General features: G+C 32.7%; 8 protein-coding genes across 12 annotated transcripts; 6 read left to right on the top strand and 2 right to left on the bottom strand.

Annotated features, from left to right (window-relative positions):
- The first annotated feature begins 30,868 nt into the window (after positions 1-30,868).
- LOC11415054 (extra-large guanine nucleotide-binding protein 3) lies at positions 30,869-40,292 on the top strand. Of its 2 annotated transcripts, none has more exons than XM_039834915.1 (8): positions 30,869-32,214; positions 32,363-32,500; positions 33,306-33,410; positions 33,528-33,713; positions 35,337-35,514; positions 36,102-36,343; positions 39,130-39,299; positions 39,387-40,292. In XM_039834915.1, exons 1-8 carry the CDS (start codon positions 31,015-31,017, stop codon positions 39,961-39,963), a joined length of 2,796 nt encoding a protein of 931 aa, XP_039690849.1. In that variant the 5' UTR covers positions 30,869-31,014; the 3' UTR covers positions 39,964-40,292. The 2 variants fall into 2 exon arrangements, with proteins under 2 accessions (XP_039690849.1, XP_039690848.1); XM_039834914.1 differs by having other exon boundaries at positions 36,099-36,343.
- Positions 40,293-43,150: 2,858 nt separating this feature from the next.
- Positions 43,151-48,341, top strand: LOC11422806 (AT-rich interactive domain-containing protein 2). Of its 4 annotated transcripts, XM_039826763.1 has the most exons (6): positions 43,151-43,284; positions 43,388-43,455; positions 44,210-44,324; positions 44,670-44,809; positions 45,810-46,650; positions 47,562-48,341. In XM_039826763.1, exons 5-6 carry the CDS (start codon positions 46,258-46,260, stop codon positions 48,153-48,155), a joined length of 987 nt encoding a protein of 328 aa, XP_039682697.1. In that variant the 5' UTR covers positions 43,151-43,284; positions 43,388-43,455; positions 44,210-44,324; positions 44,670-44,809; positions 45,810-46,257; the 3' UTR covers positions 48,156-48,341. The 4 variants fall into 4 exon arrangements, with proteins under 4 accessions (XP_039682697.1, XP_039682699.1, XP_039682696.1 ...); XM_039826765.1 differs by lacking the exon at positions 44,670-44,809; XM_039826762.1 differs by having other exon boundaries at positions 44,210-44,809.
- A 13,299-nt stretch (positions 48,342-61,640) lies between these two features.
- Positions 61,641-63,469, top strand: LOC11415053 (U-box domain-containing protein 21). Its single transcript, XM_003619840.4, has one exon. It carries the CDS (start codon positions 61,969-61,971, stop codon positions 63,283-63,285), a length of 1,317 nt encoding a protein of 438 aa, XP_003619888.2. The 5' UTR covers positions 61,641-61,968; the 3' UTR covers positions 63,286-63,469.
- Positions 63,470-72,085: 8,616 nt separating this feature from the next.
- LOC11414059 (uncharacterized) lies at positions 72,086-76,630 on the bottom strand. The gene is made up of 4 exons (XM_003619839.4): positions 76,354-76,630; positions 73,934-74,016; positions 72,889-72,944; positions 72,086-72,610 (listed from the first exon to the last, which is right to left on the bottom strand). The coding sequence occupies exons 1-4, from the start codon at positions 76,523-76,525 to the stop codon at positions 72,532-72,534; spliced, it is 390 nt and encodes a 129-aa protein (XP_003619887.1). The 5' UTR covers positions 76,526-76,630; the 3' UTR covers positions 72,086-72,531.
- Positions 76,631-76,771: 141 nt separating this feature from the next.
- Positions 76,772-79,699, top strand: LOC11427844 (pentatricopeptide repeat-containing protein At1g05600-like). Its single transcript, XM_039835258.1, is given in 2 exon segments — positions 76,772-76,978; positions 77,794-79,699. A coding segment is annotated over 1 exon segment (1,509 nt). The 5' UTR covers positions 76,772-76,978; positions 77,794-78,099; the 3' UTR covers positions 79,609-79,699.
- A 17,122-nt stretch (positions 79,700-96,821) lies between these two features.
- On the top strand, positions 96,822-98,152 carry LOC11422805 (mitogen-activated protein kinase kinase 9). The gene has a single exon (XM_003619834.4). The coding sequence runs from the start codon at positions 96,929-96,931 to the stop codon at positions 97,901-97,903; it is 975 nt and encodes a 324-aa protein (XP_003619882.2). The 5' UTR covers positions 96,822-96,928; the 3' UTR covers positions 97,904-98,152.
- An 18,139-nt stretch (positions 98,153-116,291) lies between these two features.
- On the top strand, positions 116,292-122,891 carry LOC11414639 (dihydropyrimidine dehydrogenase (NADP(+)), chloroplastic). The gene is made up of 7 exons (XM_003619830.4): positions 116,292-116,788; positions 119,463-119,726; positions 120,007-120,177; positions 121,010-121,122; positions 121,214-121,400; positions 122,329-122,438; positions 122,562-122,891. The coding sequence occupies exons 1-7, from the start codon at positions 116,516-116,518 to the stop codon at positions 122,716-122,718; spliced, it is 1,275 nt and encodes a 424-aa protein (XP_003619878.1). The 5' UTR covers positions 116,292-116,515; the 3' UTR covers positions 122,719-122,891.
- A 3,132-nt stretch (positions 122,892-126,023) lies between these two features.
- On the bottom strand, positions 126,024-130,347 carry LOC11411627 (homeobox protein knotted-1-like 2). Its single transcript, XM_003619828.4, has 3 exons — positions 129,749-130,347; positions 128,727-128,831; positions 126,024-126,396 (listed from the first exon to the last, which is right to left on the bottom strand). Exons 1-3 carry the CDS (start codon positions 130,013-130,015, stop codon positions 126,208-126,210), a joined length of 561 nt encoding a protein of 186 aa, XP_003619876.2. The 5' UTR covers positions 130,016-130,347; the 3' UTR covers positions 126,024-126,207.
- Between the last annotated feature and the right edge of the window lie 13,832 nt (positions 130,348-144,179).

The raw sequence follows: 144,179 nt of genomic DNA, 5'->3' as shown, positions 1-144,179 counted from the left end.
TCCACCTACCTCACTATCTAAGTCTCCTCCTATTACCCCCTCATCTTCTGAGTCACCAAAATGCACATTAAGGGCACTATCTTCCTTCTCACCAGGCACATTCTCATCTTCATTCCCTAGCCCAGGTTCACCCACATTCACAGTTTCCTCCACTGCTGGCTCACTCACATTAACACATTCCTTCCCTAGCTCAGGCCCATTATTATTTTGTCCAAGTTCAGGCCCAATATCATACTCAGCAAACAATTCATTCTCATCAATCATTGGGCCATGTTCATTTAAATCCAACTCAGGCCCATCAGCATTTGTACACTCGGCAGAGGGACCTACCTCATTTACACCACCATCAACATTTGCACCCTCACACCCATCACTGGGACCTACACCACTTACACCACCATCAACATTTGCACCATCACACTCAGCAGTGGGACCTACACTAGTGGGAACTTCATTTGTTTCATTCCTAATAGGTGGGACATGTGGGGCCATCATAGGATATTCTATCAATGGGTTAAGCTCTACAATTTCAGGTTGTGACATGGGGTGAACAACATACAAATGGACCTTATCAAACTCATATGCAATACTCTGCATCCTTCTACACCCTAAATCATTATTCAAAGCTACCATTCCATCTTCCAAACTAGGATCAAAATACCACAGAGACTTAAGACTAATATAACCTAAACCTTTTAAGGTTGATAACAAGGCAAAATAGCTGAAAAAATCTGGGTTACAATCAAGTACTTCTTCTGGACCTACATACTCAGGGTCACTAAAACAGCTTAAGTCCCAAGCATGATGCAAGACACACTCAAACAATTGGTCCATCTGTTTTGAGCCATTAAGGCAGGAAAGAAAGAAAAGAACAAAACCTAATTAAATTTGTGCACAAAAATCGAAATAAATGGACCACAAACAACACAACAGTATAAAAGCATTCTTTATTTCCTTCAAAAAAATTCAACACAACAGACAAAAATCAACTTTTGAAAAGGGAAAATACAATAAAATATCAAATCCATGCATACAGAACCTTAAAACGTACAAAAATCATCCCAATCTGCAAAACCCTAAAATTTTTTTCAAAACCCTATAAAATTTCGAAACCCTAATCAGAACAAACATGAGTATCATATTCGTGAAGAAGAAGATGAATTCAACGTTAAAACCTAACACAATCATACAAAACTTCAACATTTTTCAAAAACGTCAACATTTTTCGAAACCCTGATCATAAAAAACAAACACTTTTTCGCGAGGAAGAAGATGAAAGAAACCTGGATTTTGTCTTCGTTTTCGTCGTCGTTCCAGATTCAGCAGCTTTTCCCTTAGATCTTCAGTTCGTTTCTTCTTCTTCTCTCTTTATTTTTCTTCTCCTTCTCTCTCTACGTTTTCTCCTTCTCTCTCTAGCTTATCAGAATTGTAACCATTATGCCAAGCTGGACAGCCACCTGTACAGAGTTAACGTTTTTTTCAAAAAGTTAATAGAAAGGACCAACTAAGTAAACAGAAGAGTACTTACAGGACCAAATTGACACATTTAAAAGTTAAGAGACTGAAGTGAGAAGAAAAAATAAGTTAAGGGACATGCGTATGCATTAAGCCATAAAGTTAAATTTCATACGGCAGACAGGGTTTTTTTAAGAGCAAACACGCTAAACGAGTTGCTACTTATAAATTCTTATAAATAACTCAAATATATGCAATAAGTTGTCACAAATGAAATTAACTTTAAAAAGAGCCAAGTTGTCACTGATAAAATAATTTTTGTTGAGTGATTATTGATAAAATAATATTTGTTAACGACATGTTAAATAAGATTCAATGTAGAGTATCTTCTTTCAATGATATATAAAAAAATAAACATGAGATCACTATAACAATATTCATATTATTTATACCATAATATTTATCATACAAATAATTTAAACTCTCATTAACTACATGGAAAAACAGATACGTCAGTAATAAAGTTAAACTTAAGACGACAGACACGATTTTTTAGGAGCAAACACGCTAAACGAGTTGTCACTTATAAAATCTTAGAAATAACTCAAATGTACGAGATAAGTTTTCACAAATGAAATTAACTCTGATAAACTCTTATTATACAACGCTATTAAGCTCTCTTTAACTAAAATGTATGAAAAAGTGATATGTTTTCACTAATAAAATTAAATTTTATACGGCAGACAAGTTTTTTTTAGGAGCAAATATGCTAAACGAGTGGTCACTTATAAAATCTTAGAAATAACTCTAATGTACGGGATCAGTTGTCACAAAAAGAATTAACTAGGATAAAAAAGACAAGTTGTCACTTATAAAATCTTTAAAATAACTCAAATGTACAGGGTAAGTTTTCACAAATGAAATTAAATCTGATAAACTGTTATTATAAAACGAAATTAAGTTCTCTTTAACTAAAAATGCATGAAAAAAGTTATAAGTTGTCACTAATAAAGTTATATTTCATACGGCAGACAGGTATTTTTAAGAGCAAACACCCTAAACGAGTTGTTACTTATAAAATCTTAGAAATAGCTCAAATGTACGGGATCAGTTGTCACAAAAGGAATTAACTATGATAAAAAGATAAGTTGTCACTTATAAAATCTTACAAATAACTCAAATGTGCAGGATAAGTTTTCACAAATGAAATTAACCTTGATAAACTTTTATTATTCAACGATATTAAGCTCTCTTTAACTAAAACACTTGAAAAAAGTGATAAGTTGTCACTAATAAAGTTAAATTTCATACGACAGGCAAGTTGTTTTTAGGAGCAAACACGCTAAACGAGTTGTCACTTATAAAATCTAAGAAATAGCTCAAACGTACGGGATCAGTTGTCTCAAAAGGAATTAACTATGATGAAAAGACAAGTTGTCACTTATAAAATCAGAAAAATAACTCATATGTACATGATAAGTTTTCACAAATGAAATTAACTCTGATAAACTTTTATTATACAACGATATTAAGCTCTCTTTAACTAAAATACATGAAAAAAGTGATAACTTGTCACTAATAATGTTAAATTTCGTACAACTGACAAGTTTATTTTAAGAGCAAACACGCTAAACAAGTCGTCACTTATAAAATCTTATAAATAACTCAAATATATGCAATAAGTTGTCACAAATGAAATTAACTTTGAAAAAAGACAAGCTGTCACTGATAAAATAATTTTGGCTTAAACCCACTTTTCACCCTCTAAGTTTGCAAAAGTAGCAATTTTAACCCCCTATTAAAAAAAATGGCAAAAGCGACCCCCCATGTTTACCCCCTTTTGCAAAAGCTCAATTTTGACTAGGTTAACACATAATCATGAAGATCAAAGTTTTGGGGAAGAACACATGAAAATGATAATTGATGAGAGCTTGCACGTGCCTTCTCTATTTTACTTTTTTTTTTAATTTCATTTTATTAACTTGTGGAATTTCCAATTAAAAAAAAAATTAAAAAATGCACAGGTGGCATGCCACATATGGTTGACTGGGTCAAAATTGAGCTTTTGCAAAAGGAGGTAAACATGGGGGGTCACTTTTGCCATTTTTTTTAATAGGGGGCCAAAATTGCTACTTTTGCAAACTTAGAGGGTGAAAAGTAGGTTTAAGCCAATAATTTTTGTTGAATGATCATTGATAAAATAATATTTTTATAACGACATGTTTAATAAGATTCAATGTATAGTATCTTCTTTCAATGATATATAAAAAAATAAACATGAGATCACTATAACAATATTCCTATTATTTATACCATAATATTTTTATTTTTTTTAACAAGCTAAAATGAGATATATATTAATAACAAAAAGTTTTGCTCTCTAGCACAAGGAGTGCATTAAGAAGCAAAACACAGTTGCAACAAAATAACAACCTGTCCGGAACTAAAAATAAGAGAAAGAGTAACCTCAGCTTATCCCTAAACAAACAAGGGGATGCTGCCACCATAAATGATAACCTATACCATAATATTTATCATACAAATAATTTAAACTCTCTTTAACTAAAAGCATGGAAAAACAGATAAGTCAATGATAAAGTTAAACTTAAGACGGCAGACACGATTTTTAGGAACAAACACGCTAAACGAGTTGTCACTTATAAAATCTTAGAAATAACTCAAATGTACGGATCTGTAACTCTAATAAACTTTTATTATACAACGATATTAAGTTCTCTTTAACTAAAATGCACGAAAAAACTGATAAAATAATTTTTGTTGAGTGGTGATTGATAAAATAATATTTTTTATCGACATATTAAATAATATTCAACATAGAATATATTCTTACAATGATATATAAAAAAAATCAACATGATATAACTATAACGATATTCCTATTATTTGCACCATAGTTTCTATCATACAACGAAATTAAACTCTCTTTAACTAAAATGCATGAAAAAAGTGATAAGTTGTCATTGATAAAGTTAAATTTCATACGACATACAAGTTTTTTTAGTAGTTAATACGCTAAACGAGTTGTCACTTATAAAATCTTAGAAATAACAACTCTAATGTACGGGATCAGTTGTCACAAAAGGAATTAACTATAAAAAAGACAAGTTGTCACTTATAAAATCTTAGAAATAACTCAAATGTATGGTATAAGTTTTCAAAAATGAAATTAACTCTGATAAACTTTTATTATACAACGATATTAAGCTCTCTTTAACTAAAATGCATGAAAAAAGTGATAAGTTGTCACTAATAAAGTTAAATTTCATACGACATACAAGTTTTTTTTTTTGCAGTTAATACGCTAAACGAGTTGTCACTTATAAAATCTTAGAAATAACTCTAATGTACGGGATCAGTTGTCACAAATGAAACTAACTCAAATAAAAAAGACAAGTTGTCACTTATAAAATCTTAGAAATAACTCAAGTGGACGGGATAAGTTTTCACAAATGAAATTAATTCTTATAAACTTTTATTATACAACGAAATTAAGTTATCTTTAACTAAAATAAAATGCATGAACAAAGTGATAAGTTGTCACCAGGGGCAGATCTGAACTCAAAATATTAGTGAGGAACAATTTTTTTGCGGTCAAATAATTAAATAAAACGTACACATAAGTACCGAGCGTGAGTTAATTGTCATTTGTAGCGAGTGACAATTAATTTGCATTGGGGTTATTAGGATAAATTTTTGGTGTAAATGAGCAATTTTAAAAGTGAGAAGATTAATTTTAAATAACATATGCAAATATAAGGCCCAAGCCCACAACAACAAACACACATAACCCTAAATATTTGATACTCATAGTCACATTAACACAGACGCTGCACTACTTTTCTTGTCTGCTTCTTTCTTCCTACGATTACATGGTTTCTACATATGATTTCTTCTTCTTTTCTACTGGAACTCCGTTTGTGATTCATGGGTTTACTTTAAGTTTATTATTTCAGTTCATTTTCTTCATATATATATGCAGAAAAAAATTAGATAAAATCTTCATATATGTAGAAAAAATCAGGCTGGGCAGGTGTGGCACTTGCCACACCAGGATCTGTTCAGGTCAGCCCCTGGTTGTCACTAATAAAGTTAAATTTCATACGACGTACAAATTTTTTTTAGTAGTTAATACGCTAAACGAGTTTTAACTTATAAAATCTTAGAAATAAGTCTAATGTACGGATCAGTTGTCACTAATGGAATTAACTCACATAAAATAAAAAAGACAAGTTGTCACTTATAAAATCTTAGAAATAACTCAAATGTACGAGATAAGTTTTCACAAATGAAATTAACTCTAATAAACTTTTATTATACAACGATATTAAGCTCTCTTTAACTAAAATGCATGAAAAAAGTGACAAGTTTTTTTTATGAGCAAATACGTTAAACGAGTTGTCGCTTATAAACTCTTAAAAATAACTCTAATGTACGAGATCAGTTGTCACAAAAAGAATTAACTAAGATAAAAAGACAAGTTGTCAATTATAAAATCTTAAAAATAACTCAAATGAACGGGATAAGTTTTCACAAATGAAATTAACTCTTATAAACTTTTATTATACAACGAAATTAAGCTATCTTTTGACCTGTTTGGTACCGAGTTTTTCTACCCACGTTTTCACTAAAACAACGGCAGCAACCCACTTTAACTCAAAAGCTCCAATTGCTAGCTTTTAAAAATCACTGCAATTATACTTTGGAAATCCCCCAAACTTGCTTTTTTGTTTGCAAACTCCATCCCAAACAAGCATAACTAAAATGCATGAAAAAAGTGATAAGTTGTCATTAATAAAGTTAAATTTCATACCGTAGACAGGTTTTTTTTTTAGGAGCAAATACACCAAACAAGTTGTCCCTTATAAAATCTTAAAAATAACTCAAATGTATAATATAAGTTGTCATAAATGGAAATAACTTTGATAAAAAATACAAGTTGTCACTTATAAAATCTTAGAAATAACTCAATGTACGGGATAAGTTATCACAAATAAAGTTAACTGAGTAAACTTTTATTATACAACGATATTAAACTCTCTTTAAGTAAAATGCATGAAAAAAATTATAAGTTGTTACTAATAAAGTTAAACTTCATGCGACATAAGTGTTTTATTTAGGTGCAAATACGCTAAACGAGTTGTCACTTTTAAAATCTTATAAATAACTTAAATGTATGAATAAGTTGTCACAAATGAAATTAACTTTGTTAAAAAAGACAAGCTGTCACTTATAAAATCTTAGAAATAACTCAAATGTACGGGATAAGTTGTTATAAATGTAATTAACTCTGATAAACTTTTAATATACAACAATATTATACTCTCTTTAACTAAAATGCATTAAAAAAGTGACAAATTGACACTAATAAAATTAAATTTCATAAGATCAGAACTTTTTTTAGGAGCAAATATGCTAAACAAGTTTTCACTCAGCTTTATTTTTATCGAATCAAGTGGTGTACTCCACATTTACCTATGTTGATTAATAAAGTTGCCTTTTCCTTTGTGTTCCCCAGATATTCACCTAATTATATAAACAATTTTTCTTAATATTAACCTTCATGTTGACTGAAAAAATATTTATAATACTTTTCATCATTTTCAATCCAATTATTTACTTATTATAGGTACAAATCTGCGAATTACTTATTCACCAAGCAACTAAGTTTAGTTTGTCCTAATCTTGCTTTTTCCAATAATTTTTTTTTTGTCAAAAAATAAAATAAAATAAAAAAATAAAATTTAATGCCAAATAAAGTTATTTTAACAAATTTGCATTGCTTATACACTCCCAAATTATATTATAAACATTGGCAAAAGAAAAAAAACGCCAACGGCGCAACCTGTGCGAACGCACGGGTACAACACTAGTAATATAAGAAAGGAGTGCACGCTGCACCAGAGTCCAACTAGTGGCTCGCTGTATGTGTAACAATTGGCTTAAGCATTGCTTGACAAGCGGGTTCATTCTGTGTCGACAAGTGGCAAAACTTTTTCTTTCCAAAAACTTTTCCCACACTTTCTTCCCACTTCTAAATTTGAATTTCAAACCTACAAGCAAAATTTTGTTTAATAATATTTTGGAAATTTTACATTGCACCCCTACAATTATACTTTCACCCTTACAAATATTTGAAAATGCCAATTTTATCCATTTTCACCCAACTTTTAACATTTATAGATTCAACATGAATTCACCCCCACGTTGCAACTTATTGAAAAAAAAAATTCCAGTTTGATTTTTTTTTCCTTAGCCATCCGCCATCCGCCATGTCTGCTCTCCTGCCGGCTCACCCCAATCAGTCGCCTTAAGCGTGTGAGTGCGGAAGTCGACGAACGCTTGCACAATGTAAGGCAGTGGGAGGTCTACAACATCAGTCAGATGTCTAGGGATGGTCTGGACGTATCCGTATTGCCTCAAAACCCTCTCGGGCAAGTGACGGTACACCCTACGGACACCGCACATAATCCAACCAGAATACCAGAAAACCTCCTCAAAGTCATGGATCTCCTTGTGCTCCTCGTAAGGCCTCCAGCATACGTCATCAAATTGTATACGATCAAGCAGTGACCGATACGTGACCCCCTCCCCGTGACCCTTCTGGAGCTTCCACCTCGCAGTAACCAGATAGTTTTCCATGTAGTCAGTGTTGGGATCATCACTATAAAACCCAGGAAAATGCGCAAAAAACCATGCCTGTGAAGTATATAAAATAGTCACAAGGAAGGGGGGGTTTGAATTGTGACCCTTTAAAAATTATCCTGAAACTTAAAAATGATTCTCAAGTTGTTTACTTGGAATTATGTTAACTTTCTGACTTCAGAATGTTCTGAAGTTCATAAACAAAATTGTTTAATAAAGTATAAGTGTAAGTGTGTGTTGTGTATACTGTAAATAAAAGAGTATAGAGAAGAAAGAAAGAACACACAAGGAGTTATAGTGGTTCACCCAATGTGGGCTAGTCCACTCCCCACAATCCTGTGAGAGTTTCCACTAAGATGCTTGAGATAACCTCTCAAGTCCTGCACCTTACAATCTTGTTCACCTGAACAATTACAATCCTGTATTCTCTAAGCCTCAGCAGGCTTTGCACCTTCTTGCTAAGTTAACCACTTAGACTTTTACAACCTTTGCTCAACCTAACACTTTAGGACCTCTAAAAGCTAGATGAGACTTTGTTACAATTTGTATGGAAGTTGGGTGTTTGTGAAACAAACAGTGGAGGAAGAAGAAAAGGTTATCTTACAGATAACAAGAGTATTGATTTGCACTAAGTTGATAAAAGACTTAGAGATTGATCAATTTCAGTTTGCAAAAGCTTCAAACAAAATCAGAGTTGTTTTCTTGTATGCTTTGCAATGGTGCAAGTTTTGCTAAGGCCAAGCCCTCTATTTATAGAGTCCTTGGGCTCATATAGCCGTTGTAGGGTGTCCAATGGTGTTATGCCATGTGTCTTGGGTCCCACAAGCTTTAACTTGAAATTCTGGGCAAACATTCTGATCTCTGATGAACATCAGAATGTTGTTGTGTTCATGATGATCTTCATCTGGGTTCATCACGTTCTTCATCTGGGTTCATCATGTATGAATGAACACATGAAGTTCTGGGCTATGCATATGCTTTTCATATGAATTTCTGGACAATAACCAATGTATGGACTTTTCTTCATACATCAGAATGTTCCTTTCCCAGATTTTGTCTTGGAACCGGTGCAGGAGGATTTAGTGGGATTCTGCATCTTCATGCCCATGCTTTGAGAGATTGTGTTGTCCTTGTTCAGTACCAACTCTCAGACGTGTCTATCTCTTGTTGAAGATGACAGATTTGCTTTGCTTTTGCTTTTTGCTTTTCACCTACTATACTGTTCATAAAGTAAGCATGAGCTGAGCTTGAACATTCTGATCATCAGAATGTTCCATCTGTTTCACTTAGGATGATTTGTAAGACTATCATTTGATGTAATCAAATCCTAATAGTGAAACAATAATGAAGAGCAGTGATGATAACATCTAGGATGATATACCTTTGTGAAATATTCCTAGTACATCAATGTTCATAGTCTTAAATGAACATTGAATGCCTTCTTTGACATAACTCTTGTATATGCCTTTATTGCTTGATTGATCCATGCAAATGTACTTTCCTGGACATATATTCATGTCACATGTGCCTTGCATGACCTTGATCACAGTTCTTGAGATTCTTGGCTTGTATAAGAACAACCTTCTGAACTAGGTTGCTTCTGAACAACCTTCTGAACTAGGTTGCTTCTGAACTGGTTGCTTCTGAACTGGTTGCTTCTGAACAACCTTCTGAACTAGGTTGCTTCTGAACTTGGTTGCTTCTGAACATTCTGATCTTCGAGCAACATTCTGATCTAACTTTCTGACCTCAGTGTTAGATCATGAATTCAAATGTCCGTTGATTTCTTGATTCTTGGTATGATTCAAACCTTGTTCCTGTCTTAGTAAAACACTCAAGAGCACAAGTTAAATACCAAGGAATTAATCAAAGTCCATTAATTCTTTAATCATATTTGTTTATTATCTTTAAAATTAATTAGGGATTTTGCCTCAACAATCTCCCCCTTTTTGAAGATGATAAACTTATGATTTAGGATTAAGGATTTTGATTATATAACAGAGCTAAAAAATTTATTTTAATGCTCCCCCTCATTTTTATAATCCATTATGCAGAGTTTTTAAGAACTTTAAAAAGCTCCCCCTCAATTTCATAATCTTTTGCATAAAGTAAAAATATGCAAGACTGAACCAAATTCAATATTCATTCATTTGATATAACATGAAGTACATTACATGAAAAGATGGTTCAAAAACAAAAAAGAAAATCAAAGTGCATGTGATCAAGAAAAGCAAAAGATGGTATTTATAAATTCCAATATCAATTGATCACCTAGACCTACTTAGGGCCTATAACTAAAAAAAACTTAAAGACTTTGAATCCTAAAGCTTCTCCCCCTTTTGTCATCTGCAAAAAGGATAGGGAGGATTTCTGAAAAGATTCATGGAGTGGAGTCTCCAGAATCAGAAGAGGGTTCTGCTTCAAAGATGGAGGGGTCATCAAATACTGGAGGTGGAATGGCCAAACCAGGAGCATGGACTTTGACAGTCCAGTCAGCCAGCACACAAGCAATTTTGTGGGTCTTGGTGGAGACTCTAAGTGCCCTTGAGGCTATCTTCTCTGCTCTTGAAGGCTTAGCAGGTTCAGCAGGACCAGAGGCTTCAGCTTGCTCTCTGTTTGCAGACACAAAGGTGTTGAGAGAGTCAAATAAAGCAGCCATGTTTGGAAGTTTGCTTCTTGTGGTGGTCTTCATTTGTGGTGGTGGTGGGGTGGATGAAGGAATGAAAGGTGGAGTAGGAAGGTCAGAGACCAAGAAGTTGGTAGCACCTGCAACAGAACCCATGGTGGAGGATGATGGGTTAACATTCTGACCATTTTGGGCCATGAGCTGTACCTCCTCAAAGGGCAGAGATCCTGATGCCAAAGGCATGGGATCAACTGATAGCTGGCCATCTGGAGGAAGTTCATTTGAGGCATGCTGATCATCAAGCTCTTGATTGTCTTGATCAGCCATGACATGAATATCTTCATCATTCTGGGCTTTAGACACTGCAACATTCTGACCAACAGAAGTTTCAACATTCTGAACATTCTGAACAGCAGGAATTTCAACATTCTGGCCTTTTGGAGCTTGCTGAGTTGTTTCTTGTCCATCTTGAAACAACTCACTATTGAAGTCAATGTTGATATCTTCAATATTGAGATCAAATCCAGTTGAGAACTCCACATCTTGAGCTTCTTCTTCAATGTTCATATTTGAAGCTAAGAGCTCAGCCACTTCCTGAGTTTCTCCATCAACATTATGAGTACCAAACTCAGTATTTTCTTCAACTCTTTGATCATCAGGATTGGAAGCAGCATCTTGAGGGATTTCTTCACTTTCCTCAGCTTGATTGACTTTCTCAGCTTCTTTTTGAAGAGATGCATCATCAACCTTCTGAGCATCATCTTCTCCAATCAAGGTTTTGAACTGCGAGCTTCCTTCTTCAACAATCTCCTTTGCAAGCTTGGAGACTTCAGAGAACAAATTTTCTGCTGGTGGAGAGGGAGTTTTGGTATCTGTAATCTCTTCAACCCTTCTTTTCTTCACAGCTTTCTGAACATTCTGATCAAAATTTCTTTTACCAGATCCAGAGGGTCCAGAAGTTTTGGAGGCTGGCATGTTGGATGAAGTAATATGGAGTTGACCTAAGGTCTTGGAAGAAAAGGTCATAAAATCCAGCTTGCGTTTCTCTCCTTCAAGGGGCACTTTTGCCTTTTGAAAAATGGAAGTGAGATGCATTCCATAGGGTAGTCCAGCAGATGTTTGTTTTATGGCTAGGCATGAATCAATCATGTGTTGAATAATGATAAAACACAGATTTAACTTAATCTTTTTCATGAGATGGTAGATGAAACAAAGATTTATGTCAGAGACAAGTTCAAAAGATCCACATCTAGGTAAAAGACAATGCCTAATCATATTGTGAAGAATTTTGGGAGTATCTTCCAGGTTTGTGGAGTTAAAGGTGTGGTTTTCTTTGGTGTATTTAACTATGAGTTTGTTACGGTTAACTCTAGACTCATCAAACCAAAAACTAGAGTATAGCTGATTACCTTCATTAGGAATTTTGAATGCTTCAGAGACAAATTCCTGAGTCATCTTGATCTTTACACCTTTGACTGATGAGATGAGAAACTTCTCATTTCCATTCTTCTTTTCCTGAACTGATAGGTTGGAGTAGAACTCTCTGACCAAGTCTTCATAGGTGTGTTCTTGAAGAGTTATGAAGTTGGTCCATCCTTGAGGTTCAGTGAACTCCTTCATATTCCATGCCTTGGTTTCCAGACTTTCAAGGTTGAAATACTTGGTTCTGCTCATAGGTCTGAGAACAATTTTCTCAGCCCTAGATGCTCTTAAGACAGCAATGTCCTTACCTTTTCCATGCTTCTTGGATGAACCTTTTTCCTCCTCAGATTCATCTTCCTCCTCAGACATAGAAAAAGCTTCAGTCTCAATCTTCTTTCTCCTTTGATAAATCTTTTCTGCAGCTTTGGCCATCTCCTTTCCATTTCCACTTTTCTTTGAAGAAACTCTTTTTTCTTCATTTGGAGAGCTCTCTTCAGATTCACCATTTTCATCACTCTCTTCCTGAGATGATGAGCTTTCTTTGGAGGGAGAGGGAGTAGCAACCTTCTTTCCTTTCTTTGAAAATGCTCTCACTGATTTTATCAATTCAGAGAGAGTTTGCTCAGAGTCTTCTTCCTCCTCTTCCTCTGGGTCTTCCTCTGTTTCTTCCTCAGAATCTTCAGCAACACTTGAATCTTTCTTCTCTTCATCAGATACTAGATTCACGTGAGATACCTTTGGTTTCTTCAGAGGTTTCTTCATCCTTGTTGATCGTCTGGTAGGATTGGTTCTAGGTCTAATGGATTTAGAAGATCCAGGTTTTGAGGATTTTTGAGTTTTGGGTGCATAAATGATTTTGTCCTTAAGAATGGTGCGTAAGGGAGTTTGATCAGAGGATTGATCAGCAGCAGTGTTGGATGGTGGTGGTTGAAAGTGTTCTTCAGAAAGTTTTGGGGTGGTTTTGGTTCTAGCCATTTTTTCAGAAAATGAAGAACAGAGCAGTTTGAATTTTTTGCGAGGAGAGAGATGAGAGGTTAGGAAATGAGATGGAAGTGAAATAATCAGAGTTGGTAACTGATTATATAGACAAAACGTGCAAGAGAAAAAGAATAGTAGTGATATGATGACAGTTAGCATTGGGAAGGATGAAAAACTGTCAAAAAGCAACGCCTAGGAGAGAGAAAGGAAAAAGTAGCCGTTTGGGAAGATGAATGGATTTTGGATGATTTGATGGTTAAGCCATTACATGGTGGTTAAACCTTAAACATGACTTCTTATAACCAAGCATTAAATGCTTAAGATTATGGAGGGATTTTTTGAATAAGTCAAAACAAGATCTCACGTATGAGATTGTTTGACCCAGAATTTGGGTTCTGAACAAAAAATAAGTTTCAAGAACATCATGAATGGATAAACTCAGATGAACATACTTGTGACTGTTCTGATCGTATGAATATTGCAATGAACATTCTGATCATTTGAACATTCTGACCTGATGAACGTTCTGAACTCAGGAACATTCTGAACTCAGGAACATTCTGATGAGAGTGAGATAAAGATGGATCTATCTGATTTGTATCAGATGACATCAAGGGGTTTAGTTTAAGGCCCTTAGTGATCAGTAATCAATCTTTATTGGGATTTTTCATGATTAACAATTTTTCTTTAAGAAAATTGAATCTATCCTCAACAAGGGGTTTTGTGAAAATGTCAGCCAATTGATTTTCAGTATCAACAAAGCTTAATGCAATATTCTTTTTCTGAACATGGTCTCTAATGAAATGATGTTTTATTTCAATATGTTTAGACCTAGAATGCTGAATAGGATTCTTAGAAAGATTAATTGCACTTGTATTGTCACAATAAATAGGAACACTTGTGTACCTTAGAGAGTAATCTTCCAGCTGATTTCTTACCCATAAAATTTGAGAGCAGCAGCTAGCTGCAGATACATACTCAGCTTCAGTTGTGGAGAGTGCAATAGTGTTTTGCTTTCTGCAAGACCATCCAATCAATGCTTGTCCTAAGAATTGACAGGATCCACTTGTGCTCTTCCTCTCAACTTTGTCTCCAGCATAATCAGCATCACAATAGGCTACAAGATCAAAACTAGAACCTTTTCTATACCAAAGGCCAAGATCAGTAGTACCTACTAGATATCTAAAGATTCTTTTAACTGCAGTTAAGTGAGATTCTTTTGCACATGTTTGAAATCTAGCACATAATCCTACTGCAAACACTATATCAGGTCTGCTAGCAGTCAAATATAATAATGAACCTATCATGCCTCTATATTCTTTTTCAGAAATAGATTTTCCACTCTCATCCTTATCTAAACTTGAAGATGGATGCATAGGGGTGCTCATGATTTTTGCCTCATTCATTTTATATTTATTAAGAATGTCTTTGACATACTTTTCTTGACTTATGAAAATTCCATTTGAATGTTGTTTGATTTGTAAACCAAGGAAAAAACCAAGTTCACCCATCATGCTCATCTCAAATTCACTTTGCATAAGGTTGGAAAATTCTTCACACATTTTTATTTTAGTAGCACCAAAAATGATGTAATCCACATATACTTGAACAATAAGCAAGTCAGTATTATGTGTTTTTCTAAAAAGTGTGGTATCAATTTTTCCTCTTGAAAAACCATTTTCAATTAAAAATGTACTAAGTCTGTCATACCAAGCTCTAGGAGCTTGTTTAAGACCATAAAGAGCTTTTGTTAATTTGAAAACATGATTTGGTTTTTCTTTGTTTATGAATCCAGGTGGTTGACTTACATAAACTTCTTCATTTAGAAAACCATTTAAAAATGCACTTTTCACATCCATTTGAAAAAGTTTAATGCTTTTATGTGCAGCATAAGCAAGAAGAATTCTGATGGCTTCTAACCTTGCAACTGGTGCAAAGGTCTCATCATAGTCAATACCTTCTTGTTGGTTGTAACCTTGAGCAACTAACCTTGCTTTGTTTCTGACAACTTTACCTTCTTCATCAAGCTTGTTTCTAAAAATCCATCTTGTTCCAATGATGGTTTTATCTTGATTATTTGGAACCAAGTTCCAAACTTTGTTTCTTTCAAACTGAGAAAGTTCTTCCTTCATGGCCTTAATCCAAGAGTCATCAATAATGGCTTCATTGATTGACTTGGGTTCCATTTGAGAAATCATTGCCATGTTGTTATCTTGAAAGGACAATCTGGTTCTTACACCATCAGTTGTGCTTCCAATGATTTGATCAGTAGGATGATCCCCTACCATTCTCCAGCTTCTAGGTGAACTTTGAAAAGATTGATCCTGAACATTCTGATCATCTTCTTTCTCTACTGTGTTCTCAGTATTTTGAACTGGAACATTCTGAAGTGTTGGTACTTCAGTGTCTTCATTCTCTTTAGGTTTAGAATGTTCATCATATTCATCAAATATGATATGCATACTAATTTCAACTGTCTGGGTTTTTAGATTGTACACTCTATAACCTTTAGAAGTTGTAGAGTATCCTAAAAAGATAGCTTTATCTGATTTAGGATCAAACTTACCCAATTTTTCTTTATTGTTCAGTATGTAACAATAGCAGCCAAAAATGTGAAAGTAAGATATGCTAGGTTTAATATTTTTCCAGAGTTCATATGGGGTTTTGTTAAGAACCTTTCTTATAGAAACTCTATTCAAAATGTAACAAGATGTGTTAATGGCTTCTGCCCAAAAGTAATTTTCAACATTTGATTCATTTAACATTGTTCTTGCCATTTCTTGCAAGGTTCTATTTTTTCTTTCAACAACTCCATTTTGTTGTGGAGTTCTTGCACAAGAAAAATTATGTTTAATACCATTTTCATCAAAGAATGTTTTGAAGGATGCATTTTCAAATTCTCCTCCATGATCACTCCTAACTGTGATGATATTATAACCTTTTTCATTTTGAACTCTTTTGCAAAAGTTTTGAAATGCTTCAAAAGATTCATCTTTATGTTTTAAAAATAGCACCCATGTAAATCTGGAGAAATCATCAACAATAACAAATCCATATCTTTTGCCAGTTAGACTTGCAGTTTGAACAGGACCAAACAGATCAATGTGAAGAAGCTCTAAAGGTTTCTGAGTTGAGATAAACTCAATAGTTTTAAAACTACTTTTTACTTGTTTACCTTTAACACATGCTTCACAGATTCTGTCCTTTTCAAAGCTAATCTTAGGCAAACCTCTAACTAGATCAAGTTGAGAAAGTTTAGCAATGGTTTTCATGCTTATATGACCAGCCCTTTTGTGCCAGATCCATTTGTCTTTTTCAAGAGACATAAAACAAGATTCAGCAGGCATATCATTTAGTTCTAAAACATATAAGTTCTTTCTTCTTGAACCAGAGAAAAACAATTTGTTAGAGGAGGTTTGTCTGACTTCACATATGTTAGGTTTAAAGATAACTTCAAATCCACTATCACACAATTGACTTATGCTAAGTAGATTATGTTTTAAACCTTCCACATACTGAACATTTTCTATTCTAGCAGAGTTAAGATTACCTATAGTACCTTTACCTCTGATTTTACCTTTGTCATTGTTTCCAAATGTCACTAGTCCTCCATCCTTCTTTTCAAAAGTTAGAAAACAATCCCTGTCACCTGTCATGTGCCTAGAACAACCACTATCCAGGTACCATGGTTTTGTTCTTGCACCCTGAGGCAAGACCTACATTTGACAAGATAAAAATTTTAGGTACCCATGTAATGTTGGGTCCTTGAGGGTTAGTTCTTCTAAGAGATCTTTTCTGAAAGTAACATTCTGTCTTTTATGATCAGATTTGTTACAGTAGAAACATGTCTTCTTAGCCTTTTCAGCCTTTTGTGAACTTTCTGATCTATTGAGATGAGAACGTTCTGAACTAAGATTTAAATTATTTTGTTTGATAAATTTTTTCTTAACATGACATACTGATTCATTATGTCCATACTTATCACAAAAACAACATTTAACTCTTATTTTAGCTTTAGGTACAAAACTTCCAATAATTTTGCTTGGATCCTTAAAGCCTAAGCCAGATTTCTTAGTACTTTTATTTTGAGATCCTACTATGTTTTGAAAAGTTTCTGTAGATTTTATAAACCCTGTCAGATCCTTTTTCAATGTTTCAACTTCCTTTTTCAAAAGTATGTTTTCCTTTTGTACTTCAGAAGGTACAGACATAATGCCTTTTTGTTTTCTGTTTATCTCTCTTTGTTTTTCTGACATGTCAAAATGAGAATCTTGCAGAATTTTTATGGTCTTTCTGGACTCATCATACTTGTTCTGAAGTATTTCTTTTTCTTCTTTTATCTCAGAAAGTTCTTTGATTAAAGAGTGACATCTATTAGTTAAGAAGTTTGAATCATATAAGAGACTATCAATTTTGTTTTCAAGATCTTTATATAAAGAATCAGTTTTATAGATAATTACCTCTTCCTCATCATCTGACTGAGCCATCAGTCCCATGTCTGTATCTGCATCTTCTTGAGAATCTGATTCTTCCATGTCATCCCATGTGATCATTGCTTTCTTCTTGAAGGGAGGTTTTCTCTGAACCTTTTTGATGTCAGGACATTCATTTTTGAAATGTCCAGTTTTGTTGCATCCATAGCAAGTGACTTGACTTTTGTCAGCTTCAGTTTTGATGCTGATGTTGGTCTTTGGAAACTTCTTTCTGATCTGATTTCTTCTCAACATCATCCTTTGAATTCTTTTAGAGATTAGTGCAAGTTCATCTTCAGCTTCTTCTTCATGAACTTCTTCTAATTCTTGTGGTTCTTGCACATCTTCATCAGCAACTGATGGGGTTTGCTGAGATGCTTTTAAGACAAGTGTTTTTACCTTCTTCACTGGTTTGTCTCCTTGAAGTACAACTTCATGAGCTCTTAGTGAACCAATGAGATCTTCCAGGTTCATAGATTTTAAATCTTTGGCCTGAGTGATTGCAGTGACCATAGGTCTCCACACACTTGGAAGACATCTCAGAATTTTTCTAATTCTATCATGAGTGGAATATGTCTTTCCAAGAGATCTCATTTCATTTACTATTGTAGTAAATCTTGCATACATCTCATCAATGGTTTCATTTTCACTCATTTCAAAGACTTCAAATTTTCTGACTCCAATGTCAATTCTAGTTTCTTTGACATGAGATGTACCCTCATGATGTATTTTCAGAGTATCCCATACTTCTTTAGCATTTGTACATTCATCAACTCTTTCACTTTCTTCCATGGTTAGTGCACATGATAGAAAGAGTCTAGCTTTAGAGTTTAGTAATACCTGAGCTTTTTCATCTGTTGACCATGCACTTTTTGCTTTGACAGCTCCTTCTTTGGTTGTTGGAACAAAGTCTCCATCTGTGATGACTGCCCACATATCATTGTCTTGAGATCTGAGAAAGAGTTCCATCTTGCCTTTCCAGAAGTAGTAGTTTGATCCATCAAAGAGTGGTGGTCTATTTGAAGATCCTCCTTCAGCTATGTACTTGACTTTAGACATACTTCCTGAATCTTTTCTCTAACACTTGTTTAAGTGTTCAAACCCTTAGAGCCTTGCTCTGATACCAATTGAAGTATATAAAATAGTCACAAGGAAGGGGGGTTTGAATTGTGACCCTTTAAAAATTATCCTGAAACTTAAAAATGATTCTCAAGTTGTTTACTTGGAATTATGTTAACTTTCTGACTTCAGAATGTTCTGAAGTTCATAAACAAAATTGTTTAATAAAGTATAAGTGTAAGTGTGTGTTGTGTATACTGTAAATAAAAGAGTATAGAGAAGAAAGAAAGAACACACAAGGAGTTATAGTGGTTCACCCAATGTGGGCTAGTCCACTCCCCACAATCCTGTGAGAGTTTCCACTAAGATGCTTGAGATAACCTCTCAAGTCCTGCACCTTACAATCTTGTTCACCTGAACAATTACAATCCTGTATTCTCTAAGCCTCAGCAGGCTTTGCACCTTCTTGCTAAGTTAACCACTTAGACTTTTACAACCTTTGCTCAACCTAACACTTTAGGACCTCTAAAAGCTAGATGAGACTTTGTTACAATTTGTATGGAAGTTGGGTGTTTGTGAAACAAACAGTGGAGGAAGAAGAAAAGGTTATCTTACAGATAACAAGAGTATTGATTTGCACTAAGTTGATAAAAGACTTAGAGATTGATCAATTTCAGTTTGCAAAAGCTTCAAACAAAATAAGAGTTGTTTTCTTGTATGCTTTGCAATGGTGCAAGTTTTGCTAAGGCCAAGCCCTCTATTTATAGAGTCCTTGGGCTCATATAGCCGTTGTAGGGTGTCCAATGGTGTTATGCCATGTGTCTTGGGTCCCACAAGCTTTAACTTGAAATTCTGGGCAAACATTCTGATCTCTGATGAACATCAGAATGTTGTTGTGTTCATGATGATCTTCATCTGGGTTCATCACGTTCTTCATCTGGGTTCATCATGTATGAATGAACACATGAAGTTCTGGGCTATGCATATGCTTTTCATATGAATTTCTGGACAATAACCAATGTATGGACTTTTCTTCATACATCAGAATGTTCCTTTCCCAGATTTTGTCTTGGAACCGGTGCAGGAGGATTTAGTGGGATTCTGCATCTTCATGCCCATGCTTTGAGAGATTGTGTTGTCCTTGTTCAGTACCAACTCTCAGACGTGTCTATCTCTTGTTGAAGATGACAGATTTGCTTTGCTTTTGCTTTTTGCTTTTCACCTACTATACTGTTCATAAAGTAAGCATGAGCTGAGCTTGAACATTCTGATCATCAGAATGTTCCATCTGTTTCACTTAGGATGATTTGTAAGACTATCATTTGATGTAATCAAATCCTAATAGTGAAACAATAATGAAGAGCAGTGATGATAACATCTAGGATGATATTCCTTTGTGAAATATTCCTAGTACATCAATGTTCATAGTCTTAAATGAACATTGAATGCCTTCTTTGACATAACTCTTGTATATGCCTTTATTGCTTGATTGATCCATGCAAATGTACTTTCCTGGACATATATTCATGTCACATGTGCCTTGCATGACCTTGATCACAGTTCTTGAGATTCTTGGCTTGTATAAGAACAACCTTCTGAACTAGGTTGCTTCTGAACAACCTTCTGAACTAGGTTGCTTCTGAACTGGTTGCTTCTGAACTGGTTGCTTCTGAACAACCTTCTGAACTAGGTTGCTTCTGAACTTGGTTGCTTCTGAACATTCTGATCTTCGAGCAACATTCTGATCTAACTTTCTGACCTCAGTGTTAGATCATGAATTCAAATGTCCTTTGATTTCTTGATTCTTGGTATGATTCAAACCTTGTTCCTGTCTTAGTAAAACACTCAAGAGCACAAGTTAAATACCAAGGAATTAATCAAAGTCCATTAATTCTTTAATCATATTTGTTTATTATCTTTAAAATTAATTAGGGATTTTGCCTCAACAGCCTGCACAAACCAAACAAATAACATTTATAAATTATTACGCACGGAAAATATAACAAAAAAATAAAAGTTAACAAAAAAATAAAGTTAACAAAAAAATATAATATAAGTTTTCTTATAGTGAGCAGTGTCATGCTCCCCCCAAGAGCTCTGTCTCCAGGCCTACACGCATCAGCTAACTCGCCGTATAGGTAAGCGAGTGTCATCCCTCCCCATGAATAATTACGCATCCCTGCGTAGCCGTCCTTCATGGTCGTCAGATAGACCAACTCGATGCGCTTGTTGCTTCTATCGGCAAACAATAAGCAACTGACCAAGTAGAGAAGGTAACACCGGACGCGGTAAGTCATAACCCTCACCAGCTCCTATGGATCCTCTGTACCAGCCAATAAGTTGGCCCTACCAAGGTACGTCGTATAAAAGTCCCTTAGCCTCAGGTAGCTAATGTACCCACCGTACTCCTACCCACAAATCTTTTCCGCCTCCTGCTGCGACACACCCAGATGCCTCATAGGTAGTGCCGCTCCCTCATGTTTCGGCATCTTCTTCCCATGACTCAACATCTACCCCTCAATCGGAAGATGCGTATCTCGCATAAAGTCATCAGCAGGGCATGAGGCACAGTGGAGTACCCCAAGTAAACTAAATCATGTAGCTCGCTCTCCCTAAGCGGATCCCAAAATCAATTCTCATTCCCATTTGGGCGTTCGAGACTGAGGATCTTAGCCTCATGATTAATCGGTTTAACCACACGAAGCTTACGAACCTGAAATAATAGAAAAATAAATATAGTTTAAACAAACACGCATATAAAGAAAACAATTAAACATAAAGAAAAGAATTAAAAAAAACACATATAAAAGTGGATATAATAATTAAACAAACACAAATTTAAAGAAAATAATTAAACATAAAGAAAAAGAATTAAAAAACACACATATAAAAGTGGATATAATAATTAAACAAACACACATTTAAAGAAAATAATTAAACATAAAGAAAAAGAATTAAAAAAAAAACACATATAAAAGTAGATATAATAATTAAACAAACACACATTTAAAGAAAATAATTAAACATAAAGAAAAAGAATTAAAAAAAATATTATAAAAGTGGATATAATAATTAAACAAACACACATTTAAAGAAAATAATTAAACATAAAGAAAAAGAATTTAAAAAAAACATTATAAAAGTGGATATAATAATTAAACAAACACACATTTAAAGAAAATAATTAAACATAAAGAAAAAGAATTAAAAAAAAACAAATATAAAAGTGGATATAATAATTAAACAAACACACATTTAAAGAAAATAATTAAACATAAAGAAAAAACATTTAAAAAAATTACACTTACATTATCTGAATTATACCAAAGTGGCAACGCCACATGGCTGGCATAAGAGTGGAGCAAAGATAAGTCTGCCGGTCCACCAGGAAAGGGAAGGTCCACAGGTAACACCTCCAGTGCAGCAACTGCTGCAATGTCATCATTGTCTCCTACATGCTGCTGATGTGGTATATAATCCTAGTCATACCCACCATCAGTCACATCGTGGTGTACCTGATCCTGATAATTCAGGTACTCCACCCCAGACTGGTCAACAAGCTGTGACAGGTCAACTACCTGTGACTCCTCAGGCTGTGTAGCCTGAGAGCTCCCTGAACCATCTCCCCTCCGACCTCTACCCCTCTTTGGGATGTGTCAGCTCTGCCTCTCCCTCCGGTGGCTCTGAGTCATCGCACGCCTACCACCAATCATATTATATGGATCAATGGGGTCCTGATCGGCCATATCTACACAAAAAATAATAAAATTAACATCATTCAACTTATACTTTCAACCACTTTATCAAAAACACTAAACCTAAACATAACCTAAACATAACCACTTTCACATTAAACCACTTGACCAAAATAAACACATTGAACCTAAACATTATTCAACTTATACATTCAACCACTTTATCCAAAACACTAAACCTAAACATAACCTAAACTTTCACATTCAACCTAAACATAACCACTTTCACATTCAACCACTTGACCAAAATAAACACATTGATTGAACCTAAACATTATCATACACAATATCATTCACATTCAAACGTAAATAATCAAATGCATTATCATACACATTCAACCCAAACATAACCTAAACTAAACATAATTCAATATATACATTCAACCTAATTCAATATACACTTTTTCAATATGCATTCAACCTAATTCAATATACACTTTTTCGAATTACAATCAACATCATATCCATAACATAAACTAACTAAATAAACAATAAAATTGTCATTGAGGCATTTTATCAAACACTTTGTGTGCAAAGTATCAAACATACTCAAAATGTGATCTTTTGCCACCATTCAAAACCATATTACACTCTAATTAACATCATTCAATCATCAATTAAAGCCACTACATTCAATTATAAACTACATGCAATCATAAAAAATTCAATTCCTACATCAACCCTAACCACATGAAAACTACTTTTTTTTAAAAAAAAAAAAAAAAACTACCCAAACTAACATTATGATTAAAAATGAGTCAAGATACTAACTTGTGAATTGTGATTAAATGGAGATGATGCACTTGATTTTGCTCAAAAAATGAAATTGGAGAACTTGCTTGATTTTGGAAAAACTTGTGAAAAATTGATAAAGTGGGTTAACTGAGTTTATGCTTCTGTTTATGGAGTTCAGTTCGCATCGGCAGTTAACTGCCAAGGAAATCCTCGGAAGTTAACTGCCGCCGGTTTACTAAAACTTCGACAGTAAACTACCGAATGACATTTTAATAAAGTACTCGTGTAGCACAACCTTATCAAATATGTAAACAACAATTCTCAATATTCTTTGACTCTTCTCAAACTAATGTCAAATTGGTAGAAGCAACTCTGTCTCAACAAATTTTTTCTCTCATTTCATTTTTCCATTGCAAGCTTCTCTCTCTTCTATGCTCAAGTAAGCCTCTCTCTCTAAATGTTTCTCTCTTTCTCTCTTCCGATTTTTTTGCAAAATTACCTTTTGTGTTCTTCACATATCTTCATCTTTTATGTTTTTTATATTTTTATCTTCTGTTGAAACAAAAGTCCTCATGTTTTATCTCTTTCCATATTCAGATCTCAATGTTCTCATTCTTACATACTCAAGTAAGCATGTCAAACTCTCTCTATGAAGCTTTGGTGTTGTTGTTGTTTATTTTCATTACAAAATAAATTATTGTTGCTTGCTTTGTTTTTGGTTTGTAGAAGCAAAAAGAAAGTTCACTTGTCCATGGTGAATAAGATAAAGGAGACATTGTTCTCAATCTCTTTTATTACTACATTGCAAAAAAAATGCATGACCGAACTAACCCTTCAATTTCTTATTTTTATTTTTGTATGCTTGACTTACAAAATTAAAATTTCTTTTTTTTTTGTCATTTTATGTTAAATCTATGTTGCTGTGATTCTTATGTTGAAGGTTGAAGATCAACAAGACATTTCTCCCAATCTCTTTTGTTTCTATAGTGCAAAAAAAATAATGTATGAAAGTAACTAACCCTCTATTTCTTTTTTTTCTTTTTTTTTTGTGTTTGTCTTACAAAATTAAAGTTTCATTCGTTTTTGCGATTTCATGATAGATCTATCTTGTTGTGCGACATTTCTTCCATTTAATATTGTCCTTGATAAAATAATTTTTGTTGAGTGATCATTGATAAAATAATATTTTTTATTGATATATCAAATAAGATTCAATGTAGAATATTTCTTTCACTCATTATTTATACCAAAACTTTTATTATACAACGATATTAAACTCTCTTTAACTAAAATGCATGAAAAAAGTGATAAGTTGTCACTAATAAAGTTAAAGGCTAAAACATGTTTTTGGTCTCTGCAAATATAGCGAATTTGAGTTTTAGTCCCTGGTAATTTTTTTTTTGAAAAACGTCTCTGCAAATTTTTTTGTTTTTTAAAATAGTCATTGGATCCACTTTCTTGCTGATTTGTCTCATTTTTGCCTATGTAGCAGATGATGACTATGCAAAGTCAACCACATTGCATTTCATTATTTTTTAAACATTTCATAAATCAATTAATAATAACTAAATTATTTTTATTTATTTTTCAACAAAACAAAATCACATCTTCAACATCACATTCATCTCTTCAACTTCATATTCATCATCTTCAACCAACCCAGAAATTTTTCAACCAAAAAATTCATCTCATTCTATCAATTCTCAAACACTTCATCAACTTTAAACCGCAGCCGCCAGCAATGCCGCCTTCATTCTCCACCATCATAATCGTCTCTATATGCCTCTTCAACCATCAAAATCACTCACTGACATAGCCCAAACTCTGAAATTTGTCAAAAACGAATCTAAATTTCATCATCTCACAATAATAGAATTGTTTGAAACAATAAGAGGAAGCAAATGAAAGCTTGCTCCTTTGTTAGCAAAAGCTTTAGACCTGACACTAAGGTAGAGTAATTGAATATGGTTATGGGTAAGATAAAAACACAACAGCAATCAAGAGAACACAATTAACCTACGACAATCAAATACCACAAGCAACAAGATGTCTTGAGTGTCAATAACCTTTAACATAAATCCCATGTTTCATATCTATCAAAAAACCTAATTTAGGTTCAAATCTAGTTTCAGTATTTCCTTAATTTGGGGCTTTTTAGAGGATGATGAAAGTTGAGCAAAAACAAGGTTACTATAGCAGATCTGGAACCTTTCCACATTTTCCCGCAGCCATGAAAGCCAATCCGACCCTACCGTTGCAGTGTTGTTTTCGTTTCCTGGGAATGGCTGGAGAAAGAATGAATCTGATATGGGTCTTGTTATGATGGGAGGAAGAAGAATGGTATGGAGAAGGAGGATGAGAAGTAAGAGAGGATTTTTTTTTTTTTTTGAAGGGAAGTAAGAGAGGAAATTGGATTTACCATTCTGTAAACTAATTTTAGGCGCCGTTTATGGTAGGAGACTTGAATAGGTCTCCCACGGTAGGAGACAATAAAAAAGACTGTTTTCTTTTTTTTTGTAACAAAAATGACATGTGTTGCGGTTAGATTGACGAAGAACACTGATCTTACCATAATCCCTCTGCACTAGCTTTTTTTTTTTTTTTTTCATTTGGTAGATCTAAGAGAGAGACATGTACTATAGCAACTCCATTGTTGTTGCTGCACTTTCTGTTGATTGTTATACCTCCAACACAATATATTATCCTTCATCGATCTTCAACAGCAAATCGTTGTTTTTTTTCAACACCAACACTTCTTTTTTTGTTCTTTTTATTCTATTTTCATTCGTAATTTTCCATTGACCAGCTTGTGTTCACATCTGAACTTAAACACCATCCCTCTTCAGATCTGAGTTCTGTGAGATTTTCCATTCCAAATTTTGATTGTTTTGTTGTGTAACATTTGGTCTGGCGACGGATTTAATCACTTTCATATGAGTTTAGTGATGAATATGTAAACTTTGGGTTGAATGAATTGAATAATTGAGAAATCAATATTTCTTGCAATTTTGTTTTCTGGTGAATTAGATTAAATGAAATTTGAGTTTAATGAATGTTGTTTTCTGCAACTTTGGATTGAATGGATTGGATTAAGATTTCCAAAATTCGTCGTTGTTGTTGTGATTTTCCGGCGGCGGTGCATCGCGTTGTTGTTGTTGTTGGGCGAGTAAGAGATATGGAGAGGGAAAGAGAAAGATGATGGAACATAGTGTGAAAATAATCTAATGTTTAAAGAGTATGATAATACTATGGTCTTCAAAAGTTTTCAAGCACATCTAATGGTTGACATCAATTTTATAAAAAAAAATAAAAAAAAATCAAGTCACCTATGGTAGGAGACCCATTGAGGTCATGTACCGTAGCCTGAGCCCTAATTTTATTCTAACTATTTAATAAAAATCATGTTCTTAATAAATGATTTAATAAAATAATTAAATGTTTTTTTTTTATTTTGTAAAACTAATTTTGTTTTTAGTAAAATGATTTATAAAATGTTTAAAATTAGGGAAATGCCACATTTTTGCCACATGGTCAACTTTGCATACTCAGCATCTGCCACATAAGTTAAAATGATCCAAATCAACAAGAAAGTGCGCCCAGGGACTATTTTAAAAAACAAAAAAATTTGCAGGGACGTTTTTAAAAAAAAATTACCAGGGACCAAAACCCAAACTTGTTATATTTGTAGGGACCAAAAATGTAACACCCCGTTACCCAAAAGTAATTTAATACTAATTAAACACACAACATCAGAGTGCAACCCAACGGGCATGTCACACTACTTTTTTAAAATTTCTAAAATAGAATATAAAAATCTATTTATTAAACATCCATTGAAATCATCATTTATTTAACAGCGGAATATTATCATCAAAACAACAACAACTTTTTAAACCTCCAAAATAAAATCTTGGCATAAAGCCTTAACAACATAATTCAACAAACATAGGGCCACAACATCAAATTCCAAAATAAGATACATAAGGAATGAAATGCAAATAAAGTAAACCCATCCCGAATGTATCAGAGCCCTAGACACGACACTTGAGCTACCACCGACTACTCAGGATCACCTACAAGTTATCCATAGGAAGGGCAACATTTTCAAGCAGAAGGGGTGAGATTCACAACAATAAAATATAGATATTAAAATTCATCAACTGAATCTAACACCCTAAATATAATCAGATCATCATCATCAAATCAATTCATCATAATAAATGTATAAATGTATACTCATCAAACAACATCATCATCATCAAATGGCAATTATAACCAACAACACCAACTCATGCAAATGACATGACAACACCGACTCATGCAACTGACATGACAACACTGCTAAGACAACACCTTAGACTTCTCAATAAATGCAAATATGCATGTGGTATCATAATCAGGGCCGAAGCCCTCACCGCTGTTTTGAATGGTTAAAGCATTCATCAGGACATAAGTCCTCACCGCTTTGAACAACAAGGTGTTCCAGGACATAAGTCCTCCCGCTTTGAACGACAAGGCGTTCCAGGACAGAAGCCCTCCCGCTTTTATGCATATGCGACTGACTCACTTGTGTATACCTACATACAACTCGACCAAATGCATATATATATGTATATGACTCACAACTCCATAATGCAACCCATGTATGACTTAATTCAATAAAAAGCATACATTCCAATCAATAACAAACATCATAGTCAATTCAGTATTTCCAGAAAATTGCATGGTTAATCATAATCATGCTTAAACATCAACATGCCAAAAACAGAATCAACAATTCAAAATATTGGGCAACTCGCCTCGCAAGCACATCTACTCGCTATGGCGAACTCAGGAAACGGGTTGCTCGCCATGGTGAGTTCAAGGCGAACTCGAGGCGAACGAAAATATGGTGCTCTCGGGAGTTTTGACATTTTTCTCACTAAAACTTCAATTTTAAGCTCCCTATTCATCTTTTTAATCTAAAACTTGCTCCAGTCCTCTCTAAAATCAATTAGGTACATTAAACTAACGAAAATACAGCTTATAACAACAATTTGAAAATCCAGAATTTCACTCACTAACTCGCCATGGTGAGTGGTTCTGCTCGCGAGACGAGCCATGAAGTTGCTCACTCGCCTTGGCGAACAAGGCTACTCGCGAGGCGAGCGATGAACTTCTGTACGGGCAGAATGCAGGTTTTTCCCAAAAATTGCATTTTCCTCCAATTCACTCCCCAAATTGGTTTACAAATGCAGAATTAAGTACTATATGCAACCAGAAACTAATTCTAACATCAGAACAACAAACTCTACCCCAAAAACCATTAATTCATCACAAACCCATAATTTCCAATTCTCACCAAAAACCTGTTAAACTCAAATCAGAATTCAATACCTATACTTACTGAAGTAAAACTCACCCTTACCTTAATTTTGCAGAAAGAATGCACAACAAAAATCAATTCTTGGCTCTACTTGCTCTTCTCTCCCTTTTCTCCCAACTTGACAGTTTTCACGTATAAATGTTTCTGACTCTTTTCTTACTTTCTTAACTTCCTTCTTAACTTCCCTTTATTTCATTTTACTCCCCCTTAGTTCTAATAAATTCTAATAACTCCCCAAACTCCAAAATAATATTAATTTCTCACTTAATCCAATTATTATAAAATAAACTATATAATAAAATATAAAACACCACATAAATCACCAATATTATTTAAAATCATATAAAAGACTCTAAATAAATCCAAAATAAATAAATCAACGACTAGGGTGTTACAAAAAACATATTTTAGCCTAAAGTTAAATTTCATACAGAAGACAAGTTTATTTTACGAGCAAATACGCTAAAGAAGTTGTCACCTATAAAATCCTAGAAATAACTCAAATATACGCGATAAGTTATCACAAATGGAATTAACTTTGATAAAAGAGACAATTTATCGCTGATAAAATAATTTTTGTTGAGTGATCATTGATAAAATAATTTTCCACAAAAGAGTCATTGATCTTAAGCCCTCTTTTGCTACAAAGCACAAAAGAAGTTGACATTGACTACAATTTGAAAAAGAATTAAAATACACGGCACAAGTTGTTACTGATTAGATTAAATTAAATTTAATACAGAAAACGAGTTTTTTTTTTTTTGGGGGGAAAATACATGAGACAAGACATCACTTATAAAATTTTAGAAATAACTCAAATGCATGAGATAAGTTGTCATTGAAAATATTAACTCTGATACACGGTATAAGTTGTCATTGATAAACTAATTTTTGTTGAGAAGTCATTGATAAAGTATTATTTGTCATCAATTTATTAAATAATAATGATAATACTATAACAATGTTTAATATTAGACAAATATTAGTAACCAAAAAAAAAAAAGACAATTATTAAACCCTCTTTAACTAAAATACATGTAGAGTATCTTCTTTCGTGATATATATAAAAAATAAGATATTCGCTTTAAATTTTTAACAATGGATATAGTGGTAGGATCCATGCTTTTAAGAGGATCCATGTCCTAAATTTATATATTCAATTTCCAAAAAGTTCATCCTCTATATTCTTAATCTATAATAAAAATTAAACAGCAGTCCAAAGTCCCTCTTTTTTAAGGTGATAGTCCAAAGTCCTTATATATTCTTATTTACCCAAATTATTATTCCATTAATCTAATTTATACAATGATGAAAAAAAATGCGCCATCGTCTGCAAGTGGTGTAATCCACATTTGAATATGTTCATTAATGAAGTTGCATTTTACTTTATGTTACCATAAATCTACCTATTTAAAATCATCTATCCAATGCTACTAATCTTGCTTAATGCTAAGTACCATATTGACTCGGAAACATATTTTATAATACCTCCCATTTACTTTTGTCAAAACTTACGATGGGAACATTGCTTCCTCACCAAGCTACCATTTATATGAATTTATGATGATTATACGTTAGCCAAATCTTACTTAATCCAAAACAAAATAGAATTACTGCCAAAGAAAATTATTTTTTTAAAAAAATTGGCTTTTTTAAAAAACTCTGAATTAAATTATAAACATTGACAAAAAAAAACAACACTAGTAGGGAATGAAAAAAGTTCAACTTTTCTAAAAAGTAGTTGTAAAATGACCATTACTATTAATTTAATTAATCAATTTTCTCCATATTTTTTTTTAGAAAAAAGTGTTTGACTTATGACTTCAAGACAAATTTTCCTTTTAACACATTTTTAAACAATGTTTGAAAATGTCTACATACACTTGTTTCTTTTTTGTTATCTCTAAAGAACGCTGGCAAACATCGAAACTCACATACATAATTGTTAATCTGTTTGATTTAACGGCGTATGTTGCAAACACACATCCCAATAGATTTTAATCGCAAAAAAAAAAAAAAAAACTTCAAAATTACGTTTTTGCGGTTTTTTGCTAAACTTGAAGCTGCAAACACATGTATTATGAAGTTCCGAATTCAAACCCGAGTAAAAGTGTTCAATCCATCAATATCGCGTTGTTGGAACATATTGACTTAAAGATTTATTAGTGAATCCAAATTCAAACTCGAGTAAAAGTGTTATGTCTATCAATATCGTATTGTCGGAACATGTTGACTTGAGACGGACACTTGTTGGTGAAAATGCAAATTCAATTGCACTAAAGGACAATGACAATGTTTTAACGTAACGGAAAACGTCATCTTGTAAAAAGCTTCCGTTTACTTTTCTTTCCAACCAACCTCATCATCTAACAACTGAACAACACACACTGACGAAAAAACTCTTTTCCCTTTTCTCACTACAATTTCATCTTTTCCTTCATTTTCTCACACTTTCTCGCATTTTCTCACACTTTCTCTTCTCACATGGCTTCAGAATCAACCGAAGAAGACAAAAACAACAACAGCAACAAATCATGGGAACACATCCTCCGCCGTATGCTTCCCGCCGGCGCACCGTTACCCGACGAAGACCACCTCGATTACTCCATCGCCGTCGAATACGAAGGTCCTCCGGTTCCTTACGACGTTCCTCGAATCGATCCGGTGGAAATCAGCGCATCTTCTTCTCCGATTCGTACTGCTTCTGTACTCTCCGATCGAGGTCACCGTGGCGATGAGGCGAATTCATCGATTCCTGTTGCTATGCCGGTTTATTCACGGTTTTCTAGGTTTAACAGAGTTCCGAATAACGGTTTTGGTTTCAACCGCGAAATTCGAAGTCCTGTTGATAGTCAAAGATCTTCTTCTGTTTCTAGAAGTCAATCTCAATTTGAAGCTGATCGGTTTGATTTCTCCGACGAAGTTGCCGCCACCGCCGACCGTCACTCCGTTTCTGTTTCCAGAACTCAATCTCAATTCGAAACCGATCGGTCTGATTTCTCCGGTGAAGTCGCTGCCGTTGACAACGGCAGCGACGACGGAAACGACGGTGAAAACGGCGAAGGTAGTTATGTTTCCGGTTCGTCACCACCGGTACCGAATTCAGCTCCGGTACCGTCTCAAGTCGTTGAAGGAAAACGACCTACTGTGGTAACATTTAACGAGCCTAGGGTTTATGACTCTGATGGCGGCGACAGCTATTCGTCGCCGCGATCGGTTGCGACTGAGCCGGTAGGATCACCGGCAGAGGCAAGGAAGAATTCGCTAGTGAAACGAGGTGTTTGTAGTAGGTGTGGGAATAAGAATAGGTTAAAAGAGAAAGAAGCGTGTTTGGTTTGTGATGCAAGGTATTGTAATAACTGTGTATTGAAAGCTATGGGTTCAATGCCGGAAGGGAGAAAGTGTGTGAGCTGTATTGGGAAAGCTATTGATGAGATTAAGCGATCGAGTTTAGGGAAGTGTTCGAGGATGTTGAGTAGGGTTTGTAGTCCTTTGGAGATTAATCAGATTATGAGAGCTGAAAAAGAGTGTGCCGCGAATCAGTTAAGGCCGGAGCAGCTTGTTGTTAATGGTAGGCAGTTGAGGCAGGAAGAGTTGGCTGAGATTTTGGGTTGTTCGATTCCTCCTCAGAAGTTGAAGCCGGGGAGGTATTGGTATGATAAGGATTCTGGACTCTGGGGAAAGGTAAAAATGAGAAAAATAACTAATTTTAGTGTTTGAATGTTTAGAAATAGCTAGATTTAGTGTTTAGAACTAGATTAGGATGTTTATGGAAATTGCTATTTTTGGATTATTTGTTTAATTGCTTAATTTGGAAGTGTTGGGTTTTCAGGAGGGAGAGAAGCCGGACAAAATAATAAGTTCAAAGCTTAATATTGGAGGGAAGCTTCAACAGGAAGCAAGCAATGGGAATACTAGAGTCTACATGAATGGCCGTGAAATAACAAAGATCGAGCTTAGAATGTTAAAGGTAAAATCTTGTTTCTCCTTGCGTTTTGGCTTTTGGAGTCAATTTAGAATGGAATGATTAAACATGCAGATTAATAGGTGTACTAGAAAAAGCTTGTAGGTGTACTAGAAAAAGTTAGATACTAACTTCTTTAATGTCCTTTTGTGAGTGTTTTCTATGCTAGGGCTTCCACTAGTGGTATGTGCAAATAAATAAGATTATTGACTCCATGTTCATTGAGAGTTTTGCAATTTTTAGGAAATTTGCTGTCTTAGAAAACACAAATGGATATACAGCTTTTTCCTCCTATATTGGATTATGGCTATTTTTGCTGCGAAGCATTTAGCTTTTGGACATGGTTTGTCTGTACTTAAATTGTTGTCAAACACTAACAATGTTTTAAGAAAAAGGTAGTAACTGAGCTACTTAATACATGCAGGGTAGAATATTATCAATGAAAATATAGCTTAGGTATCTCATAGATTTGGTGTAAAATCGTCAACAATTCCCTTCAAGATTCTAGTATACATTGATTAACAATCGTATTTGTTGATTATCATGCTTCTATCAGACATATAGGTTAGGTATCTCTTAGATTTGGTATCCAGTGGATTCACTCACTCATGATTTTTATGATAGTCAATCGATTTTTTCTTTGTCATCTATTATGCACAATTTGCATCTAAAGTGTCTACCTTTGCTTGGTAAACTTTCCTTTTTTTGTCTGCTGTCTATTTTTTCTTTAATGCCTGTTTCACCTGTTTGTAACTCATTGCACTCGTCATCATCATCAAATGATGTGTAACTTGTCTGTTTATCTGTTCAGCTAGCAAACGTTCAATGCCCGCGAGATACCCATTTCTGGGTTTATGATGACGGATCTTATGAGGAAGAAGGCCAAAATAATATCAAGGGCAACATATGGGGAAAGGTTCTCTCTTATCTGATAATAGTAGTTTATACCTGCTTTGTATTTTGAGCTTGAAAGCGTCTGTCTTGATTTGGTTTTTATTTTTTATACAATATCGGTTTGGTTTATGGTAGGCAGGCGTCCACTCGTTTCATCTGTTCATTATTCTCTTTGCCTGTACCGTCTACTAATCCTCCTGGGGTCAGAGACAATCCAAGTAACTATTCAACAAGGTCAGTGCCTGAGTATTTGGACCATGGTAGAGTTCAAAAACTTTTGTTGTTTGGCATGGAAGGATCTGGAACAGCTACCCTCTTTAAACAGGCATGTCTATTTCTCCTTTATATTACCCACCTTGTCTAATTGTTGCCTGTATCATGCCTTCAATGTGGCTGGTTTGGGATCAATAACTTAGCTTTTCTTTTTGTGCCAATAAAGGACTTAGTGAAGTGTCATAGTTTATTTGCCCAGTTCATAGAGGAATTGATGCTGTTGGACTCCTGCTGATTATAGTTCCCAGTCAATAGACTATTTTGTAATGTTTTTAAATGTTGTTAGAATATATGAACATTGTCGTATAATATTTGATGGTATTTTTGAATAATTCATGGTAACTTAGATTAAATATTAGGTATGATTTGGTAGATAGGTTAGAACGTGACAGATGTTTGATGTATATTAAAAGCATAGCAACATACAAAGGTTGAAACAGTGTTACATTTTGATTCCAACCGGTGGAATCAAACAAGTTGTTCTGTTCCATTTTATTCTCGTGCCTAACACTACTTTCCGATTGGTTCCTGATATATATAGTGATTTGTTTCCTTATTTGATTAACATTAAGATTCTAGTAGTATTGTATATTAGTGTAAATAAAGATTAGTGTTCTGTCAATTTGTAATAACATCCATTATATCAGTTGATATAGTGGCTTGGTGCTTTAGGCGGGAAAGCATGGGGGTTGGAGTAACAAGAAGATCATCAATTCAGCTCCCCCTACACTAACAAAATATCAAGTGACAACTAACATTTTCTATAAAAAAATAACACCTAATATATTATTCACATCAAGCTATCAATTTTAAATATGATTGTATTAGTAATAGTTCTATGCATAAATGTCGTGTGTGCTTTCCACAATCATAAAATGTGCCAATGCATGCTCATAGCATATGATTGCATATATGCATACTCTTAAATGTATATGTAGATGTAGAGAAGTTTTTTATCTAAAAAATGACGTGTAGAAGTTTTATTTTATCTTGTTTCAATATTTTGAATGTGTGTGCTTTGCTTTTAAATTTTGGATGATGGAGATGGGATTTGCCCCCCCTTTTTCCTGTTTAGGTATTTTTTTTCGTTGTGCATATTTTGGATGGTTGTTTCCTGTGTACGTGTCATAGGAAATTCTTTTATTCGAAAACTGGATGATTAGAATTTACATGGTTTCTGATAGAGAGCTGAGTATGAGGGGATAAGGAAAAAGGGCTATTATGTAATGGAGATTATGATAAGGTTATATGGTAAATAAAGTGTGGTTTAGGATGCTGAGTTTTCAAGTTTGTTATGCTTAAGTAGTATAAATAATGAGGTAGGTGAATGGTAGTAGGTATACAAGAATATTGTGGGAACCATTATGGTTAGGCATAGAAAGAGTGTTCTCTTTCTTTGAGGAGCTTTGCTCTGGGGTAGTTTGGAATTCATTTCCATCTACAATTTTATTTTCTTCATCAATCATATATATTCTATTTTTCATTGTTTTATCTATTTCTCTTTGTTAACTTCTGTTTCTGAATTTCGGGTTCCCATCAGTTTCTAATGCCAATTTCCCTTTAACATCTTGGAATTATTTTTTTATTTTTTTTATAATTCTATTTGGTGTTTATCCTATAGCTGGCACCAATTTTTCTCATGGTTTTAATTTTACCATCCATATCCTTGGAACAGGCCAAGTTTTTATACGGGAACAAGTTTTCTGCAGAAGAGTCGCAAAACATCAAACTCATGATTCAAAGCAGTATGTACAGGTATCTCAGCATTCTGCTTGAAGGAAGAGAGCAGTTTGAAGAGGAAGCTCTGGCAGAGAAAGAATCTACTTCATTAGAAGTTGAAGGATCTGGACCTGGTATGACTTTACTTTTCTTCCCTTTCTTTATTTTCTGTGATGGTGCGTGCTGTTTCACTTAAGTTAAAGTGTCACCGACTCAATGCTAATATGTTGATGGCTCACTGTTTCTCTTTAAGTCGATGGTTCTATTTTATTGCATTTGTTTTCAATCTCAATCTCAATTTACTAAATAATGGTTTACATTTGTTCTGTATATTTCTTGGGTGTTTTAAATCAAACTGTTAGTACTCTTGGGTCATTTGTTATACAGATGTTTAACTTCATCAAATTTAACGTTAGTTCACCCTTTGTATTCTGTCCGAGTCCGACAATAATGAACATTTGTTTTAATAAAGACAATCCAAACTTATAACTGATAACAGCAATAACACCAAGGTTTATCTCACATTCTCACTAGACGGTTTGACAGCATGGATCAATATGTACAGAACCATTGAGCTCTATCAAAAACCAATTTTTCAATAAAATCGTTGGGACTGATATCCTTATCATTAGTTACTTTCTGTCTTGGTTGGAGTTCTAAATGTTTCGTAAAGTCTGGGTTTTGTGACTAAATGTAATTAACTCTGCTATACATTTAGCAGAAACAGCAAATGATGAAAACAAACCATGCATTTACTCAATCAATCAAAGATTCAAGCATTTTTCTGACTGGTTGCTGGATATTATGGCTACGGGGGATTTGGAGGCTTTCTTTCCTGCTGCTACACGTGAGTATGCTCCAATGGTTGACGAGATATGGAAAGATCCGGCTGTTCAGGAAACATACAAGAGAAGAGAGGAATTGCATAATCTTCCTGATGTTGCTAAATATTTCTTAGATCGGGTATGTTGCTACCATTTCATTTTTTTTCTATGTTGTCTTGAGAAGTATTTGGTGTGGGTTTATCGTCTATATTTCCTCGTTAATTTTGTTACATTATATGCAATAGTTGCATTGCAACTTATCTGGTTACATAAAGAAACCCGATTAGTAAAAAAAAGGTGTATGCTGAGGAGGAGCTTGAATTTATTTTGTGAGGAGACCAATTTTTCCTTTAAAATGGACTTAAGAAGAATCCATATATTATCAATTAAAAGAAAATAATTTAAAGGGGTTGATAGATCAAATATGTTAGCTCTTTAGAATAAATGAACTTCTTCTGGACTTAACTGTTGATTTTGTCCTGGCCTGTTCTATCTAAGTCACCTGTAAATTGGGTTTATTGTTTGGTAATATTCATTTAAACATTTACTAAATCAAGTGGCAGCACATTTAACTAACTGGGGAAGTATTTAGTTTCATTACATAATATTATTTTTTATATGAAACTATAGTGGAATGTATGCATAGCTACAAATTTGTGCTAAATATTGACATTATGTTTAGAAGAAAAGTACAATGCACAAGGATATGGCCCTATAGTGTAACCTTTTATTTGAAGTTCAAAATGGTTAATTGTATTCGGATTCAACCTCAAGAGCAGAGGTCCATAATCATCTAGCCGTCACATAAGTTAAGGCTCACCGGAAGCCTTGATAGATATATTACTCCCTCCGTCCCAAATTGTATGACGTTTTGGGCATTTCACATATATTAAGAAATGTAATTAATATTGTATGGGAAAGAGATATTATGAGTTGTTTTACAAAATTATCCTTAATAAATGATATGGGAAAGATAAATGAAAGAATTGAAAGAAGAAAGAGTAATAAATAATTAAGGATATAATAGGAAAAGTAACATTAATGTTTCATTGGTAATGTAAAGTGACATACAATTTGGGACAAATATTTTTTCTAAAGTGACATACAATTTGGGGCGGAGGGAGTATTGTTTAAGACATCTATAAATCTGTCAAGATTCACTTATACCACTCAGGATCTAAATAAAGTTGCATGTTTGCACTTAGATATTACTATTGTTAGAGCGATTTTATCACGGTGTTTCAGTTTAATCCACTCAAAGATTTTTTTACCTTGTCAGCGTACGTTAGTATTAACACATATTATACTTCCCAATTGTATAAACTATTTACCATTTGAGTCAATACTTATTGAGAATTTTCTCAAGTTTGCATTTGATTTTACTTGTAATTTGGCCATAAAACTTAAATATATTAAACTTTCCATTATTGGATGGTTTACTTATGTTCTTTGATCGTTTTCGATTGGCCCTTACCCTATTTAATTAGATATTTATGAAACATTAAACCATATCGAGGAAAAGAAAGTTTGTGAAAACTTTAATGGCTTCCATATTAGCCTATTAGGTATTAATGTAACGTTTAAATCATCATAACAAACGATTGTGAATAAATGTTATTAGTTGATATGGTATGTTATGTTATTTACGATGTATGAGCTATGTCTATCTTGTCGACAAGTAATTATGTACTTCTATCTTTTAATGAGCCACAGATCTCTAAAAAGATGTAGAAAGTAATTGTTCAAAGTATGTGTTAGATACCCAGCTTGGGCCTAAGCCCAACAAGTGAGTTGGATAGGGAATTAGTTACATTTTCTGATGTGCAGTTTCTTAGATGAGGAACCATATATTTAGGGAGAGGGCATGGTAAGGGAAAGGCATTGAGAATCATTTTTGGTTAGAACCTAGCAGGTTTGGGCAGGGCAGAGAGAGAATTATCTCTTCTCTGTAGGAGCTGCGCTCTGGGGTATACATGGAGTTTTCCTTTCTGTACTATATCTTTTTTCCAATCAATAATACAATTTCTCGTTATTTTTAATTTGGTATGTCTAATACATGTTTAAGAAGGTTCATTGGTGTGTTCAAGTCAAGTTAGTAATTGTTAGACGTTGCAGAAATGCTTAATAACCTGTTAGGCCCACTATTATTTAGAGGCCCATTATTAATCAGGGGAGTGGAGGTACATGTGGTTGGTTGAATTGAAGGAGAGAGAATGATGAGTGTAAGAACGTGGTGCGTGTAAAATCGTGAATGGAAGAATTAGGAAATGGTTTGGAGGTTGGGGATGGGCAGACAAGTGGTTCTTCACTGGCAGGTTCATCATTCATAGTTATTTTCCTTTTCAGTCACCATCTTGTAAGGAGCTAGGTCCATTCCATAGCATTTTAGTTACTTTCATATCTTACTAGCACATATTTCAGATCACAGGGAAAGGAGGGTTTCATCCTCTGTTTAGAGTTAATTTCAATACAGCTTGTGTTGGTCCTTTAATTTTGTGGTTCCTATCATAACCAGACAGTTGATATAGATTTATATGATATTACCATCTTGGAAAACCTGCTATTGGGATGATATCCTCTACCCGTCAATGTTACGATGTTTGCTTACTTTGCTATGGATTGATGATTTAGAACATAACCTTCAAAAGAATATATGAAATACTGTAAATTTGAAAATCATGAACTTGAGTTATATTACTCGTTCCCTACTGTTTGGTCTATCTAAAATTTGGCTTGTACAATATAAAATAATATATGTTTGTTTTGTGCCTTTTCTGATATAAAAATATTCCTAGGTTGAATGTGATTGGATTTTTCTAACTTCAATATGTCTCTGTTTTATTGTTTTGATTTGTCATTTGTCTATAGCAATCATTTTAAAAATGTGCTGTGAATATAATAGTTTTGTTATGTGATCCTGCGCAGGCAATCGAAATATCAAGCAACGAGTATGAACCTTCTGATAAGGATATATTATATGCTGAAGGAGTTACACAGAGCAATGGTCTTGCTTTCATGGAGTTTTCATTTGATGATAGGAGTCCTATGTCTGAGATATACAGTGAGAATTTAAATAACCCAGCCCCCCAGACCAAGTAAATCTTCTCTTCCATTTCCTTTTGTCTTGTTTTGTGTAAACTTCTGAAAATATTTTTAACTCCGTAGCATTGTCCTTGTCTCAGATTTCAACTTATTCGCATAAATTCGAAGGGACTGCGTGATGGCTGCAAATGGTTGGAAATGTTTGAAGATGTGAGGGCGGTCATTTTTTGTGTTGCCCTGAGTGACTACGACCAAATGTGGCCCACTAGCACCGGCAAGCTTCAGAACAAATTGCTAGCAAGCCGAGATCTTTTCGAGAGTCTAGTGAGGCATCCTTGTTTTAAAGATACCCCTTTTGTGCTTTTGCTAAATAAGTATGATGCCTTCGAAGACAAGATTAACAAAGCTCCTCTGTCAACCTGTGAGTGGTTTTCGGATTTCGCTCCAGTGAGGCCCCATCACAACAATCATGTACTAGCACACCAAGCATATTACTATATAGCTGTAAGATTCAAGGAGCTTTATTATTCCTTAACTGGCCAGAAGTTGTTTGTGGGGCAAACTCGTGGTCGGGACCGTGTCTCGGTTGACGAGGCATTCAAATACATTAGGGAGATCATCAAATGGGAGGATGAGAAGGATGAACTGTATGAAATCAATCCTGAAGAATCATTTTACAGTACAGAGATGAGTTCTGCTTTCATCAGACAGGAATGAATTCCCAACATTTGATAACCCTTGAGACAGGATACCAAATGACGAGCAAGGAGTCTCGCCGCTCCACAGAATTTGTCGAAGCATTGCATTTATGAAGGACTGAGAGGTCATTTGGCTGGCCTATGTGAAATGTTTTGTTTTGTTTTGGTCTCTTAGGATCTTTCTGATCAGGTTCATAATTATTTTTTCCCCCATGTTAAATAAGCTAATTTGCTTGAGAGGTTGTAAATTCAGAGGTGATTTGTTGTCTGTACAGCTTATATATTGATAAGTGAGCAGCTTAAATTGAAAAAAAATATATACATATATATATTTGCTTTAACCGTTAACCTGCCATTATTATTTAATTGAGATAAGGTACTACCTGCATCTCTATAATTATTATCTTTTTCATTAGACTTAATATTTTTAATTGAATTAACGATTGCTTTATTAAAATATTTTCAACTATTTTACAATTTTTTTTTTTTGTCAAGTAGCGTGGCAACTAGATTTTTTTAGCTACCCAGAAATAATATTATGATAAAATAAATTAATCTTTTCTTTTAATGATTAAACTTGTGATAATAATGTCAATGAAGAAGACTTTAAAGCATACCCACCTTAGCTGCCTCCACACAACCTCTCTTTTTCTTTTTCATCCACACAAGAGGGTGGTTTAGGGTTACTTTCACGTCAGAAGTCATTGATTAAATAAGTGATTTTACATGTGTTGTTTGGCTGTGGCAAGAATTGAGTTTGATGTAATTGATTTTGGGAAAATTGAATTCGATTAAAAATGAGTTGAGAATAAATTGTTTTATGTTTGGATACATTAATGTAAAATTAATTTTTGTTCGGTTTATGTTATTTGGATAGTTTGAATCAAGAGTACTTTTGAACGTATACTTATCAAAATGAATCCGTATTCAAAACTAACTTTCAATTTTTAAGGACCAAATTCCCAACATTTAATACTCCATCCGTTTCAAAACGAGAGTCATTTTAGCAAAATAAAATTATTTTAAAATGAATGTCATTCCCACCTTTCACTATTAATTACTTTTTTCCCCCAAAAGTACCCCTTAATTATTACTATGCACACTACTTCCAAAGTACCACATTATTGCACCAATAGTTAACAAGGCTATTTTAGTAAAAGTGTCATGTCTATAGACAACATTATTGCATTTATTAATATGTGTGTAACAACCTTAAACCACACTCATTTTGAAACGGATGGAGTAAAATATAAACAACAAAGTTCTATTGGGAGAGGAAGACTAGGAAGACGGAATTGAAGAGTTGAATCTTGGGAAGGAAGTTGTAACTACCGAAACAGATCTTGTTGGGAGAGGAAGATGAGGAAAGTGTAGCTGCAATGTTCAAGCCTTCAAGGTTATATTGACTAAGTCAGAATTCATATTGTTGATGACAGAATGAAGTTGAAGCTTGAATTGCGTTATGTGTTTTATCATTGAGGATTTGATAAAATGGGCGAAGAAGTTTCACTTCAATGGACATCTGATGAAGAAAAGAGATTTAAGGATGCAATGAAGTTAAAAATTCCCTCTCAAAGCAAGTCATATTGGAAAAATCCATCTAGATGCTTTCAAAGGAATGCAAGAAAAGACGGTGAGCTATTACTTCAATGTATATCTTATTCAACTAAGAATCTATCAAAATCGAGTGACTCCGAACACTGTTGACAATGACGATGACGAAGTGGAATTTGAATCTTTTGGTGATGGTTTTGAAGGGAAAGCTATCAAGCATTCCTCTTGAAATACACGGAGTGTACAAAGAACAAGCAATGCTTTGATTTTGAGCAGACAAAATTGTCTGATCGTTTCAAATATATTGTTAATGTGGGCCCTCTTTTGTATGAGTTTTTTTTTTTTCCCTTCATTTTTTGGGTGGGGGATTTGAAATGCTCCTCAAGCACCTAGAGAGTTTGTGGATCATGTGTGTAACATGTTGCCTTAGATAGTTATGATTTCGTTATGTCACTTTGAAATCCTAATAATGTTTTTTTTTTTAGAAGGAAAATCCTAATAGTGTTGTTTCGAAGTATAATTGCAAATACAAGATAATACCTAAATTTCAGCATAAGATGTTACTCACATTCCACAAGGGTGTGTACAAATCTCACACCCCATGTGTATGGTTGTACAAGCAAAATTACCTCTGCAAATACTTTATCAACTTAACTTAGGGAAACTCTTTCCGATCTTCACCTTGTTCAATCCCAACACCTGCAATATATGTTAATCAAATCTGATTATAAAGTGGTGGTTGATATGATTCAATGTGGATTTACCAATATTCCTAATCTGCAACTTGTACTCGCGGATATCATTTACATTTTCCAAACTCCTTATATGAACCTTGAATCACATCTTATTGATCACGACATGAATAAATGTGCAAACCTTATTGCACGTCGAACTCACCCTGCTTCTTTCAACTTATCTGAGGAATTTCCTTTTGCTTTATTATACATTCCCATATGTAATGATTCCCTTGGTGCAACTTTCTTCGATTTGGATGGTTAATGAAATGTTATTACTAGTAGAAAAATGCATTTCCTTTATTGCACAATGAGTGTCATATCCAAACAAAACTGTATCAAAATAAATATTATGCATCACACTTAAGTCTGTGTTACGTTTTTTATTTATGGACGAAATAATTATTGGTCGGACAAAACTTATTTTTCTGAAGAAAAAAAAATCATATAAACATATCACCAAAATGAAAACTCTCTCATTTGAACCAATCAATCATACTCCACTTAACAAAATTAAACATAGTCACAAAATTTCTCCTTCTGCTTCATATTTTGGTCTTAATCATATCATTATTTCAACTAGGAGTGGGAAAAACACCGAACTGAATTGCTGAACTGAACCAAACTAAAAATATCATTACAAACAGTTTTGTAACTTGTAACTGAATTGAAACAATTTGGTTTAGTTCAAAATAGTTTGATTTGGTTCAAAACAGTTTAGTTCAGACCAATTCGGTTCGGTTTTATCTTCTAAAATTCAATTTTGTTTGGTTTTTTATATTTTTTTCAATGGTACCAATAATAACAATTCAATTTGAAACAACTCGGTTCAGTTTGAAATTCAAACAGTTTGGTTCAATTCAGTTATTTTAAATTTATCAAACAGTCCAGTTCAGTTCGGTTCGGTTTAGTTTTCATTACGAACCGAACTGAACCATGCCCAGCCCTATTCAACCGGCGGCTCACTCTCCTGTGCAAAGATAGCAATCACAAAACAAACACCAACGAAAGAGAAGAAAGAGAATGTCTTCCTCAAGCAAACACCGAGACATGTACTTGACGAAATTCTCTGATTTTTTTTTTTGTTTCTAATTTCAAACAGATTTTTTCCCTCAAAATTTCTAATCTTTTTGTAATTGGGTTGTTGTGAATCAGGTTGAAGGTGGAGATGATCAACAATGGCATGCAAGAGTTCTTTGTTCAATTTCATAAACCTAAACATAGTAAATTTCTAACCTCTTTTTGTGGAATTTCATTGAATATGATTTATACAACTTTTTCTTTGTGCCAATTGAAATGTTCCTCCTTTAGTACTATAGATTGTGTATGTTTCAATTCAATGTGTGGACTCTATGAAGCATGGACACGGACACCGGACATGACACTGACACAGACAGATCGACAATGATAAAATTTTGAAAAAAAATGACATAATTCAGTGTAATCACAAGTGTCGGTGTCGGACACGATACATGTTGGACACCGAGACACTTCTTCAATCAGAAGTGTCCGTGCAACGTGTTATCTATTTCGATCAGCAGTCAACAGCTGCTGCTGACCTTTGGATTATGCATTGTAATTGTGTACCTTACTTGTTTGCTCATTTTCCTCAATGAGGATGAATTGCATTAGGATCTATGACTGTTTAGTTATAAAAATTGTGTACCTTCTTGTTTGCTCATTTTCCTCAATGAGGATGAATTGTAATTGTGTACAATTATCAGGAGAAATGGTTTTTTGTCATAAAAATTTTGATGTCGAATAAGCATCCTTTCACTTTTGTGTTTATTTATGAAATGTGCGTAAGTTGCAGAAGGTAAAAAGTTAAGAGAGAGATAGAGTTGAGCATATAAAGTGTCGCATACAATGTTTGTATTTTGATGCTCAAATAACACAATTGTGAGTTTAGAGGGGGAACTGAAGTGGGTTTTTCTTCTTCTCTTTGTTATCACTCACTTTTATTAGGACTCATTGCAGGTCCATATCAAGAAGGTGTATGGAAGAAAAGAGTGGAGCTACCTGATATTTATCCTTACAAGTCTCCTTCTATGGGGTTTGTTATCAAAGTTTACAATCCTAATGTTGATGAAATGTGAGTTGTTCATTATTTTCTAAGGGACAAAAGATCTTTAAGTATGAAGTTCAGGGTTCAAACCCTGGAAACGAACATGACTACTATCTTAATAACATCTTGCTATCAAAAAAATGCTTCCTTGTTTATTGTCGTTTTAAATTTTATAAACTTTTACAAGTTAGATCTTTGAAAATTCAGTTTAAAATTACAAAATCTTATTATTCATTTTATATTGTCTATACAAGGTTTTTATATGTCAAAATAATCTTTTAAGATTTGACCCAATACATTTGGCTAAGTTTGATTATTGTATGCCTAACCTAACCAGGTCATACTTTATTTTTATTTTTTTATGAGAAAAAGTTTAAGTGAGTTGAGCTTCGGGGGCTCACCAAGGTCAAGGCAGGCCTCAAGGCTCGTCGAGTGCTAACAAAGGTACTTGCAGATCACCCTTCAAAGAGGTCCTCGCGCTGGCAATGTGAGTTGAACGCACCACATTGCAGGTGAGTCAACTCTTTATTGTCAACAAAATTTACCATCCTAATGTTATTCAATGCGAGTTATTTTTTTTATTGTTTTCCAAGGGACACCTAAAGAGTTTTAAGAAGGAAGTTCAGGGTTCAAACCCCTGAAACGAACATGACTACTAACTTGATAATTTTTTCCTGTCAAAAAAATTATTCGCAATTTATTATCATTTTAAATCTTCTAATTTTTACGAGTTTGATCTTTTAAAATCCAGTTTAAAATTACAAAATCTTATGCGTCATTATATTTCTATATTTCCTTTTAAAATATATAAGACTTTTATATGTTAAAATAATCTTGAGTTTTTACCCAATACATTCTCCTACGCTTGATTATCGCATACCTGTCCTAATCAGGTTAGATTTTATCATCATTGAACAATATTATCAACAATACAACAAAGATTAGTATATTTTGCTTGGAATTCCGCTTTCATCGCGGGCTGCCTAATTGCGACATTTGGTTGCCTTCTTGCAACCCAACACTTTCATTGTGTTGGATGTGAATGGTGGATATAGTCCCACATTGCTTAGAGATATGGCACATGCAGTTTTTATAAAGCGTGGGAAGCTCTCACCTTACAACCTGGTTTTTTTTTTTGGTTGGTGGCCGGGGTTCAAACCCCGGACCTTGCATATATTATGTATTGTCCATACCAATTGAGCTAAGCTCACGTGGACACAACCTTGTGTCTGGTTTTATAAGCTTGAGTTAGGCCCAACTCAAATTCTAAATCATATATAAGGAAAAATTTGTGTTGATTATACTTTTTTTTCTTTTCTCTACACATTATTATAATTCCATTTTAAAATTACAAACTTTTATAAATCATTATATTTTTATATTGTCTTTTACCATATATAAGATTTTCATATGACAATAATCTTTTAAGATTTGACCAAATACATCTCCCTAAGTTTGATTGAGGAAATGGATTTGGTGCATCCCCCTAAGTTTGATTTTTTTTTATCGTAGGTTTGACTTGACCCAATCGATTTGGGCTTTATCGGACCGGACTAAAATGGGCCTGGCCTACTGATGTTTTTAACTACCCTAGTATTAGTGTTTGATGTTTGCAGCATTGAATGAAATTGAACAGCAGCACCAGTTTGTACCACCTCCACCACCATCAATTCTCAATGATTTTTCAGGATTTGATGTAATTGTGCCTATCTTTTCACACTTCCATGAAACCCTTCATTTCCTTGTTGTCACTGCCGTTTTTTGATGTATTATTTACCAGTTAGAGGTCTTTGTATACTTATTACATTACTCCTTCACCAGTATATGATCAGCTTTCACTGTAAATTTGTTGTTCTGCGTTTGTACCATCAACATATATAAAAGGGCAATCTGTTTTTTTTTTTTTTTTGCCTCTAGTTTTGTGATCAAATTCAGCACATATTTAGAGAGTCAAAAGTTCATGGCAAACGAGTCTTCCCTTGATCACCTTGATTTGGTTAACCACAAGAGTGATGGTAATTTATTGGACGCTAAAAGCCAAAACAACAAATGTGAGGGTGTCCAAAATTTTAACGGTGATGGTAATGAGGATGGCAATGAAAAATTCAGCACTGGTGTCGAGGACGATCTAGCCACCTCTTCTGTGGAAACTTCTGAGAATGAATTTCATTCTCGCAAACGTAAAAGGGAATCATTATCAGGAATGATAAACTGGACGAAGAATATCGCAATACATCCGTTTGATCCTGAGGAGTATAAAGGTGGCCAGGACTTTTTAGATCAGATGCTGTGGGCAAGAGATGTTCTGTCGGTCAGAAAGCATGCAGAACCAGACAGTGGGTCATCATCGAAGGTATAATTTCAATGCACATAATGATTTTATACATGATTTTACACATTGGATTTTTTGTGCGTTTCATATCCTGAACCAGAATGTTTTCGCATGAATGACTAGTTATCTTTTTATTGTATTTATGATTAGCATTACAATGTACTTAATTCTGCGTATTTAATAAAGATATATTCGCAATCTATCGGTTTCTTTCCTTAAATAATACACATAAATTCCAAAATCTCAGCTTGCTAACTGCTATAGATCAACAAGAGTTAATACAATAATAATATACGGGAAGTTGGATAGCTTTGGCCCAGTCTACAAAATGACTGCACTTCACAATAACAAAGAGAGCGTGTCTTTACAAGTTTGCTCCCTTGTTAATTGGTGGCCATGGGTTCTAGTCATGGAAATAGCCTTTACAAACTCATAAGGCAAGGTTGCATGCTCTAATCCCATCTTCATCCTGCGATGTTGTGTGTGCAATAAGAACTGAACTTAGAGCCAAGAGAATTTATTAGGTCTGTATTACAAGGTCTGGGTTTTCAATTTACAAGTTCAAGTGTAAAGGAGGAATGATTTGGAAAATAAAAATTACAAATGAGATGTGTCCAGGTTATACCTAACCTTTGTAGCCCTAATTAACACTGCAGTCGACCCGGTTATCCGTTAGCATGTTCAACTTGAACTGGGAAACCTGAATTTGAACTGCATGATTTGCAATTCACACACCCCGTCAGAGTGAGACTCTTACGATTCACATTAAAAACATTTTCTTAATGAAGAAAGAAGTCAAATAAAAAAATTTACGTTCGATACACACTTTCCTTTTGAACTTGTCTTAAATTTAGTTTGCTTTTGCTTCTCTGACCATGATATTTTCTTCAAAAAAATATCTACTGAATTTTCTGAACGTGTATCCTTTACAGAAGGTGAAGAAGATGCATCCTTCCATGTATGAGGATCCAGTAGTGAAATTGAGATATAGTCAAAGGCAGCCCGTCCCTTCAAAACCCCGCTGTTCTTGCTGCATTTCACTTTCTGTTGCTGGAAATAAACTGCACGGCTTCATAACTGAAAAGAAAAAATCAACTGCCAAAGCAGTTGTGAATAAAAAGAAAAAATCTAAGCCATCTGTAGGTCATCGTTTCCAAGCGGAACTCCCGCAATGTACTGGTGTAGTTTATGAGAGTGATTCTAAATGCTTAGGCACACAAGTATGGCCTGTTAATGAGGATTCAAAACCTACTACAGAAACAGATCTTGTTGGGAGAGAAAGGCGAGGAATGTGTAGCTGCAAAGTTCAAGGTTCTGCTGACTGTGTAAGATTTCATATTGGTGCAAACAGGACGGAACTGAAGCTTGAATTGGGTTCTGCATTTTACCATATGGGATTTGACAAAATGGGCGAGGAAGTTAAGTTTGGATCATTTGGTGATGGTTTCGGGAGGAAAGCTATCAAGCATCCATCTACGGATTTCATGGAGTGTTCAGAGAACACGCAATGCTTTGATTTTGAGTAGACAAAACAGTGTGGTAAGCCATTTTGAGGAAAAACTCGTAGATGCTGCTATTTATTTTGTTTGACATGGTTCTGTTGTTAAAATGGCAGTTTATTGCGTATAGACTTCTTTTAGATTATTATGTTTTGTTACATTTCTCCTGATGATATTTTAAGACAAGTTTATCATTCATTTGTTTGTGGCAAAGTGCTTAGTTTAGATTATTATGCTTTATTACATTTCTTTTGATGATTTTTCAAGACGAATTTATCATTCTAATACATTGTGGGATGATGCCTAGGCGAGGGAGGGAAAATGGGTATGGGTGAGTGTTGTCTGATGCGTCAAATTATTTGAAGACCTTTTTTTTTTTTTTTGAAACCGCAGCAGACACCACCTCAAAGATTCCAACACCATTCATAGAACATACACGATGGGCTATTAGTACGCTCCAACATCCATCGCCAAGACATTACCTTGATCTCTTCCACTATCTCATCCACTCCACCATTCCAATTATTGAAAATTTTATTGTTCCTAGCCTCCCGCAACACCCAAATCATTGTATGCCAAATAAGCCTCAATCCCATCCGGATTCTATCATTTCGATATCTTTCATCCCAACACTTCCAATGAACAAACATGTTTGTAGGAATTAAAAAGTAGCAATCAAGCCACCCCATCATCTTTAACCAAACACCTTGCGCTATATCACAATGCAAGAAGAGGTGGGTGGACGATTATGGCATTCTATCACAAAAAGTGCACACAATCGGGACATCCGGAGGTAAGATATTCCGAATGGCAAGATTATGTCTAGTCGAAATACGGTTAAGTAATAGCTTCCAAGAGAACGCTATGTGCCCGACCCTTCAAAATATTACTAAACACCCCACTCTCCTCTTCACTCCACCGATCCTCCCACAAAAACAAACCTTCCACTTAGCATAGGAAGAAGATTTCACCGAGAACACCCCCCGGTCCTCCAAACGCCACTTCCACGCATCCTCCTCTCGAGCCCAAACCAAACCGTCCAAAAAGTGCACACATTGGAAAATTATTTGAAGACCTGACATGTGGTGGATTGTTTTTCGAGCAATTATTGTTATTATTATTATTATTGAAAATATTGATTAATCTGTGGTTTTGTGCGTGTGCGAGTTGGATTTATTGTTGTGGCCATATCAGAATCATCTTTGCTTTTTGTCATCCATGTTAACGCTTCAATTAACAAAAGGGAGAAGAGTGATTATAAGTTATAACACATTTTTGAGAGTAAACAAATATTAAAATACGAAACTTAAAAATTGGGACAAAAAATGATCAGTTTCCTACTTACTTTACACGGTCTAAAAATATATTCTAGTCGCATTTTAATCATCTAAATTTTCAAGTTGATTCTTTAGAGTAGTTACTCATTTGATCATAAAAGTATTATATAAAAATGTAATCACAAATTATTTCCTTTAGATTAAAATGTCACCATGGTATTTTTCTTATAATTGTAACTAAAAAATTCATTTCTTAAAGTCTCATGAATTTCACAGTTCCAACCTTGGCAGACATTTATTATATGACATAGTTGCTTGAAGTGGCTACAACATGTGGTACAAAGTTGATTAACGATTGGCTATATGCATTCTCGACTGTATTCATCATGGGACATTCAACATATATAAAATTAGAGAAATGATATTTGTACAATTATTTTATAATAATTTTTAAACAAATTGATATTTTTAAACTAAAAGGTGAAAATGAAATAAAAAAGTTATTACACATCTTATTTCATCCACTTTTCAAACAATAGGGTGAAAAATTAGTTTTATTCTACCATAAAATATTCAAACAATGAAATAAAATATCCAAACAATGTGTTCCAAAAATTTCAAAGGTATTATTCTCTTCATTTACTCGGGCAATATACGTTGAAGAGAAAGAAAAAAAAGTCAAAGGCTTTGGTCTTGGAAAAACAAAATAAAAAAGGGGTGGCTTATTATGAATGAAAAGGGCTATGGTTTATAATAATAATATAAGTGCATGGTTTGAAGATGTCAAAATCAGAGACCAAGCACACCTTGCACAATGAATATATAGAAGGTAAATTTCATAGGAAACAAAAGTAAAGAATGTGAAGATAGTAAATAGAAGGTAAATTTCATAGGAAAAAACTAAAGAATGTGAAGATAGCACATCTTTCTCCTTTTATTATGATAATGCATATAAATTACGAATAATAATTTTTAAATTTTTTTGATTTTGATTCAAATTATATGTATATATATTTTGCAGTTTCATCTTATAACAAACTATATTTATTTTGTTCAAAAAACAAAATATACTTATTTTTTTAAATGACACCAACAATATAATATAAATTCTTATATTTTCGAATGTTCAAAATGTATGTTAAAATGTGTGTTGCTATCATTCATCTTCCTTTATATATACTCTGAACTATTCACTTGTACAAAAATGTCTAAGTTTTTTAGGTTATTTGAGATTTTACGTGTAAACGTTGCTCTATATATTAGAGAGCCAATTTTTTAGATTAACTTGTAAACGTTGCTCTATAAATGTTTTGTTAACATATGAGTTGGTTTGGAGGTATTGACTTAGGACATGAGAGTGTGCTCATTCTTAACGTCTCAAGTTTGATTCCCCAGTGTCAGTGTGTCAATTTAAATAGGCTAATTTTGATTAAAAAAAAATGTTCCTAGTTTTCGTCAAAATTTTGAATTTGGTGGGAATTCCTTTGCTTGAATAAGATTTTCTTGAGTAACCAAAAAAAAGAATAAGATTTTCTTGATGAGATATTGAGATGCAATTCTTTTATTTTACGGAGCTTCTACAACATTTTGTCAGTCTCACAATATAAGTAAAATTTAGTCAATAAAAATTAATGTGTTTAATTCAAAGTTCGTATAAAATACATTAATTTATGTTGATTTATTTTTATTTATATGTTGGGACGGAGGAAGTACAAGGCTTTGATTGATGGTGTATGTGTGTTCTTTGGTGACACCTAATTTTCCTTTATCAAGAAACATCAGATCTCACTCTAAACAGTCACCGCTGGCAGCTACCCAATTCCATTTTCTGTAAACAGATTGTCTATTCTAAAACACAAATACTCTTTGAAAGTGTGAAAGAGAGGAGACAAGGAATAAAAGTAATAATTGAATGTAGAATATTTATGCACAATGAGAGATATGAGACACTCTTTCCCCATAGACTAAGCCTTGATAGATATATGATTTACAAATGGACATGAATTAACATTGATCGGTGCGTTGCTGCATAATGAAATTGGAGGCCTAAGTCATTCTTAAAAATGGACATGAATAGACAATTCCATTTTCTGTAAATGGATTATCTACTCTAAAACACAAATACTCTTTGAAAGTGTGAAAGAGAGGAGACAAGGAATACAAGTAATAATTGAATGCATAATATTTATGCACAATGAGAGATATGAGACACTCTTTCCCCATAGACTAAGCCTTGATAGATATATGATTTACAAATTGACATGAATTAACATTGATCGGTGCGTTGCTGCATAATGAAATTGGAGGCCTAAGTCATTCTTAAAAATCGGTTCTTAAGGTGAGGATTGCCTCCTCTATATAAACTCTTATCAAGAGTCTTATCTATCCGATGTGGAACATGAGTTTTTCCCAATACTGCATTTACGTAGTCACACATTTTCGGCCATCTTAATCATTGATCTTCATTTGTTAATAGTCACCTTAACCATTGATAATGTGAAAATAAATGGTCAAGATCTCCATATTATTTCCTCAAAATTTTTAATTTATGAAATTCATTTTCGACGAAAAGACCGGGGGACAAAAAATGAACATTTTTCTATTTACATGGACTAAAAATGAATAAAAAATCAGTTTAGTTTTTAAATTACCACTCTCTCATCAATTTAGTCCTTAGATTATTAAAATCAACTAGAATGTCCATAAACTATTGTTTCATCCAACAATTTAGTCACTCAATTAATAAAATTGGTTGTTTTCTTATGATAATTTAGTGGCTAGATTGATCTATTTTTCATAATTTAAAGATATTTTAGTTGATTATTTAAATTGTTTAAAGATGAAATTGACGAGAAAGTGATAGTTTAGAGACTAAGAGCCTCTTTGAAATAGTTTTTGTTTTCAGTTTTTGAAATATAAAAATCTTCTTCTCGCAATATTTATCATTTTACATGTTTTAGTTTTAGTCCTCAAAACTAAAAAATTTAAAACTGTAAATTTTTAAAATAGTTTAGCAAAAAAGTTTTTAATTTTCAAATTTTTGAAAACTAAAAAAGAGTTTTTCAGAAGTGTTTCAAACAGGCTCTAATTTTCTCTATATTCGTCTAAAAAAATATTTTAATCATATTTTTTTAATCGTCTAAACTTTCAAGCTGATTTTTAGAGTAGGTATATGTATTTTATCATTAGCTAAAGTATTATAAAGTATTTAATCATTAAATTTATCCTTAAGATGTATAAAGTATTTAGTCATTAAATTTATACTTAAGATATAAAATGTCACCACAATATTTTTCTAAAATTGTTATTAAATTAGTCTTTCAAAATTCATTTTTTAAAGTGGTGAACAGAAATCGTAAGATAATGGGCTCCGTATGAATTTTATCGAATTAAAAAACGAGTGTTGAAAAAAAAATATTTATATTGAATGTTCACATAGCACTACTTTTCATACCAAATTCATCCTTATTTTGTTTTTTGACTCAATTCAACCTTAATATATTGTTTATAAAGATGTCATGATATCTATTTAAGATTCAATTAGGTTAATCTGTTTACAATGATTAAACTTGAAAATAAATTTCCCATTTTTTTGAATAGGTTAATTTGTTTATAATAATAATAAGGTCAAATGCATCTAAAGGTCCTTTAAGTTTTTCGTTTTTCCCAAAGTCGTCCTTTAAGTTTCAAAAGTCCCAAAGTGATCCTTTAAGTTTCAAAAGTCTCAAACAAGTCCTTTTAGTTTTTGAATCGTTTCAAACAAGTCCTTTTAGAGGATGATGGTGATGATTCAGATGATAGCAACAAAGAACATTATCCACCATTTGTCATGCCTAAAAAGATGACTAATTTTAAGTGAGTGTTAGGAGCCAGATTTGGTACCAAAGATGAGTTCAAGGAAGCAATTACCAACTATGCTATCTACAATAGAAGTTTTTTGAAACGATTCAAAAACTAAAAGGACTTGTTTGAGACCTTTGAAACTTAGAGGACCACTTTGTGAAAAATGAAAAACTTAAAGGACCTTTAGATACATTTGACCTAATAATAATTAGGCTTAAATGCTCTTTTGGTCCCTTAACTATTTAATTGGTATCGCTTTGGTCCCTTAACTAAAAAAAGATTCTTTGAGGATTTTAAGTTTTTTTTTAGTCTCGTTTTGGTCCCTTCTGTTAGGTTTCCGTTAGTTTTAATAAAAAAACGTTAAGTGTGGACACGTGTCACCTTGTCATTGGCTCTGAGTTTTTTTTTTTTTACAAAAAAAATTATAATTTTTTTTAATATATATATTTTATTTTTTTTGTAAAAAATTCCTAGAACCAATGACAAGGTGACACGTGTTAACTCTGGGACACGTGTCACGTTGTCATTGGCTTTGGGATTTTTTTTTTAAATATATATATTTTAAAAAAAATAATTATTTTTTTTGTAAAAAAAAAAAAACTCAGAGCCAATGACAAAGTGACATGTGTCCAGGAGTTAACTTTATATATTTACATGTCATACTTTCCTCAAGTGGCTCCAACATGTGATGCAAAGTTGGTGAATGATTAACTATATGTGTACTTGACTATATACAGCATCATGAGACATTCGACGTTTATAAGAATTACTAAAATAAAAACCATTATTATTATTGTTTTTTTTAAACGACAAATATTATTAGGTAAGGTTAGTGCAAGGTGCACTTAACCTGCAAAAGGAGGAAAAATAGTACAAATAGAGAGGGCCTAACGAATAAATAAATTTGCTTAGCTACCACGTTCATGTCATCGAAAATTATATCAAAATGTTGATTAAAATCTTCTTCATCTTGTTGAATTGTGAGAGACATGCATGTGTTTAACGTGAATCACGCTTTGAACCGTATAATTCTATTTCTTCAATGCACAAGTCTATGAAGTCTTTGTGCTGTGACACACTACCAACCCAGACACTTACCACATCACATTAAACAAATGCAGTCATATGACAATTCAACACTTTGATGCATACTTCATCCTATCATATTTATAAGCAAATATTTTCTTTTCACATTCATTTAATAAGTGTTATATTTGGACTATATCATAGTTCAGATACATCAACTATTCAATGAATCTAAAAAAGTAAAATTTACTTATAAATGTGGCCGGAAGAAATACATATTTGTGGGATAATTCTAACTTGTATGATACCCACTGCTCCAAATATTTGGCGAGGAATGTAACACTATACTCCAACGGAGGTGGTCATTAACATTCTCATATGCTCACTCAACTCCCCTGAGATTCTCCAATGCGACATACAAAAATTATTAAGGATTGTGTGGTAGCTCTCAACAATCGAGTTGTCCCCTTAAGTCATTTAGAAATGATGAAATTTTAGCAAATGTAATAAAAATGTGTCAGAGTAATATAATAATTTGTCTCCTCAAGAATTGCTTTAATTTCTAGTTTCTCTCAAGGGAGGGGAGTGAAATATTTTTTAATATATTTTGAATAAGAAGGGAGAAAAATGTATATTCTAACATAAGAGAGGAGATGAGTGTAATTCAAGCATCTCTGAGCGGAGTGGAGTGTAATTTACTCTAATTTCTTTTAGGCAAACATTGTTATCAACAAGAGAAATGATATTTGTACAACCATTTTTTAACAACTTTTTGACAATTTTCTCTCTCATACTCACATTATTTTCTTATTTTCTCTCTTTCTTTTTCCCTCTCTATTATTTTTGACCAATCAAAAGATAGAAAACTAAAGTTGTCATGAAAGTTATACCAAAGAGTTGTTCATATATCACTACTCTATCAACAAACATATAAATTTGTTTCACAATCATAATTGTGAAAATATAAATAACTTGGTAGATATTTCTAGTGGAAAATGATCAGAGATTCAAATCCTCTATTTCCTGTTCGGTAAATTGCACATTTTCTATACAATTATTCTCCTAGTTTAACAATGAATTAACAAAATAGTTTTGATCAATCTCTTGATTCAAAACCCTATTCTCTAATTACAACCCCCTAATCTCTAAGTTTTGATGAATTCATATATTTTCAATATATAAAAGCCATCGAGAATAAATATACTGAATAAAGACTGGGATTGTAATTGAATTGAATAGAGTTTCAAAATTACATGGTTCAAACAATTGTAATCGATTCATCCAAGACCTAATCAATGGTAAATTAGTTCCTCATGGCTAAAACATAACAACTAATAAGTTTGAATACATTACATGCAATAAGGACCAATTATGAGTTGAATGGTGAATCACTATGAATTCCTCAAGTTTGGAGATGCAAAATCATCTTTAAAATCTCCAAAAATTGAACCCCAAATCTCGTTCCGACAAATCGTGCCACGATTCTCATAGATCATGGTGCGATTCTTCACTTATCCTACATAGCAAGCATCTTCAATGCAAAATTGCGCCATGATGCTCCAGATCGTGCCATGATTGTCTTGTGAATTGGAATCCTCGAGTTAGTCCCAAAATCGTGTCACGATCTCCATAAATCGTAACACGATTTCTAAGCTTCAAAGTTTGATTTTCTTGTACTATTCCAACATCCAAACAGTCTAAAACTCCCTAAAACTTTATTAAAAGACATTAAAATGAGTAAAATAAAACAATATGACAAAGTATCATTAATCATCACCAATTTCAATCATCACCAAGTTTCCTAGTCACTAGACTTATTAAACCTTCCTATATCATGATGATACATATCACTAGAGGATCCGTTCTAAGATTGTCTTCCGTCCTATAGAAACACATAAAATGTTGAAAGAAAAAGTGACACTAGAATTTATAATAAATGATGTCCACTGATCAACAAAATATATTGAACACTGACACTGATGATTATGTTATGACACTAAAATGAAACAAAAAAGATGTCCACTGATCACTTAAGAATCCTAAAAAATAAAAAAGTGATAGTAGAATGAAACATTTCTGCACCGATTGTTTATTGTTTTTAGGATTCTTAGGAGTGTGTGTCTATATATTATAACCTAAAAAAATAGTATGTCAAACTTAAAATAGACATCAAAGTTCTCAAATCACAAATTAAATTTATAACCTAAACACCTCTTTAAAAATATAATTTATATTTGTTTTAACGTAATATTTTTTTTTATCAAATAGTCTATGATAGCTAAAATTTTACTCTTTGAAACTAATAAGTAAGAAATTTGAGGTTCAAGAAATAAAATATTGTTCAAGAGGTGTGTCTCCTTTAAATCTCACCGTACATTTTGACGCTAAAACAGACATTGTTAAGGATAAAAAAAAATAACGTATATATTTAATATACAAAAAAAAAAGCTTTTTAAAGTGTTAACGTGTTAAATATACAAAGGAAAATGCTGAAAAGCACAACAATATGTTGTCAAAATTATACGAACAAGTTTATAATGCCATTCAGATTTTTCTCTTGATTTTGATTTGCACAGAATGACAAAAACACCTCATTCCATGGTGTTTCTCCAAATCAACTTTTGTACCGTGTTCTTACCTCACCATTAACAAAGGAAAAGTGGATTATGATGTTAGTCCCTCCGTTCCATTTTAACTGACTTATTTCAAAAATGTGCATTTTCATATAACATGTTTTGATCATATTTTTTTTACTAATATACAAAGACAAATTGTAGTATATAAGATGTTGGATTCGTCTGATGAATATTTTCAGAATATCAAATTTTTATAATTTTTTTTAATATATTATTAAAAATATTTAAGATTAAAATTATGTCTTGATATATGTGATAGAGTCAACCATGTCAAATAATATGGGGTTAAGAAAGTATTTCTTTGATATAATTGTTTTATTAATATATACTCCATAAAATACAAAATTGCATGTTGTTATACATGTCGTGTGGCTTTCGCGTGTTAAGTTGTTCGTGTTGTATAAAAGTACTCATATCCAAATTTCAATATAAATTTTTTTCTTTAAACTTTTTAACAAATCCTTAAAATTAGGGCACCTATTAATATTTTCTCTAAAAAATTTGTATACGTTTCCCGCGTATTCCACCGACTTCATTAGTTAATCCTAAATCCAAGCTTCGTTCATATTGAGCATTTTAGAATATTTAACTTATTCACAAAAGTCTCACATCAAAGAAAGAATATATAACAGAATAATTTCCACGTACGATTTCTTAAAATTCTGTATATTCAAATAGATTATGATGATAACCAATCATCAAAGGTGTCGACTAATTCCTCCACATTCAATTTGTTTCTTTTGTTTGGTCAATTATTCAGCTGGAAATATCTGTTATTCCAAGTCTTTACCATCAGATGATATTTCCATGAAGAAACAACAATCAGATTATATTAGGAAAAACCCTAACCCCACATTCAATAGATAACATTTTTTTGTGAGAGTTTATAAAGAGAAGACATTTCTCACCTTATAAGTCGACTTTGTAGAGTTGTATTAGACTCATCCATAATTTTTAAGATGATATCATAGCATGCTATTAGAGTTCATTGATCAGGGTACCCACCACTTATATACACACACCAAGCCTAAGAATACTGCCCCCACATCGAATAGATAAGATCGATTTTATAAAAATGAGTTAAGCCTCGATTTCAACCGATTATATCATTTATAGTACTCCCTCCGGTCACTATTATAAGAAAAACTCCACTTTTTATATATATTGAATAATTAATGTATTCAGTCTATAATAAAGATTAGATACATTAATTATTCAATATATCTAAAAAGTAGAGTTTTGTTTATAATAACAACTAGAGAGAATAAGTTCTGAAGTGAATAAAGAGTTATTTTTGTCTGAAAGAGGCACATGAAAAATTAAAACCAAATATATTAAATATGTTTCCATTAGTTAATGAGGCTAGCTGTCTATGTTAAGGTTGTTAAGAATTAAAAAACCTCAAAGAGGACCAAAAAGTCAACATGACACACTAATAACACATGCATAGATATAATATAAGTAGTGGTTTTTTTTTTCCCTAAAAAAAGTAGTAGTTTTTTTTTTATTTAAGGAATAAAAATGTGTTGGCGTGTGGTCCATGACTCCATGGTGCAAAGCGTGTGTCACCAAGTCTACCCCCAAAAGCACTACCATAGACAGTTTCAAACTAACCTTCTGATTTGGGGTTGTGGGAGGTTAAAATACCTTACCATTATTACTTCAAGGATTTGAGGAGAGATCAACTAATTCAGAGAGTAATTCTAGATTTTGATTAAAAAAATGAGTAAATCTTCTAGATAGAATTATTTTGCTTAATAGCTCTTTATAAACATTATATTTCACTATACAAATGTTAAATTTTCAAAACAAAAAACAAAACGCTCACATCTTTTTAGTGAAGGAGACGTATGTGCTCCGATTGATGGATAGGGTTAAATTCACTATTTAGAAATGGTTTTTAGAAAAATATTATGATCACACTTGTCTTTTATGAGTGGGATCATGAACTCATTTTATGTTGACACCGTTAGGGACTTGTGGCAGATTTATCTTGAGATTGGTTGATTGAGGGGTTTTGTTCTTAGTCTTCATCTTGTTCGGTTGTGGTTGAGTGTTCCTGATGGAAATTTAGATGGTTTTTTGTTGGTGTTTTAGTTTTCACTCTTGTGTTTATGTGGGAGGGATTCTTTCATTTTATTATCGCTTGACTTGAGTACTTCTTGTACTCTAATTTATATAATTTGTTGTACACTTACCGGAGATTTATTCTTTTTATAATATATATTTGTCATTAAAAAATGGTTAAATTATATTTTTGGTTCCTTAAGTTAATTTTAGGTCTCACTTTGGTTTTTTAAGCTATTTTTGTTTTATTTTGGTCCCTAAAATTATATTTCACTTTGATTTTCTGAGAGTCATCTCGATTACTCGACTGTACCACCATCGACATATGATAAACCCCATTGACAATGTAACATTTATCAGCGCTGACAACTCCACCTATCTTCCACACTAATAAGTGTTAGCTAAAAGGTTACTACACTCCCCAACATCTCCTCCTCCTAAGAAAATAATTGAAGCGACCATTTCCAAACCTCTCTACCTAACCACGAATCTAAACATACATGTCAACAACTATAACCAACCACCCCCCCGCCCCCCGCACATTCGAAGAAAAAAAAACGTTTTGGTTACATCACCCACCAACCTCACCAAATTATCATCAAAACACCTATACATTACTAATCCCTCCCCTCGGAGGATGCCCGCCGAGTGCCTCCACCATACTAACACAGATCGCCAACCATCCCTCACACGCTCTCCTTCTGCCCCATATCTCACCAATAACACGTTATATATCACAAACTATTATGACCCGCATACGACCTCTAACACCATGTTTCTAACAAAGATAAATTAAATTCCCACATTCTAATTTATGTAAGGGTTAAATAAGTTTTTCTTCCTATAAATATATCAAATTTTGATTATAGCCCCCAAAAAATAAAATGAGATGCTTTCACCCTCACAAAAAAAAATTGTTTTATTTTTGGTCTCAAATGGATATTATTTTGACATATTTTTGACATTTTCTGAACATAATATAAATATATAAATGTTGAACATAATAAACGGATATAACTTGAATACAATTTAAACATAAAAGAGTTATAACCTTGACATTCACATAAATATAAAGTGACCATTTAAGGACCAAAAACAAAAGGTACTCTTAGAATAAATGTATCCCTCATTTTTATGATTTTAGTCTCTAAAAGCATAGAGTACGATTGATTTAGTTTCTAGAGCTAATGAATTTTAAAAATATTTTCAATTGATTTTTAAATTATATTATACCTTGTTAGAAAATGTAAATGACTAAATTAATTGATAAAAAGAAATAAATATTGTGTTTAGTCTTCTTTGCATTGACCAAATTTAATTTAAGTGAATTGATTTATAAATTTACCTTTTTTTTTTTGTTAAAAGTGAGTCGAATGTGACATATTCATGTCAAAATAAGTTAAATTGTAAATTTAAATATAAAGTTTACATGTGCGTGAAAAGATACAAATTTTAACTGGTATAAATTTTCTTTGAAAAAAGTTTCAAGAATTAATTCTAGAGATAAATTTCATTTCAAATGACATCACTCAATCAAAATTTATTGTGTTTGAAATCAATTTTGACTCTATAATTTCATTTCAAATGACATCACTCAATCAAAATTTATTGTGTTTGAAATCAATTTTGACTCTATAATGTAAGAATAAACACATAACACACACACGCACACAAAATGTAAGTTCTTCAATTTTGTTTATAAAAAAAAAAAAAAAACTTCAATTTTTAAATGATAAATACCTCTTTTCGTCCCTGTAATATTAGCGAATTCCGATTTTAGTCCCTGTAAAAACAAAGATTTAGATGTTGTTCCTGCAATTTCATATTCTTCCACTTTTGGTCTCTCCTTTCATCAAGTCATAATATGCATAAATACGTCCCTGTAATTTCATATTCCTCCCAGTTTTGGTCCCTGTAATTTCAGATTCCTCCACTTTTGGTCCCTCATTTTACGTGCCATGTATACAGATTCTGCTTACGTGGTGGAATGAGGGACCAAAAGTGGAAGAATATAAAATTACAGGGACAAAATCTAAATCTTTTTTTCTACATGGACTAAAACCAGAATTCGCTAATATTACAGAGACGAAAAGAGGTATTTACCCATTTTTAAATATTAATAATTTCAAACACTAAATTAATAATGTTTTAAATGACTTATATTTCGAGTTTACCAAATTATATTTAAGATAAATAAATTTCGACATACAAAATAAACCAATCTTAATCAAATCTCAACTCAACGGTGGAGATGTGTTGAATATACCTCATCAAAATCCCAAACGTCCATTACAATTACCTTAAGCCATCTGATGTTTACCAATTCCTCCCTTTGACTGCTAGAGGTGTTCTCAATTTTCCTCAAAAATCTTCAATGGTCAATATTCAAATCATAACTCCTCTTTTATACAAAACTATACAAACATCATTCTCTCTCTTCAATTTTGAATGTTTCTCATTAGAATAATTCCTTATAGGGTCCAACCTTTGAAGTTGAAACTCTCTTTGTATGAAAACAATATTGAGTTATTGACCCTACAAGTCAATAGTAACAAAAACCTCATAAACACATGACACATTAAAATATATTATTTTACGTGTTTCTTTTGTGTTTTTTTTTGTCTTTATATATATACATACTATAGACTATTTCTATATATAAATACATGAACATACCCACTTGCAAAATCCATTAATATTCTCAACCAAAGATTCAAACTTGATCAACAGAAAAAAGCATCCTAAAAACAAAAATACCTTCATTTTTGTCTACATATATATATACATAAACCTAGCAAATTGAAAACCCATCAATATTTTCTATCAAAGTTTCAAACTTGATCAATAACAAATATAGCTTCTTTTTGGTTTCTTTGATAATATATTTTTTTTGTTTCTGTCTCCTTAGAAATCAAGGACACAGTAGTACGATCCTATAGAACAGATCCTGTTCAAGTAAGGTTGTTAATTTCTCTTACAAAAGTGTTTAAGATGGTGTTAGGTTGGGGAAGAAGGAAGAACAACAAAAACAACAAAGGTGGAAAACCAAACATGGAGGTAGTGGTTCCAAATCAATTTAGGTGTCCTATAACTCTTGATTTGATGAAAGATCCTGTGACATTGTCAACAGGAATAACCTATGATAGAGAGAGTGTTGAAAGATGGTTCAATGAAGGAAACTATACATGTCCTCTCACAAATCAAGTAGTGAGAAACTTTGACATGATTCCAAATCATTCTCTTAGGATAATGATTCAAGATTGGTGTGTTGAAAATAGACAAAATGGTGTTGAGAGGATTCCAACTCCTAGAATACCAATTAGTCCGATCGATGTTTCCGAGCTTCTTTTTCAAGTTAAAGAATCAGCAAAAGGTTTGGATCAATATGGTTGTATTGGATTGGTTCAAAAAATGGAGAAATGGAGTAATGAAAGTGAGAGGAACAAAAAATGCATAGTTGAAAATGGAGCAACTAGTGCATTAGCTTTAGCATTTGATGCTTTTGCTAATGATTCTATTGAGAAAAATGTTATTGTTCTTGAAGTGATTTTATCAGCACTTAATTGGATGTTTCCACTTCAATTAGAAGCTCAAAAATCTTTAGGTTCAAAAGCTTCTTTACATTGCATGATTTGGTTTTTGAAGCATCAAGATGTTAAGGGAAAAGAAAAAGCTATTATTGCATTGAAAGAGATTCTTTCATTTGGTGATGAGAAACATGTAGAAGCACTTATGGAAATTGAAGGAGTTAATGAGCTTTTAATTGAGTTCATTAACAAGAGAATTAGTCCAATAATTACAAAATCTTCATTGAGGATAATTTGGTACTTAGTTTCATCCAATTCAAATTTCAATGAAAAAATGAAATTCTCATTTGTTGAATTGGGTTTGGTTTCTTCAATTTTACACATTCTTATTGACTCTGAAAAAAGCATTTGTGAGAAGGCTTTAACTATTTTGGATTCTCTATTAAGCTGTGACTTTGCAAGAGAAACAGCTTATGAAAATGACTTAACAATTCCTTTGTTGGTCAAAAAAATCTTTAGAGTTTCACCTTTGACTACAGAATATTCAGTTTCTTCTATATGGAAGATGTGCAAATATGGTCACAAAAATTATGAAGGAAAAGCTTTAATTGAAGCACTTCAAGTTGGTGCTTTTCAAAAGCTATTATTGGTATTGCAAGTTGGTTGTAGTGATGAGACAAAAGATAAAGCAACTGAACTTCTCAAATTGATGAATCCTTATAGGGCTGAATTGGAAGATTGTGTTGATTCAGATTTCAAGAATCTTAAAAGATCTTATTAAGTTTGTTATATTTTTTTTTTGTTTTATGGTTAGATGAATAGTGTTATTGTGTTTCTGTATACATATTTTTTTGGTCTAACAAATTGATTAATGTGATTTGTGTCATGAGGTTCAAAGAATCTATTTATGAACATATATAATTTGTAATCTTTTTGTAAATCAATAAGAGTGACATGATCTTTTGGTATCTATGAAATATTTGCGCATGTATCCTTTCATCTATGTTATTCAATTATAACTTTACTGCTCATCCTCAATTAGAGATAAAAAAATATATATAATACACATGTTTAAGGGCCAATTCTATGATAAAGAAGTAAGACAAATCTTGGATCGTGCATAAAGTTGTTTTCGCCAATGAATCTATAAGTCATCCTATTGAATCAAATAAGATATGATAAAGCTTATTGGTTTAACGGTGAAAAGCAAAATGGTGTATAATGCAAGAGTTTTGCTTATGTGTACATTAGACAAATCCATGTAAGTATTTCTTTTTTGGGAGAGGCAAAAGTGATTCTCGAAACCTAATATTGATTTTTGTATGTTAGAAGATTCTCATTATAATTGATTTCACCTTTAAATTAAGATTTATAGGTTTTCATCTAAAGATGGTTCTCATGTTAAATTTATTATTCAATTCACTTTTACTTAAACAAATTTAAACATAAATCGTTTTACTCTAAACTTACATTAGACTAAAAATAATTTTACAAAAACGATTTCAGACACGATAAAATCAAACACACACTTATAAAACTTTTCAAGTCACATCCTCATGTCCAAATCTCCATTAGAAAAGAGAAATGTTAGATTACTTTTTTTTTTTATTTATACTTTTCAATATAGTATTTATGATTAAGTAAAATTTTATATTTGCCCCACTAAAGAACTTTGTTCCAATTCTTATTAGTGGGGATGACATTGACATTGAGAAAGTACAAATTGTTTCCTCATGATGAAGGTATCATGATACAAAAGTATGGATGAGCAAAAACTTTGGTTTAGTGTCCTATGATTCTAAATTTCTAATTTAAGTTTGAAATCCATAGTGGGTTGTTTTAAATTGTTCTCCAAATTAGAATAAAGACATGATTGAAGTGTGGAAACAATTGGACATGTTTGGCATGAAAGCTTTCGTATTTGAATTGAAAAGCTAGCCTACAAAACTTGGCATGTTTGGCATGAAAGCTTTTATATTTGAATTGAGATCATATAATATGATCTAAATTGAAGGCAATTTACATGTTTCGGCAATTTTTAATTTGTTAAATACATGTACCGGTTAATCTGAACTTTACCTAACACAATAACTTTATTGCATATAGTTTTTTTTTTTAAATCACAAACTTAACTCATCTCATTCATCAAAATATCCTAAAATATAGGATGAAGTATAATCAAAGACGTAACCGATATATAACAATATTGTTGTTTGAGCTAGTGAATGAGCTATATTATTAACTTATCTTTTAATAAAACATTTTTTTTTTAAAGAGTCAAACTAATTCACCAAAATTGATACCAAGACAATTGAACCTGAAACCTTAAACGGAACACACTTCAAGATTTCAAGTCAGCACTATCAAACTAATCCAAATTGTTAACTACCATCATCATTCATCCATTCATGTGTCAAAATGCATGTTAAAAAAGGGGGACAAGCACTTAACTACTATGGTGGGGCCCAAAAGTTAGAGTGGTGACATCATAGACTAACAAACTTTAAGCATTATGCCAAAGCTGATATGCACAAGCAACATTAATCTAAAAGAGAAAAAATAAGCTGTTGAGAATTCATGAAATTCTCATGTAGCTCTTAAAACATGCAAACACTTATTGATCTTGGGTCCTTGACAATGACATAGATTTAAGACATGCAATTTTCTTTTAAACTTTATTATTCGTTCATAAGAACCAACTCTATCATCCACTGGTTGGATCATAGGATCAATTGAAGTTAGATCAAAATTTTGTATAGATTAGCCTAAGACAATAATTGTTAGTACCAGAGGGATTCGAAAACCTGTAGAGAAGCACACTTTGAGGTTCGAAGCTACCGACTGTAACGCCTAAAACGACTTTAAGTATTGTCAACTGACCACATAAACCAACTCGAGTCTTTTTAGTGTGTTTTGTCCTAACTCACACGTTTTCTGGACAATCCAAAATATTATTCATCTCAAATTGCTCTAAGTCAAGCATGTTTAACTATGGAGATCTTATAGTATATATTAGCAAAAAGACGATGCATCTTGTTTGTGTAGTTAATACCAAACAATTGTTTGTAAATCTTCATTCAAATATGCAATTTCATACTTACGCAACTCTCATGATCTCTCTCATTCTGATGTGAATTTGATTCATCGATGTATCATTTTCGATTCAAAGCTTCCAGAAACCGCTCATTGGTCATATCTTGTGCACCTTATCCTCGCCGGCCTCAGATGTCACACCAATATACCATTCCTTGAGGACTTTTAAGACATACAATATATCATGAATAAGATTTTAAATTGCAGTCGCAATCTTTGATGTTGTGGAAAATTAGGTTAAAATATAATCAATGTTGCTAAAAATTAAGGTTGTGATTCAGTTGCAAACACATAAAGAAAATCTTGACATTGCAGCAACTCTTGTGGCCACACAACATTTTTGAAAATGTTGATTAGGACACTTATGAAATCACAACATGGACTTACATGAATAGAAGGTGTTTGAAATATTTCAAGCATGCTCTACTACTTTCTTGTACCAAACCATGGGCTTACATTTTTATAGTTTGTATTTTTATTTGAATTCCACAAATTTCAAAGTAAATAAATATAATATTTTGATTACATTTTTCATCCATTCTCATTGAAAATTTCTATTTCCATTTTTTTTCCTACTTTTAAATCACCCTTACCAAACATTCATAAATACATTATACTAAGACTAATCCAATTGTAAGATGCAACAATTGTCCAAAACTAGTGTAGTATGAGTGTAGTACTAAAATTTTCAAATCACTTTTGCCATTTCACATAGCCGTTTTTTATGCAAATATTAAGAATGTGTATCATGTGATGTAACAAACATTGCAATGGAAAAAGATGGCTCCAAGGATACAAAAGAAAAATATGCAGATACATTGAATTAATATTATAATATATACATGGAAATATGAACATTTGTTTGTATTCACATTGAGAAATAAGCGGTGAAAAAAACCCGTTCACAAGAGGATTCTATGAAAAAAAACCTGTCCACAAAAACTACATCAAAATCCATACAAATTAAACTAGAATAATCAAATTAATTTATAAATTAATTTTTACAAAGTAAGTTGGTTGTTGGTAAGAATTCAACTCAGAATTTACGAATATTCGAGTTTGACTTTCATTGATAATATGAAGATCTTGTTGGTTGATAATATTTAACATATTTAAGTTATCTTCAGCTAAGGATCTCACATATTTCTACAATGCTTACTTAGGTCGTTGTTGGATAGAAATCAGACGATCTAAATTTCTGTCATAAGTTCCACATTGGATGACATAAGACTTAAACATAAGTTTATAAGTGGGTGCAATTTTAACTCTCATCTTATAAGTTGGTTTTGTAAAAATAAGTTAGACCCAGCATAAAAAAATTAATAATTATCAAAGTCTATCTAATATTTATTATGTCACCTGCTATTAGGTCAGTCTAGACAGAATAAAAGCTTATAAGTGAGTGCAATTTTAACTTTAGAAGCAGGTTTACAATTGAGTTAGGCACCAACACAAATTTTATTTAATACTTTCAATGTAGTTTTTTACTAAAAAAATTCCACTTAGGTTGATCTGATGGTGTTGACTTGAGATCTTTAAACGTGTCTCTTTTAAGATCTCATGTTCGATTCTTCTAATGTCAATTTTAGTATATTTATATTTGTTTGACTTCTTAAAGCTGACTAGGTGAATGGTGAGGAATCTATAACTGTAACATGGAATCCAGATTCATATCAAGCACCTTTGCAATGCTTTGAGTCTTATACCTTTCTTTGCTTTGAGTCTTTTCACTAAACATATTTTTAAAATATTATAAACTCTTGAATTTTGTTACCTTTGCCCCTAAAATACGCGTCATGACTTAGAAAATAATGGTTACTCATGAATAAAGAATAGCATTAAAAATCATCAAATTTGCAGGCCAAATTAACATAAAACTATACTTCACCGACATATTAATTTGAAATTTGAACTTAGTGGATCAATTTGCCGTTTTGTTGGTTCTATTTCTACTACTGATTATAACTAAATCTAGAAGTTCATTTACTTGAAGGTCTCATATTTCAACTAAACGTGTTATACCTTTGATTAATTTGATGGTTTTGCTGACAATAATTTTGGACTTTTTACGTTTATGAATTATATAATTTTGTGAGAATTAGAATATGGAGGTATTCTAGAAAACATACTTTTCAAATGAATTTGCTAGAAATAAATTATTAATTATGTTTCGACGTTATTAACGACTCATGCTAAAAAAAAAAAAAACTTTATAACCATGTTATTGGTGTGAGGTATGGATTGTCTTTTACAAGTGACTAATCTTCTTCAAAGATTATATTAAATATAAGAGAAATATGATATTTGTACATCCACTTTGTAACAATTTCTTAGACAAATTTCTCTCTCATACTCACATTATGTTTTTATTCTCTTTTTTTTTTTTCTCTCTCCATTGTCTTTGACCAATGAAAAATGAGAAAAAAGAAGTTGTATCAAAAGTTGTCTAAAATGGTTGTTCAAATATCACTACTCTAAATATAAAAAGTTGAATTTCTTTGTTTACAAATAAGTTTTCTCTATGCGTAAAAGTCAAAAAACAAACTTTTGACAACTTGTTTAAGGTGTCTGAATCCCTCTTGACTGAATCCCTCTTGATTGTTTATATACCATGAAAAAGTTACTATTGATTGTTGTTAATTTGAAATACATTTGATAGAGTGATCTACTTTTAATATGTGTTATATAAATACCATCACAAATATTACATGATGTGATATCATTGGATGCGGGTAATGGGATCAGGATTTGTTGTTGTAGCAAATTCACACAGTTTGCCGCAGTAGCAAATCTCAGTCATCAATCCATGATCTGACGGTTCCAATTCACAGCACAAATTTCAACAATTTCACACAATGTCAGATCTTAACCATTCACTTCAGATCAGACGGTGTAGAACAGCTACAGCGTGCAACTGCGTGTAAATATTACAGCAGGAAATCCTCATCCGCGGGTAATGAACATCATCATATTTGCGGCGTTGAAAAATAACAATAGATTAGTCGATCTATTTATATTTTATTTCATATGCCACATTGACAAATAAACTTTTTTTAAGGAACATCGACAAATAACCTTGTAAGTTAAACTCTGCGTTTTCAAAACCCTAATTGTTTTTTATTTAAAAAAAAAAAAAAATCCTGATTGTTTTGAATTTCATTTAAAACTAAAAGCATCTTGTTTATCACACTGGACTGAGAAAATCATGATGCCATATCGTGACTTTGTTGAAGTCACAAAATGTAGCTTTCGTGTGGAACACCAAGTGCAAATTTGATATTACAGTTGAAAAATCACGATAACTCACCGTGATTTCAGCAAACCAACTGTGGTGTCACACACATAAAATGTTTAAATGTTGGTTTTTTCTAAATTATCTTTGAAGAATGGTGGGTAATTTACCCACCAACCAATGAAAATGAGCAATTTGTTGGTGGGGTCAAGATAGTTCATGGATACCACTTAAAAATGTGCTTATGTGGCTAATGTGTATTGGTTGGGGTAAATTACCCACCATTCTTCCATGGGTACCCTAGTTGTCACCTTAAATGTTTAAATATTTTAATCCCAGATTTTACATTCTATAATGAATAAAGATAGGATTTGAAATGAATTTGTGACGCCCTCCCCTCACATAATATATATAGGCTAAATTATTATACTACACACAAGTCAGAATAGTGTATCCAAACACCACAACAATAAAAAAATTGAAAGCTGAAAACACATAGCAGAATGATGAGTGTGCCATAGATCTAAAATGTTCACATTGTTTTTCTTTATTGTGTTTTGGTAAAATGTGTTTTTTATTATTATAAATAAACAACATGGGCTACTTATCACTATTTTCTAATGATTAACTGATTGGCAGGAAGTATAAATAAACAACTTGCTAAAATGTATATTTGCCCAAGATTAAACAAAAATACAAGCTTACATCTTTTATAACAACGAACTTATCAAAATACACAGCAAAATATATGCCCAACTATGAAGTATTCAGGTTTTATCATTCAAAGACAATTATTGTTCTTTTAAATTGAATCAAACTTAAACTTTTTTATCTTTCTTGAATCTAAGATAAAGAATGATCAGAATAAATAACAAATTAGGGGACCAAAACTAAAATTAACACTCTCAAGTCCTTCAATCTTATCTCAAAGCACACTATTTTTCAAAAACAATAACTATGGAAGTCAACGAACCAACATTTAGAGTTCCTTGATAAACATTGGTGGTCTTACAATGGTTCTCACCTTACAGTCAATTTTCATTTTACTAAAATTTAAATCTAAGATCCAAGATTATTATTTTTGTTTTCAAATAGTAGAGACAATTATAAATTATCCCTTTTTTGTCCAATTTTTTTTTCTTTTTATCAATGAGGGTATTGCTTCCTTGCACTCTTCATAAATTGTCATCATGACATGGCATAGTGATCTAATTTCACATGAGGACATATTTTTAATGAGTATAAAATATATTTTCATACACAGTCATTAGTTAACTTAAACTTATTGGAATTTATACTGAAATTGGTGAGAATGATCAGAAAGTTAATAAAGAATATTGTGTATCCTATTTTGGTAAAAAAAACGGAGCACATGAAGGACAAGTTAATAATACTATTCCTATCAACTACATTTTTTTAATCAAAAATCAACTATATTTTTTTCTTATGTTGTATACTATTTCTATAAGAGTAAAATATGGTTTTAGTCCCTGCAAATATGCCTCGTTTTGGTTTTAGTCCCTGTAGAAAAAAAATAATATTTGTGGTCCCTGCAAATTTTTTTGTTTTTGAAAATATGACTATTTTAAAAAACAAAAAATTTTGTAGGGACCTTTTTTAAAAACAAAATATTTTGCAGGGACCAAAAATTACAAAATTGGTTCAGTTATAATGTGTCACGTATGCAAATCATCACAAAAGTGAGGTTAGGGACTATTTTAAAAAACAAAAAATTTTGCAGGGAACAAAAACAATTTTTTTTTTACAGGGATTAAAACCAAAACGAGACATATTTGCAGGGATTAAAACCATATTTTAGCCTTCCTATAAAATATATATACATATATCGTTGATTAATGATGAACAATAATACTCCTATTTATATTTCAACTTGATGCATAAGGATTATGTTAACTAATTTGGAAGAAAATTTCATCAGATAAAAAAACAGTTACATTTTAGAATTGAAGTACTCAAGGAATGTACTTACAATTGTTACATGCTAATATATCTGTACAGCAACCATAGGAGGCATCAACCAAAAGAAAACTGCATGATCCAAAGTTGATGAGCAGCACAATTTTTTGGTATTAAGCACAAAATATAGTTATCTAATGTCAAAGATATTGTCATTTGTATATTTTAATCATGTAGGCTAACCATCTAATGTCATCCATGATATTTGTTGATTATTATTTACCTAGTATTATTCCTCAATTTATCTTTTGCTATGTAAAAGTACATGATCATTGTACTAAAAAACAACAATGAAGAATATGATCATTATACATAATTTAGCTACTTAAGAGATCAAGAAGATATGCATAACTTATTAGTAGGCAAAACAAATGTTGATTTATTAAATAAACAAGCATTAGGTTATATATCTTCGGGTAGTATCTATCAATTGTTAATTTCTAAAATCGCCCAATACGTTTCTTCCCCTGATACCAAATGTTCCCTTCCTCGTGATTTTGATGTTATGACCCATAGACTCATCAAGATGAAATTTGAAAGTAAACAACAATCCAAACTAACAGCAAAAATGATATTTTTGGATTCTAATAATGAGGGGAAATACATATTCAAAATAGAAATGGGGAATTTATGATTTATACATAAATCGGTCGGAAGAATCAAATCAAACTAACTCAGAGGAATGATATAAGGTTAAATTTGAATTTCGGAGCATAAATAAATTGGGGTTTCAAAAAAATTAGGATTTTGGGGGTTTCAGAAAAATATGTTGAACGATGGAAACTTACAAATATTTTGTCGAATAGAAGGAGAGCATGATAAATATGTTGCTCGATTGTTGAAATTGAGCCCGGAGTTGCTTCGAAACTCTTTCAAAACGGAATACCCATTTTCCCATCCTGATACTTTAGTGATTCTGTATGGATAGAAAAATGGATCGGGTTGAGAAGACGAAGAAAATGTGATTACTTTGCCCAAACGAGGCTGATCTCGACGATGGTGGGGAAAAAAGGCGGCGCGGCAGGTTAGGGTTATAACAGAGATCGTTGTATTTGAGGTTTTGAGAAGAATGGTAAGAATGAAAAATGAAGGGAAAGAGAAGAAACCGGGTTTTGAAACAGGATTTCTTTTTAACCCTAACAGATGTTAAAAATTGCATTTTTTTTTTCTTTCAAATTTGATTAAATAATTTCAAACCTAAAGTTTATATATCATTTAATTTTCAAAATACCTTTATTCTCAAATGTATCTTCAAAAATATATTCAAAATAATAAAATATTTAAAATCTAATATCAACTTGCAATAAAATTTTGTCGAAATAGAACAAGAATAATATGAGTGTCAAAAAATGTAATTGTTATCCAAAAGAATATGTGCTAGAATTTATCACTGAAAATTTTAATGTTCATAAATTTAGTTTGTGTTCCAGTGTCATGGTGACATTATGTAGTCCGTGACCGACGGTAATATTGCCCATGCGTCGTCGTGTAGTCCGTCCGCCCATAGCCGACGGTAATTCTGCCCATACGTCGTCGTGTAGTCCGTCAGTTAAAAGCCGATGGTAATTCTGCTCATACGTCATCGTGTAGTCTATGGCCGACTGTAATTCCACCCGTGCGTCGCACGGGCAGCACACTAGTATCCATACAAGTAAGACTCAACTAAAGATCCCTCAAAAGCTCTCTTTTACTAACCATGCCAATATAGATTGTAAAAAGAAGCTTCTACTTAGACTTGATTCTCTTCTCAACTTCCTCCATACTTTGAATATCCTTCTGGAACTTGCAAATGCGGTATATAGCCCTGTCACCACGTCCATATGTTTTCATTTAGTTACAAAAACAAAGACAATACCAACGTTCATTATAGGGTTAAATATGTTTTTAGTTCATCCAACATTTATATTTCTCGTTTTTAGTCTCTGTACGCACTTTTAGGTCCCTACAAATTACAATACTGTGTCCTTAAAAAAAATTCAGTTTGTAATTTGTAGAGACTAAAAAATGAGTACACGACCAAAAACAAAATTCGAAGTATTTGCTCTTTGTTCTATTCCAAAAAGACACAGAAATTCACTTTACCAGTAGAGAAGGCATGCCGAAATACACAGTATCACGTTTCTCTGAGCTTTGTATGTCTGAGTAAGAAAAAAATGGTCAATAAAGAAATGATGTAGATTATTTTAAGGAGAGGAATATGGCATTTAACTTCTTGAATAAAGTAAAAACCTAAAGGAAGCTTCAGCACTAGTCATGCAGTATGATGAATATGAAATACTGAGATGGCACAGCCTTAGAGTTTCACATTTTATGATTGAAGCAATGTTGTCAATTGCATATCACAGAAAATTGCGGGTTAATGCAATTCCGCTATACAACAGTCCTATAACCACTATTTGACAACACTTTGTACTAAATAGCGTATCACAGAACAATAGTGAGTTGTTCAATTTTCACTATGCAATAGCTGCTATTTAATAAAACCAGATTGAAGTCAACAACAAACAACATTTTGGAAACAAAACTTAATGTTGACAAGGTCGTCTATTATTTACTCTAACTTACTATATAAATGTCACAGGGCGTGTGTGTGTTGGTATGGACAACTCGGCATCTCCTGCTTTTGAGGCAAATTACCATCAAACCAAGCAATAAGGAGATTGAATCAAAAAGTTGAGAATATATATAGAAGTAATAAGGACATGAAGGATGTAAAGTTTAAAATAGTAACAGTTAAACTTGTATACAGGGTTCCTGTGATGATGGCCAACTTTTACATTAGATTTTGGTTCTTCCAGTTATTAATTTTGTATCTTTCCGATCATAAAAGTGCATTGTAACTATGATGATCAGCTGAGAATCTAACAAATCCTTAGAAACATGCAAAGAATGTAAGCCATGCTGCTCAAACCTTTATTACCAAATGCTTTCAAAGATTTATTTTAATCAAATATTCATAAAATTGCTCAAATTTTTAAACCAATATACTTGAAATCATAAATCCAAGCTATGGTCTTTCATCATCAAAAGTTAATTAAGCACATGAAATACATAGACAACAATCAATTTACAATGGAAACTATGATTTCTTCAAATAAGCTACGTTGACATCCGTAAAATTACTTACAGTTTTCTCATAGCGATCTCTCTCAGCAGCAGTACAAACGTCAGAGGTACACATCAACCTATGCTCAGCCTTCCAGTATATATCTACAAACAAACAACATAAAAAGCTTAAGTGTGATATATATGTAAGATCAGTTTAATGTAATTTTGATTTTTTACTGTAACAGGCTTAAGTTGGAGTTGAAAAAAGTGGTGTGTTAGAGTTTGCGTTCAAATCTCAAAATGACAATGGAAAATGAGTCGAGTTGGGTGGAAAGGAAGGGTGAGAAACACATTGATAGTTCAAGCAGTTTAAATATATGGTTAATTACGGGGATGGTTGATGACTATCACAAGGTTTCACAACTCATTATTCATCCACCGAACACAACTAACCACTACTTTGAAAATCATTAACCACAATTTTCAAGTGTTTAAATACACATACATCAACTAACCATCCAAATTATGTTCAAATATACACGATTATCAGGTGTTCAGATAAACATGTCATTCATTAAGTTAAATAGATGTGTGTTCAAAATTATGGTTAATAACGTTCAAAATTATGGTTAATTGTATTTAGTAAATGTTTAATGAGTTTCAACATCTTGTTGTATTCACTAACTATCCACTGAACACAATAACCACATATTTGGACTGCATTAACCATTTATATTGATGTCGAAATTTGTGTTTCAAAATAACACACTCTAATAAAAAGCTAAAATTACATTACACAAATTCAGGATCAGCACCAGTAGATCCCACAAAAGTACCCTATGATATATAGATCTTCTGATAAAGTGGACTCCTACCAAACAATCAACAAACATAAACAAAAAAGAGAAGCAAGAAACAAGAAAACCCTCTTAAGCCCTATTCAACTTATGAATCTAGCCACCAACACAATCCATCCCAAGTTTCAAAAATGATTCAAATTTTTCACTACTAAGTAACCACATACCCAGATAAATAATCATCCCTAAACTATCCACCACAAGCTGGTGAATTTTTTTTGGTTATCAAACAGGTCTATTTTGGTCATATGAACTTGTATGCAATAAGCCATCTGCTACAAGCTAGAAATTTGGCCTTTGCAAATAGAGTCTAAGTGGTGGAGTTAGGGTTAGCTTTGAAATTTTGACAATGGCAGCGGGAAGCAGTTCAAGTAGAGAGGATGTTACAGGAATAAAGTGTTAGATATTTAGTTATTTTAAATAGCATTTACCTTATGTCATTTTACTCTTTTAGCCTTGAGGGTTGTATACTTGGCCTTCTGCCTCATTTGCAATCAATCAATATTCAACAATTATCTTCTCTCTAAAACCCTAAAACTCTCATTCAATACTATTCTCACATGATTTCTCTTTTGTAACGAATTCTATTCTAAATCATTAGAATTCTTACAATTGAGACTTGGATTTTATCGGTTCGTCCCTATAATCCATTTTTACCGTCTCACAATTGGTATCAAACGGTAAAAATGGATTCTAGGGACGAACCGATAAAATCCAAGTCTCGGTGTAGGAATTCTAATGATTTAGAATAGAATTCGGTACAAAAGAGAAATCATGCGAGAATAGTAGTGGCAATTGAAAGAGTAGTGGACATTTTCCCATGCATTTCACAATCTTCCTTTCTACCTACCCAACTTTTCCCGTTGTCGTTTTCAAATTCCAACACTATTTGTAACACCACCTCCTTTTTCAACTCCAACTTAAGCTTCTTTCCCGATGATATATGTATCTTCTCAAAAAGCGAATTACTACCACACAATTAAAAGAGAATAAGAAAAACAGCAAACCCTCCTAAGCCATATTCAACTTCTGAATCTAGCCACCAACACAATTCATCCCAAATTGAAAAAACAATTTAAAATTTCCGTAACCAACCACACGCCTCTATAGCATGGACACTTCTAATTGTAAGGTGTCTGGCATGTGTCACTGTTTAACACCTACATATGTCATTTTCGCTCTCAAATTATTGGATTAGTGTTTGTGTCGCGTGTATCCATGCTACACAGCCACACACCCAGATAATTAATCATCTCAAACCCCCCCAAAAGCTTATCAACTGAATCAATTTTCAGCACACCCACCAACCTAAAAGTGAATCTAGCCACCAAAAAAATCCATCCCAAATTGAAAAAGATTCAAATTTTCCATTAACAACCACAATTAATCAACCCTAAACCCCCTAATAACTTCAACAATTTCCACCAACCCACAAACCCAAAACTTAAAAAGCAAAGATTTTTCCACAAACCCATCAATTTTCACACGAAATTAAAGAGACCATTACAGAAAAACAAGAAATTGAATCAATTTAAAACATACCCACAAACCCAAAAGTCAAAAATTAAACATTTTGATGCATACCCATCAATTTTCATACGAAATAAAACAAACCCATTAAATCAAAAAGAAGAAAAATTACCAAGAAGCTGAAACCCAGCAAAGGGAACAATGAAAAGCGCAGGTTGAAGAATAAGCGAAATCAGAGAAGTCAAACGGTTCCTCAAAAGCTTTGGTGAAGGAAGTGTTAGAAGAATCGCTACAGCAGCTTCAATAGCCACCACATAGGTGAGTATCATCCACTGCAATGCCATCGCTTATTTGAACGGTGGTTTGTTGATTTTCTTTGTGATTATCGATCGGTGTTCTCTGTACTTGTCTGAATCGTGAATTCAATGATGTGAGTGATATACTGATTTTTGTTTTTTATTTTTTGAAGATTTTTTTGATACTTTTCTTATGGGCTAAGTTAAGTAATTTTGGAAATTGCTAAACACGCCCTTGTTATTTACTTGTATAGCTTTCATGTTTTTTTACTTTTCTTTTCTTCAATATATTCCTTTCTTTTTCTTTTCTTCAACACATGCAAAACTTTGATTGATTCCATTTCTTACAAAATTTTACATATGTATTCAAACAAATCATATCAATTTTCCACACTTCATTCATTCACAACTCCGTCTCCTTCAGCTACCTCCGCCACCGCTGCGTTGCCGCCGCCATTCGCCACTCATAATATACGTTTGCTGTCGTCACTATTCATCACAGTAAGTTTAATTCACCACCATTTTCAGGTGTTCAAATAACCATGAAATTCATTATTAATCATCTAAATTGGGTTCAATTAAACATGATTTTCATTACCACAATCTGTGTTAAAGATACCCTTCAAAATCGTGGTTAATTTTATTTGGTAGATTTCACACTGTTATGTTTATTAAGAGTAATAGTAATAGTCATTTTGGTTTGTCACAATAGTCCTTGATTGTGCTATGTTAGTCAAAATAGTTCTTGATGCTAAAATAATCTCTCAATGCTCACGATAACTGTTCATATATGGACTGAAATGACATTCAGTCGTATGACAATAAATAAGTATACTAGTATGATGAACTGCACGATCAAGGACTATTTTGCAATTTTGATGCATTGAAGGACTATCGTGGCTACTCGTTCCACATTTAAGGATCAAAATGACTATTACCCCTATTTATTAGTTATCCACTGGAAAAAAAATTAACTTCATATTTGAACTACATTAACCATTTTAATTGTTGTCGGAATGGATATACTCTTGTTGTTGGGTACTTTTTATTGGAAGTTTTGTACAAGAAAATAGTACGGACATATATTTTTTGTTTGATTATATATATGTATCTGTTAATAGTTTTATCAATTTTATTGGATGGTTTCATGTAGTCTTCCTTTTATGATGTTGAAAATTTTAACAAACTTAACATTCCTTTGAATATGGAAAATGCGATAGCTAGTACATTAATTGCTTGTTTCGAACTACGGTAGATGTGGAATTCTCACGTCCCATGGCATATTTAACGTGAAAATAACAAGCTATGTTTTGTAGCTTTAGAGACGACGTGCATGGAGCCTGCTTCCACCACAAAAGCAAATAGGATTTATGATATGTTTCGATTGGCTGTGAGATTGGCACAATCATGGTGTGGCACTGTGATTTTGGCAAAAACTACAATTTGGATCATGATTTTGCAAAACTCGTCACTCATCAAAACATAGACTAAAAATTTATATTTACATTGCAAATTTACAGCTTACATTTGTGATATGCAAATGATAATATATATTTCATTTATGTATTAAAATTTTAAAAAACTTGGTTTTCCCAGATTTTTTGTTAAAGCTTCATCACTGCATGAGTATAAGGTGGCCAAGAGTGTTGAATCCAACTTACCTTACTCAGATTATAAGAACTCAAAAGAACCCTTTAAAGGCTTTGGAAATTTTCAATGAAGCCAAATCAAAGTACCCTAATTATTCCCACAATGGTCCTGTATATGCCACCATGATCAATATCCTTGGAACATCAGGGAGACTCAAGGAGATGAGCGATTTGATTGAGCAAATGAAAGAAGATTCATGTGAGTGTTAAGATTCAGTATTTGTGTCTGCGATTAAGACATATGCCAAAGAAGGGCTAGTAGATGAAGCAATCTCTCTTTATAAGAACATTCCTCAGTTTAACTGTGTGAATTGGACTCAATCTTTCAATACTCTTTTGAAGATAATGGTGAATGAGAATAAGCTTGAAGATGCTCATAGTCTTTTTGTTGAGAGTTCATGTGGTTGGGAAGTGAAGTCTCGCGTTCAGGCGTTGAACTTGCTTATGTATGCTTTATGCCGGAAGAGTCGATCGGATTTGGCATTGCAGATATTTCAAGAGATGGATTATCAAGACTGCTACCCTAATAGGGAAAGTTATTTAATTGTGATGAAGGGATTGTGTCAGGATAAGAGGTTACATGAGGCGACTCATTTGTTGTATTCAATGTTCTGGAGAATATCTCTGAAAGGTAATGGTGAGGACATTGTAATCTATAGAACTCTATTGGATGCTTTATGTGATAATGGAAAATTTGATGAAGCTGTGGAAATTCTCGGTAAAATTTTGAGGAAAGGACTGAAAGCTCCAAAGCGATGTTATAACCGACTTGATATTACTCAGTGCGGTGATGGTAAAGATGTAGAAGTCACTAAACGTTGGATTCATGAAGCTTTGGTTAGGGGTTCGGTTCCTAGCACTGCTAGTTATACTTCCATGGCAGTTGATCTATACGAAGAAGGTAAGATAGATGAGGCTGATAAAGTTATTATTGAAATGAAAGACAGACGCTTTAGACCAAAACATTCTATTTTTGAGGCAAAGGTAGCTGCATTGTGCAAGGTTGGGAAGGTAGATGAAGCAATCAAGGTAATTGAAGAGGACATGGTGGAAGTCAATTGTCTGCCTAATGCTAGAGTGTATACTATTCTCTTGAAAAACATACGTAGTGTAGGAAATTCGACGTCGGTGCTCGAAAGCTTGAACAAGATGTCGAAAAAGGTAAATTGCATGGCCGACAAAGAAACTTATTGCATTTTACTAGAAATGCTTTGTCGCGAGGGAAAGTATCTTCAGGCAAGCCAACTTTTGGAACAAATGTCAATTAAATCATATTGGCCTTCTGCAAACAGTTACAATTTGCTCATTGAGGGTCTTTGTTCCTTAGGTAGGCAATATGAAGCTGTTATGTGGTTAGAGGACATGATAAGCCAAGGAAAGCTTCCTGAAATTTCTGTTTGGAATTCATTAGCATCTTCATTTTGTAACTCGGGGATGATGAAAGTGTCTGCTGAGACATTTAATCGCATAAAAAGTTTGTGATTCTGGATTCTGATGTAAAATATTATGATTTTATAATGAATAGAATCTTGAACTACTATTTTTTTTCAAATATACTCATGCTTCTTCGTTAGCTTTAAAGCATTGCTTTATAGTTTGGCCTTTTCCAGACCATTGATTTGGTGAATTAGTCTTCAATAAGATCCATTTTGGTTGTTTTGTACTTTGCTTTTCTGTTGAAAGTTTCATTTTTCTTCAATTTGTTTATGCTTCTACCACCTTTATCTGCAACAAAAGATATCTTTAAGGTATCCTCTGTTAACATGCATTGGTTCCATAGATTCAAAACAATCAACTCAACTGTAACTTTCCTTAGGTTACCATCCATCAACTCAACCGTTGTGTTTAGATGAGGAATAACATGGGAGGGAAAGCACATACATTTTTATTTTTAAAAGGATAGATATCTCTAATAAAATGCTCCTTTTTTATGTTTTACAAGTTAGTCTTAAAATTTCAAGTATTTTAATGAGGCATTTTACTACTCACAATAAAGAATTGAAATATCCACCAAAAAGAGTGGAATTATCACATGCATGGAGATTCAACAGTTGGGATTTTAATTCCTAATTGATGTTGCTATTGCTGATTCTGTATCCGAGCCCCGTGAGAGTATGAGTCCTCCCAATAATATTGGGTGTTTTTTATTTATCTGGTTTAGTCCTTGCTGCTTTATGTGTCTGATTTTTTATGCTGGCACAATATGATCTTTACTGGCATTTACCCCATTTCTGGTTTATCTATTTGAATGATGTTATTTAGTTGTGTAATAATTTGTTCATTGATAAGTCGATGCTTTGGATTATGAATCAACAATGCAGTAGTGATGCATTGTATACCTCTTTTTTGGGTTGTTGACAAGTTTACTTATTGGAAGCTGCAGAGTGTTTGGGTTTAATTTGAAAATGGCATGCCTATAGGAAATTTGATTGAATATAGAAAAAGTTGATATCCAGCTAGATTGAGAAGGTTTTGCTCATTGTGTCAGCAAACATGCTAGCATTGCATGCATTTGATTCTATTTGGGAAATTAATATGATATGCATCTATGTGTTATTATGTTGCATAAAAATGGATGAAAAAGATATAACAATAAAATAAAATAAGAGTCCTTATGTGTTACACAACTGATTTGGTGATATTATCTGGAAAATTTTGCTTTGAATACAATAAGATAGTTGGGATAGAAAATGCAGAAATTAAATTTGCAGGAACTGAACTTTAAGCAAGAATGGAAGGAGTGATCTTGGTCCAACTGTTGCCTAATTTGAGTAGAGGATTTGGTTGAAGAGACAACAAGCTGCTAAAAAAGAAGATCTTGAAGGTGAATGAATCATACAATTTTATACAATATGCTATTATTACATTTCTTGATATTTAGGTGTTGATTAATTCACATTGAATCGTTTGAGAAACATGCTTCTTTGCACACCTGTATTTTGATTTACTTGACGTCATTTCTTTTTTTATTACGAAAAGGTGACCTAAAGTTTGTAGTCGAGACATAGCTTTAATTGATTATCTAGAACTCAAGCTTCCTTTAATTGACTATTTAAACTATTTGAACCTGTTTATAATTATTTTAAAAGGGAGAAACATCTTTTTATTATCTATAGAGATGAATATTAGCTACTGCTTCACTTCTTTTCACTGTGCTTCTGATTCGGTGTTGACTTTGATGGGTTTTGTGAGTATGTTGCTTGACTTTGAGTTCTTTAAGTGTATTTTTCAACTAAATAGCAATTATTGTTTGCTTCTTAGAAGATTCTCAAATAGCAATAAAATGAAGTTCAAAGACATACACTGAAGGACTCTATTATGTATGTATCTTGATGCATATTAACTTTTGCGTTTTGGAAACTAAATATTTATTATTGATATTTGTTCTTTCTTTTGTATAGTGTATATGACTGATGTCCGATAATGATCTTTTGTGTCTTGCTTCCCTGTTAAAGGAGGATCATTAGCATGAATCTAAGGCTATTTATTGTAGGCTATCTTTGTTATTCTGGGGCCTCGTTATTTTATCTAATGTAATTTATGAGTTATTGATGGAAATCCTTGAAGAAAGTCTAGAAGTGCAGATTTTCTTTTTGAAGAGAGCTTCCCCATATGGCTTGTCAATGGGGATGGGAATGAACATTGTAAACATTGACATAATATTTCTGCTATTATGTTGATAAGTTACTAATATTTTTGATCTATGTGCGTTCTAAGCAAGAACCTGCCCGCTATAAAGACATTAGGGCGATCTCTGTGAGAATCCAACGCCAGGCACATAAAGACCTGAGCGCAATCTCGGTGAGAACCCGACCACCATGTACATAAAGACCTGAGCGTGATCTTGATGAGAACCTGACCTCAGGCACATAAAGATCTAAGGAAAGCTCTTATGTGGTTGGAAGACATGATAAGCCAAGGAAAGCTTCCTGAAATTTCTGTATGGAATTCATTAGCATCTTCATTTTGTAACTCGGGAATGATGAAAGTGTCGGCTGAGACATTTAATCGCATAAGAAGTTTGTGATTCTGAATTCTGATGTAAAATATTATGATTTTATGATGAATAGAATCTTGTACTACCATATTTTTTTTCAAATATACTTGTGCTTCTTCGTTAGCTTCAAAGCATTGCTTTATAGTTGGGCCTTTTTCAGACCATTGATTGGTGAATTAGTCTTCAATAAGATCCATTTTGGTTGTTTTTGTATTCTGCTTTTATGTTAATAGATTCATTTTTCTTCAATTTGTTTATGCTCCTACCAGTGCTACCACCTTTATCTGCAACAGAAGATATCCTCAAGTTATCCTCTATCAAACATACATTGGTTCTACAAATTCAAAACTATCAACTCGACTGTAATTTTCCTTAGGTCATCATTCATAAACTCAACCTCTGTGTGTTTAGATGAGGAATAACATGGGTGGGAAAGTACGTATATTTTGTTTTGAAAGGATATCTCTAATAAAATGCTCCTTTTTTATGTTTTACAAGGCAGACTTAAAATTTGAAGTATTTTAATGAGGCATTTTACTACTCACAATAAAGAATTGAAAAATCCACCAAAAAAGGTGGAATTATCACATGAATAGAGATTCAATACTTTGGATTTTAATTCCTAATTGATGTTGCTATTGCTGGTTTAGTTCCTGCTGCTTTATGTGTCTGATTTTTTTATGCTGGCACTATGCGATCTTTACTGGCATTTACCCCATTTCTGGTTTATCTATTTGAATGATATTATTTGGTTGTGTAATAATTTGTTCTTTGATAAGTAACTTCTTTGGATTGTGAAACAACAATGCAGTAGTGTGAAGCATTGCATATCTCTTTTGTGGGTTGTTGACAAGTTTACTTATGGGAAAGCTGCAGAGTGTCTGTGTTTAACTTGAGAATGGCATGCTTATAGGAAATTTGATTTAATATTGAAAAAGTTGATGTCCAGCTACATTGTGAAGGTTTTGCTCTTGTGTCAGGCTGTCAGCAAACATCCCTGACATTGATTTCATGCATTTGATTCCATTTGGTATATCAAATACATACACTGAAGGACTCTATTATGTATGTATTTTGATGTATACTAACTTTTGCGTTTTGGAAACAAAATATTTATATTTGATATTTGTTATTTCTTTTGTATAGTGTATATGACTGATGTATTGTATGTTTTGCTTCCCAGTTGAAAGAGGATCATTATAATGAATCTAACGCTATTTATTTTAGGCTATCTCTGTCACTCTGTTGCCTCATTATTTTATCTAATGTAACTTATGAGTTATTGTTGGAAATCCTTAAAAAAAAGTATGGAAGTGCAGATTTTCTTTTTGAAGAGGGCTTCCCCATATGGCTTGTCAATGGGGATGGGAATGAACATTTTAAACATTGACACTATAAGTTGCTAATATTTTTGCTTGAGATAATATTTCTGATATGCAGATGATCCAAAAAGACGGAGGAAAAAGATCTATGTGCGATCTAAGCGAGAACCCAGCCACTAGGCTCATAAAGACTTGAGCGCAATCTCATGAGAAGCCAACCACCATGTACAAAAGACCCGAACGTGGTCTTGATGAGAGAACCTGACCTCAGGCACATAAAACCTAAGTGCGATTTTAGCAAATAATATACGGGGAAAGCATGATTCAGTTTCCTCTCTATATCATCAACAAACAGAACTGCGAGCATTATTTTCACAAAGGTAAAAGTACATCATTTGTTGAAATTGTGCTCATTTATCTTCACTTATAAGCATCAAGTATGATTTTGAATTTCATTTAGTAAAGGTCAGAATTTTTTGTATACTATGCATGATACCGGTTCGGTCAATCAAAGTTAGACTTTCAAAGAAGGGTCTGACCGAGTAATATTTAAAAATCTCTTATACAGTTGGTGTATCAGGACTATTTTATTAAAATGTGCTGAACAAAAAGAAAATGCAGAAGATCCCAGGGTATGCTGGAAAAAAAAATCATTATTTGCACATTTGGTTTTTTCTATATATATTGCAAGAAAAGAATATAGATCACAATTGCTCGTGATGAAAAACATTATCAATAAGTAAATTTGACAAAGCCTGTGATAAAGAGTATATTATAATAAAACTCAACCATCAGACATCAAAATGAAAAGACAAAGCAAAGAACCAAGAGTGATACTGGCAAAAAGCTCAATATCAAGACAAATTACAATGAGAAAGACCTGAGCGCTATAGAGAGAATAATCTTAGACAACATATTCCGATGTTTGCTCTTTTAAAGGCTTCGGGAGATAACTGCTGAATGTAGTTTCGCAAAATAAAGAGCAATAGGGGGGGGCAAAAGAGCACCCGTCACATATTCCTCCTACTATTAAGAAACTCTGGACCATGTTGGGAGACTGCCTATGCGTTAATAAAACTTTATGGGCCTTGTGTCTTTGGACCATATGGACAACGGGATTAGCAAAGCGATTCTATCAGGAAGGACCGAGTACTCCAGTTGCCTTGAGTATTATACTCAGTCATACTGATACAGAACACAACCCCTGAGTGTCAAGCCTGGTTGAATGCCCGGGTGGCCAAACTGTTTGGTATCGAGCACAGGCGTTGAGTCTCAAACCTGAAGAGAAAGGAAATTCTGAATGATCGAGTAGTCAAACAGTTTGGTACCAAACACAGTCCCAAGTGTCAAGCTTGAAAGGGCGAAGATGTTCTGAATGTCCAAGTGGTCAAACAGTTTGATCCCAAACACTATCTATCGTGGTGAGTTTAATGCATAACTCGGATTACTTGATATTACTTCTTCCGTCTATTTTAAAAGATGTGATAAGATTTATATTTTGCAGCTGTGCTGGCTTGATTTCGTCGTTTAGGAATTTTATGTTTATCTTGCTTCCTTTCAAGGGTACGGTGCATGTCCCCTATGATTGTTGCAAATGATAGTTAGGCTTCAAATGTCAATATAGTTGGAATGTCGCGAATCACAGCCTACTGCGATGCTTTTCTATACCATTTTTTTTTCCTTTTAGCAAAAGTTTTCGTAATTTGGAAACTAATTCAAACTAATATGCAACCTAAACATCAACATGTTATTAATATTTGTTGGACTCTTCCTCTAGTATGTATGTTTCCTGAAGTGAATGTTGATAGTTCTCACCATAAATCTTCTAGTAACTATGTCAATGGTGCTTTGTCTCATGATAGTGATGACAAATTCTTACAAAGTTTTCACTATAATCAATCTTGCTAGAAGCATAGATCTCCCACAAAGTGGATATTTCATTCAATGATAGCTTAAAAGCTAGAGATTACACATGTGTAGAAAAACTACCCACTAAACTGAATGTGATCTATCAATAGATCGTATAAGTAACAATTGCTAAATATACTTAACATTTTAATAAATAGTTTAATTTGTTGTTATCCACCTTAACAACCTCAATTTAATATGATTTATCGTTTGTTTTAAAATCTTCTATACCATGGTGGGGTGATGCTATTGGATCACAGAAAATGACATCTCTACCATACCTTACCTCATCATGTGGACCATGCCAACAACTCTAATGTCTAAAAAAATCCGACCGACAGTATAAAAGGATCTTACTAACCGTTATGTTCGGATACAAATTAAGAAACTAAAAATAAAGAGAAAAAAATTGCATTGAATAAAACACTTTCTCAACTTTTAAAAAATTAAATACATAATTTTTAAAATAATAATTTTTTTATAATTTATTAACAAGTGTCCTATTATTACAAGGACACTTGTTAGCATTTTCTTAAAATAAAATATTACGTCAATGTTAACTTTTGTGTTCACATATCATTATTCTTCTTCGTAAAGTTGTTAGCATGATTTGTACCAAAAAAAGTTGTTAGCATGATTTTTTTATTCTTGCCTCAACCTCAACCCAATTCGTTTGGATAAAAATTGAGTTGAAATCATCTATGTTTTCTAAAAGAAATGAAGGTGTTCATTACTATGAAATTGAATCTTCACGGTGAATAGAAAAGTCCATTGAAATCACCATTTAAAATAGAATATAATTAAAAAGGAGAATGTTCAATCCATCTAAAAATTCAATCACGAGAGTATCTCGAAACTACCTGCATTGCACTATTGTATTGTGGTATAACCGTCTGAATGGTAAGTGAAACCTATTTTTTGTTTTTTTTTTTTTTTTTGGTTATCAAAGCCTTTTCACAATCGGGATACATTAGTGGAACCTATTTTTTGTTTGTTTTTTTTTTTTTGGTTATCAAAGCCTTTTCACAATCGGGATACATTAGTGGAACCTATTTTTTGTTTTTTTTTTTTTTTTTTGGTTATCAAAGCCTTTTCACAATCGGGATACATTCGCGAGAAAAATCTTACGATGTATAGCATTTAAGGATGTGGATGAATTCTAGAGAAAAATTCACAAAGGAAAATTCATCCCTTCATTACTATAATTTTGAAATAAATAAAGGATAATAAAAATAGGATGTGGATGAATAGGAGAGGTAAACATTTAAGGATGTGGATGAATTCTAGAGAAAAATTCACAAAGGGAAATTCATCCCTTCATTACTATAATTTTGAAATAAATAAAGGATAATAATGCACACATTTATAAAATAGATGAAATTAATTGAATAATTACACTCAAAAACAATAGTGATAGAGTTGTTTATTTATTTTAAAAACTCCTGGACCTCGAGCTGGCCCCATACCATTTAAAGAAAATGTTTGGTAAAATATTTTTGCCCAAATCATAGCTGGCCTTCAATCTACATCAGATTAGCACTAACCCATACTACAAGACAACCTCAAAATACATCTAAAATAACAAATTTAACAAACTACCAAATCCAAACAAGATACTTCAATCACTACATGCTTCTTCGACCAAAAAATAAATAAAAATCAGTGCTTATTGCATTGTTGGTAGAACCAACGTTGCTTAACTCCAACCAAAACCCTATCCCCCTTATAATATTCAAAAAAATGATCGTCTTGTTTGGTATCGCGGTGACACATTATGATTTTGCAGAAACTACGAAGTGTAGTTTTAAGAATCGTCGTGATTTTGAATCTTAACATATCTACCGTGATACCAAACGTACGTGAAAACTTCGACTCATGAGAATAAAAAATAGGATAAAGGGCGGGTGTGTTCATTTTCTTGTCACTGTTACAATTGATATTCTTGTAATTTTGCTTTTGCCTCTATTATTTTGCACTCCTTGTGCTAGACATTGGAGTTTGAATAAATTTTAGCATTGATATTAGGCAAGTTCTATGGTACACCCAACAATTTGAGTGTATTGGTACACCAAACCCTTAAATTAATAGTTAAATGAGTTATTTTTTGTAGGAAAAAATTATTTTCTATCACCTATAATTATAATAACTAAATCTTATTTACCAAAAACGTCAACGCAATAAAATTTGATTTTTCTGAATTCTTATTACTCATAATAGAGAATTTTGATTATTTTTTACAATAAAATGTAAAAAAATTAGTATGATTTTTATAAAAAATGAAATGATGTTTTTTTCCATATAAAATGATATTTTTTAAAATATATATGTCAACAAACACGTATTTTCTTCATAAAAAATGATAGTTAATTTATAAAAATTATAAGCGAGAGTACTGGTACACCATAATTTACGGTTGTACCATAAAAGTCCCCTTGATATTAAGTAACTTATGTTCTAGCCTTGAAGATGCTGTTAGATATACTCTAGAGAGACTTTGAGCACATTATATATCCTCATTTCATTCGTTATTAATCAAGTGGTAAATTATTCATTTTTCACATGTTAAAATTAATCAACATGAGATACATTGTAATCACTTCCACTAGAATCATGTGGCAGTGAGGCTGTTGCAAAATCCAACGAACTTTAGTACCACATAATTATGAAGATTGTGACCTCTCAACAATAAACAACATTAGGATATAAGTACATTTATCTCTTTTTTTAATTTGTATAGTATATATGCATGCATTGCCACTTCTCAAGTTGAATTTGCAATCAATTTAAGAATTAAGTGAACATGTATTTGTAATCTGATGCAACTTGTTGCCGGCTGCTCTAGAAGTAAAGGACAAATGAACCCTTCTCTAGTAGTTTGTACTCAACCCCACCTTTCAAATTAAACGATATACTCTTCAAAAAAATACAATAATTATTTTACCAAATTGATTTATTAAGTACAATTATAAAGTTCTTAATTTTTTTATGGTGACCAGAGTTTGAACTCTAGACGTTGCATATTTTATGCATTGTCCATACTGAACTAAACTTACGAGGACATTCGGATTACTTTCTAATATATCATAAGAGTTCTTAATTAAAATAATTCTTTTTTATTTACATATGGTCGCCATGCTTTGTTCTTGTTTCCAACTATCTTAATATGCTTCAGGTAAAGATCAATCAATTGAGAGAATATGATTTGAACTCTGAAATAATTTTAGTCATATACTTTAACTGTTTCTCTACTGAATTTCATATGGTCATTTTTCCTTCTCTTGAGAACCAAAGTTTTAGAACAAAAGAAAAAAAAAAAAACAATTGTCATATTAATTAATCAACGTTGAAGCACATCATTAAATGCATATATTTCATCAAAAAATAATTGAGACCTATACGTATGTTGTTAACTATACCACAATCTAAGCTATTTTAAAAACTCTTAATTATTGTATAATTCCTAACATTTCTTTTTTCTTGAGAGATTCATCCAAACTGTCGTTATGATTGGAAAGCAACATCAACTACTCTCTTGAATAATTTAGTTGTCTAATTCATCATTAATCATACGTAGGTAAGCATTTCATTACTAATTAAATACTTGTGGGGCAAGATATCTCTAATTGGGACAAATCAATATCATGCCACTTGTGGATTACTTTAGCTGTCCATCAGTAAATGCAACGTGGGCAAAGTTGTTAATAATATAATAGAGGGACAGATATAAAAATGTATAATATTTATAATTTATAAAAAAAAAAAAAATTAGAATCACAGTTTATTTTTTCATGGAACTTTACGGCTCATATATTAACAATGGCAGGTACATTAATTAAAGAAAAATGTTTGTTAGACACCACAATAATCTCTACACATTAAGAGAGATAAACATAAAAGAGAATGATAGGATATATATATATATGTATGTATGTATGATTGATGATAGAATACGAAGATATATATAAAAGAAAATGATATTTCCTCTGTTCTAAATCAAGTGAGCTATTTGATCATTTCATACATTAAGAAAAAGGGTTAAATATGTTTTTGATCCCTATAAAATAGGATATTTTAAGTTTAATCCTTACTTAATTTTTAATAAGTTTTTTAGTCTCTACAAAAAAGAATTACTTCTAATTTTAGTCCCTGTTACAGCAAAGTTTGTTTAATTATCCTTAAACTCTTAAATTTTTGAACGATTTTTTTGAGACAAGTTTAGAACACTATGAAAGGTTCATTTACTAAAATTTAAAATTTTTTAACATGAAATGAATTAAATATGAATTTTTTAAAACGGCAAAAGTTAAAGATAAAATTAACAAAATCTGGACGTAGAAATCAAATTTTGTGACAATTTTTTGCATAGAAACTTTTAGTAATGTTCTTAACACGCGTGTAAAAAAAAATTGTTCAAAAACTCAAGAGTTTAAACATAAATTAAACAAATTTGAATTGAGGAGGGACTAATACTGAGTGCAGAAAATTTGTTTACGGACTAAAAGAACAATTAAAATTAAGTAAGGACTAAACTTGAAAGGTCCCTAATTTATAGGGACCAAAAACATATTTAACCCTAAGAAAAATGTATAAAGGAGTGATAGAGAAAAATGGTTATAAATACTCTTGTCAAGTATTAGTGTATTTGTCATCATCATAAATGCAAAGTGAAATATATTGAATTAGAAGTGATGAAAGTAGTATTAATTAAAGTTATAATGAGAAAAAGTAATTAATATTGCATTGAAAAGTGGAGTAAGTTATTTTACGACAATATATTTCTACAAAATTCTCACTTATTGCGGGACGAATGGAGTATATTGAATGTTTATAGAAAAGTCCTTGTGAGCTAAGCTCAGTTGGTTGGGACAATGCATAATATATGCAAGGTTCGGGGTTCAAACTCCGGCCACTACAAAAAAAAAAAGTTTGTAGAAAAAATTGTGGTGTTCAAATATCATTATTGTTAACTAGTGGAAAGACGGACACTCCACGTTTTTTATTATGCTAATGCATATCAAATAAAAACGGTATTTTATATGATATTCTAGCAGGAAGCTAGGGCAACCCAAAATATATTAAAAAAGGAAAAGGAAGTACAAACAAGTGGTTGGGAACCAAACTAAAACCACCTCAGGGATTAGTGCATCTATAATTAGGCATCCCTAGTCTATCTCTAACAAAATACTACCTTATACACCAAGGTAACTCAGTCCAGATAGAAATGAGGAAGAGTTAACCTAAGTTTGCTAGAGTGTCAGCACAAGTCTTGTCTTCCCCATAGACATGAGTAACAAAAAAAAATCATGTTTCTAATCTTCTCTAAACAGTTGTCCCATCTGTTTCTTATTCTCCAAGGCACAAGAGATTTGTTTTTAAAAACATTCCCCACTAGAGCAGAATCACATTCTAGCCATAAATTACTCCACTAATATTAACATGCTAATTCAATAGCCCTCATGACACCATCAAGTTCTGCATAAAAAGCATTTTCAATTCCGGTATTTTCAGCAAAACATAGCATAAACTTTGCATCATTGTTTCTAAATATATCTCCACAAGCTGAAGCAGTATTAGTTGTTGATCCATTTGTATTACACTTAATCTAGTTCAGGATTGGAGGGTTCCAGAGGACTTCAATGATCTTAGGGGCATTTGGGGGATGAATGCAGACATTGAATTTTTTCAGGATTGCAAAATCAAACATAGAGGAAAAGGCCTTTTTATTTGTAACATTTCCTGCAACGGTTGTGTTGGAGGAAATGACAGAGATCGAACTCATCCAATTGATTATTTTGTCATTATTCGATTTGGTTTTGGTAACACGTCTTCCATTTCACGTTCATGAATAGTAACACCATGAACGAGTTGGGGATGTTAGCTGATGCCCTACCTGGTGGTTCACGATATGAAATCACGGTATGGATTAACAATCTGATGAATTTAATGAACTGAACTCTTTCATTCTTTGATTTCATACTTTTGGTACTGTTCATTAGCTCTAAGTTTATCGGTTTATTACTGGTTTGTGAGACTTACTTGATTTTCTTGCTTTCGATTTCTACTGGGTTTGTTTTGCTCATGGGTGTTGTGTTGTTTGATGTCTGTTTTTTTAACTGGTTAATAGGTGTGTTATAATGACAAATCCCTCCTCTCGGTCAATTGGCTTTTCAACGATTATAAAATCGTTTCGACAAGCTTTATCAAACCCATGCAATATTCTAGTTTCTCAACTTTTAATGCCGTAAATCAAGCGAGATCAAATTCAACCAAAATTTCTGAGAATGCATATTTGGCAGGAATTCTAGACTGACAAATGGTACTTCACAGAAGGTTCACTCTTCCATAGGGTCCTATCTAGTTTGAATGGTAGATTAAAAATCAAGAATTTCAAAGTTTTGGAAAACAAATGCGCCTTGGTCCATGGTGTCTCTAGGTAAAGACTACTTTTCTGCTACTCATGTTAGATAATAAGGCATACTATTAAAAATTGAAAGTATCATATTTCAAAAACTTCTTTAAGTTCGGTAGTTGCGCACAAATATCGTGTGGCTAAGCCTACTGCATCAAATGTTGAAGTTGAGAAGGTCACTGAGGTTACACCTTCAGGACTCGTTCCAAACATTGCAACACATAAAATTGTTATAGAAGAGGATCCTCTTCTTACTGATATAATAAGGTCCTAGGACACAACAGTTACTGGTTATGTAGTAGATATCTTTACTCATGATATATATATATATATATATATATATATATATATATATATATATATATTATCGTTGTTAGTTCACTTTCAGTGCAACCAATGCAGGTGGAAGACAACATAGCTCATGCAGAGAAACAAGCGGATGATCATCGAATTCCTGACATGCGTATCACTGACCCTTGGAATGATGCAATGATAGATTTAGATTATATATGAGAATACAACTTTACTCCCAACGTCTCTCACGACTTGGAGATTCTACAGTCACATTGGAACGACAAAGATGTCAGTGCTAGCGTGCCTCGAGTTTATACCGACGAGGAATAGAGAGTGGTAGCTATAAATTATTTAAAGAATTGGTATGATGATATGGAAGAGCCTATCATTGAGGTAATGTACAAGAAAAATAAGAAGCAAAAGACTTTTCCAGTTCATTTTACCCGTTCTAGGGACAGGCTTCCAAATTGATTCGTCTTCTCTTTTTAGTTATTTTTCTTTTGTTGTTCCTTTTATTTTAGCTTATATTTAGGGTGTTGTAGTTGGTTCTCTTTCTACATCACATTTGCCTTATATATATATATATATATATATATATATATATATATATATATATATAAGAATCTATTATTTTTTTTGATGTATTCATAAGAATCTAAATAAAATTTTCTTTTATTTTTCTTGAAATTTATTGTTTTCTTTTGTGTACGTGTTCATTTATATTTTTCTTTATAATTGAATATTATTATTACATGTGATGTTTTGTTACATAAAGCATGTGTTTGGCATAGAGTTTAGAATACCAAAAGCACGGCTGGCGTGGTTACCAAAGCAAATCTGTCGTGACTTTATTAAGCTAATGTCTAAACCTGATATATTACCGTGGTTTTCTATAGAACGTGGTTTGTCAAACGCAATGACAAACATGCTAAAAATTACCTTGACTACACCTATTTAATATTAAGCTAAACCTTGACTTCATAAAAATCGAATGCAATCAACTATGAAAATTAGGTGAATTTGATATTCATCCTTATCTTGAAGGGATTGTTTACACATAGCAACTTCAATATGTTGCTTTTGTTTCATTAGAGTTTTACTGTTTCACCATGCTTGATTATGGGAGCTATTTAAACCTCTGATATAAAATTGGAACCAATCACTTTTTTTTTTTTTTTTTTCTTTCGATTATAAAGGCATCACCACTACTTTTATGTTCTCTAACATGTGGTCTGATAAAATAACAACATAAGCAATAAGCTGCATCCTCTTTTTGACTATATTCCACCCAACCTCTATATTTCGAATACCAATCCGAATTAAACTTATGAAAGACATCCCAAATTTTATTTATTGGAAAATTAATCTCTTTTGGTTTACAAAGAACCTTTTGCAAATAGTATCTTCTAATTACTTCTCTATCACTTGGATGATAATTTGAATTTTTTTGCCAGAAACAAGGATTATTTTGAAGCTTTTCCAAATCCAATTGCAAAAATCTGTGTTTTTTAAAGATGGACCCAATTTTATGCTTTCACATTCATAACTGTTTCAGGTTGAGGATTAGAAGTTGACGAGTGTTCTGACCTTGATTTTTTTTTAATTCCATTGCTTATTGCTGGGAATCAAATAAAAATACCATAGTGAAAAATTTGTTGATAAATTAGCAAACTAATATACAATAAGCCTAAATAAATACTATAAAACATTAATAATGGAGTTTTCACAATTCAAGATTAATGAATGAAATAAAAAAATTAAAAACTACAAATAAATAGGATTAAAAATATACAATAAAGGGGGTTTATCTCTTAGAAGATGAACGATGGAGGTTGAGAGAGAGAGAGAGGGAGTGAGGGAGGGAGGGAGGGGGAGAGAGATGTTAGAATGGTTATGCACTTCACTTCTTTATTCATTTTCACAATGTGTTTACTTATACACTTTATAAATGGATTTACAAAGCATTAGTCATTATAACCAACTTAGTTAGTTAGTTACTTACACACCAAATACCATAACTAACATATGAATTGCCCTATATAAAATACTCCTAAAACCCTTATTTAAAATACCTTTCAACACTATTTTGGGGGCACTATATGCTAGAATAGTCATATTAATATATCCATGACGCGGTAAGTAAAAAATATCAATATGACTAATGTAGCATATAGTGATTTTAGAGGACCATGAATAAAGCTCAAATATCTATATGATGTATTTTGCATCTATTAGGTTAGTTTATCAGTTTAGACCTTTATCTACGCTAAAAAAAAGATCAAATTTTTTTTTTTTTTTTTTTTTTAACAAACAAAATGGATTATATTAAAATCAACCGAGGATCCTTACTAACACAAGATGTATCAGAAAGAACCCCAAAAATTTACGGTTAGCACGAAACCAAAAACAAAAGATACAAGACAACGTAGTTGATGCTCATACAAACAAAATAGCTCGACCATCACACATAAGAGTTTAAACAAAGATTGACATTATAAGATTTCAACCACCAAAACGAATGTAATTTGACTTTATCTAACATTAGGTGAGTTGTACATAACCAAATAAGTTGCAAAAATGAATTGCGAGCTCGCAATCCTTCATAAGAATGAATAAACTGAACAAGATGAATCTATAAATCCGGATCAGCTGAAGATATATCAATGCAAGATCTAACCATACAGCACAGAGCGGCGAAAATGGAGCAAGAAAGGACCAAACCTTTCATTCTACCACTCGTTCTCTCCATATTAATTTGTATCTTCCATAGTAGTCAACATGTATCAACACTTTCTTTAACAAGTCACACATTTCTTAGCATGTGTTTTATCATGTTTGTTGTGGGGATTTGTGAGTCTAATCGATTCTTCTAAACTTAATCATGTTAATTGATAGTGATATTTTTTTTTCCCTAAAGAATTTAACAGCAATACTCATACACATAATAAATAGTAAAAATTGTGGATTAAAACTTGCTTCCAAGATATCAAATAATCATCTAATCTTTTACTATATGAGCTATATGGTTGATAACTTTATTTTGAGAATTACTGTTTACGCATTACATAAGACTGTGCCACACGAGTACTTTACGAAAATGTCATTCGACAGTTAACTGTCGAAGTTTTAGTAAACCGGCGGCAGTTAACTGCCGAGGAAAACCTCGGGAGTTAACTGCCGAGGAAAACTTCTGCAGTAAACTACCGAGGAATACTACTGAAAACTTCGGCAGTTAACTGTCGAGAGAACCTCAAACCTGTTTTTTTTTTTTTCAACAAAAATCATAAATTGTCATTAATAATATTTATTGATTTTAAATGTTTCAATCATTATTTTGGTACGTTTCAAACAATTGCAGTATTATATTTATGTGTATAAATCTTAATAAGAATAGCATTTAAATCAACGTAAAAATTAAGCATTGAATATTGTTTTGCACATTACTTAAATAATAATAATAATAATAAATCGTTAAAATAATTAATATTGTTTTTTGAGGACTTAAATGCTCTTTTTATTTATAATGTTTTTTGTTGTTGCATTTTTTTTTATTGAATCATCATTTTAGGTCCATTAATTACCGATGGCAAACATTTTTATTTTTTGTTGTTGCGTTTTTCAAGTTAATTAAAGTAATAATATCTGAAATATTAGTATAAAGTAATAACAGGTTATTCAAACCTATGAATAATGATAGACATCAATGAAATTAATTACTAATAATTACAAATATAATTATTCTATCATTTGAAACGTTTTTGTTACATTTTTTTTATTGAATCATCATTTTAGATCCATTAACTACCGATTGAGATATTATTCATCTCTCATATTTCTTCATTTATGGCAACAAAATCATATGAATGAAATCATAAAAATAATTATGTTTATTTCATTAAATAATTATTAATTATGTTTATGATTTCATTAACTATCGATTGCATTCATATGATTATTTTTATGATTTCATTCATATGATTATTCATCTCTCTTAAAAGGAATTAAACAATATTCAAAAGCTTAATTTTTACATTGATTTAAATGTTATTCTTATTAAGATATATACGCATAAATATAATACTGCAATTGTTTGAAACGTATTAAAATAATGATTGAAACATTCAAAATCAATAAATATTATTAATGACAATTTATGATTTTTGTTAAAAAAAAAAAAATGGTTTCAGGTTTCCTCGGCAGTTAACTGACGAAGTTTTCAGTAGTATTCCTCGGTAGTTTACTGCAGAAGTTTTCCTCGGCAGTTAACTGCCGCCGGTTTACTAAACTTCGGCAGTTAACTGCCGAAGAGCATTTTCGTAAAATACTCGTGTGACACAACCTTATGCAATATGTAAATAACAATTCTCCTTTATTTTTACTCCAATAGTAACTTACTACATATATTTTACTCCTGTAATAACTTGTACTTTTCAACTTCACTCAGTTAAATTCAAAATGCTTTTACACATATGAGATGACGATTCACAATAGTAAACTCTCATTATTGAATCTTATAACATGTCTTCCAAACTATAGTATATCTATTTCCTAAATTAGAGATACAATCTTACAACAAGTGGAAGTCTTTGGTGTGACAATGTAAGAAAAAAAGTTAGATACAAATAACCACATGCTAAATAAAGCAATGGTACAAGCATAGAAATCTTAATTAAAAAATCATAAAAATGAAAAAGTGGACCCCACTCCCATATTCACCTCTTTCCTCTTTCTTTCTAAAGCCATCACTCTTCAAATCCACTCACTTCATATAAAACCATCACAAACCTTCTCAGAATAACTCACTTATTTTCAAAGTCAAAAAAAAAAAAAAACTCTTTTTTCTCTCTTTATCACCACCGTCAACCACCGTATATGGCGCTTGTCCACCGCCGCAACAGCCCTAAACTCCGGCTACCAGAAATCTCCGACCACCGTCCTCGTTTCCCTGTCCCTCTTCCTGCCAACATCTACAAACAACCCTCCACTTCAGCCACCACCGCCTCCGTTGCCGGTGGTGACAATATTAGTGCCGGTGACTTTGAAAAACTCTCCGTTCTCGGTCATGGCAACGGCGGCACCGTTTACAAAGTCCGTCACAAACTCACCTCCATCATATACGCTCTCAAAATCAACCATTATGACTCTGACCCCACCACGCGCCGCCGTGCACTCACCGAAGTAAACATCCTCCGTCGCGCAACGGATTGCACCAACGTCGTGAAATACCACGGCTCCTTCGAGAAACCCACTGGCGACGTTTGCATTTTGATGGAATACATGGACTCCGGCAGCCTTGAAACTGCCCTCAAAACAACCGGCACATTCTCCGAATCAAAGCTCTCAACGGTGGCGCGTGACATTTTAAACGGTCTCACGTACCTTCACGCGCGTAACATAGCGCATCGTGACATAAAACCTTCGAACATCCTCGTAAACATCAAAAACGAGGTTAAAATTGCTGATTTTGGTGTCAGTAAATTTATGGGTCGCACGCTTGAAGCATGTAACTCTTATGTTGGCACGTGTGCTTATATGAGTCCTGAAAGATTTGACCCAGAAGTTTATGGAGGGAATTATAACGGTTTTTCAGCTGATATATGGAGTTTAGGTTTAACCCTATTTGAACTTTATGTAGGTTATTTTCCATTTCTTCAATCGGGTCAACGACCCGATTGGGCTTCGCTTATGTGCGCGATTTGCTTCTCTGATCCGCCAAGCCTCCCTGAGACTGCTTCGTCAGAGTTTAGAAACTTTGTCGAATGTTGTCTTAAGAAGGAGTCTGGTGAACGGTGGTCGGCGGCTCAGTTGTTGACCCACCCATTTTTATGTAAAGATATGGAAAGTTAACCCAGATTTTTTTTCAATCGGGTCTAGACTCTAGTACTGTGTAATATTGGATAGTGTTAGTTATTTAGTTAGATTAGGTTTTTTTATTAGTAAATGTATATTCTTCCTTCAGATTCTATTTTTTTCTTTGGGACTTAGGAAAATGATTCCACCTTTGAACATTATTATTCTCTCTGGTTTTAAGGGAAATTCAAAATTCAGTTAAAAGCAAAAAATTGCTGCTGAATAAAGTGAATTATTCATTTTCAAGATCCTATTGCTCTTTTCATTTTGCATAAAGGAATATACCTCGACACAATGTGACATTATATGTGACCCATAAAAAAATTAAAACACAGCATAGTGTTCGCCAATGCTGATGCAATCAGGACAAGGTCTCTAGTTAACATTTTTGTCTTTAATTTGATAATTTCTAAAAACAATTTTAGTTTTATCATGTGATTAAATCAAACAAAGAAATTCTAATAACATAGGAATGGAGTAAAATAAATTAGCCTTCATATGGAAGAAGAGTTGTCACAGCACACACTCGTTCTTGCAAAAGAAAAAGTTAAATCAAGCATTGAGCATAAAGAGTGAGTGTTGGGAAGAAGAAAAAAAAGTTGGATGGTGGACCTATTATGCGTTTTAATTTATTTTTGCATTAGAGTTTTATTTTGAATAAGCAAATATTATTAAGCTAGGATCGCACAAGATGCACAAATCCTGCTAGGAGGAAAAAGAGTACAACAAGGCCATAACACGGCACCTCCCCTACAACCAAACTCGATAAAAAACCTCCTAATGTTCACAAAAGGAAGCCGAACATGAAGCAACAAAAGCGTTTTAATTTATTTTTGCATTAGAGTGAAATAAGTTTTAACTTCTTATTGGTTTTTATTGATACTTTGGTGTTTTTTATTGTCAAGTAGTCTAGTGGCTAGAGCTCACACAATTAAATTGTGGAGAAGTGGAGTGTCTGGGGTTTGAACATCGAGCCCAACATATAATATACAATATCTCTACCAACTGAGCTAAGTTCACGGGGTGTTGTTTTTTATATTGATAAAAGAAATGAAAAAAGACATTAAAAACATATATCCATAAGTGGGGGATCAGGTTCGGCCTAACAATTTTAATATTTTACAAGTTGAATTAGGATTCATCGATTTTAAATTTTAAAATTTTCCTATATCGACGTATCGGTGTCGTATCATATCAGGTATTTGAGCTTCATATGTTGTCGCATCACATACCTCTTGTTGAAGAAAGAAGTTAATAAAACACTGAACATTAAGAGTGAGTGAGTGTTAGGAAGAAAAAAAAAGTTAGAAGGTGGATCTATTATGCGTTTTAATTGATTGTGCATTAGAGTGAAATATGTTTCACGTTCTTAGATACTATGTGACAAAATGTTTCAAGTTCTTATTGGTTTTTATTGATACTTTGGTAATTATTTTCTCAACACAATAATGTCATAACATGAATAAAGAGTTTTCTTATGTCTTTGTACACAAACAAAAAGGTCCAAGTCACCAAGTGGATGTGGAGGATGTGGATGTAGCAAGAACGTGGAAAGCTCTTTAATTACTATTAATATTAATATTATTATATAAAAATAAAATTAGTGGTCCTATTATTATTGATTATTATCAATATCATCATATTTGTGACGCAACCAAGTTGAGCAATACCTCTTGTTGTGTCATCATGGCTGCCGTCATCTTTGTTGGATGCTTCTCTAGCTGTTCACCAATTTCACCTTATGGGCACCCACACGTGTTTGCCTTATCTTCTTGACAAGAAACAAAACGTGGAAAGAAAATAAAAGTGTGCAAAATGATTAAGTGTGCAAAATGCATTGCATCTTGCATACATAAACCGAATAAACCAAAACTACTACAAGTCAAAAATAGTCTAGTAATTCATCACACACACACACAAAACATTTAAGATCAAAATTTTGATGGCTATAGTGGTAGAAGAAGGCATTCTTGAAATTTATTGCGTACTTTAGAAAGGGAAAATAACTTGCCTTGTGATATGCATTTGGTTACTACAATGTGTTAGCTGATAGAATAAACAAAGAATAATTGGAACATGCCTTGAAATTTCATACTCGAAACAAGAGTGATGGGTTTACTTCAACATGCAAGGGCGGATCCAACACTAACAATTTGGTGGGGCTAAAAAATAATAATGTCGAAAAAATTTCATCCAAAAAAACAATTTTAGTAGCTTTGTTTGTGTTAGTTTTATTAATCTAAATCTATTTGTAACCTTAACAATTGTTAATCGGACTAAAATAAGTTGTCAACCTCCTCTAATTAAGTCTGTTAATCGATATCATGGTTCGATCGATTAAACCGTGTTTGAACTGGTTAATTAACTAACTAATAAAAAATAAAATATACTCATATAAAATTTATATTGTAGCCCAATATTATTTTGACTATATTTGTACAAATGTATAAAAAAAATAGAATTCAAATTTAGACGTCGCGATACAATCATATCACATATCAACTAAGTGTGTATATATTTAGGCTTTCACAATTTTGGTGCATTTCGATTAGGGTTGTTTTCACTAGTTACGATTCAATCATATATGTCTTTTTTATTCCGTCGAAAAAACAAACTTCTCCTTAAGAGGATAGATGGGGTGAATTCAGGTGAGATCCAATGCAGATCAAACTTTCTATTCACTCGTGGGATTTGGAGTTTTCCCACTATATGGCTTTCTCGCACACCTTATTTTTTCTCCCAAAATACCCTTTGTTCGGATTATATAATCCGAACTGCTATTCAAAGTATATAATCTGAAAAGGATAAAAACCGTTGGAAGACAAAGCACCTTGCTGATATTTGTGTAGATCTTAGTAAAACATACAATTCAAAAATTTTAATCTGAAACCCCTAACAATAATTCGGCTTTTATAATCCAAAAAATATCAAACACCTCAGAAGAGACAAATTATTTTAAAATAGGGTTAATGAGAATTGATAGAATAAGAAGATGTTTAAAATGAGGCTTTTAATCTAAACCACTTGTCTTGTCAACAAAAAAAAAAAAGTCTAAACCACTTGTTTTTTTATCTAAAGGTTGATATCATTCTCATACATGTTTATTTAGTTATTTCAACTAAACACAAAATAAAAACATAGTAGAGAACTTAAATGCATAAATTAAACAAAGAAAGAGAGAAATGCATATGAACAATGGTAACGAGGTTTGGCCAATGTGACATACATCGTCAGTTGAGAGGAGCTCCTCTATTAATGAAACAATATAATTTCGGTTACAAAGTGAGAACCTATGGATTCTTACCCATTACCTATTAGAAGTAGTTAATTCATGTTATGAAGTTAGTTCGAAACGTAGCGATAAGAGATGACTTGTATACCAAGTAACTTGCATTGCAAGTAATGTAGGCTATAAACAATTTAGCTCTCATATGTGTTTGCATAAACTCAATTTTCCAAAATAATATACAAGCTCAATTTCTCCCATAAACTCTCTCTAATCTCTTCTCTCATTCTCTCTCAAAATTGACAAATCAACCCTTTGTTCCAACATTACCATGGTAAAGATGAGCAATCAAAAATACCTTAGCCTTTCTCTCATTATATTGATTTTCTTATGTACAGACACATAAAGATGAAGAGATAAAAAAACTCTCGAGACTCTTTACTTTACTCCCTCGAGATCTTGCATATGTGTGTTCGGTTACTATTTACTAATGCAAAGATGACCAAGTCAAAAGTTGTTCATCTCACATCAAAAGTTGCTTTTTAATACCCCAAAATCACCTAAGGCTGCAACGTCAGTTAACTGCTGCTCGCTCCAACGGCAATTAACTGTGGTTGCATTCTCTTGTTAAAAAAAAAAAAAAAAACTGTCGTTGCATTCTGGATCAACAAGAACAAAAAAGTTATAAAAAATAAACCTCCAATATCAGTTAAGTGCCGTTGGAGTGAGCACAATTACCATGCATTTGAATTAACTAATCTAAACCTTGCACCAATCAACATCCTCAATAAAAGGCAATTTGTTCTCCATAATTCCTGACATAAGAACACATATTAAGTAGTAATCTCAACACACTCATATCTTACACTTCAACATTCAATCAAATCAAAGAAAAATACAATATTGAAATTGTCACCTTCCTGTTGAGCATCCTTTGCGGTTGGCAAATTTTCTGTCATGTTTCCTATATATTGCAAAAGCTGGTCCCGCAAGATAAGTCTCCAAAGAAAAAAAAAATATGGTTGGTGTTATAGAATTCAAAATGGACCAGTGTGAATTAATCTTTTGTCACCACTCATCACCATAAAGTGTTTTTTTTCTGGATCACCAACATTTGTAGACTTGTAGTGCTAGTTTTTGTTCTTTGTTTTGAAAAAACCTCCAACTGTACTTAACTGTCGTCGGAGGTTTTTTTTATTTAATTTTTTGTTCATGCAGGTTTAGAATAACTGTCGTTGGGGGAGAACGAAAGTTAGCTACCGTTGAAGACATAAAGGTAATTTTGGGATGTTAAATAGAAATTGTTTAAGAAAAAAGAGTAATTTCCAAGAAAAAGTCCAATAGAAATAAAAGGCCCATGTAATGTAAAAGGAGTTTTTTAAGAAAATTGCTCTTTAGGCGCCCATGGTTTACTCTTAGGCTCCTTGGAAAAATAAAAATTCCCTCAATGGGAATTAATTATCGATTGATGTTGAACGGTAGTTAATTGTCGTTCGTTCACCGGAGATTGTTAGTTATCGTTTTGCACTGATCATATACCATAGCAGAACCACTACGCATATGCAAAAACTCTCAAACATAAACCAGACTCCTTCTAAACTCCATCAAAATTCTTCAAACACAAGCAAGTAATCGAGTAAGTGAAAAAAATATCCATATCCATACACATTGTTAGTTTTTTAACTATGTTTTTTTTAATTTCTCATGCGTTAGAGATTTTTTGTTTTTGATGACTTTTTTTTGGGTAGTTCTTGATAAACTACATTGTTGTTTATATAACAAATGTATTTGATGATTTATCATAAGTGCATTGTGGGTAGTTCAATATAAGAAATGGCATTATAGACATAGTATGTTTATTTTGTACTTTAAGTGTTTAATGAAATGCCTTAAAGATTTTTTAATAAATTTTTTCCATTGTTTGTTGTGAAGATATGGCTGACAACCCATATAGGTTTAGTCTAGGCAGACAGACCCAGACTACCAGTGTAGAGAGAGCGAATGATGCAATAAACCCTCCTTATAGTATGGGAAGGGAACCTCGCATACAAGTCTGTAACAGGTGGTTAACCCTACACCAGATGCGCCTGAGTAATAGTATGAGGTCCAGGACGACGACCAACATCATGTTCCATCACCACCACAACATCTCGCACCACACCATATCGACCCACCAACATCTATGGCATTTGATGGTGGGCTTTTAATTTCTCTCTACTGCTTTATTTCTTGCATTGTATTGCCGTCGCAATTTGTATGGGGAAGTAAGTATAATTATCTTGGTTAAATTCAAGTGTTTTAACATTCAAGTGTTTTTTTTATGATTTATGTTTATTTAATTTTCTTTTTTGTTGCAATCAAGCACTCTGATGCATTGGACATGGAAAGAAGATAAGTCTAACTAGGTTCCCATACTCAACAACCCATCTAGACCGATTTTGGAATCATGCATGTTTTTAGTCTTGTCCCACTTGTGACATTGTTCAAGAATGTTAATTCAAGTGTACGGTTTTGACTGAGCGGTGTCATAAGGAGACCAACAGTTTCCACTTTCCAGTTGGGGAGATGACGAGCAAGCTGAATGATGTGTCATGTATTGTACACATCCTAATTCATGGTAAGTTTATCAATCACTATACTAAAATCTCCCAAGAGCAAGGTGCTACTCTTATGAGTGACTTGCTTGGTGTTGACAAATTTAATGCCGCTACTGAGTGCGAAAATATGAAGGGTGCTAATATTGAATTTTCTTGGCTTGAAGAAACATTCAAGGAACCTCTCACAAAAGCAACTCAGTTGGAAAATGTAGTTGGGAGGGATCATGACAGAGATAACTGCCAGAGGTGTTGTGTACGAGCTTCTTGCTTTATCTAAAACAAACAAGCATATAGATTATTAAAGTACGATTAATCTCATGGCTATGCTCCAATCATCGTCCTCTTTCTCTTCATTCTCATATGGATTCACATATGATGTGTTCCTCAATTTTAGGGGCATTGGCACTCGCTATGGTTTTACTGGCAATATCTATAGAGCTCTATGTGACGGTGGAGTCCGCACCTTCATTGATGATAGGGAGCTTCATGGAGGTGACAAAATCACACAATCACTTGTCAAAGCCATTGAAGAGTCCAGGATTTTCATTCCAATTTTCTCAATCAACTATGCTTCTTCTTCGTTTTGTTTGGACGAACTTGTCCACATCATTCATTGCTTCAAGGCAAAGAAGGGTCGCAAAATTTTGCCTGTTTTCTATGACATGGAACCTTCTCATGTACGACGTCAGATTGGGAGTTACGGTGAAGCAATAGTTAGGCATGAAAGAAGGTTCCAAAATAACAAAGAAAAGTACGACGACAACATGAAAAGGTTAGATAAGGGAAAATATACATTTGGATTTTGCATTACCGGGAGAAATAGTAGAATGGAAAGGAGATGAATTCAAGAAGATGAAAAACCTCAAAACACTTGTTGTTAAAACTAGTTTCTTTATCAACCATCATGTCCATCTTCCTAATAGTTTAAGAGTATTAGAATGGCATGCATTTCCTTTACAGGAAATACCATCTGATTTTCTTCCAAAGAATCTTTCAATATGCAAGTTACCTAACAGTGGCCTTACATCATTTAAGTTGGCTAACTCTTTGAAGGCGAAGGTAATGATTTCATCTTCCTCGTCATGTATACAAAAACGTTACCTTCCGACTATTCATATGTTGCTCTTTTTTTCGATGCTTTTTCTTTTTTGCAGATGTTCTTTGGTATGAAAGTTTTACGTTTAGACAAGTCTGCATATTTAACAGAAATAAGCGACATATCTAGTCTCCAAAATTTAGAAGAATTTTCATTTGGAAGGTGTAAGAATGTACTCGCAATTCATGATTCTATTGGGTTCTTGAATAAACTTAAAATTTTGAACGCCGAAGGTTGTAGCAGGCTTAGAAGTTTTCCACCAATTAAGTTGACTTCTCTTCAACAGCTTCGACTTTCATTTTGTTATAGTCTTAAGAACTTTCCAGAAATATTAGGAAAGATGGAAAACATTGGAAGCATTTCTTTAAGTGAAACTTCCATTGAAGAATTGCCTGATTCGTTTCAAAATCTCACTGGACTTCATTATTTACTACTAGAAGGACATGGAACGTTGCTTGGGTTACCAAGTATGATGCCTAAATTGTCTTGCATTTTTGTCGATGGTTATCATCTACTTCCGAAAGAGACTGATAAACCAAGTACCATGGTGTGTTCAAATGTACAATCTATTGTGCTAACAGAATGCAACCTAACGGATGAATCTCTTCCAATAGCGCTCAAGTGGTTTGAAAATGTGACATACTTAGACATATCGGTGGAATGTATCAAAGAGCTACACTCTTTAACAAGACTCAATCTGGATGATTGTAAGCGTCTTCTAGAAATTAGAATGATTCCACCATATTTAAAATGCTTGTCTGCATTAAGCCGTGAATATTTGAGTTCGTCATGTAGAAACAAGCTACATAATCAGGTTTATTTTTTTCTCGTATTAACTTCATATTTCATAGCGCACTTTATCTTTCTAAACTTGCAAGTTATTCATGACTAACAGGAACTGCATGATGTTGGAGGCCCTATATTTTGTTTGCCAAAAACTGCAAGGATTCCAGAGTGGTTTGAGAACCAGAGCAGGGGATCCTCGATTTCTTTAGGGTTTCTTTACAAGATCCCTTCAATTCCTCTCTTTTGTACTACTCAATGGATGGATAACAAGAACGGAAGCAGTGTTGTATATTCACCGATGGCTGTAACTTCACTCTTGATGATGCATTTAATTATGCTTATATTGAGATAGAACGAGATCGTACATATCCAATTGATTTGCAACTACATGGCAGGGTAGGATTGTATGAAGCAATTTTCAAGATTGAATGGAACCATGCGGAGGTTACATAAGATTTTTCGATCATGCCATTTCACTTTTAAGGAAACTCGAATGCACATATTCAAACAGGAATGTAGCATAGAGAATATTCAATCACCAATCCTTTTAAAAAGAGTGATTCAGATGATGATGTTCTTGATGATGTTGATGACAACGACCACTCTTCACAATGGTTACGACCAATCACATATTCAAACATGTGACTTTTGACAAAACTTGTGCACCAGAAACAATGAATAAAATCATTGTCATGCATGTGAAAGTGGTCAATTGCTACTTTCATTTCTTCCAGCTCTAACAATACATTCAAGGGTGTTAACAGCCAACACTCGAGGGGATTTAGTCCCACATCGGATAGATAAGAATCTTGAGAAGAGTTTATAAAGAGGATGCACTCTTCGGCTAGCCGGTTTTGAAAGGATGAGTTAGGCTTCGATATTCGTGACAAAGGGATGATAATGCATAGCAAGCTTGTTACTTATGGTTGAAAGAGTGTGTAAATCTACTATCTAATTTTATTCATGTAAAATATCTTTTGAATCATTTTCCTCTTAAATCCAATTTAATACTTTATTCTTGGCTTAAACATTGCACATGATGAAAATGCTAGTGGAACTGCAATCAAACCTTATGTGATTTCGTATTGGAAATGATGGACTGTTATTTTTAAATGCCCAAATATTTTGTTCAAACGGTGGGAGTCATACGGAGATGAGCATCCGGAACTTTAAAGATTTGCAATTTGTGTACTAAGCTTGACTTGTAGCTTATCCGGATGTGAAAGAAATTGGAGTGTATTTAAGATAGTTAGCATGTTTGACCCTGCTTATTTTCCATTTATCTTTTACTTTTAAAGAGAAGTGGGGCCAAACATAATTTTGATAAAGCTCTTAATAATAGAAGTGACTTTTTTATAAAGAAGGAAATCCAACAAAAGTGACTTTTCGGAGGTTATAGAATTTTTTTTTTTCTGCCCTTGTTTATGCAAAAAAAAATACAAAAATGCCCCACTTTTTCGAAAAATTGCGCAACTGCCCTACTTTTTCAGAAGCCCCTGGTACCACTCCACTTGGAGTTGCGGGGTACCCTAAAAAGTCACAAATTTTTTGTCCTTATTGTACCCCGCTACTTGGACTTGCGGGGTACTTTCCTAATTTTTTTTCAACTATTTTTAATACCCCGCTACTTGGACTTGCGGGGTACTTTCCTAATTTTTTTCAACTATTTTTAATACCCCGCAAGTTGGACTTGCGTTTTAGGTTTTTGTTTTTTTTTTAAAATTTTTTAAATACCCCTCTACTTGGAGTAGAGTGGTATAATGAAGACAAAAAAAATGATTATGTAATAATTACTCTCTAATAATAAAAAACTAATTAAAATTATATAACCAATAAAATACCATCTACAATGATTATAAATGCCCGGCTGACCCACACCCTCGTCTTCGACGATCTCTTCCGCGATTTACTTGAGGGTTATGTTGGTCTTCGTCATTGTTATTTGTAGTTGATTATATATGACTACCATAACCCAGTGACAACGACACATCGTGTTCCCTTGTTGGTCATCCCATATCCAGAAATTGTTCATTGGAGTTCAACGAAGTCGGAGAGAAGTGAGATAACAGGTTTGTTGGTGTTGGTGGGTGGTTGTAGTTTTGGTTGGTGTACATTGGGTATTGTGGGTTGTTGTAGGGGGGGGGGGGGGTAATTGGTGTTGGACGGTCCAGCTTGGTTTGGGTCATTATAGGAGAAGTTGTTGTTGTTGGATGTGCTAGCTTGGTTTGGGTCATTGTAACCATAATTTGGCATTGGATTTTGTTGGTAAGTTGACTGATAATGGGGCTCATATGCATTTCTCGGGGAGGTATATGGTGGTGGTTGGATGATATTTTGTTGGGGGGTGTCGAGAAATTCATACATTACAGAACCATGAATGTTTTGTGTTGTATGTGGTTGGGATTGATGATCTTGTAGTTGAGAAAAAATGTGTTGATCCCAAAAATCATCATGAATTGGTGTTTGGTTGTTGTGAATTTCAGGTTCATGTTCCCGCTCTTCTTCTTCGTCTGGATCTGAATCTGATGGTTTTGTGTCAATTGAAATCCTTAGACGTGGGTTGCATGTGGTTGTCAACCACTCAATATACGCATGAGTTGGGGTGAGTAATCTTGGCCGCATGCGAGGTAAAGTATAACTCCGTCGGTTGTCCCAATGTAAGCTTTCTTGTGGAAAGCGAAAACCATTTGATTGGTACCACGTCTTGAACCGTTTGTCCACTATGTGGAATTGTCGCATGTCTCGTGGGGGCCCTGGTATTTCCTGTGGCAAACCAAATTGTAGCTTGACCCTATCAGTTGGATGCCATTCAACTTTGTCAAAACATATAAGGTAAGTTGTTGCAGTCCACTCCCAATAGTCTTCAGGCAAATTGTGTGGAACATTCTTGTATGGTCTCCATTTAAACTGGCAGAAGAGAGAAGTTGTAGTATAAGGTTAACAATTTTGATATATATATATATATATATATATATATATATATATATATATATATTGTACGATAGGTGAAATATATATTCATTAATAATTAAATAACTCCTAATTAAATACTTGTAAAAAACTCATGATTAAATAAATAATTAATTTATAATCGCGACATTTTTTTAGTCCTATATTAATTGCATGTCCTACTTTTTTTTTCTTACTAAAGAAAGTTAACATATAGCTTTTTATTTCATGAAAGTGTTAATATGTAGCTTAAATAACAAAATATCTTAATTCTATTTAATTAGACCATGAAAGTTAGTTACCCTTCAAATTACATAAAAAAAGTTTACCGTTCAATATATATATATATATATATAAATTCAAAAATCAATTATAATATTACTTGATGTTCCAGTATGTCATCAAATTTTTTTCTGTAAGATATAGTGTCATGGCTTGGATTCTCGTAGTATCTTGAACCTGCACCTGTCCATCTAACAAATGATATAAACAAATTAGTAGCTAATTTATCAAATAATAATATTAATAAGAAGTGAGAATATGTGAGGAAATTAATAAAAAAAATAAATTAATTAATTGACCACGATTACTTTAATCCTAGCGGCCACTGGAGTGGGTTATCATTTTTCGGAGCGATATAACTCAACCGACAATACCCCCAAACTTGTAACAGGAAATGACATCCAAATAGTGCTTTTATATTTGGGTGTGATGCCTCACACAAGCCACGATAAAGGTAAGTCAAAACTGCCGATCCCCAACTATAATTTCTTGTTTCATTAAAATCCATTAACAAATACAACCAAGAGTTGTGCACAAATAATCCAGTTGTATTAGGAAACAAGAACCCTTCAAAGAGGTATAGTAGGTACCTCCTAGTGTGTTGTATTTTTACCTCCGGAGGAGATTGTTCACTGAAGTTATTATCGATCAGATTATCCTTTAACCACGACAACGAGAGAGTAAAACCATCAGTTTTGTGTGCTGGATGAGTTATTCCCAACAATTGAGCACAATTATTCCACGGAAGATTTGGAGGAGCCGTAACAACTGGTCCTCCAAAAGGTAAGCCGAGTAAAATATATACGTCTTCCAACGTGATTGTACATTCACCCGTTCGAAAATGAAAAGTATGTGTTTCGGACCGCCATCTTTCTACAAGAGCGGTTACGATGTGTCTATCAATTTTGTAACGCCCTATTTGAGAAACCTCAAAAAATTCAGCTTGACGTAGATAATCTTCAATATAAGGACTTGGTATGATGTGTTGCCGTGTACGAGTGATTAGAGGTGCACCCTCTGCATCCTAACAAAAAATAATAAAGGAATAAAATTAAAACATAATCAAACTATAAATTTAAAAAAAAGTGAACATATTTAAATTAATATTAAAAAATAAAAACGACATTAACAAATTAATATCTATATATACCCATCTTCTGATATGTTCTTCCATGGATCTATGATCATTTTCCAACCACAAGTATGTCATTGCTTTATATAATTTGATTGAAATAATATGTTATGTGAGTGAGTAAGGAAAGGATTGAGATAAGTAGAATATGTGTAAAGAGTAAAAATATAGTTCTGGTATTTATAATGTAAAACTATGTGTAAATGGTGAAAGTAGTAGTGTGGTATTTTAATCAATGAAGTGAAGAATTCTTGTGTTACTACTGCAACGCATGCAAGCCAACAGTGCTCAAATAAACATAGAAATGACAATTGCATCAATAGCAGAAGCATGGTGTTCAACAGTATTGAATTAATTTGTAAACTTTGCCTCATGAGATGACCATTGCATGTAAAAAATACATTAATTTCTTGCAAGAAATTTTTGACTGAAATGACCAATGCATGTTTTGATCACGTGAAGCATGCTAGCAAACAAATGGCCGACAAGCTGCCTCTGAATGACCAATAGGAACGGCGCGTGCAAATACTACCCCGCCACTCCAGGTTGCGTTGTACCCCAGCTGGCACGTGCTTTACATACCCCTCCACTGCATCTTGCGTGGTACCCCTCCCATTGCTTTTGCAATCGTGGAAGGCGAGACCAAGGAGGCATGGAGTTTCTTTTTGAAAAATCTAAGGCAGCATGTCACCCCACAGGAGAACATATGCCTCATTTCTGATAGACATGTGTCGATAAAGAGCGCGTATGATGATCCACAGAATGGATGGCACGATGCTCCGACAAGCCTTGTGTATTGTGTCCGACACATTGCACAAAACTTTATGAGATCATTCAAGGATGGAGAACTTAAGAAGAAAGTTGAAGGCATGGGTAAAAATCATATCTCTTTCCACGTAAATTCGACAGATTTGTTTAAAACGACACATCTAACTTTTTTCAAAACAATACAGGTTACGCCATGAACATCCCTACATTCGAATACTACCGTTCTGAAATTGATGTTGCAGACCGAAAGGCTTTAGCATGGGTCGACAATATTCCCAAACAAAAGTGGAATCAATCACATGATGATGGTCGACGATGGGGCCATATGACAAGTAACTTGGTAGAGTCACAAAACAACGTGTATAAGGGTATTCGGGGACTCCCGATCACAGCTATTGTGAAAGCATCATATTACAGGTTGGCGGCGTTGTTTGCTAAAAGAGGACATGAGGCAGCGGCAAGGGTAAATTCTGGTGAGCCATTCTCAGAAAACAGCATGAAATATCTCAGAAATGAGGTGATTAAATCCAACAGTCATCATGTCACACAGTTTGACCGGGATCGGTATACCTTTTCCGTCCGTGAAACCATCGAACATAAAGAAGGATTGCCAAAGGGAGAATACAAGGTGGACCTGCAAAATAAATGGTGTGACTGTGGACGATTCAGAGCGTTACACCTACCATGCTCACATGTCATTGCCGCATGTTCTAGCTTTTCTCACGACTACAAGACTTTTGTCGATAACAAATTCACGAATGAGTGTGTATACGCCGTATACAACATCCACTTCGACGTGGTTCACCACTAGACATATTGTCCTAATTATGAAGGACCGAAGGTGGTTCCCAAAAAGTCCATGCGTAGGGCAAAGAAAGGTCGTCCACCAATTACTCGCATTAGGACCGAGATGGACGATGTGGAAACTGAGAGAAGATGCGGCGTTTGTAGGATGTCTGGTCATTCCCGCAAAGATTGCATTAATATTAGACACCAGTAAAAATCTAGTCTTTATTTCGTTTGTAGGATGTCTCGTCATTTCCACAAATAATTGTAGATTTTATGGTATTTTATTGGTTATATAATTTTGATTAGTTTTTTTATTATTAGAGAGTAATTATTACATAATCATTTTTTTTGTCTTCATTATACCACTCTACTTCAAGTAGAGGGGTATTTAAAAAATAAAAAAATAAAAAAACCTAAAACGCAAGTCCAACTTGCGGGGTATTAAAAATAGTTGAAAAAAAATTAGGAAAGTACCCCGCAAGTCCAAGTAGCGGGGTACAATAAGGACAAAAAATTTGTGACTTTTTAGGGTACCCCGCAACTCCAAGTGGAGTGTTACCAGGGCTTTTGAAAAGGTAGGGCAGTTGCGCAATTTTTTGAAAAACTGGGGCATTTTTGTATTTTTTTGCATAAACAAGGGCAGAAAAAAATTCGAGGTTATACCTGCTTTTCCTCCTTCGATTCCCGCAGGCCACTATATTTTTTATTTTATTATTATTTATGGCAAATTGGCCCACACTGTTTTTCATTTTTGAGAAAAGCGCCAAAACTGTGCAACCCTATTATATATATTTTCGATTTCTGCTTTCTTCTACACCTTTCCTTGTTGCCGCCGCTGGCAGGTGCAGGCAGGTACATCATGTTTCTTTATATTTTATTATTTTGATTCCAATAAATCCTTGCTTATTTTTTGTCCTTTTGTTAATTTCTTTATCCCTTTATATGATCTCTGCACATCGTTCACGGTTTATACTTTTGTTCAATGATGAAACTTACGAATCTCATAAATATAGAGAATTATCTTTAAAAAAATCCAATCAATATTTGTACTTTATATTATATTCTTTGATGTGTACCAGAATTTTAGATCACTCTGGATCACTGTTCTTTTCTAATTTATTTAGAATGGAAACTCATGCTGTATTGAAACTTGAAAAGTTATTAGTGAGTAAGGGATGGTTACACCCATCAAATGAATGACATCCTTGGAGGCACTTGTAATGTTTCTTTGGGGTTGTGCGCATAGCGAGACTAATAGAAACATTCAAAATAAATTTGGAAAATCAGGAGAGACCGTTAGTAGGAAGTTTAGTGAAGTTTTAGAAAGTGTATGTTTGTTAGCAAAAGAAATTGTGAGGCCTCCTGATTTTAACTTTACAGAAATTCCGTCCAAAATCAAGGATGATAGAAGGTATTGGCCTTATTTTGAAGGATGTATCGGTGCTATAGATGGAACACATATTCCTGCCATATTGTTCCCACTAAAGATCAAATTCTTTATATTGGCAGAAAAGGATATCCAACACAAAATGTCATGTTAGTCTGTAATTTAGACATGTTAATCACTTTTGTTGTTGTTGGTTGGCCTGGTACTGCCCATGACACACGTATTCTCACATCAGTACTTGAAGAATAGAAAAATGTGTTCCCCTATCCTCCAGAAGGTACAATTTTTATATATATTTTTTTATAAATAGAATTTTTGATTTATATAATTCTGACAATAACTTTTATGCATAAACTAACAATGATTTATTTATTTTTTAAATATTTCTAGGAAAGTATTACTTGGTTGATGCAGGATATCCAAACATGAAAGGATATTTATCACCATGCAAAGGTGAAAGATATTACATTCCTGATTTTAGAGATGGCAGTCAAGCACAAGGTATTCATGAAGTATTCAATCATGCACATTCTTCACTTAGAAATGTCATTGAAAGAACAATTGGTGTTTGGAAGAAAAGATGACATATTTTATGTGATATGAGACCATTTCCACTAATCAAACAAGAAAAGATCATAGTTGCAACAACAACACTTCATAACTTCATTCGAATATGTGGCGTTCAAGATGAGGAATTCAACAAATGGGATCAAATTCCTGGATATATGCCTGAACATGAAGAAGAAAGAAACATTACTGAAGATTCGAGTTCATACAATTTAAGAGTACAAGATGTGAGCTACATGGATAGAGCTAGAAATCAAATAGCCACTAAGTTGTTGGAAGACAAAAATCGTTCAAGTTTATGATGTGTTATGTTTCTAATGTTGGATTATTTTCAAACTCTTTCAATTTAATTTACGATAATGTTTTATATAAAAAAAATCAGTACCTTACAAAATTTAAATATTTATAAAAAAAATGCCTTTTATTTTATTTAATAAAATCTCAAAACTCTTTTAAAAATATTTTACAAAACAAATTTTAACTTAAAGTGCAAATTAAGTTGGAAAAAACAACAAATACCAAACAACTTTAACTTCAGCTTCAAAGTTTTAATTTTCAACTTTATTCTAAAAGTAACTTTTATACCTCAAAAAAGTAGGGCCAAACGAACCCTAGTTTCATTCAAATTTAAGTTGTGAAAATAATATATCAAATTTCGATATATTAACGTAGGTAAATGTTATTAGGTGCATACAAAGAGAAGAAATAGACTGGAAAAAAAGACCATGAATGATGTTGTGTTTGTGATGACTAATTCTAAATTGGCAAAGAATAAGAAAGCTAGAAAGATGGTAGAATATAGATTTGATGACATTGATTCTGATGATGAGTGGATTGTGAACAATGATGGATGTTCACTTGAAAATGAAATTTGGAATCTTACGATAAAAGGTGAAGATTTGGAAGGAGGAACCCAAAATGAAGGAGATAATGGAGCTGCCTCTGCTGGAAATGACTATGAGATCCACAATCTTGATGAAGAATTTGAAAGACTTGGAGATGAAGATGTCATGGAAGATGTTGGGATTGATCAGAATGTTTTGAATGACTTATGAATTAGTTTTTTTTTTATGACGTTTAAGAAATTGAAATTTTAGAATGATGTTTTGTTTTTAACTGATGTTTAAGACAATGAGAATGATGATTAATGATGTTTTTTTTTATGAAAGGTTATTTTTTCAGTTTCTTTTATAATTTTGTTTATTAGGTGAGATCTTACGATCCTTGTTACGATCCTATAATTTACGCTCTTTCTATTATCCAATGATCTTTAGAGGAATCTCGATTTTGACAGCCATATCAATGTCAACACTAAGGTCTGTCTAAACCATGGTTTAACCATCTTCCCCTCATCATTCTTACGAATATCCTCCACCTTCTTCTCGATGTTCAGAATCTTTAAATTGGGACGGAACTACAACAAACAAAAATAAAACATTAGTAATACATATAAATGATAAAAAAGTACAAAGAATATATAAACATCAGTACAAAGAAAAATTCATATCTTACACATTGGGAGAGGACAAACAAGTTTGATAACCGAACATGATATAAATCAAACTCGGCTGACTCCTCCTCCTCAACATCGGGGTGGACATCATTATCGACATTCTCCTTAGCCTCATCATTATATGAAACTTCCTCCTCAACATGGGGTTGGGGGATCGAGATCGTGCATCTACCCCGGCCCTACCCTTTCTTACTTTGCTTGCCACTTCGATCTGATGTAACCACTCTAGCCTAGTAGATGCAGTCATGGTAGTTTTAGTGCCTCTAACTCAATCCATGTGTTAGTCCATATCTCAAACAATCAAAATCATATATACAAATCAACAAAAATATCTACTTTTCAGCACATCCTGAACAGTTTCGAATTATATAATCTGAAACCAGTAACAATCTGGTTCAAATTATATAATTCGAACTTGTTCAACACCCAAAAACACAATAAAACTTGAGAACAATATATCTTAGAAATGCAACCTTGCCTTGTGTTTGGTGTTTGAAAATGCATGATTTAGACCAAAAAAAACTTCAAAAATCACACAATGTGTGGTGATTTGGATTTTGGATGGTGTGAGAGAAACTAAGGCAAATTTAGAAACTACTAGAAGGAGGGAGGGTGTTTGGTTCTGGAATCTAATAACTACTTAAAACAGTTTATCTTACAAATTATTTTTAATAGGTAATTTTTTTTCAAAGAAAGTATTTTTCATTTAATTTTGAATACAATTTTTAATTATTAAATGTCAAAATCAAAAAGAAAGAAAAATTCTCTAAGAAATTGTCCAAATTGGCAGGAAAAAAAAAATTCAACAAAATTATCATATCTCACCTACAATTACAAAGTCGTGATTCTGATGAGTTCTACACCCCCACACAAAAACTTTCTTCCAACCAAAACTTAGAAATCGAGTAAACCATCAAATTAGTCTATATTTTTGTAAGTGATTATCAAATTAGTCATTGACTCTATTAATATTTTAAAATAGTTGTTGTCTTTGTCAAAGATTTATCAATTAAGTCTCACGCCGTGTGAAAAAAACATAGAAACATGGATCTAATTGAGAAACTTTTGACAAAGACATTGACTATTTTAAAATATAGTCAAAATTTCTCAATTAAATCCATATTTCTGTGTTTTTCATAGGAGTTAATCAATAAACTTTTGTCAAAGACAAAACTATTTTAAAATATTGATAGAGTCGGGAACTAAATTGATAACCACTTAGGACCAAATTGATGGTTTACTTCTAAAAAAAATATCTTTTATCATTGTGACAGTCACACTCACATGCAAAAGTCTAACTCCTAAACCAATTCTTTACAATATTTTCAGATAATCCTCAAAATGCTTACTCATCCAAACGGTGATTCATAATTGCACGTTTTCTCCAATCACTAATCAAAATCCATACATTATTATAATATTTCACAAACTCAGATTCAGAATCCCTCTTGTTTCTTCCTCTGTTTTTCTTCTTCCTTTTCTGAATCTTGCAGAAAGTTCAATTTTTTCCTTAAAAAATGGCGAATTTAAGCATGACCCAGTTGAAAACTCGTAATTCTGCATCTCGGTTTTCATTCAATTTCTCTAAGAAGGTTTATCCACGTCCTAGTAGAGTTGATTTTAAGGTGTTTGCTTCTGAGGGTCAAGTTTCAGAGCCTGATCTTAGTGTCAAAGTTAATGGCTTACATATGCCAAATCCGTTCGTCATTGGATCAGGTCCACCTGGGACTAATTATACTGTAATGAAAAGAGCTTTCGATGAAGGTTGGGGCGGTGTCATTGCCAAAACTGTGAGTTTTTTTTATTAATTTGTTTATAGACTTGTTTTCAGTGCTTGATTAATGTAATAGGCAAGGTTTTAAATGATGGTCGAGGTCACGATCCAGCTAAGGATTTTGCGATTTCGGCTGTTACAGATGCTGCATTACATATTGCGGTTTTCGCGGTGTGAATTATTCAAATATTGTACAAGTCTTGTTAAAATTATTTATACTATCATTTAATGTATTATAACTTAATTTTTAATGTCCCAGTGAGCTTAGCTCAGTTGCCCGGGGTTCGAACCCCGGACAGGGGCACATTTAAAATGTGAGCCACTAGGCTACCTGACAAAAAAAAAAAAAAACTTAATTTTTAATTGTTTCTTCATAATTTAATGCTAAAACTGTGAGTTTTTAATTCAAAAGTTGAGTGCTTGATTTGTTGGTAATTGTGGGAGTGATTTTGTGCTGTTATTAGTAATACATGTGCATGGAACTTAGTAATAGAAGTAATGTATTAATGTGATTGACTTGTTTGAGCTTATGTATGATATAAAGACTTGTGATACAATGCTTACAGGAACATCTTTTGACATAACCATAAGCTGTTTTTCAGCTTATTTCCATAATCTCTATGTGGTAGCTTGTAGCTTATAGATTGTACATCAACATTTATATGATAAGCGTTTATGCTATAAGTGCTTAGTTAAGCGGTTTATCGATACAAAAGGGCTTAAATAGTTGCTGTTTCAGACGTTTGTGGTTTTGTTTTGCATAACTTATGTTGAATGGTTCATTTTTTGACATTTTGTATGTACAGATTAGGAAAGGGTCATGACACATATAACTGGTAATTGTTACTCACATATCGTTTCTTTAGAATGTGCTCGATTCCAAATGTGAAATGCTATATTTTCTTTGGTGACTGTTCAAATGGGTAATCAAGAATAGCCCTTTTCTCATGAGTAGTCTTGTTCTTGGCTTCTTGCTATGGACAATTTGAACTGTACCATTTTCTTGATACATAAACCCAACATAAAGAATAATCAGTGTTATATACGAAGTTAGTAGGTGTTTGTACATTGGAGTAATTTTAATGTTTGCATATTTTGTAATATTCATTTAGAGAAGTTTGCTGATTGGGATTCTGAAGCACTAATTGCATGGTTCTTGAATGAAATTGAACCATTATAAAAATAGTTTCTTAATGAAGGCAATGCCTTAGTTTATTCCAAGAGGAGTGCTAGAAACAAACTCTCAAACACATTCTTTCGAAGAGACACTTTTTTTATTGATTGAAATTCACATGGGTTCCACCGAATCATGTGGGTCCCATATAAATTTGGTGGAACGGGACCCATATGAATTTTAATCAATAAAAAAGTGTTTGAAAGTATGCGTTAAAGAGTGTGTTATAAGCATTATTCTTATTCCAAGGACAGTTTTTTCCTTTATTAACCAGCCCTGCAGCAAACAACTCGCTGTATCTCGGTTGGGGCATAATTAACATTATCCTCTTTTGAAATCCTCGTCTCCTGTGCATTCAGTTGTACTACACATTGTTCTCAACCGAAGATCGCAAAAATAGTGGTTTGTTCAAATTCCGCTATGCGGCAGTGCTATAATGCCACTCTATGAAGCCCGGATACGAGATACGATACTACACCGATACGGAAAAATTTCAAAAATCAAGATACGATACGGCTGGGATACGTTAATAAAAAAATTATATAATTAAATGTACAATATAATTATAACCATTTTTTTTAATATGCAGGTATATTAGCAAACAAAAGAAACCAGTCATATGTCTCTAAAAAAAATCTCAGTCATAGGCTCGTAGCACATCAACATTAATATAAATAATTATGACGATTAAGAGAGTGATGATTAGTCAGTTACATAGACAATATATCTCAAAAAGAGCACAATTAGTGTTATACTATATCTAAAATGTACATTGTTAGTGTTATACTATATTGATCCAAAAAAGAAGCACTATATCCATAAAAGAACACATCGGTACTCCAGAGTTAAGAGGTCTCGTATCCCGAGATCTATGTGAAGAGAATAATCTTCGGTGAGTGAACAATGAGGCTATGCTTTCTACAAGGCACTGTAAGCTCATGGTCAATCCATTCATCGAAACAGAAGGACGGCCAACCCATAAGAGAAGAGGCTTATCCGGTTAACATTAATTGCGAAATATCGGGGCAGGTATCGGTGCAGGATAATCATCGAATACTCTTCAGATAAGTATCGGGAAGTATCGGATAATTATTTTTTTTAAAAATAAAATTTAATCTTCGGATACTCTCTTATACGTATCGGGAAGTATCGGGCAGGTATCGGTGCAGGATACACAGGAGATACGATACGTCATCCATTTTGAAGTATCGGGGCTTCACAGATGCCACTAAAGTTGTAATTTGACGACACTTTTTCCTAAATAGTGTGTTGCGCTGTAACAATCTGTTCAAGCTCCGCTACTCGATACTGCTAGAGCACTGCTATTTGACTACACTACTATGTTACGGAACATAACTTGACCTTATAATGAAATATGAAATATCTCAATTTCTTTCTGTTGTAACTGTTCTGTTTGCTTTTCGAAGCAATTTACTTTTAATGTTTTTGATCTGAATACTGTGCAATAATTGTAATTTGAAAGATTGCAATAAGATTTGATTATTTGTTTTTCTAGGTATCACTTGATGCAGCAAAAGTTATAAATGTAACTCCTCGTTATGCCCGGCTACGGGCTAATGCAAATGGATCTGCAAAAGGAGAAATTATTGGGTGGCAGAACATTGAACTTATCAGTGATAGACCGCTTGAAACCATGTTGAAAGAATTTAAGCAATTAAAAGAGGAGTACCCTGATAGAATTCTCATCGCTTCAATCATGGAAGAGTACAATAAAGCCGCATGGGAGGAGCTTATCGATAGAGTCGAACAAACTGGAATTGTAAGATGTGTTTCTTGGTTGAGTTTGAGAAGTTTAATATTTCTTCCTATGTTTTAAAAACCGAACTAGACATCGATCCAGCGAGACCTTCGTGTCATGGTTCAGCCTCTTTAAATAGCCTGAACAAGGACAAAACCGTGACCGAACCATGAAAATAACTGAATGTAGTAAAAGCTGATTCAAGGTTCAACCGGTTGAACTGTTGGTTCGGTTTTTAAATCACTGTTTTTTTCTATCTTAACAAATCCGATAGCTGAATTTTTTTTTTATATTCTTTTAGGATGCAATTGAAATAAACTTCTCGTGTCCTCATGGTATGCCGGAGCGCAAAATGGGCGCTGCTGTTGGGCAAGATTGTGCTCTTCTTGAAGAAGTTTGTGGATGGATAAATGCAAAGGCTACGGTTCCTGTTTGGGCTAAGATGACTCCCAATATAACTGATATTTCACAGGTTGGTATTTAATCATGTCCTTTTATAACTGTACTTTTAACCATATTTTAACGTGTTTAAGAAGTGGAAACTTGTCAAATTATCAAATTTTTGGTTTATAATATCACTGAAATTTCTGACTTATGTGAGCATTTCACATACTTAATGAGTCTGCGTGCTTGCAAACTTGAAAATTTTCACATACTTAAAAACTTGAAAATTTTGTTCTAAGAAGCCTCTCTGACTTATGTGAGCATGCAAACTGTTTTGTAGCCAAAAATGATAGTTGTTTTTCACACAATTAAAGGCCTGTCCATTTAAACTTTAAACAGGTCATTTAGATTGTGTACAAAAGTGATTACTTTTTCGGACAATCTTTCAGTGAAGTTGTTTACTATTCATAACAGTTTCTCAAAATAAGTTGGGAACTGATTATTTCAAGATTCTGATTCTTAAAAGCAGATTACCCAAATATCTCAGAAGTTTCTAAAAATGACTTTTTACACGATGATTCTGTTAAAAGAAAAATCAAGATCGGTTGCCATTGGATCAAGATCGGACAATCGAGATTTAAACTCGATGTTTTAGATTAAAAAAATAAAAATAAAAATCTGCAATAGAATTTGGATTGGCCGATCTCGATCCAATGACCACCGATGTGTCGAGCATGAATGCATGAGATTGCTGAGTGCAGGAAATCCTAATCCCCCAACCAAACAAGGCTTTATGCTCTTCCCACAACCCTTTTGCATGTGAAACTGTTCTGATTTCCCTTTAGTTAGAAGATGTGAATTACACTTTCAGTCTTTCATGATTATCATGTTAGTTATTTCGAGGATTTTTCTGTTTGTAGCCAGCAAGGGTTGCTCTAAGTTCAGGATGCGAGGGAGTAGCTGCTATAAATACAATCATGAGCGTCATGGGAATCAATCTCAATACATTACGTCCTGAACCTTGCGTTGAGGGGTTCGCAATCTCACTTACACCAAATTCATTGGTCTCTTTGTTTTTTCAGTCATCTTAAATAAAGCATCTAATTTGTCAAAAATTCTGTTAGGTACTCAACTCCAGGTGGTTATTCTGCAAAAGCAGTTCATCCGATAGCACTTGGGAAGGTTATGAGTATTGCAAAAATGATGAAATCAGAGTTTGATAGTGAGAACTATTCACTTTCTGCTATTGGTGGTGTTGAGACTGGTGGTGATGCTGCTGAGTTTATTCTTCTTGGTGCAAATACTGTCCAGGTATGATGAAAGAATCACCTTTTAGCCTTGTAACACCAACACTTTAAATTGAAGGCGTATTCGTTGTCCGACATGTGTCAGTTTCAGACATCGACACGACACATGTGGTTGCATTCAATCACTTGGTGTCCGTGTCAGTGCTTCCTATATTTTTAGTCCGTCTTGATACTGAGTACTGACAATGGTAGGATATTCTATCCTTTGGTCCACCCGTTTTCTCCTTGTTAAAGGGAATGCCTTCTGTATTTGATCCTTGATATTGAACGTGGAGTCCCTGATTCTTTGCCTGGTTACTTGGGAATAGTGGTATCTTGCATGCTATCTGTTTCTCTGTCAAAAAAATCAAGACAAGTTTATGTTTTGATCAACTTTGTTAAAAGCATTCTCAAGTTGTCTACCATGAAAAATATGGCTTAATAATGTAATTCAAAGAAGAAAAAACGTAGATGAGATTCTTCCACTCAATAGGGTTGACCTAACAAAAGCATGCTTAGGTTTGCAAGTGGGGAAGATATGTACATACAGGGATACTCTTTAATGGAAGGTCCCTTGTTCACTTCATTATGAAAAACATTACACCAACTTTCTATTGAAGGTGACACCAACATTACACCAACTTATGTGGTTACATTCAATCACTTTCATTTTAAATTATTACCCGTGCTAGTGTTGTGTCTGCAGCAGTGCTCATAGTTTGTTGCTCTTCGGCCTTGATTAGGATTGTCGCTTGTAGGAGGATATCTATGGATTTCATATAAAAGTATATGTGCTTTTCAAATTATTACTAGTGTCTACATGTCAGTGTCATGTTTGGTGTCTATGTCAGTGTTTCGTAGCGTGTTGCTCTTCGGTCTTGAACAGGATTGTCCCTGGTAGGAGGATACATCTGAGTTTTATCTAATAGTAGATGATCTTGCTTAAATCGCAGGTCTGCACTGGTGTTATGATGCATGGCTATGGTCTTGTGAAGAAGCTTTCTCTTGAGCTAAAAGATTTCATGAAAAAGCACAATTTCACATCAATAGAAGATTTCAGAGGGTATGATTTCAAAACTTATAAATACATCCCTTCCAATTTTCTCATGCAAACAATAAAGAAAAACATGTTGAATTTTTCTCTCCCCTTTATTTATTTTTAAATTTTTCTGAATAAAAATCACAGGGCCTCTCTTCAGTATTTTACTACACACACTGACTTGGTGCATAGGCAGCAAGAAGCAATTAAGCAAAGGAAAGCCATAAAGAAAGGCTTGCAATCTGATAAAGACTGGACAGGAGATGGTTTTGTGAAAGAAAGTGAAAGCATGGTTTCTAATTAAAAAAAGTTGAATCAAATTAATAAACTTTTCTTCTATGATTATATATAGCTCATGCAAATGAAGTGGTGAAGGATATTTATTTTCTTTGATTATTAATAAATTGATACTTGTCCTTCTAAGAATATTTTGAATTGTTTTATATTAGGATGTAATAAAAGTGTGTTCTCTAAAAAGTGTATAAAATTCTTGGAAGATTACCATTATCCTCAACTTTCATGGCATCGTCAAATATGTCATGTTTTTGCTGGATATATTTTTTTGGTCATCAAGGCTTAGGTGTTTTTGTTTTTTTTTGTTTTTTGGTTTCTCATGGTTTCCTTCCATCGGAGGTAATCTTATTCAAAGCGTATCAGACATTAAATGTAGACACCTCTTTCAACCGGAATTTAAACTTTGGTTCGCCACATTGTGAGAGTCTAATCTAACCCCTTTCGCTAGAATCAACTCCTGTTTGTTGGGTCGATCATTTTCCGTGTACATGTTTACCTACAGCCTTGACTTCTTTGGTAAGTTTCAGAAAAATTACGTTATCGGTGGCTCGATTAGTTTGGCGCCATATTTGTCGTGTGGTACTACCAAAACATATCACAAAATTGAACCAAATAAAACAAAAACAATATGCCATCCCCTTGAAAACCACTCTCGGATGACAATACCGGAAGCTTTTAAGCTATTATTCAACCAATTCGAGAAAACAAAGTATTTGTTTCACCCCTCCCTAATAATAAACCCAGACCATGACAAATGAATTACGAGATCCACAAACTGCGAGATATTTGCCACTTTTCCATTGAAGAGAACGTTATTTCGTTGCAAGCAAATACACCACGCCATTGTTAACCAAATTAAGTGCGATGCCTTTTTACATTTGTTCCTCTTAGAAACTGAGTTGGAAACCAAGAAAACATTTATCAACTCTTCTCCCCAACCTATTGCATTCCACTTCATCCAATTAAAAATCGATCTCTAAATCTCCTTCGTTTTTGCACAGTTCGCTAACAAATGTCCCGTCATCTCAATTTCATTGAAACCAAAGACACAACTTTGTTCAATATCGGCGCCATCAAAATTGTGTTTTCGGATGGAGACTACTTCAAGAAAAAGTTTCAACTAGAGTGGAATTATGGAGAAGAGGAGTGATCAATGACATTCATTAACAAAGTTTCCAGCAACCAAACGAAAGAATCCGACATTGCAGCTTGAGGCCGAACATGCAGCCGCAGCCTGCATAATTCTGCAGCTCCAATTCCCTCTACCAAGACCAATTAACTTCCCAGCTGCTGTAACTCTGATTTCTCTTTGCAACTGTTACAGTTTTGTCTGTGACAGCGCGAATAACTAAAAAATTCTGATGCAGAAGGGAAGAAGGGCAAGGGAAGATGGTGAAAGGATATTATTGTAAACTGAACCGCTTTACTATATATATTGGTTGTAACACCGTAAATCCTAAATTTAATGTAGAAATAAACGGGTCTATAGCTGCTCTGGAGGCATCATTGGCCGAATTGTGTGAACAAAGATCGTGTCTCATTGTCTTTCGATTTTTTCGTTTTATTATTAATTTATTGTATAATTCACATATTATTAATTATAATGACATCTTTAGAGGTTTATGCTCTCAATCTTTCATATGCATATGATCTAGAATCATAAAAGTCTACCCTTGATTTTGGTTGACATATACATGATCGCACAGTACCCCTGACGTGACCAACATGTCACCCCAATAGTGCCATCCCATGTTAGAAAAGCTTCACAAAGACACACATGCCACATGACAGTGATGATGTGATTGAAAATATTCCAGTTGCAAAATAGTGGATATACAATAAAATAATACTATAGTATGTCAAAATTTAGTGATTTGGAACATTTTAACGTCACCAAATATGGAAAGTTAAACCTTTAAATCTCAAGACTAATATTTGTTACTGGATTGACTAGCCATGTGAATACAACGTGGTGAGTTAAGCAACATTTCATAGAATATTTTCATAATGATAGTGGTGTATGTCACATTTGACCTGAAATCACTATGTATTTAGATGTAAGGTAGGAGTCAAATAATTTAGTGTCATTTAAACGTTGTTCATAAAAGGATTACTATAAAGTCGGTTGATGGATACTCCACAAATCATGTTAATTACAGAATAGAATTGTCCCTCCTACATAATAGGAGAAATGTCTCTAGATCCAATTTTGAATTGGACAAGTGCGACATAGTCTATGTCTTGTGTTCAAATAGGCATAATGGCAAAAGGATAACGATAAACATGATCATTATCACATAAATGTTTTATTAGATCACATATCATCATGATTATTTGTCGTTGTTTAAACTCCCATTATCTATGAGACATCGAGATATACAAAGAATGATAAAAAGACTGTTACAATATTTGAAGTATAGAATCGATAGCGAAAATACATTAAAGAATTTACTAATAGAGCATAATACCAGCAATATCAAATCCCAGTTCATGTTTTATGTTTAAAGCCTAAATAATTTCATAACAACTACTATATTTCCATACTTAAACTATAATAATTATCGAAAGACATTGATATATCATTAGTTCATGTGGTAATCAAAAGACATTGATATAGCACGAGTTCATGTGGATGTGATAAACACCATACATATCTTTGATATTGCAAAACACATTTATCAAATACTATTAGGTATATTTATTACAAAGAAATGAGTAATAAGTGTGTCTTCGTGAGTAGAGATAATACATTGCAATATGTTAGAACTTAGAATAGAACTGAGGTTTAAATTAATCATAAATTTCAAATTTTTCAGTTATTTATCTCAATGGATAGAATTTTAGCAATTAAACTACTTAACAAAAGAAAAAATAGTTAAGTCTATTCTACGATAAAAAAAATCTATTTTTTTATGGGCGGATTTGTTTTATATTAAAAGTAATAAAATTTAATAGTGTTACTCATATGTATAAAGAGAGATGTCATCGTGAGCTTAGCTCAGTTGGTATGGACAATGCATAAAATATGCAAGGTCCGGGTTCAAACTCCGGTCACCACTAAAAAAAAAAGATACTATGGATTATCTCTATCTTTCTTAAAAAAAGGGCAATCTCTATCTAACACTTTTTCACGATCACTCTTTTATTTTATGAAATTTATGGATGTACCACAAATTAAAAATGAGTTCTTTATAATAGTGAGACTCGAATGAATTTTATTCAATAAGAGAGTGAATGTTAAAAAGAGACTCGTATGATTTATAATTCATAAACTAAAAGGAAAGGAAATAGTAGATAACAACTGCAATTAATTAATGAGATAAGGGGAAATACTATAGATTAATTAATTTATAACAACATTCATTGCCCATTAATTTCACATAAAATAACATTTCAAACATGGACATGACAATTTGACAATAATTGAAACCTTAATTAATTAACCTATCTTAGGATATTACATGCACAACCACACTACTGAAAATCAAGTCATCAACCTCTAAATTGATGGATTTCTTCTGAATGTGCACTCACTTGAAGATGTAGTAGCATCTGGTTCACTAGAAGATGAAGTTGCCTGAGTTAGTTCCCTAAGTTGTGAATGCATGTTGTTTATGAAAGCCATTGAATTCTGTTGTGGTTCCTTCATTGCTTCTTTTAGCTTACTAAGTGCCAAACAATATGCTTCCTGCATATATTGGTTTAATAATATTCATGAGATTAATTTTGATTCATTTCTGTGTAAAACATATTTCATTGTCAACCAAAATCATACATCATCATTTGTATGATTTTTAAAGTAGATATAATTTAAATCAAATGCTTAATTAATGATCCAACATTTTTAAATCAATTAAATGCCCCAATCACAAATCAATTTTTTTGTTTTTACAAATATATATTGTACTTTGTAAAACTACCAATTTTCTAGGCTTGACATGAGAAAATGCTAATATTGGCGTTTTAGGGTATGAGAATCATATATGCATTCACATATTCAGTAAGTCAATCATAATAGTTGGACGAAAATTGGACAATTCAAGTCTAATTACTTTTTCGGATAGGATATGATAAAACTATTTTAAAACATTTTTTTTTTAAGAAGGCAATCAATTTTCTTCACAAATATATATTGTAATTTTTAAAACTACCATTTTTATAGGTTTGACATGAGAAAATGCTAATATTGGTGTTTTAGGGATTTGTAATCAAGAGAATCATATATGCATTCACATATTCAGTTAGTCAATCAAAATGGTTGGATGAAAATCGGACGATTTAGGTCTAACTATTTTTTTTGGATAGGATCTGATAAAACTATTTTGAAACATAACTTGAAATACAAGTCATATGATTTTTATCAGACGATCAAGATATATATATTTTTTTTTACTAAAGAAAAAAGTGTATTTTATTTTTAACGATCGAGATTTTTGGATGGCTCAATTCACGACATGTTGGAGATCAAATTTTTGTTGTTTTTGGGTAGCAGAGATGAATATAGAAGCTAGTGAAAATGTATAGCTGGTAATTTTTTTTTTTTTTTTTACTTTATCATGAATTTTATTTTCTAAAATGTATAATGTATGTTTTAGTAAAACAAAGATAAAAATTACAAATGAAACTTTTCTTTTCTAATAGTATGAGGAACTCAGAATAAAAAATCAAACACTGCCATATTAAGGTTTTGGAGCTCAATTTTTTCAAAAATCATAAAAGTTGTTGTGATGAGTCAAATGATTCTCCTAAAATGTGCAATTTAAAGTGATGATGCTGCATATTTAAAGTTCTATAACATAGTGAATTAAAGATAGTATTACTTGTTTCAAAAAGTGTACATTCTTAAAGACAATGTTTCAGTAATAATAACACTTTTCTGAAAATCTAATGCTTTATAATTAATTAAGACCAGCATTAGCCACAAAGATTCTGATATATTTCTATATATTAAACTTTTCAGCATATCCTTTTAGAAAATTTTAAACATAATATCTAACTAGGTCCCAACTAGAAACTAGTTTAGAAAAAGTAAATATTCTATGCATTGATTTTGATCAAAACAACTGTGTGTTTGGATGGAGAGTTTAGGAGGGAAAGGGAGGGGAAGATTTACTTTTCTTTTTTAAATTATGGATTTTATAAAATGACTTTTAGAAAATTGAATTAACAACATGATAATTGATCATATAATACTTCAAAAACACTTAATTTATTTTAAAAAAACATTTTATATTTTTCGTAATTTAAAAAATAAAAATGAACCCTCCTCCCCTTCCTAAACCCTCCACCCAAACAAAAGTTGTCATTCAAAAAAGTAAATGTTATTATAATTGGATTTACATCCTAGTTAATAAAAAATTATTTGATGAAGTCATTTCTTAGTATTTTACTTTATCTTAAACCCTCCAATTTTCAGAAGAATATGAGTCTCAATAAATCTAAAATTCGATTGAAGGCAAAATTACCTGAAATTTATTAAGTAATTGAACTCAATGACTTGACTATTTATAAGGATAATTATTTAGAACACTAAAAAGACAATACTGAAAATATTAAATTTATCACCAAGGAAGTAGATTATTTTTTTTGGATTTATAACAAGGATGCTAAGAAATTAAATATCCTCTGCAAACCTTTGCGGCCTAAAGTAAATGTGAAAAGACATGATATAATATCTGAAGACTTAGCATGCACAAACACAGAGACAAATAGAAAAAATGTCACAATCAAGGAATTGGAACAAAAAACTATGCTAAATATTCACAGTGTAGAGTCTCATTCAATATTAGGAATAGACACATCCTTTAACCAAAACCATGAAGTATCCATCAATCAATGGATTTAATTTCCTATATTGTGTCATCTTTCATGTTATATTTGACTGACTTTTCAGTACTTGACACATCTAATCCATCACAAAGATATATAAATAACTATTCTGTTAAAAACATTCATTCATTCATTGGTGTTTGTGTCAAAAAGAGAGAGAGAGAGAGAGAAAAAATTGAAAAGTGTTACCATGAAGAGATCAAGCTCAGATTGGCTTAACATATCCAAGTTTTGTTTCTTCAGTGTTTGCTTTTTATCTGATTTCTCTATCTCCAAGTTAGAAATGTCACCAACCTAAAAACATAGAGAGAAAATATTTCAAATGTCTCACATGCTTAAATCAAATGAAAAAATACAAAGACTTGTAGAAAAAATGATCAATAAATGAGGTCTTTTATTTATTACTAAATAAATGAGCTCTTATATTATGAATCATTATATGTTGTGTTTAGATATATTGTGCACCAAAAGGTTAATTTTTATGCTTAAGAGTCTTGATGAGCAATAGTCTATATATCTTGTTCATGCTTTAATTGTTAAACAAACTCTTGGTTATCAACTATATAGGTTAATTAATTAATAAAATTACATAAGTTAATTCATAAAATTAAAGAGGTTGAATTTGAGGAGTAAATCTTCATTTATAAGTTATGATTTCTCTCTTTGAACAAATTGGACTCTTAAATTCATATCATCACCACTTTTATAAACCCTAAAAAAAATTACAACTTTTATATAGTTACATATTAAAAAAAGGTTATGCATTACCGAATTGTATATATTTAGACTTCATATTATATGATCTCATCACTATATTTGGTATATAGAATTCAATCCAAAGGATAATCTTTTTGTTATTTTTTTTCATTATTTAATATTCAACACATTTACAAAACAATGAGTGTTAACAAAAGTTAACAAAACAAATTTTTTTTTTTCATAAGAGAAGGAAAAGAAAACAATACTATATATCTATATCACATTCACATTGAACATCTATCAATTGGAGGCAGATAGTTAAGAATGAATTCAATAAATTGTACTAGTATATCTAAAAAAAACTAATATATTAGTTAATTTGATATAAATTGCCCATTAAAAAAAATTGATATAAATTGTAAACAAATTAGTATTCTTCACTTATATATATATATATATATATATATATATATAGAGAGAGAGAGAGAGAGAGAGAGAGAGAGATTAAAGACCTTCAAACAATCCAAGTGAGCTTGAACAAGAAGTTCATAGAGAGGATGGTTAGAGATTCTTGTCTTAAGAATCTCATCATTTTCCTCTTGATGATCATGTTCATGAACACCACCTTCTTTATGTTGTAATTCCAATTCTTCTTGATTTTCTTCTTGTTTGTACTTCTCATGATCAACAACAAAACTATTCATCTTAGATTCCATATAACTATTTTTGAGTAGATGAAATAAAAACCTTTGATATACCACATCTACAACACTGCTCATATATACTATTTATCTCAAAACATTGAAAAACATATATAATAATATTGTACTATATGATAAGGTCAGTGAGATTGAGATTCTCCTACTTTTGGAAGTAATCAAACAAATTGAATGACCCTTGCATGCATACGTGGTAATAATAAGAGAGAATCAGTCAGAAGAAAAAAATATTAGATTTTTTTTCAGAACTTGAATGAAAAGATTCAAGTGTGTGTGGAGGGGGGTGTAAGGGCCTAACGGGGGGGTGTAGTCTTTTTGTTTCCTCTGATTTACTGTCTTTTTCCACTAATGAAAGCAACATTTCAAAGTTTTCTCGAGCAATGGTGTGACCCTTTTGTTAGTACACTGCTTCCTTACATTTTCTGTCTTTTTTTCTTCCACTTTTTTTTTTACTAATAATCTATTGAAAAATGCTAACAAATACTTTGAGAGAGGTTAAAAAATCAAATATAGTAGTAATTATAGGGGATTTCTACGGTACACCTCCGGTACTCTTACTTCAAAAATTTATAATTTAACGATTATTTTATGAAATAAAGAGTTATTTATCAATATTTGTATTTTAGAAAACATCGTTTTATAAGAAGAAAAAAAACATCATTTCATTGTTTATAAGAATTATATTAAATTTTTAACATTTTCTGGTAAAAAATAATCAATATTCTTTGTTATATGTAACAAAATTAAAAAAAAATAGATTTTTTTCGTCGACGCTTTTGGTAAATACGATTTAATTATGTAATTGTCAATGATAGAAAACAGTTCTTTTTCTTCAAAAAAAACAACTCGTTTAATCATTAATTTAATAATTTGGTGTACCGGTACACTCAAATTGTTGGATGTACCATAAAATTTGCCGTAATTATATCCGATCTTGTGTAATCAACTCTTCAAAGGTTTAAAAAATATCACTTTTCATTTTAATTTTTTTTTTTTTGTTTCCTTAACCAATGTCCCTAAAACACTGGTTAACATGACTCTAATCTATTAAGTAAAACACAAATACAGACACCAAATACAACACAAACATGTCAATACTCGTAAAAATTTGAAAAAAAAAATTATTATTACATTTAATTACATGTATCAATGTTGTGTCAGTGTTGAACACCGACAATATCAAACACGTCTTTCATCAAAAGTGTTGATGTTACACAAGTAATAAATCAATTCATTCTTTAAAAGAGATCTCCGCAAGTGATCGGTGAAATTGAATCAATAGATTAATCGGACCTTAAACCGGATAGAGTTTTTAAAAAAGAAAAGATAAAACTAATTCATTCTCTTCCCTTCTATACCCCACACAACAGAAAGCAGACAAAAGCGAAACTGTTCACTTTTGGTTTCTTCTTCCTATTCCTGTTTCTGTTACTGTTTTGTGGTCCAAAACCATAGGACAAATGTTTACTATAAAAATAGAAAAGGACAGTTTTCAGGGTAAAGTATTATATGTTCCATTTTAGAATACCTGCATTCAATTTAGTACTCTTTAATTGGTTTAGCACAATTCGACAAATACATGGGGTTTAAATATGATCATACATGGTGTTGATCCGTGACCTATGAAACATGAATACGGATATCAGACACAATACAGACAGTGAGACACCGATACTGCTAAATAATTTGAAAAAATCATATAATTCAATGTAATTATATATGTCGGGGTCAGATACGACACTTGTCCAACACCGAAACAAGCTTAATCGAAAAAGTGTTCGTGTACTTCATAATCCGACACTTGTGTGCATGGAAGATCATTTGTTTAGAAAGCTGGTCAAGCTTCATATAGGTCTCAATATTTTGAAGGATTAGTATGTGACTCTAGCCATGATTTTGAACTGCACTTGTGGTTATTTTGGAAATTAATTTTATTGTGGTAAAATGTAGGAAAATACGATTGATAATGTCGAAATTGCGGTTGTGATGCCGCTTCAAAGACTTCAAAATCTGCAATAAATGCGGCTAACCATGATCCAAACTCTTAAAATACCAGTATCAATCGTGATTTTAAGTAAATCTTAATGTTAAGAGAAATGTTAACATGTGCCCTAAAGACACATGTTTGCTTATTAAATATAGAAATTTGATACGTGAAATTTGATACAAATTTGGTTTTGACCCTAATGTTATATAGCACTTTAATAATTTTTTTTTTTGTTACAGCACTTTAATAAATATTCATTTAACATAAGTTAGGAGAAAGAGAAATAAATTATGAAGTGCTATATAACTCCTCAACAAAACCAGTCTAAGAGTAAGATTATTAAAGCTCTTGCTTTAGGGTCACAAACAAAAAGTTAATTTTCATTAGATTTTATTAATAAAAATGCCTCATGCAGATAAAAAAAAGACCCACATATTAAATTCATTTTAGGTCTCATTTACTATTATAAATGCTTCTAAGAATATAATATGTACCTTATCTGTTTAGTCCATAATGGCATTTGATTATGCCACCAAATTAGTTAACAAACAAAATCCGACTTCATTAAGGTTTGATCTTGTTGGTCTGTCTTTTAACAAAAGTAGGATCATTGTGTTACCAAGCCACTTGCAAGATTATTATGTCTACAAGCTTAGTAATTAAGAACTTTATTTAAGAAGTTTATGCTTTTCATGTAATACATCATAGTACTTCATAAGGAATGAACCTTATACTAGTGTGGATAATTATTACTTTGTCCTAGATCTACTATCAAACAAAGTAGGAAGACTAGTGGATATATATATATGGAATCCTATCTACATGGCAATATCGATTAAAATGGTTAATTAGGCATAATGTTGCATGAAAATCTAGTTCAAAATATTTTTTAGTTGAGGTTTGGCTTTGCATTGACACTAAAGATTAAATGCGATTTAAAAATTGAGAAGTGATTGTAGTTCTTTGATCAAAATTGTCTCATATTCCGTTAGAATTTTTATCTGTAGGAGTCAAACTCGATACTTCAAAATTTACAACACTCATAAACATTATAAATGAAGATTATGCCCTAGAAAAGGTGCACGGGGAAGGACTAAAGCTAGTCATTACCTCTAACCTAGATTTCATATATTAGAAATGATCAAATTTCATGCAATGGCGCATCGTAGTCAATTCGATTTGGATTGATCGAATCATATTCATTATAAATCACACTTTATTTCAAACATTTAGTTGGAACAAGAGTGGTTGGAGCACAACTACGCGTAACTTTGCCCTAGGATGCGCGACTACGTTAAACTTCGACGGAGGCCAAAATGTCTTAGCCTTGATTTGAGGTTCGGTCGTATGGTCGATCTAAGAGATAAGAAATGAGAATATTTTTGTTATATCATGATCAAAATAGTTTTTGGTTCGCTTAAAGACCCGATTTTACTTATTCTATAGGTGAATCCTATAAAATGTAATTCTTGATCTCTTCCTATTCCATTATTGATAAATATTTTTTGCTACTTCAAAGAACATTAATCATGCTTTTATATACTTAACCAATAGGATGTTTTGGCTTTTAAAAATAATAAATGAATAATTAGGAATATAAGGATTTAGAAGGTTATATATGATGGCAGGAAGGTGATAACTTTGGAATGGCTGCCTTGAATGATCATTGTCATATGGGCCATGTACGATGTGCTTTCCATGGTTTCAGTGTTTGAGATTTTTATTATTGACTAGACTACACCTTCATTTTTACCACTAAAAGAAGCAAAAGATTGTGTTGGGAAACTCCTTTTAATGGCATTATTACACTGCACGCACCATATATATACTTTCTTTTTCTTTTTTCCTATTTTTTCCTTGGGTTAATTTGTTTGACATTTTTTTTTAAACATGTTTGGCAAGAAATTCTTGCTCATCGATATTATAGTGAGTTAGCCTTAAAAAAATTATAGTGAGTTCATAGTACGAAAGTTGATATGCATATAAATAATGAGTGATTTTTTTTTTCTTGCATTAATTTAATTTATAGAAAACTATTACTTCGGACTCATGGTGTATTTAGTACCATATGTACACAATTTTTAGAACTATTGCCTCATGGTGTATTTAGAACTATTACCATTTATTTAGAACTATCACTTCTGACTCATGGTGTATTTAGTACCATTTAAACTTCTGACTCATGGTGTGTATTTACTATTTAGAACTTATTACCTCTGATAAATTATTCGCATTTTATGGTTGAGAAAATTTTAGGGATCTTTTTTCATTCAACAATTTTTTTTTAGTTTATTGTTAAGAAACTCACATTAGAAAAAAAAATAAAAAATAAAAAAAATATGACATGACTTATAAATAGCGGTAATCCTTATCATTCAAGTTGCTTTTGTTTTATGAAGGTTGAATAAATACTCGAGCCTAATGGTAAGATAACGTTAACGAGTGTCTTCGAGCACTGTTTAAAATCTTTAAATAATAATATTTTATAAAAATATGTGTAATTAATGTATTGAAAATCAAAATATTTAACCATTTTTATAAATTAATTTATTCTTTCAGAATCCTTAAAGAATGCCATGAGGGCACTCGTTAACAAGATTCACGAATAATCTTTAAACATAAGTATAAGAAGAGGTGCCAGAGGAACTAGGTTAGTTTTTTTTTGGCTTAATGACAGTTTTAGCCCCCTAATTTTCCTAAAGTTGCAATTTTAGACCCCTAAAAAACTACAAAACCACCCCTTAAGTTTTGCATATGTGGCAGTTTTGGCCCCCAAGGTCAATTTTGACTCGGTCTACGCTGACGTGGCATCCTAAGTGAGGTGCCACGTGTATTTATTTTCTTTTTTTGCCAGAAATTGGTTTTGGGGGGCCAAAAAAACTGCTACAATTGCAAAACATAGAGGGCAGTTTTATAGTTTATTTTTTTAGGGTCTAAATTGCAACTTTGTAAAAGTTAGGAGGCTAAAACTGTTATTAAGCCTAGTTTCTTCTGTAATTACATATAATTTTAATTCATGTTATCATTTTTTGAGAAATTGTTATCATATATATCTACATTTAATGATCAAGATAGTGGAGGTGGTTTTCGTAAAAAAAATTAAAAAAAAAAAAAAAAAAGATAGTGGAGGTGGTTAATGGTCCAATGGTAAGTGACTTTGCCGTACCTGACAATTGCAAACTATTTTGGATTAGGGCTAGGCCCTTGTAAGTCGTAATAATAACCAATCCCAATTATATATATAGACCCAACATTACTTTTCGCATCTGTATTATTCCGACAAAAATTAGTCCCATATCAAAAAGCTTATATATTGAATTTGAAAATGATAATAATTATAGGAGAATGAAAGACAAATGGACAATAAGTTGTGCCGGAAACTCATATTGAAATTAAAATAATACGAGGACAATATGATATCCTAAATAAATTAGTACCTCATTAAGCTATAAGTAAGTTGAAACTTTTTAAATCGATTAAATAGTAAATGTATTGTGTTTCTCTTCACTTTCAGGTCAATTTTTTTGAATTCCCCCATTCTATTCATGACAATATTGTCGTGTATACCTTAATCTTATAAATGTAATTGTTTGGAAGTCTAGAAGTTGGTTCATCATTGTCCTAGCCACGAGGCGGGTTTGCAAAGCTTTACTGTGTCTTTTGGCACTTTCTTACCTGCAAGATGGGTAGTAAGGGCACAAGGCGCATGTACGGATGATCGTTGAAGGTTGGGGGTTGAGTGCTTTTGGGGTAAGATTATTGAGTTGGGAAACACATTCTAAACACCTTAAACAATGAGATTTTATTAGAGAAATGATCTAAACTTTCTCTCTTAGGTTCTTCTCGTGGGTTGTGAGAGACTTGAGAAAGCGTAGAAATTAGGGTTCTCTCTTAAGAAGAGCTCTTGAAGCTAATTTCTTGTAACTTCTTTGTATCTCTTTTAAAGACTTATTCATAGTGGATTGAAGGTAACTGGTTTAAATATAGTTCCTTGTGATTGCTTGGACTATTTGGTTATTGGTTCCCACTATTATATGCACCACATATTCGTTCTTGTTGAATTAGTGACAAAGGTATGAATACACAACAGTGGTGACCACTGTGCGGCAAGGGGTGAAATTCTTTAAGCGAGCACCATAGTTTCCAGAAGGGATATCGATAGTTTTTCAAAAGCAATGATTTTGGGGTATCGAAGGTGAAGATATAAGAAATCTTAACTTAACAAAAATGTTTAGAAGCTTTGGAGGGCGAGGTTGTGATTTCAGCAACTTTGACATAATCGTAGTAGACCGAGATGATAAATAAGGAAAACAATGGTATTCTCTTGTGCCTCAAAGATAAGATGTTGAGGGATGTCGCAAAGGAGAAGAACATGACGTCAATGTGAACCAAGTTGGATTCACTGTATATGACTAAGTTTATTATCTCAATTCTTGAAACAATAACTCCATTCATTTAGGATGGTGGACTCAATATATTGCAGAGAAACCAATGGAGTTTAAAATATAGTTGATCATTTGGTGAATATTGAGGAAGAGGATAAGTCTTTACTTTTATTGTGTCTGTTACCTATACCATTCGAGCACTTCAATGATAATATACTTTATGGAAAAGAAGGCACTATCACTTTAGATGAGGTCTAATCGGAGAACCAATGAGGTAACGACATTTAATGACTTGAAGGTTGAAGATTGTTAATTCTTAAATGTGTCAAGAGGAAGAAATGGTAGTAAAGGAAATTGTAAGGGTAAGAAATCTTGGTTTAAATCCATTTCCAAAGGATTTGATAAATCAAAATACAAATGCTTCATTTGTCATAATATCGGTCACATCAAGAAGGATTTTCCAGACAAGGAAAAAATGGTAGTTATTCCATTAACGTTATGGTTGCCTCAGATGATGAAGGTTAGGAAAGTGTTTGTGTGCTAGCTGTTACAAGTTGGGAACTAAAGAAAAGTTAGGTCACAAACTATGTTTTCTCTTATCACATGTGTCCAAAAAAAGAATACTTTGAGACTATGGACCTAGATACTTTTAAGACTTTGGACATGAAAAAAGGCAGAGTCGTTCACCTTAAAAAGAACAAAGCTTGTATTGTCCAAAATATGAGTTCCATTCGTCTAAATATATTTCATACATGTGAGTTTATTTTCCAAAATATGTGGTACATATATGATCTTAAGCAAAATATAATTTACATGATTATGTTTGATTGTTTAGGTTATTGCACTATACTTGAGCATGACATGTTAAAAATTTCACATGGTGCATTAAGAATTACTAAAGGTCTAAAAATGTATGGCTTATACATTTTAGATGATTTTATTGTTATTGGTCATGCATTTATAGTTAGTCAAGACTCTTACATTAATATCATATTGTGACGTTTAAGGGTAGGACATGATAGTGAAAGGAGTTTAGTTGAATTATCTCAACAAAGTTTGCTTGGAAAAAATAAATTGGAGAAATTAGAATTCACGGATAATTGCATACGAGGAAAATCATATAGGGTTAAGTTTAGGAGTGATAAGCATCATCCTAGTAATTCCTTTAAGTATGTTCACTTGTATTTTGGGTCCTTCTAAAGTGACTACTCGTGGGGAGGCTCTTATTTTTATTTATTTATTTACCATGATTGATGATTATTCTAGAAGAGTACGAATTCATATTATATAACATAAAAGTGACACCTTTGAAAATTTTAAGGAAGCACATGCTCCTGTATAAAACCAAGTGGAAACTAAACTTAAAAGTTTTAAGGACGGACAATGGTATGGAGTTTGTATTAGAGCAATTTGATGTGTTTTGTAGGAAATGGTGAATTAAGAGGCATATGACCGTGGCAAGAACACCGTAATAAAATTACCTAGCTAAATGCATGGATAATACCATCTTGGAGCAAGTGAGGTGCATGGGTCTAAGAGTTGGGTTGGGTACCAAAGAGTTTATGTGGTGAAATTGTTATTACTGCAACATATTTTATCAACACATGTATTTATGAAAGAATATACTTCAAGACACGTATGGAGGTGTGAAGTGGGGAATCAACAAAATACTCTAATTTGTAGGTTTCTAAGCACCTTGGATAATGAGATTTCATTAGATGATGTTCTTGTGAGTTGTGAGAGACTTGAGAAAATGGTAAAAATTAGGTTTTGGAAATTAGGGCATTGATTAAGAGAACAAATGATAAAAATTAGAGGATGTTCTAATTTTTACCATTTTCTCAAGTCTCTCACAACCCACAAGAACATCCTCTAATGAAATCTCATTATCCAAGGTGCTTAGGAACCTACAAATTAGAGTATTCTCTGACATACCAAGCTGAGTTGAAATCTCATTAGGGCATTTTCTCAACTTGAGAAAATTAGAGGATGTTCTAATTTTTACCATTTTCTAAGCACCTCTAATTAGGGAATTGAGTTTTGAGCCGATTCAAATCTTATCGACTCGAGCTGAAACAAGTTCAACTCAGCTTGACTCATTTTCAACCCTAATCATATATAGGAAATAGAGTATGGTGAGAGTGGGGGGCGGTTGCAAGAGGGGGGAAGAACCGACTCATCTTGGTGGAGAATGTTGAGTAGAGTGCGGGAGGGTGTTGGCAAGGGAGTCGGGAGGTGGTTTGATGAGAACACTAGGCGGGTTCTTGGTAATGGTAGAGATATTTTGTTCTGGTATAATACGTGGGTGGGGGAAATACTTTTGAAAATAAATTTCCCCCGTCTGTTTGAGTTGGCGGTGAACAAGGAGTGTAGGGTGGAAGAGATGTGGAGGATGGGGTGGGGAGATCGGGGAGAGGCGTGGGTGTGGCAACGTCGTCTATTGGCATGAGAGGATGAGAGTTTGAGGAGTGTACAATTTTACTTTATAACATTGTTTTGCAGGATGATGTTACTGATAGATGGAGATGGTTACCAGACCCTACTAGCAGCTATACTATAAAACGTGCTTACAATTTTTTTACTACCATAGGCAAACCGTTGGATAGAAGTCTTTTTGTAGATGTTTGGCACAAACGGATTCCTTCTAAGGTGTCTATGTTTGCGTGGCGTCTTTTTCGGAACCGTCTGCCTACCAAAGACAACTTGTTGCACAGGCGCGTGATTTCTCCAGAGAACGTGACCTGTGTTTCAGGGTGCAGACATCCGGAAACAGCGAATCATTTGTTTGTGGATTGTATTTTTTTTAGTTCTATTTGGTACCAGGTTTGGCAGTGGTTGGATATCTTTTCGGTGATGCATGATCTTCGACATTATTATAACCAGTTCACCAATAGGGCAGGATTACCTAGAGTTACCCATGTTTTTCTCAGAATTATTTGGTTTGCTACTATTTGGGTATTATGGAAGGCGAGGAACAACTGTATTTTCCAAAATGCGGTTTTTTCTCCGGATGGTTTGCTCGAGAAAATGAAACTCAATTCTTTTTTATGGCTGAAAGCAAATCAAACAACATTTAATTATAGTTATCATGATTGGTGGAGGCATCTAATCCCTTGTATAGGTGGTCATTGTAGTTATTTTTATCTGTTTCGACAGGTGCCTATGTTTTATTAGCACCTAATTTGTGTAAATACTTTTGGGTGGGTTTCCCTTTGCACACCTTGTGCGAGGTGATCCATTGATGTTTATAATATATCATTTTAGTTTGTTAAAAAAAAAGATAAATGCAAGGTCCGGGGTTCGAACTCAGATATCATAAAAAAAAAAAAAAAAACCTATGTAACTGAAGTAGAATTTTAATTTAATAAATTAACCATTTTAGTATTCATAAATATAACCTTGTAATCTATGTTATATATAAAGAAAATAACCCATTTTGTCTCTTTTGAGTTGACTTTTTTCCCTTTCTAAATTACCCTCAATTTTAAATACAAATAACAAATATAACAAATAGATAAGAGTAAATTCAAATATTTAAAAGTGTAACAAACTCGGTCTTTATTGTCCACGACATATCAATTTTTTTTCCTTATCCTTTTAAAAATAATTGGTGGGAGTGAATTCAAAATAATAAGAAGAAAAAAATAACAAACACAATATGTATATATATGTCTAGATATTTCCTTTATCTTTTAAAAAGTGTAACAAACTGGATCGAGTATATTTATACTATATATATAAAGAAAATATAAGATTTTGGTATGATTTTTTCATCATCTCAATTATACCCTAAAACAGCTGTTTTTACTTTTTATAATAATGATTATTATTGGTGTCATAAAAAAATAAGACTTTAGATTATTTTTTTGTTATATTGTTGGTGTCATTGAATTAGATAAACAAGGTTATAATTTGAAAGCAACAATCGTTTATATTTATACTTTTAATCAAAATCAAAATTTTATGAAAAACATCGTTCATAATTTTTAAACTTTACCGCAATAAAAAGAACGAAAATATTCGCTAGTTAAGATAACTAACATAATGAGTAGAATTAAGTACCTCAAGAAGACAAGGAGATAAGGAGTCCCTTGCGTGCGTATGGAGAAACCAGGTTGCATGCAGAGAATCCAGTTTTGCTGAAAATTGTTGCCCTACAAGGATCAGTTACTGTTAAATAACCATTGGTATTTTGTACATATAAACATACTTATAAAAAATAAAATAAAAAATTTATGATCATAGAATAAGATAAAGAAATGAAGCTTGAATTATACTCTTTTTATACAGGAAAACTTAATTAAGTGCTTATGGTATAATGTTTATCATATAAGTACTTATGGATGAGTTATTTTTATAAGAAAAAATAAATAAAATCAAACTCATGAAAATAAGTTGAAAATAATTTATTTGAACATGAACATAAATTCTTTTCATAAGTTCTTCAAATTAAAATGGTCTCACAATTACTTATGTTAGTGCGTAATAAACTCAAATAATAACAAAAAAATAAAATAGATAAACTTAAATAAATCAATCTATAATAATATTTTAAATGTGATAATGTTTTCTTTGGGGTTTGTGGAACCAGTATAGTGCTATATTCGATTAATTGTACTGGACTATTGGAACCAAGCATATGAACTTGTAACATTTATGCCATAGATCAAAAGCTACTTTCTTCATTTTATTTCTCTCTTCCTTCTTAGGCCCCTACTTCACTTCTTTCATAATGCATGTGCATTGGTACGATTAATTAAAAACTCCAATGTTGGGAGAAACTGAGAGGACACCTCCATGCATAGATCCAATATCCTTACCTCACAAACTTGAGATACTCAATAAATTTATAAACTATATATATACATTCCACATGCATGTGACCAAGGACTGTAATCTTTGTGCTGCCTATTCACATCTTGTGTTGGGTATGCTTTCAATAAATTTAGTAGTTTCAAAAACAAAACAAAAATGCATGTGGCCAATTGTATATGTAATAATGATTTCCAACAAATTTTAAGGGAAGAAACTTGTTTGTTATTATCATATGTTGAAGCTGCTTTCTTATATACCATTATGCATGTGTGTGTATTCCCACATAAGTTGTTTTCTACAATACACAATGTGGATGATGCAATTTGTACCATTAATTGAAGTGACTACACAAACTATAGACAACTCAATTTAGTACACAGTTGCCTGATTTGATTGGTGCAAGCAAATTTATATTTTGTTGTAGGTCATAGATCTCCATTCATATGTTGTATTCCCACATATATTATAATTTTGTATACACACATCATCTCACACTTAATAAATTAATTTTGTTAGTTTGACTCATGTAGAATTCAAATTTTAAGATATTTTTAGATTCTATTTTGAAAAGAAAAAAAATGACAATAAGATACAGGCCGCCATCGACAATTCGGAAGCTCCATAGTAATTTTGACAACTTTCATTTTAAAAAGTGTTAGAAAAATAAAATCCAACACCATTTAGAGTGACAAATATCTACGTTATAATTAAATATACGAGCAATGATTTAAACATTATATTTAACTATAAATAAATAGATATTTATCTATGGCCAATGTATAATTGACAAAATTGTTGAATTTTAGACTTTTACCTACAGAAAAATGACATTTTATGATAGATTTTGTTCGTAGGTAGAAGTTGTTTTTCTTCCTTTTTTCAAACTTTGAGACACCTATAAATTTGAGGCTTTGTGCCAAGAGCCTTGATGCACTTGCACAAGATCAGTCCTGACCTGATATCAGACCACTACTCTAATTAGGCTCCATATGTTTAGTTTAATTGTGAGAGAGGTATTGAAAGTTCTATATTAAACGTCATAGCCAAAAAAAACTTATTTACAAATGAAAGTACATATATTTTACCTTACAAGCTCTTGTAAGTTTGATTATAAAGACTTGGTTAAAAATTTTAAAATATATTTAATTTAAATCTTTTTTTTTTTTTTGTTTGAAATCATATATAATAAGATACAAAGAATTACTCCAACAATTCGATGAGAGAACAAAGGAAAGAAATACACACACCCTAAAAAGGATAAACAAAAAACTACTTGTTGGTATGACAATTCACTAGTGAGTAACGGTCTCAAGCTCGGTTGATAAGGACAATACATAATATATACAAGATCAGTGGTTCAAACGCCGACCACCACCAATAAAAAGTTGAGAAATATATACGTTAAATAAATTATTTATATTTGTACAACTCACTTCTATGATTTACTCTTAAACTCAATATAGTTATCTAAGGGATTCCTATCATGTCCAAAACACTACTTTGTTTTAAGAATATATGCACTCTATTGCAACCAACTATATATTCATGCCCTAACTTAGTCCCGATCACTGACCATTTTCAAGAGATAAAAAAAAAAAAAAATCATAATGCAAACACAAATGTATAAAACACTATTTGCAATTTTGGTCATTCCCTACTCATGGACAAAAATTTATGTGCATAACTTAAACCCTAAATTTAACACATATTCCTTGCATTATAGGAATTAGTCATGCCTTTGGCTAGCTAAATATTTTCATAATCTTAGTGCTTTATAATGTTCCACTCATGTATACTAGAAATCTATGATTATTTCCAACAGTAAAGTTCAATAAGAAATGTTCACTAAAATAATAATTGTGATGAACAATATATTTTGGCTGCTCCACTTCACTCAAGCAATATGATCCATGCATGTGTGGCATGACTGCTACTGCCACAGTGTCAGCAAGACGATGGATGCTATACTTTGATGATTCATTTGACAAAAGATCTTTGTTACTCCTCTGTCTCAGGATTTTCATGTCTTATTAAATTCTTAGCCTACATTACATGCCACTTAACAATCATGCTGTCTCCACCTAGTTGGATAAGAATTTCAATTTTATAGTCAAGTATATATGTGTGTGTGAGTAATTTTTTTTTTTATCAAATTAGCACTTCCATAAGAAATTATAAGAGTTGGATAATTTGTTCTTTAAATTTGCAAAATAGTAATTTTGTCTTCAAAATTAAAGATTGCAAGTCAATTTAGTTACATCTAACCAGTGTCTCAGGACACTGGTTAAGAAAGCTAAAAAAAAGTTTTAAGTCGGAATGGAAGTAATGCTTTTTAGACTTTTGAGGAGTTGACTGTACAACTTCCAACATCATAGTACTATATTTGTTTCCTTTATCCGTGTTCGGAAGACACTGGTTACCATTTTCTTTTTTTCACTTCCTTAACCAGTGTCTGAATGCACTAGTTAGCATGATCCGTTTGAAAATTTAGCATCACAATCTTAAAGGGTTCTATATTTTCTTGATGTAGCATAAGACTATTCAAGAAAATATATAGATTTCATTGGTTTTGATACACAAATATTTTAATGGAGAAACTAAAACTACTTACGTTCTCTAATTTAAGGTATTAGAGAATTTATGTGTGTTTTTTTTATATATAAATGAATTTGTTGACAAAATAAATAAATAAATTTACTCAATATGATACTATTGCCACTCATCTTTATAATAAAGACCTTTTTTTTAAGGATATATGAAGACCTAGGCTGTCATGTAATCCACACACAAGACAAGCATGTTGGGGCTTCTCTTTTGCTGTTCTTCATAATATCACATATTCACATATGCATATAATTTGAGATAAATCATTGGTTTCTTCTTGTTTACCATTATTTTCAAGTGAATATTGATTTAAAGTAAAATTTTGTCTAACACGCACTAACAAAATCATCTTGCATAAATATTTTTTATATAATTATTGGATCAATAAATCATATCATATTTTATTTTAAATTTATTGATTTAATATTAAAAA

This window comes from Medicago truncatula, chromosome 6 (assembly GCF_003473485.1).
Source record: "Medicago truncatula cultivar Jemalong A17 chromosome 6, MtrunA17r5.0-ANR, whole genome shotgun sequence".
Lineage (NCBI taxonomy): Eukaryota > Viridiplantae > Streptophyta > Magnoliopsida > Fabales > Fabaceae > Medicago > Medicago truncatula.
The sequence above is the reverse complement of the archived record's forward strand: the minus strand, read 5'-3'. Positions and strand labels throughout refer to the sequence as shown.

What these genes read in the sequence shown, in the direction of transcription:
- LOC11415054 (XM_039834914.1), top strand. Translation starts at nt 31,015, where the DNA reads ATGGCTTCAGAATCAACCGAAGAAGACAAAAACAACAACAGCAACAAA. An exon ending in ATTCTGGACTCTGGGGAAAG is followed by an intron (nt 32,215 to 32,362) that starts GTAAAAATGAGA and finishes TTGGGTTTTCAG; the next exon opens with GAGGGAGAGAAGCCGGACAA. An exon ending in CAGCTACCCTCTTTAAACAG is followed by an intron (nt 33,714 to 35,336) that starts GCATGTCTATTT and finishes TCCTTGGAACAG; the next exon opens with GCCAAGTTTTTATACGGGAA.
- LOC11415053 (XM_003619840.4), top strand. Translation starts at nt 61,969, where the DNA reads ATGGTGTTAGGTTGGGGAAGAAGGAAGAACAACAAAAACAACAAAGGT.
- LOC11422805 (XM_003619834.4), top strand. Translation starts at nt 96,929, where the DNA reads ATGGCGCTTGTCCACCGCCGCAACAGCCCTAAACTCCGGCTACCAGAA.
- LOC11422806 (XM_039826765.1), top strand. Translation starts at nt 46,258, where the DNA reads ATGGCAAACGAGTCTTCCCTTGATCACCTTGATTTGGTTAACCACAAG. An exon ending in ACAGTGGGTCATCATCGAAG is followed by an intron (nt 46,651 to 47,561) that starts GTATAATTTCAA and finishes TATCCTTTACAG; the next exon opens with AAGGTGAAGAAGATGCATCC.
- LOC11414639 (XM_003619830.4), top strand. Translation starts at nt 116,516, where the DNA reads ATGGCGAATTTAAGCATGACCCAGTTGAAAACTCGTAATTCTGCATCT. An exon ending in GAGTCGAACAAACTGGAATT is followed by an intron (nt 119,727 to 120,006) that starts GTAAGATGTGTT and finishes ATATTCTTTTAG; the next exon opens with GATGCAATTGAAATAAACTT. An exon ending in CCTGAACCTTGCGTTGAGGG is followed by an intron (nt 121,123 to 121,213) that starts GTTCGCAATCTC and finishes AAATTCTGTTAG; the next exon opens with GTACTCAACTCCAGGTGGTT.
- LOC11411627 (XM_003619828.4), bottom strand. Translation starts at nt 130,015, where the DNA reads ATGAGCAGTGTTGTAGATGTGGTATATCAAAGGTTTTTATTTCATCTA. An exon ending in CTCACTTGGATTGTTTGAAG is followed by an intron (nt 128,832 to 129,748) that starts GTCTTTAATCTC and finishes CTATGTTTTTAG; the next exon opens with GTTGGTGACATTTCTAACTT. An exon ending in CTGAGCTTGATCTCTTCATG is followed by an intron (nt 126,397 to 128,726) that starts GTAACACTTTTC and finishes CAATATATGCAG; the next exon opens with GAAGCATATTGTTTGGCACT.
- LOC11414059 (XM_003619839.4), bottom strand. Translation starts at nt 76,525, where the DNA reads ATGGCATTGCAGTGGATGATACTCACCTATGTGGTGGCTATTGAAGCT. An exon ending in TGCTGGGTTTCAGCTTCTTG is followed by an intron (nt 74,017 to 76,353) that starts GTAATTTTTCTT and finishes GTTTGTTTGTAG; the next exon opens with ATATATACTGGAAGGCTGAG. An exon ending in GAGATCGCTATGAGAAAACT is followed by an intron (nt 72,945 to 73,933) that starts GTAAGTAATTTT and finishes TTTCTTACTCAG; the next exon opens with ACATACAAAGCTCAGAGAAA.